Source organism: Mustela erminea, chromosome 20 (genome assembly GCF_009829155.1).
Source record: "Mustela erminea isolate mMusErm1 chromosome 20, mMusErm1.Pri, whole genome shotgun sequence".
Classification (NCBI taxonomy): domain Eukaryota; kingdom Metazoa; phylum Chordata; class Mammalia; order Carnivora; family Mustelidae; genus Mustela; species Mustela erminea.
The window spans coordinates 9,502,993-9,646,510 of record NC_045633.1 but is presented as its reverse complement, the minus strand read 5'-3'; the positions used below and the strand labels follow the sequence as shown (position 1 = coordinate 9,646,510).

Here is a 143,518-nt window from a genome sequence, read left to right as displayed (position 1 = left end):
CAGGTCATGATCCCGGGGTCCTGGGATCGAGCCCCGCGTCAGGCTCTCTGCTCAGTGGGGAACCTGCTTCCTCCCCTTTCCTCTCTCTGCCTGCCTCTCTGCCTACTTGTGGTCTGTCAAATAAATAAAATCTTAAAAAAAAAAAAAAAGATTAAGAAAAAAAGACCTACAAAGAAAAAAAAAAAAGACCTACAAAAAACTCCCTATATTCACATCACAAAGATCCGTGTGTATGATTTTCCATTGCAGCCCAACTTTATGGGTTAAAAAACACTCTGGGAAGGGGCGCCTGGGTGGCTCAGTGGGTTAAGCCGCTGCCTTCGGCTCAGGTCATGATCTCGGGGTCCTGGGATTGAGCCCGACATTGGGCTCTCTGCTCAGTAGGGAGCCTGCTTCCCTCTCTCTCTCTGTCTACTTGTGATCTCTACCTGTCAAATAAATAAATAAATAAAATCTTAAAAAAAAAAAAAAACACCACTCTGGGAAGCAATCTAACTATTCCTTAAGGAAATGGATGAACAATTTATGATCTATTCATAAAACAGAATGCTAAGAAAAAACACTGAAAGAGACACAGAGATCTGAAAAGACTGGTTCCCAGGCAGAAATTAAGTAGTTGGGAAATAGGACTGGAAAATGAATTCCCATCATATACTCTTATACTTTTTGAATTTTGTGTCATGTGAATGTATGTATTATATAAAAAAAGTCAAAGTTAAAAAACATTTTAAGGTATGGATGGATCAGTGGGTTAAGCCTCTGCCTTCGGCTCAGGTCATGATCTCAGGGTCCTGGTATCGAGTCCCGCATCGGGCTCTCTGCTCAGCAGGGAGCCTGCTTCCCTCTCTCTCTCTCTGCCTGCCTCTCCATCTACTTGTGATTTCTCTCTGTCAAATAAATAAATAAAATCTTTAAAAAAATTTTTTTTAAAACAATGAGAGTTCTATATATGTTGGTATGGAAAAGGGCACAATATAAAATTAAGTGGAAAAAAAAAGCAGTCAATCAGAGTTACAGCATTATTCCATATGTGTCTTTTAAAAATAAATACATTGTTCATATGAATTTCTGGAAGTATCAATAAAATATTAATAGTGGTTACTTTGGCAGAATAGGACCAAGAAGGAATGATGAGGGGCACTTTTTTTCTCTTTAATTTATACTCTTTTGTACTGTTTGACTTTTTATATAACATCTATTATTATAACAAGAAACAATAAAAATATATATACTCAAACTGGTTAAAAAACAAAATCTGACAGATTCAAAGTTTAAGAATTTCAATTTAAAGATGAAGAAATGAAATTGCATGAGAATAAATCAGAGAGATTGGTAAACTATAACCCATGGGCCAAATCTGAACCATCATCTGTTTTTTATAAATAAAGCTTTATTGGAACACAGTCATGCCCATTAGTTTGGTTACTGTCTGTGGCTGCTTTCATAATGTCACAAGACAGTTAAACAGTTGCTACTGACACTATATGGCCCACAAAGCCTAAACATTTAGGCTTGCCCTTTACAGAAAATGTTTAATGGCCTTTGATATAAATGGCTATACTCCTAGGAAGTAGGGTCACTGGAGTTTGAAACCCCAATTTTTGATCCTTAGTCTTAAGCATTTCTACTCTTACCGAATTCCACATTACACTCTATATTCCTTGTGGCATGTCTGAATCATCTCTATACTCCTAGCACCTAGCACAGTGCTTGTCACACTGAAGACACTCCAGGTCTTCTTATTTTTGTAACCAGAAACAAACGAGATTAGAAGAGAGGTCCCAGGCAAAGAGAGTAGGGCAGGACAGACCCGCTGGTACTCTCTAGAACAAGTGCAATAGTGTAAGCCCAGCTTCTGGAAGTGGACCAGGACATTCCAGCATCCAGAGAGGGATTCCAAAACAAAGGTGGGCCTGGCCAAACCAGGAGTGACTTACCGACTTCTGTAGATGGAACCTCATGAGGAAAGCCAGTAAAGAATTCAAGGGATCCTTGAACAGAAAAGAGGGATGTCCCAAGAAGCAAACAAATGCTCTAGAAAACAGAGTCATATTTACCGTGCCATGCTGATTGTCAGAGGTATTATGGCCAAACACAACCCGATCAACAACACCAACAAGAAGAAGAAATTAGAATTGGAGGCTCTGAACTGCCTGGGGGAGGGTCGGCAGGTATAAAGAAGACTCATCTAAAGGGAGAGAAGGAAAGAGAAAAAAAAGTAAGAGTCTAGCTTCCTTGAAGATCAACGAGCCCATTCATGGATTCCAGTGGGAATGTAAACGGGTAGGAATTTTCCAGAGGGTAGTCAGCAATCTAGATCAAAATGAAACATGATTCATTCAGACCCTCGACCCTGGAGAAATTCATCCCAATGAGAAAATAGAATAAAGGGGCCAAAATACATGGATATAGATGTTTACTGCTGCAGTTGCTCATGTGTGGGGATAACTGGAAGCAACCAAAATAGCGATCAACAGGGGCTGCTTGAAGGTTCAAGAGCATCTATACAGTGAGATACTGGGGAACGCTTCGAGAGGGTGAGAGAGCTCTATGTCCCGGATGGCACTGTGAAATGTGCCCTATGCTCTCATTTATGTTTTTTGGTTTTGTTTTTGTTTTTGTTAATTTGACAGAGAGATAGATCACAGGTAGACAGAGAGGCAGGCAGGGGCGGGGTGGGGGGAAGCTGGCTCCCCGCCAAGCAGGGAGCCGTTGCGGGGCTCGATCCCAGGACTCTGGGATCATGACCTGAGCCAAAGGCAGAGGCTTTAACCCACTGAACCACCCAGGCACCCCTTCATTTACGTTTTTTAAAAAGTATTCTTCAGGGCGCCTGGGTGGCTCAGTGGGTTAAGCCGCTGCCTTCGGCTCAGGTCATGATCTCAGAGTCCTGGGATCGAGTCCCGCATCGGGCTCTCTGCTCGGCGGAGAGCCTGCTTCCCTCTCTCTCTCTCTCTGGCTGCCTCTCCGTCTACTTGTGATTTCTCTCTGTCAAATTAATAAATAAAATCTTTGAAATAAAAAGTATTCTTCATAGGATTTTAAATATGCATTAAATGGATCTATGCTAACAAGACCAAGAGAGATTTTGTTTGAATTTTTTATAAGCATATTTATTCTTCCTCTGTATTAAAAACAAATATTTCCAGGGTGCTTGGGTGGCTTAGTCAGTGAAGCAGCTGTTTTTGGCTCAGGTCATGATCTTGGGGTCCTGGGATCCAGCCCCATGTTGGGCTCTCTGCTCAGCAGGGAGTCTGCTTCTTCCTCTGCCCCTCCTCCTGCTCTGTCACTCTCTCTTTCTCTCATGCTCTTTCTCTCTCTCAAATAAATAAATAACATCTTTTTAAAAAATAAAAATAAAAAAAATAAAAGCAAATTTTCTACCAAGGTGAAAAAGACTTGTGGAAACATTAAGTGGAAAGGAGTGAAGGGTACATTTATAGGCATACAATTTCTCCTTAATATTTTTAGAGACCTCCATTACTGGGAGGGGGCCTCAAGCTGCTCTTACCTCAGCAGTAGCCAGAAAATCTTGTGAGCTGGACAGCAATAAGCGCCAGGGACCCCTGGTGTCCTATTCGGGGGTGGCTGGCTGGTCAGGCCTGTGGTATCACAATTCAGCCCAGTGCCCATGACCTACTCTATCACCCCCACATGTCTTTACTAAGCCACACACCAGAAAAGCACTGGGTGACCAATATTTTCAGGGAAAGGAAAAAGTTCTAAGTTTTCTGACATCCATCTCTCCTTTGGTGCTTTCGACCAACTCAAGTTTCCACATGAAAGCACCAGAACATTCTTCAAAGGCCAAAACATCTGGGTTGGAAATACAGCCCAATTCAAGGTGCTGCTTACCTAAGGATTAAATAGCTTAGGCCGGGGTGCCTGGGTGGCTCAGTGGGTTAAGCTGCTGCCTTCGGCTCAGGTCATGATCTCAGGGTCCTGGGATCGAGTCCCGCATCGGGCTCTCTGCTCAGCAGGGAGCCTGCTTCCCTCTCTCTCTCTCTGCCTGCCTCTCCATCTACTTGTGATTTCTCTCTGTCAAATAAATAAATAAAATCTTAAATAAATAAATAAATAGCTTAGGCCCTCGAGTGAAGTAAATCTGGAGTCACTTGTAAGCTATGTGACCTGGGGCTACTTACTTAACCTCTCTGAACTTCAGCTTTCTGATTTGTAAAATCAAAAGATGAGTGTAAGCATTGCATGACGACCCGTGTAAAGTGTTCAGCAGAGTGGGGGCACATGGTATTCTTACAACTGTTATTACTGTCATTATTTTTTTTAAAGATTTTATTTATTTATTTGACAGAGAGATCACAAGTAGGCAGAGAGGCAGGCAGAGAGAGAGAGGAGGAAGCAGGCTCCCTGCTGAGCAGAGAGCCCAATGCGGGACTCGATCCCAGGACCCTGAGATCATGACCTGAGCCGAAGGCAGTGGCTTAACCCACTGAGCCACCCAGGCGCCCTGTCATTATTATTAATGCTATTATTATTACCTCCATTTCTGAATCCTTAGGGCTTGGCATAATAGGTAATAAGCAAGCGTGGGGCCTGTTAACAGAGGGCAACTCCAGAAGAAGGGTTGGAAGTTACTGTATACATGTCTGTATATAGTTTATAAAGGTTTTTTTTTTTTTTTAAGATTTATTTATTTATTTTGAGAGAGAGCGCCTGGGGTGTGCGGGCAGGGGCAGAAGGAGAGACAGAGAGAATCTTAAGTAGACTATACTGAGTCTGGAGCCCGATGCGGGGCTCGATCTCATGACCTGAGATCAGGACCTGAGCCGAAACCAATGCTCAATTGATTATGCCACCCAGGCACGCCTGTCTATAATTTAATAGTGAGCATATATTGCCTCAATAATAATAATAACAGCTCAGTTAATAAGCCCAGATCAATTAGTCATTCACAGAGCATTCTACCCAATAAGCACTTAGTTCAGCCACAATGCTCGGGGCCTGTGAGCCATTTGAGGAGCGACACAAATACTTGAGACCTGAAAATAAATACATCGGCTCCAACATCCAAATGGAAAATTATAAAACTTAAATTAATAGATGTTTTGTGAAACATCACCAGAATATGCCACTGCCCACGGGTGGCTCAATTGTGGCTCCCCTCTTAGACAGTTATTTACAAAAACAACATTTAAATCATAGGGGCAAAAAAAAAGTCTTAACAAAACTCTCAAAATTATAAAGATGTGGAAATCCATCCCAAGTCTTTTTTCCAGAATAAAAATACACACCAAATAAGGGATGTAATTTTGATAAGTCTGATGGGATGTGTGTGTGGGGGCTGTAGACACACGACCTGCTGAATGCCTTGGGAGGTCAAGAATAGTCCAGAACAGGAGCTCCCCCCACCCCCGCTCTCCTTACCTCTTTCACATAAAAGATGATAATGAACTTCAAGGTTGCAATGGCAGGGAGAAGCGGTGAGAAAAAAGCTCCAATCCAGCAAATGGTCTGCCCATAGACGATCCCCAGGACGTTATCGGGAATGGCAAATTCCTGTTGTCCCCAGCACTGAATCAGCTTCCAAGAAGAACAGTAGGTCACCAGGAGCCTGGACACGAACGGGACAATATGTCACCTGGACTGCCAGTGCCTGCCACGACCACAGAACCACGTCTACCCCATCAAGGCTGTTTTCTACACACATTTCTCATGCCTTATAATTTGTCAGAAGGCCCCTCCTGATGGGCATTTAGGTTGTCTCCAGTGTCTTTGCTGACATGTGGCACTCTACAGTGAGCAACTGTGTGTGTGTTAATCTCAGGCCCCTGGTCCTAGGGGGCCAGATGAGTTAGACAAGGTTCGTTTTCCTCATTGGGAATGTGGGGGAATTTTAACCCAACGTACTTCACCAGGTTGTGGTGACAACGGATGACACAGGCAGTCGCTATGCTCGTTTGCCACTCAGCCCAAACAGTAACGTGCATTCACACAGAAAATGGCTTATGAGAACCCTACCACCTAGCTTGCCACTTCTTGGAATCCTACATTCTCTCCCTCTGCCCCTCCTGTCACCACCCCCCAACTCTCTCTCTCTCTCTAAAAAAATAAAAAAATAAAGAAAAATAGAGTCTCCTGGGTGGCGCAGTCAGCACAAAGCTTAAATAACGTGCCCAAGGTCACATGACCAGCAAGTGGCAGTGCTGGGGCATGAACCTGGAGGGTCTCCCCTGACAGTAGCTGTGCTGATGGCCAGAAGCCATCTCCATGGGAAGCAGAGCCATTTTGGTTTCTGTTGCCTTTCAAGGGGGCACCTAATGGACTATGGGGTCAATGGCCTAGAGGCAACTGTAAGTCTTTGGATGGTTGTCAGTGATTTCTGTGAACTGAAGAGCAGCTGTGATGGGAGCCTCCACTGGGGATATGGAAGGGACTAGAAGGGGTAGGCGGAAATCAGAGGGGTACCCCTCACACTTACTTTCTGGGAAAATCCACAAAAAGCGTCACAGCCAAGATGATGATGAGGTCAAAGATCATCAGCTTGTACATTTCCTGCCCAACCTGGGTCTCCCAGCACTGAAACCAAAGAGATCAAGAGAAAATGAGGCCCAACGTGGGGCAGAGAAAGCCAGGTTCTCACACTCCTTCCAATAGCCCTGTCCACCCTCAGATTCTGCTGCCTCTGGAGGCCATCCGCTGACGCTCCTCGGAGATGCAGCACACACTCTGGTGTTCAAGCTATAGAAGGGCCTGCTGTGTGAGACTTGGCTACACAGCAGAAAAGCAGATCAGCTGGGATTCAAATCCATAACTTTGAGGGCTGTTCTCTTGACTTTGAGCCTGTCACACACCTCCCCCGCCCCCCGCCAATTACTGCCCCCTGCAGGACGCCCCCATCCCTGCAGGCTCACCGGGTAGAGTTTCTGGTTGTAGCCACACAGCTCACAGGAGTAGTTATCACAGGATGTAATCTTGGAGCCCAGGGTGAACACCAGCACACAGATGGTAGCCAGCCGCATAAAGACACACCTGCGGTGGTGGTGGTGGTGGGGGGGAGATGGGAAGAGGCCTCAGGGCAGGCTGGCTACTGGCTACCTGGAGCTAAGGCTAGAGAGCAGAAAACCTTCAAACCAAACCCACAAATAATCAGAGAGTTTCTGTTTGGGATTCTGAGAACGTTCTAGAAATGGATAGCAGCGCTGGTGGCACAGCATGGGGAATGTACTTAATGCCACAGGACTGTACACTTACAAATGTCTAGGGGCACCTGGGTGGTTTAGTCAGTTAAGTAAGTGTCTGTTGATTTCAGCTCAGGCCATGATCTCAGGGTCCTGGGATCAAGTCCCATATCACGCTCTGTGCTCAGCATGGAGTCTGCTTGAGATTCTCTCTCTTTCCCCCTCTGCCCCTCCCCCGCTTGTGCATGCACTATAAATAAATAAATAAATTTGAATTTTTTTTTTAATTTTAATTTAATTTTTTAAAGATTTTATTTATTTGAGAGAGAGGAGGTGAGAGGGAGCAATAGAGCAAAGCAGGGGGAGCAGCAGGCTGCGGGAGATGGAGAAGCAAGCTCCCTGTTGAGCAAGGTGCCCGATGCAGGCCTGGATCCCAGGAGTGGGATCATGAGCTGAGTGGAAGGCAGACACTCAGCACCCTAAATATTTTTTTTTTTTACTGTCTACAATGGGGGCACCTGGGTGGCACATTCAGAGGAGCATGTAGTCTCAAGGTTGTGAGTTCTAGTCGCATACTGGGTGAGGAGATTACATAAAAACAAAATCTTTTTTAAAAATGTCTAAAATGAAGGGGCACCTGGTGGCTCAGTGGTTTAGGCCTCTGCCTTTGGCTCAGGTTGTGGTCTTGGGGTCCTGGGGTCGAGCCCCACGTCGGGCTGCCTGTGGGAGCCAGCTCTCTCAACAGGGAGGCAGCATACCCCCTGCCCAAACCCGGCCTGCCTCTCTGCCTACTTGTGATCTCTGTCTGTCAAATAAATCAACAAGGGGCACCTGGGTGGCTCAGTGGGTTAAAGCCTCTGCCTTCTCAGGTCATGATCCCAGGGTCCTAGGATCAAGCCCTCATCCAGCTCTCTGCTCAGTGCAGAGCCTGCTTCCTCCTCTCTCTCTACCTGCCTCTTTGTCTACTTCTCTGCCTACTTGTGATATCTGTCTGTCAAATAAATAAACAAAATCTAAAAAGCAAAAATAAATAAATAAATAAAAAATGTCTAAAATGGTAAATTTTATGTTATATACGTATTTTGTTACAATTTTTTTTAAATGGTAAGGGAAAAAACAATGAGAAAGCTGGGAATTCCTGAACCCATGATGTTATATCCACACTACAGAACATGATGCATTGCTGAAGTGAACTAATGGAATCTTTCAAGTATGAGCTTTGAGTGACGTCTGATATACTGAGAAGGGGAAAAAGCATGTTACAGAGTGTCACTTATATATGATCTTGTTTCTCAAAGAACACAAAATGGGCGAGTAAACACCAGGAACCCCACAGATGAGGGCTCTCTTGGGAAGCAGGATTCGAGACAGGAGGGCAGAGTGAGCTAACTTTTTTGAAAGGTGTTTTTCTATTGTTTGGCTATTAAAAAAAATGAAATATGAAAAAGTGGGGGGAAAAGCAAAGCCACACATCTGCTCACTCTTCTCGTTACGTAGCATGCCACCTGACAGCCTATTCCTCCTGCTGGAATTCAAGGAACCAGCACCACTCAGGAGGGGCCCATAACTAAAGATGGAATCGAATAAAAAGTCAGAATCTACACTGTAGTTTATAGCAACTGTGGGCAACAGAATGCAGAACACAAAGAAACAATGAATTAAATCCACACGAGGGGACATGCTACAGGACAAATGTTCATTTCTTCCACAAATCCATGGCCTAATGAAAGGGGTAGGGGTTCTTAAAAGAGTAAAGGGGGCTTAAGAGACATAACCACCACCAAACATAGCATGTGGCCTTTGTCTGGATCCTGCTTTGAACCAACTAATCCTGGAAAGTCCTTTGCAACTTCATTGGGAACTGACTTAATTTTATGAGGTGTGATGATGGTCTGTTAAGGGGGGATAAAGGTGAAAAAAGATTTGCTTAAAATAATCCAGCTAAAGTTGGGGGCGGGGACAGATGAAACAAGATCCGCAAATGGTTGGTAATGATCAAAACTAAGTGATGGAAGTTCTATTTTTAATTTCTTGAGGAATCTCCACACTGTTCTCCAAAGAGGCTGCACCAACCTGCATTCCCACCAACAGTGTAAGAGCGTTCCCCTTTCTCCACATCCCCTCCAACACAGGCAATGCACTCCTGGGTATTTACCCCAAAGATACAGATGTCGTGAAAAGAAGGGCCATCTGTACCCCAATGTTTATAGCAGCAATGGCCACAGTCACCAAACTGTGGAAAGAACCAAGATGCCCTTCAACGGATGAATGGATAAGGAAGATGTGGTCCATATACACTATGGAGTATTATGCCTCCATCAGAAAGGACGAATACCCAACTTTTGTAGCAACATGGACGGGACTGGAAGAGATGATGCTGAGTGAAATAAGTCAAGCAGAGAGAGTCACTTATCATATGGTTTCACTTATTTGTGGAGCATGACAAATAGCATGGAGGGCAAGGGGAGTTAGAGAGGAGAAGGGAGTTGGGGGAAATTGGAAGGGGAGGTGAATCATGAAAGACTATGGACTCTGAAAAACAATCTGAGGGGTTTGAAGTGGTGGGGGGGTGGAAGGTTGGGGTACCAGGTGGTGGGTATTATAGAGGGCACGGATTGCATGGAGCACTGGGTGTGGTGAAAAAATAATGAATACTGTTATGCTGAAAATAAATAAATTTAATTAAAAAAATAAAGAAAGAAGCTCTACTACAATTAAAAAAAAACAAAAAAAAAACTAAGTGATGGGCATACGGAGGCTTATTATACCTTCCGTTTCTGTTCGGAATTTTCCAAAATAAAGTTTTTTAAAAAATACAAATGCCATCTGAGGCATGAAACACTCTATTTCACACAGTCTCCAGCTGGTCCTCTAAACTTACTTGTGTTAGCTCCCTAGACCCTGCTTTACAGCTGTCTTTTCTTTTTCTTTCTTTTTTTTTTTTGAAAGATTTTATTTATTTATTCATTTATTTGACACAGAGATAGAGAAGGAACACAAGCAGGGGGAATGGGAGAGAGAGAAGCAGGCTTCCTACTGAGCAGGGAGCCCAACACGGGGCTCGATCCCAGGACACCGGGATCATGACCTGAGCTGAAGGCAGACACTTAACAACTGAGCCACCCAGGTGCCCCTCTTTTTTTCTCTTTAAGAAACTGAGTGTTTATTTAGAATGAGAAGAGACAGTCCAACAAATTATAAGCAGTCAGCTACCGTACACCCAGTCAGTGACCTGGCAACACTTTCTCGGCCCTTACTAACCCAGCAGATGCCGCAGGTTCCTGGTCAATGCACTTGTAAGTCTCCTCCCCTCTCCTCCCAAGGCCCATGCACAGGGGCTAGCGAGGTGGGAGCATGGGGAGTTGATGCCTCCGGGAGCCGGCCACCCTTATGAAGTACAGGACAGACACCTTGGTGGGTAGGAACCCACTAATCTATATCCCACCCAAACACCCAGTTTCCTAGTAGGGTCGAGCCCCGGCTGCCAACAGCCCCAATAAGATACGTTTTATCAGCTGCCTTCCCTTTGCTGTCTCATTTCCTCATTTCCCTGCTGTCATTCCTAACATCTTCTGAGCAATCCCAGGGCCCCACCTTATGCCCTCAGCTGTCGATGTGCTAATACGTGAACCAAAAATATAATACCACTGAGTACATGCTTAAGTCAAAGAGATTTCACTGCATGGGCAAACTCTGATTCATTCATGTGGGCTGTCTGAAGGTTGTCGAGCGTTCTTGGGTCAGCAGGAAAAGGGGCCGCAAATGATTAACAAGGTCTGCCATGGGCAAGTGGTGACCTGCTTGGCATGTCTAGGCATTACCTAAGGATTGTCAGCCGGATCTCAAAGCCTGGAGAATAATCCTCATAGTGGATGATCTTGGCAAAGATCATTGGGGTGATAAAATTGGCCAGCGTGATCACAATAGAAGGCAGGTACAATATCAAAAGGTTCTCTCCAAAAACCATCTTGTCAATTTCCTATGAAGATAACAAAGGGAAGTTGTATCACATACGAAATGACCTTGAAAGAACTAACTACACGGACATCAAGTCATTATGCTATACATTTTATGTTATATGTCAACTATGTCAATAGAACCAGAAGAGAAAAAAAGAACTCTGCTATATATATTTAAATAACAAACAAAACATATATGTCATTCAGCTTGGCCCCTAAACATGAGCCATTTTCTGGGGTCCTTGGGTCACTCAGCGGCTTAAGTATCTGACTCTTGATTTTGGCTCAAGGAATGATCTCAAGGTCATGAGATCAAGCCCCATGTCTGGCTATGCACTGAGCATGGAGCCTGCTTGGGAGTCTCTCTCTCTTTCTTCCTTTATCCCTCTCTCTCTCTCTGTTAAAAAAAAAAAAAAAAGGAGGGGGGTGCCCGAGTGGCTCAGGTTGAGCCTCTGCCTTCGGCTCAGGTCATGATCTCAGGGTCCTGGGATGGAGGCCCGCATCAGGCTCTCTGCTCAGTGGGGAACCTGCTTTCCCCTATCTCTCTGCCTACTTGTGATCTCTCTCTCTCTCTCTCTGTCAAATAAATAAATAAAATCTTTTAAAAAATTAAAAATTAAGGGGCGCCTGGGTGGCTCAATGGGTTAAGGCCTCTGCCTTCGGCTCAGGTCATGATCCCAGAGTCCTGGGATCAAACCTCACATCGGGCTCTCTGCTCTGTAGGGAGCCTGCTTCCTCCTCTCTCTCTGCCTGCCTCTCTGCCTACTTGTAATCTTTGTCTGTCAAATAAATAAATAAAATATTTTTTAAAAAAATTAAAAATTAAATAAAAATAAAAATAAACACAAGTCATTTCCCTTTTTGGATGTTCGAATAGAGAATCATGCTCTAGTATCAGAGAAAGAAAAATTAGCTCTATTGAATGAGTTAAGGTCAAGTATTAAAAAAAAATTCATACAGTCTATATTAATGGGTAATCTAAAGTATTTTCAAGGCCATAGTAGTTATTGATTTGGACTAGCCATTCTCTCCTTCCAGAGTACTAGACTATTTGGCCACATACACAGCTATCTGGGGAAAAAACTATTATTTCCTGGCCTCTCTTAGAGTGAGTTACAGCTATCTGACTAAATTCTGGCCAAAGGGATGTTAGTAGACATTTTGAGTGCAAGCACTTAAAAGGTCTTGCCCTTGAAGAAAAGGGTATACCTTCCCATCATTCCCGTTGGCTAGAATGTGGACATGCTTAACTATCTCGTACCACACAGAAGAGGGCATACCCTAAGGATGGCAGAGCCACAAGATGGAAGGAACCTGGGACCCTCCTCCAATGACTGATTTCATTAATCAAAGCCACCAGACCAATGTGGATTTTTAAAACCACTGCTGTTTTAGGTAAACTGGGGCCACAGCTAATCAGTAATGGAGTTGAGGAGTAAATGTAGGTAGGCAAACCTGAATTTGAGTATTGTGGATTCTAGGAGGAATTCCAAACACTCTTGTTGGATGGTCTTATATTTTTATTAAAAGTAGAAATTGGGTGGCGCCTGGGTGGCTCAGTGGGTTAAGCCTCTGCCTTCGGCTCAGGTCATGATCTCAGGGTCCTGGGATTGAGCCCCACATCAGGCTCTCTGCTCAGCAGGAAGCCTGCTTCCCCCTCTCTCTCTGCCCATCTCTCTGCCCACCTGTGATCTCGCTCTCTGTCAAATAAATAAATAAAATCTTAAAAAAAAAAAAGTGGAAATTGGGGGCTACTGGATGGCTCAGTGGGTTAAAGGGTGTGCCTTCGGCTCAGGTTGTGATCCTAGGGTGTGGAATCAAGCCCTTCCTCGGGTGCCCTGCTCAGCAAGGAGCCTGCTTCTCCCCCTCCCCCCTGCTTATGCTCTCTCTCTCGCTTGCTATCTCTCTCTCTCTCAAATAAATAAATAAAATCTTCAAAAAAAAAAGTAGAAATTGGTTACCTCTGATTTTTAGTTCTCTGAACAGTCGAACTTAGATCCTTACATATAAAACAGAAATGATGATGGTCTCTACGTCAGAGGCTGGTAACACACTTGACACACCTAATGTCCAACCAGGGTAACAGTTAAACTGACTTTCACAGAGTACTTACTTTTTTCATGTGCTCTTGTGAGAATATTGTCGCTCTATAGATTGCGTAAAAGCATGCGGCTAACACGGCTAGAACAATACAGTTCAAAAACAGTCTCAGAGAGTAAATCCGTATGGTCTCTTCTGATGTCCTTTCTGCTATCTTCTGCCGAATTCTTTCTTCCTCGAGATCTGCCTGAGGGCCAAAGAAAACTCCTCTGTGAGCACGAGGGGAAGGGATACTCAGGGGTAGAACCTGGAATTCATCATCATGGTCGCATCCATCCATCTTAACCCTTAAAGGGTTAAGACCTTCTTTAAATGTTCACGTCTGCCCAGATATCTTCCCAGACCAAGCCCAACCAGCTTTCATGTTTACTAAGGCCTAAGTCAAGGCAGACCCTCCTATCTATGACTTGCAGTTAGAGGCACCTGGGTGGCTCAGTCGGTTGAGCGTCTGCCTTCGACTCAGGTCAGGATCCCAGGGTCCTGAGATCTAGCCTCATGTAGGGCTTCCTGCTCAGCCCTCATGTAGGGCTTCCTGCTCTGCTTCTCCCTCTCCCTCTGCTCCCCCCTTCTCCAACTCATGCTCTCTCTCTCTCTCTTTCAAATAAATAAAATCTTAAAAAAAAAGAAAAGAAAAAGACTGCAGTTAGACTTCACAATAACTGTGAAAAGTTAAGCAAAACCTATTCCCGGCACTACTTAACTCTAGTATGTGTCATTCCTTTGAACAAATCACACATTTGATTTGATTCCTTCCATCTCCCTTTATTAAGCTTTTGTTATGATCATCTCCTCCTCCTATTGGTGGGTTTGTTCAAGATACTGTTTGCTCCTCTTTCTCCCCTTAAGAATCTGGAAATTCTCTTGTATTTTTCCTATGCCCCCCACTCCACCTTGTCTAGTTCTGTTTCTCCTGGTGTAAGGGATGCATGACAAGTTCTCAGCAGGTGGAAAAATAGCACTAGAAGGCGGTGGGGAAGGAGGGCAAACACCACCCCTTTCCACCCACCTTCAGTGAAGGTGCTCAAACCCCGGAGGTGGTTCTCCATGGAAAGTTCTGGAAGATGACACAAGGGCAGCTTGCTAAGCACTAAAGAGAGCTTGGCCCTCACCCAGGTTCTCTGCCAGGTGCAACCCCCATAGCTTTCCCAGGCATGACTTCACTGGCAAGGAACCGGCTGAGAGAAAACCCAGCAGCACTCACTCGGAGCTCATACCGCAGGCTACTGTGCTTCAGGTCTGCCATGCTGCGGTTGGTGATGCAGAAGTCCCAGCCGGCAAAGATCTTGTTGCAGTAACTTTGGAAGTGCTCCTCACTCCGGATCAGGTTGATTTTGAATCCTTCCACCGACCTGACCCCAAAACACGATGACCCTTCTTAGAAGAACAACAGTGAAACACGGACCTGTGGATTGGCTTTGCTGACAACATAAAGTTACGCATGGCTGTGTTTTCCACTCATTTTCACGGGGACAAGTTTTGGACCATGCCACGTATATGGGGCAGCTAACCAGGTAGCTAGTTGTGAAAAAGAATCTCATTTATCCAAGGGCTTCTCTCACAGTTGGAATAAAATCCAAACTCTTGACCACAGCCTCGAGATCCTGCACTATGCCATCCTTCCTCCCATATGGCCATGCTGCTGCGACTACCATGGCTTTTTTTCCTTTCTAAAAACTCACAAACGGGGTGCCTGGGTGGCTCAGTGGGTTAAAGCCTCTGCCTTCAGCACAGGTCCTGATCCCAGGGTCCTGGGATCGAGCCCCGCATCGGGCTCTCTGCTCAGCAGGGAGCCTGCTTTCTCCTCTCTCTCTCTGCCTGCCTCTCTGCCTACTTGTAACCTCTGTCTTTCAAATAAATAAATAAATAACTCTTTAAAAAAAAAAAACAAAAAAACAACTCACTAACTTCTCTGGCCACAGGGTCTTTATACTTACAGGACCCCTCTAAGAATTCCTCAGACATTTCTTCCCCTGCCTCTTCCCATGGCTGCTTCTTTCTCATCATTCGGGTTTAAGCTCAAACATCCCTTCCAAAGATTCCTCACCATGCCCTCTAAAGTTCTGACCCCACTTCAGTTTAGTCTACTTAGTCTACTTTCTTCATGGCAATGACCCTAATAGGCAATTATTATGGGTTTACTGCTTGTAGCCCGTTAACTTGACTACATTTTAAACTCCTTGAGGGCAGGTAATGGGTGGTCTTGCCACATTTATCTGGAATGTCTGGACTGTAATACGACCACTAGGAATGAATGAATCGATTACTTAAATCATAAAATAACCCAATATTTAGAGAGCAAGCACCTGTTCAGGTCAGATGCCACACTGTTGCACACTTTGTAATTTTAATTCATTTAACTAACTAAAATTTAAATTAAAAGTTTAAATTTTTAATTAATATTCCTTGCTATTCACTTCTTGGGAACTGGCATCTCCCACTGAAGCACCTGTCTACCATGGAAAATGTGAGGTTCTCATACCGTCTGGACCCACTGCCTTTAGTTAAAGGGTCAGAGTTGGGTATCTGAGTGAAGAGCCAAGAAGCCTCTTAAAAAGGATTTCTGAACCTGTGACCTTCGGAGTCCACATAAGAAAGCCACCACCAGGGGCGCCTGGGGGGCTCAGTGGGTTAAGCCTCTGCTTTCAGCTCTGGTGGTCATGGTCTCATGGTCTCAGGGTCCTGGGATACAGCCCCGAGTTGGGCTCTGCTCAGCGGGGAGCCTCCTTCCCCGCTCCCCCCCGCCTGCCTCTCTGCCTACTTGTGATCTCTCTCTCTTTCAAATAAATAAAATCTTTAAAAAAGAAAGACAGAAAGAAAGAAAGAAAGAAAGAAAGAAAGAAAGAAAGAAAGAAAGAAAGAAAGAGAGAGAAAGCCACCACCAGGAGAATCGCCAGAGATGAGAGAACCCTTGCTTTTGGTTGTTTGGAAGACATAACCATATCCTTATCCAGCCTGTAATTTGGAGTTTCCTCCCTTCCTTGGTTCTCTCAATTCCCTTTTACCCAGTTTGTCAGAGTTGGATTTCTGCCACTTACAACCCAAAAAAGACCTGATTAGCAACCATACTAGATCAGAGATAAGGTTACATTACAGTGCTGGCAAACGTGAGCAATGATGATTTGAGTGCTGTTCCAGCTACCAAATCTTGCCTCTGTTACCTCTAAGTCTCCTTGGCATACAACATACTCACAAACTTTTTTTCCCATATCCCTGGAATGGGACTCTGAACTCTACTCATCCCTTGGGCAATGGCTCCCAGACCGTGAATAAACTCAACCATCAACAGTAATTCCAAAAGAACACAATGGCCTGATAAATTTTACCTTTTTACTATCCAAAGAAGGCTCAGGGCCAGGTAGGCAATTGTGCTTAATAAATAAGCCAGGGGCAGATCGTAGGTGAAGTTGTGAAATTTCACTCCATCAATGGTGTAATGTCCATAAAAGAGGCAGGTCTCCTCCAAGAAACCCTGAAACAAAGCCAAAGGCATGAGGTCACGCTGGTTATGTTCACTGCAGGGAACTGGGAGACCATCTCTGCCTCAAGGAACCCATGTTTTAGTGTCATAGTTCATCCCTGAATTCCCAGACACTGGAACGATCCTACAGTCATAAGGACTACTCAGTTAGTGTCTGGGGAACAAAGCATTGATAAAACCCCAAGCATTAAAAATACAGAGGTGGGGTGCCTGGGTGGCTCAGTGGGTTAAGCCTCTGCCTTCAGCTCAGTTCATGATCTCAGAGTCCTGGGAGAGAGCTCCACATCAGACTCTCTGCTCAGCAGGGAGCCTGCTTCCCCCCCATCTCTCTCTGCCTGCCTCTCTGTCTACTTGTGATATCTCTGTCAAATAAAAAAAATGAAGTTTAAAAAAAAATACAGAGGTGTATGATCCAAAAATGAAATTAAGAAAATAATTCCATGCGCAACAGCAGCAGAAAGGGTAACATATTTAGGAAGAGATTTAACAAATGAAGTGTAAATCTTACATGCTTAAGACTAGAAAACATTGTATAAAATATTAAAAATCTAGGGGCGCCTGGGTGGCTCAGTCATTAAGCATCTGCCTTCGGCTCAGGTCGTGGTCCTAGAGTCCTGGGATGAAGCCCTGTGCTGGGCTCCCTGCTCAGCTGGAAGCCCGCTTCTCCCTCTCCCACTCCCCTTGCTTGTGTTCCCTTTCTTGCTGTCCCTCTGTCAAATAAATATATAAAATCTTAAAAAAAAAATTAAAGATCTTAAAATTAAAGGGGCACCTGGATGGCTCAGTCAGTTAAGCGTTAGACTCTTAATTTCAGCTCAGGTCATGACCTCAGGGTCATGAGATTGAGCCCTGCATGTGGCTCTGTGTTCAGCATGGAGTCTGCTTGTCCTTCTCCTCCTGCTCCTCTCCCTATCCCTCTCTCTCAAAGAAATAAAATCTTTAAAAAAAATTAAGATCTAAGTAAATGGAAAACATACCATGTTCATGGACCAGGAAATACACAGCAATCTCCAAACTCATCTACAGATTCAACACAAACCTATCAGAATCCCTGGTGTCTTCTTTGTAGAAATTTACTAGCTAATCCTAAAATGAACGTGAAACTGCAAGGGATCTAGAATAGCCAAAACAATCTTGAAAAAGGGGGCACCTGGGTGGCTTAGTGGGTTAAAGCCTCTGCCTTTGGCTCATGTCATAATGCCAGGGTCCTGGGATTGAGCCCTGCATCAGGCTCTCTGCTCAGCAGGGAGCCTGCTTCCCTTTCTCTCTCTCTGCCTGCCTCTCTGCCTACTTGTGATCTCTGTCAAATAAATCCATAAAATCGTTAATTAAAAAAAAAAAGAAAGAAATGGTGCTGCTGGTGTTGTACATAAACCATGAATCATGGAACACCACATCAAAAACTAATGATGTATTTTATAGTGACTAACATAACACAATTAAAAAAAAAAAAAGAAATGGTGCTGAGAGAGCTGGATAGCACATGAGAGAGAGAGAAAGAAAGAAAGATAGATCCTGGAGTCCCGGGATCGAGTCCCGCATCAGGCTCCCTGCTTGGCAAGGAGTCTGCTTCTCCCTCTGACCCCCCTTCTTCTCATGCTCTCTCTCTCTCTCTCAAATAAATAAATTTTAAAAAAAGAAAGAAAGAAAAGTTGAACCCCTACTTTATCCCATATGTCAGAATTAACTTATGGATCAAAGACTTAAATGCAAGAGCCAAAACTAGAAAACTCTTAGAAGAAAACAGAGGACCAAAGTCTTTATGACTTTAAATTTGTTCATGAAATCTTAGATAATTAGCACCAAAAGCCCAAGCAATGAAAGGAAAATAAAAAGGACTTCATCAAAATTACAGATTTGGGGGTGCGTGTGTGGCTTAGTCAGTTGACCATCTGCCTTTGGCTCAGGTTGTGATCCCGGTGTCCTAGAATGGAGCCTTGCATCAGGCTCCCTGCTCAGCAGGAGGCCTGCTTCTCCGCCTCCCTCTGCCTCCTGCTCTGCCTACTTGTGCTCTCTCTCTATCACTCTGTCAAATAAATAAATCAAATCTTAAAAAAAAAAATTACAAATTTTACGGGGTGCATGGGTGGCTCAGTCATTAAGCATATGCCTTCTGCTCAGGCCATGATCCCAGGGTCCCAGAAGAAAGCCCCACATCGGGCTTCCGCTCAGCGGGAAGCCTGCTTCTCCCTCTCCCTCTCCCCCTGCTTGTGTTCCCTCTCGCTGTGTCTATCTCTATCAAATAAATAAATTAATTAAGTTAAATAAATTAAAAAAATAAAAACTTTTGTGCTTCCAAGGACACAATAAAAAATTTGTAAAGATAATCCAGAGAATAGAAGAAAATACTTGTAAATCATGTATTTGATAAGGCACTTGTATCTACAATATATAAAGAACTCTTGGGTGCCTGGCTTGCTCAGTTGGTAGAACATGCAACTCTAGATCTTGAGGTTTTAAGTTTGAGCCCCACCTGGATGTAGAAATTACTTAAAAATAGAATCTTAAAAAAAAAAAAAAAAGAACTCTTAAAACTCAACAATAAAAAGACATAATCCAGTTTAAAAATGGGAGGGGGGGGCGCCTGGGTGGCTCAGTGGGTTAAAGCCTCTGCCTTCGGATCAGGTCATGATCCCAGGGTCCTGGGCTCGAGACCCACGTTGGGATCTCTGCTCATTGGGGAGCCTGCTTCTCTCTCTCTCTCTCTCTCTCTCTCTCTGCCTGCGTCTCTGCCTACTCGTGATCTCTCTCTCTCTCTCTGTCAAATAAATAAATAAATAAAATCTTTAAAAATAAATAAATAAAAATAAAAATGGGAACAGGGGGCGCCTGGGTGGCTCAGTCATTAAGCATCTGCCTTCAGCTCAGGTCATGATTCCAGGGTTCTGGGATTGAGCCCCACATCGGGCTCCCTGCTCAGCAGGAAGCCTACTTCTCCCTCTCCCACTCCCCCTGCTTGTGTAAATAAATAAAATCTTAAAAAAAAAAAATGGGAAGAGGATCCAAATAGACATTTATTCAAAGAAGATACACCATGGGGGTGCCTGGGTGGCTCAGCTGCTTAAGTGTCTGACTCTTGATTCCTGCTCAGGTCGCTATCTCAGGGTGGTGAGATCGAGCCCTATGTTGGACTCCACGCTTAGCACAGAATCTGCTTGAGACTCTCTCTTCCTCTCCTTAGGTCCCTCCCCCACTTATATGAGGGCTCTTTCTCTCAATAAAAAAATAAAATCTTTAAAAGAAGGTACATAATGGTCAATAAGCACATGAAAAGATAGATGCTCAACCCCATTACTCATTAGGGAAATGCAAATCAAAACCACAAAGATGCTCCACTTCATACAAACTACACTGGCTATAATCAAAAAGTCAAGTAAATACCAAGTATTGACAAGAATGTTGGAGACATCAGAACCCACACACACGGCAGGTGAGAATGTAAAATGGTGCCACCACTTGGGAGAAGTTAGGCAATTCCTCAAAAAGTTATACAAGGGGTCACCATCTGACCTAGGGTTCCACTCCTAGGTATATACCCTGAAGAATTAAAAAGATCTGTCCCCAACAAAAACCTCACCCATGAACGTCCATAAGCAGCATTATTCATAATAGCCAAAAAGGTATAAACCACCCAAATGTCCATCATGAATGGACAAACAAAATGCAGTATATCTGCACAATGGAATCTTTTTCTGCCAGAACAAGGAATGAAAGATTGATACGATGTCACACATGGATGAACCTTAAAAACATGCTAAGTGAAAGCAGCCTGAGATAAAAGACCATCTACTAGAGGATTCAGTGTTGATGAAATGTCCGGAACAAGCATTTCGTAGACAGAAAGTAGATTCATGGTTGCTTAGGGCCAGTTAGAAGGACTGGTAGGCGATATGGAAAAGGTGATGGAATTATTTTAAGGCGATGGAATTATTCTAAGATTGACAGGTGGTGACAGCACCTATACACTAAAAGAAAATTGAATTGTACACCTTAAATGAGAGAACTGTATGCTATGTGAATTATCTCAATAAAGCTGTTACCAAAACCAAACCAAACCAAAAAAACTCAAAGGTGCCCTATGTGAAAATATAGAACAGAAAAGTTCCTGACTCCTTAGGGTGGAAATAACTGAACACACCACACGTCTCCTTTGACAGTGGGAAAATTCTAGGAGAGTGGGAAGACAGTATATCGAGAAAGTAGAAATAGTATATACGTAGTACAGAGATGTTCAGTATAGTGTTGTTTATAAAGGGGTAACATGAAAGCAACAGAGGACTTGCAAGACCATGAAAAAGCCATATTATAAAATATGAAGCAACACCATAAGAAGTAAGTACACAAGAAAGGTCGAGAAGGCTATGAGCCAGTATGGCCTCTGGGGAGAGGTATTTTTATCTTTCATCCAATAAATTCTTAAATTCATAAATTTTTTAAATGATTTTATTTTATTTGTAGACAGAGATCATAAGTAGGCAGGGGGCGGGGGCGGGAAGCAGGCTTCCTGCTGAGCAAAGAGCCTGATGTGGGGCTTGATCCCAGGACCCTGGGATCATGACCCGAGCCGAAGGCAGAGGCTTAACCCACTGAACCACCCAGGCGCCCCTCATAAATATTTTTTATGATAACCATATATTCTTATATTGAATATTAAAGTGGCTTTTTTTTTTTTGGTTAGGAGAAAAGTGTAGGAATAGAAGACTCCACCTAATTTTTCTGAAGGCTGGGGACACAGGCCATAAAAACTTGCCCAACTACAGGAAACCTGTTTCTATTGCCCCAGGTTGATATCAGGCTGTCATTGATATGTCCCTCCAAATAATGAAATATGATAGGGCAACGATCCAGTGGGCCTGGAAAATAATCTTTCTGATTTGATTATGAGCTCAACTGTTTTCAGCAAAGACAAGCCAGTGTCTAAAGATTCAGTCACTCATTCATTCATGAGAGAGCGAGAGAGCACGCTCCAGAAGAGAGCAGGCGGGACAGAGAGCAGGCAGTGGGGAAGGACACGGAGAAGCTGAGCAGGGAGCCTGATGCGGGACTCGGTTCCACAATCATAACCAGGATCATAACCTGAGTCAAAGGCAGACCTTAGCCAAATGAGCCACCCAGGCGCCCCGACAGGCCAGTGTTTAACCTCTCTGACCAACTCTCCTGTCATCACATACAGTCTATGGAACATTTATTAAGTGCATCTATCAAGGGTCTTACAATTTTTCCTATAAGGAAGGAGGTTATAGTGTGTGGAGATCCACGAAGAGAAACTTCTCTTGTGGAACGTCATCTACACAAACAGGCCCAACAGTTAGTTCTGGGACTCCAATCCCACTTTGCTTTCACTAGTGACCTTGGGTTAGACCCTGAATTTCTTTCTTCCTTACATGTTTTAGACAGCTGATTCCGTTTCATCTTTTGCATGGTGGACATTTTAATAATCACCTAACAGTCCCTTCTCATTGCTCCGAGGAAAATATGAGCTCAGAGACGTAAAAAGCGCTTTTTCAAAATCAAATGCAGTGGACAGACTCCACTTTACGTTTCGAACAGTGGATGCTCAATGACATGGCATTTTAAGACCAGTAACTTTCAGAAAGATTTATTTAATTTTTTTATTTTTAAAGATTTTATTTATTTATTTGACAGAGATCACAGGTAGGCAGAGAGGCAGGCAGAGAGAGAGAGAGGAAGCAGGCTCCCTGCAGAGCAGAGAGCCCTATGTGGGGCTCGATCCCAGGACCCTGGGACCATGACCTGAGCCAAAGGCAGAGGCTTTAACCCACTGAGTCACCCAGGCGCCCCAAAGATTTATTTTATATATTTGTATTTTTTTTTAAATCTAAAGGAGTGGTTCTTCTTCCTCTTCTTTTTTTTTTTTTTTTTTTTTTTAATAGGCTCTGTACCTCCCATGGGGCTCAAACTTCTTGCCCTGGGATCGAGTCACATGCTCTCCCCACCGAGCCAGCCAGGTGCCCCTCCAAAGGAGTGGTGGGTTTGTTTTTTTTTTTTAAAGATTTTATTTATTTGACAGACAGAGAGCACAAGTAAGCAGAGCAGAAGGCAGAGAGAGAGGGGGGGAGGCAGGCTCCCCTGCGAGCAGAGAGCCCAATGTGGGACTTGATTCCAGGACCCTGGGATCATGACCTGAGCCAAAGGCAGCCGCTTAACCCACTGAGCCACCCAGGCGCCCCTGGAGACTTTTTTGATTTGTCACAACTGTGGCTGCTACGGGCATCTAGTGAACAGAGGTCAAGGACACTGAACTTCCTATCGTGTAAAGGAAAGGCCCCCACAACAAAGCAGTGTTGGTTCCCAAACATCAGCAGTGCTGAGGTTGAGGGGAAACCAGTCTAGAAGGCAGACATGGGGGAATGTATATGGACATGTATGCATGTGGTGTGCACACACACGAGCATATATATGTCTGATGCATCTCTCTGTGTGCGACCCGGGAGGAAGAGGTGTGGCTTTCAGCGGGGTGGTCTGGGACCCTACCATGTAAGGTTTTACAGTGTCTGAGAAATTAAATAGATTCTATCTGGAGGGATTTTCACTGATACTTCTGTCTTTGGGGGAGACTCAGTATATTGTTACAAGTCAGTCCAAAGGGGGCTGGGACTAGGGAATGGCCAGTGGCTGAAAGTGACAAAGCCTGTTTTCTCTATGTTCGAGCCAGGGGTGGGGGAACATTATCCTTGCTGATGAAGTCCCTGCAAATCCTGTTTCTTTTACTCATATTTGTGTCAAATCCTGTGCCTGGCTCTCACTGCAGACAATCAGGAATCTGATCTTTAAAATAACCTACTTTCAGGGTGCCTGGGTGGCTCAGTGGGTTAAGCCTCTGCCTTCGGCTCAGGTCATGATCTCAGGGTCCTGGGATTGAGCCCAAGTCGGGCTCTTTGCTTGGTGGGGAGCCTGCTTCCTCCTCTCTCTCTCTGCCTGCTTCTCTGCCTACGTGTGATCTCTCTGTCAAATAAATGAATAAATAAAATCTTTTTAAAAAATTAAAAAAATAAAAAATAAAATAACCTACTTTCAGTCTATTGAGGGTCCAAATACAGAATTATGTTAAATACTTACCGTGCCAGAGAGCAAGTCTATGACATAACTATAAAAGTATATGAGTCCAGAGCTACTTATTGGATATATGGTGCACTGAACATCTGTAAAAAACAAAAACAAGATCAGTGGAAAAGAGGTTTACAGTTTCCACAACATGTCTATCATAAATTGTATATATAGGCCTGCACATGTATGTTCCTTTAGAGATGTCACATATAATCATGTTTGGATGTTTGTGAATTTGTGGTTTTCTATTTCTAGTGCAAACCCCAATATACCAGGTATAGCACCATTTTCTCCTCTCCCTACACACCTGTTGATATGTTTTTTCCTATATGCTTTTTTCTATATACTTTGTATATACTATTTGTACATATTTTTTTCTATATACTTTGTATGTAGGTCCACTTACATACAGTGCACATTACATACAGTGGAATCATTGCAATTGTGATTGTGATCACAATCATTGTGATTCCACTGTATGGACAACCAATTTTTTTTAATAAACAATTTTTTTAATTAAGAAAAAGTAGCACGGAAACAATCCAGGTGAAGGAAAACCAATTTTAAAAAGATCTCGGGGCAACTGGGTGGCTCAATGGGTTAAGCTTCTGCCTTCGGCTCAGGTCATGATCTCACGGTCTTGAGATGGAGCCCTGCTTCGGGCTTTTTGTTCAGCAAGGAGCCTGCTTCCCCCTCTCTCTCTGCCTGCCTCTCTGTCTACTTGTGATCTCTCTCTCTGTCAAATAAACAAATAAAATCTTAAAAAAAAAAAATCTGTACGTGTGTGTAAATAAACACACAGCTTCATTAAAACAACCTATGCATTTACATATGCACAAATAACTAAGAAATTATCTGAATGTCAATTTTAATGACACTACCTTATCCTTGAACGGCTCATTCATCAATGGCTCATTTTCCTGTATCAGTGAGCTATTGCTTCATAACAAAGAACCACCAAGTCTCAGTGACCAAGTCTCCATCAGCTTTCTCATTCATGGAGGTGCAACTTGAGTTCATTGAGTTGATGCAGGCTGAGCTAGGATGGAACCCAGGCTTCCACATGGGCTCAGGTCTGCACCATATGACTTCATTCTGGGGCCCAGGCTGAGGCAATGGTTATCTGAGCAATGCTCTTCTCATAGGCAAGCCAACCACGGAAGACATTTCAAGCGAATACTTCACTGGACAAAATCAGCCACATGGCCAAGTGCAATACCAATGGGACAGAAACTATTCTCTCCCCACAGTGGGAGGCCCTACAAATCACAATTTCAGGGGAGTGAAAAATCGAGGAAAATAACCCAATCTACCACCCCTTCTCTGGGCTTTAGTTTCCCCTTTGTTAAAGAAGGGAGTAGAACCAGTTCTGTCTGCCAAGGCCAATTCCAGTTCTGCCGTTTTATAATTCTCACTGAAGTCAGGCTCTGACTCCACTTGCCTACTTCTGGCCCCCAGCACGGAGTATCATACCTAGAGGGGAAACTGTAATGTCTGTAGAATGACAGAGACTCTCCGTGCTTTTGTTTGAAAACACAGGATGCCCCAAAGATGAGACTTATGTTGATTATTCAATAAGAAAACACAGGTCCAGCACTTGGTGTAATGTCTGGCTCATGACTGGTGGAGGCCTGAGTGTCCCCATTACCAGACAAAAAAGTCTCAACGTAAAGTTATAGGAGTAGGTTATATCATGTTTGCTAAAATTTCCTTTTAGCTTGCAGTGCTTTCCTGATTTCAGCAAATGCCTTACTGAAATCAGGACTGGCCAAGTGACTTGCTTTGGGTAATGAGATGCAGCAGAAATGAAAAGTGTCATTTCCAGGCAGTAGCTTTAAGAGATGGGATGTTTGCCATTGGTTCCTTTTCCTTTGGACATAGTGACCATCAGTGATCCAGAGAGAGGCTGCTCCATCAGCTTGGGCTCCAGAGTGAAGATAATACAGAACAAAGCCACCGCCCAACAGTACTGGGGTGAGAAAGAACCTTTTGTGGTTATTAGGTGCTGAGAGTTACGGGGTCAATTGTTTCTGCAGCATACCCAAGCCCATCCTAACGTAGGCACCAACAACTTAGAATATGAAGATTCCCAGAGAAGAAAGCCGTGTAGACAGGTACACAGACACAAGAACATTCTCACAGCAAACCAGGGCTTAGACTCACCTGTGTCTTCGGACGGAATGAGCACAAAGGTGCTGTTGGTGATGTTGTATTTGGTGAGCAAGACTGGGAGCAAAACCAGCATAAAGATGATCAGAAATATCACCAAATTCAGCAACACCAGAAACCGCAAGAAGGAGAAATAGGACTGAATCCCAGTGCCAAATTTCCCTGGAAAAAAGAAATCCAGACATCACTGACCAGGACTATTGACCCACATGCATTACCCACAGTAGAACCAATCAGCCGAAAAGCTGAATTTCGAGTAATATTGATTGATGGGAGAGTGAAGAAGTATTTTGGTTTTCTACTGTTGGTTTTAAGGTTCTCCCTCTTTCTAAATCTACCCTTGACCTTGAATTAACTACTTGACAATGTTGAGGCAGGACTCAATATCTATCTTTTCTTATATGAATATCTAATTGACTCAATGCCATTTTACTGAAAAGGCTACACTTTCCCCAGTGGATTAAGTGAGTGCTTTTGCAACGAACCATAAATGTATGACTCCAAATAAAATAAAATAAAACATAATAAAATAAAAGTATGAATAAAATAAAATAAAATAAATGTATGAATCCATTCCTGAATTCTGACCAGCCATGCGCTAAACAAAAACCTCCAGGAAGGCCACCACTAACCAAAAAAGGAAGCTGGGTATAGTGGCTGAACCCCTGGGCTGGGAAGCTTGGATCGGCCTGGATCAAATCCTTCAAATCCTGGGTCTGCCTCATCCTAGCTGAGTGAACTTGGATAAGTATTTTAACCTCCCTGAGCCATGCAAATGATGCCTACAGGGAATGCTCTTATGAGGATTAACTAAGCCCATCCAAGGAAAACGTTCAACACAATGCCCCGCTCACAGAAAAAGGTCAGTCAGGGTTAGCTTTTATTATTTGGCTCCAACTGTGATGCTATACTTAGATCTCAGAAAAAGTACAACCAGACGGTTAAGTTTTAAGTGAGCCCACGAAGCCCCTGGTGATAGAGTTTACATTCCCCCAAGAAAACAACAATTGAAAAAGGTACTTCATTGAATAAGTTACCAAGAGTATTTTATAGGTCTTAAAATAGTAATAATGACAGCATTTCTTCCATTCATCCTGCCACATTCCCTATGAACTTGACAAAATTCCTACATTAGCAGATTTGAGGAGTTGTTTGTAAATCGTTTTTGCTTTATGGTGGAAAATATGTCATCCTAAGAGGTATTTTCACCCTGGCTCTGCTATGTCACCCAAATGTTTCAATGTTTTCTCCTAATTTTATATTTTGGCGCAACTTCCAGTTTTGTATACTTGCTATGGACTGAATTTTATCTCACCCCCCCAAGCCCCCACCCCTTCACCCTATGGTGAAGCCCTAACCACTAATGTGATGGTATTTCAAGGTGGGGCCTTTTGGAGGTGATTAGGTTTAGATGAGGTTGTAAGAGTGGGTCTCCATGATGGGATTTAGTGGCCTTACAAGAGGGATCTCTCTCTTTCTCCTTCTCTTTCTCCAAGAGCACACAAAGATGAAGTCATGTAACGGTCATGTAAAGACACGGTGAGAAGGCAGCCTGGTCTTGAACTTCCAGTCTCCAGACTGCAAGAAAATACATTTTGGGGCACCTGGGTGGCTCAGTCAGTTAACTGTCTGCCTTCAGCTCAGGTCATGATCCCAAGCTCTGCATGGGGTGAGGGGCAATCAGCAGGGAGATTGCTTCTTCCTTTCCCTCTCGCTCTCACCTTCTGCCACTCATGCTAAAATCTTTAAAAAAAAAAAAAAAAAAATTCTGTTGTTGAGGTCACCTTGTCTATGGTATTTTGTTACAGCAGCCAGAGCTGACTGACCATACTACAACCCAATCCTTACCCATGTGGAAAAGTAGGGATCTTCAATATTTTTAGGGCCATGGGTACTTTTAGCAGTCTGGCAAAGCCTAACGAACCCCATCTCAGAATAACATTTTAAATGCACTAAATAGGGGCGCCTGGGTGGCTCAGTGGGTTAAAGCCTCTGCCTTCGGCTCAGGTCATGATTCCAGGGTCCTGGGATCGGGTCCTGGGATCAGGCCCCGCATTGGGCTCTCTCCTCAGTGGGGATCCTACTTCCCTTCCTCTCTCTCTGTCTGCCTCTCTGCCTACTTGTGATCTCTGTCAAATAAATAAATAAAATCTTTTAAAATAAATAAATAAATAAATAAATGCACCAAATATTATATGTTAACAAACTAGAATTTAAATTAAAAATTGGAAAAAACTGGGGTGTCTGGGTGGCTCAGTGGGTTAAAGCCTCTGCCTTCAGCTCAGGTCATGATCCCAAGGTCCTGGGATTGAGCCCTGCATCAGGCTCTCTGCTCAAGAGGGAGCCTGCTTCCCCCTCTCTCTCTGCCTGCCTCTCTGCCTACTTGTGATTTCTGTCTGTCAAATAAATAAAAAATCGTTTTAAAAAAATTGGAAAAAATAAATGGAATCATATATTTTGCATATATATATGACAAATAAAATAAATATAACAAATAAAATACAAAATGAAATAATAAATGTACCAAATATAGGGGCACCTGGCTGGCTCCGTCAGTAAAACATGGGACTCTTGATCTCAGGGTTGTAAGATTGAACCCCATGTTGGGTGAAGAGATTAGTTAAAAAAAAAAATAAACTCTTAAAAATAAATACAAATGGGCATACAGTTATAATACTAAAAACCAAATTTGTGCTAGAATAATACATGAGCACCTTTATTAGCACATTAAATAATAAGACCTAGTGGCCGATCTTGCAGATTCACTGCTGCAATTTCAAAGTAGTGATGAGCATGAGTGATATTCCAAGATAATACAACCAGAAGGGAAAGGAAAATAACTGATTTTCCTGGGGACGAAGACACAGGTTCTGCTAATCCTAACGGGTGCCATTGCTCCCATTCATCGTGGAAGGAAGTGCCAAATTTCATCTAGAGGTTAGAGAAAATGTAGCTGTACTTTCCCCCAGGCACAGGGGTCTCCTGCAGAGGAGCACGTGCAGAGAGGGGGTTTGGTACCTTCTATGCTGCGAATGTCCTCCCGCCACAGCTCCAGGTGGGTGGTCATCTCACGAGCCTTCCCTATGAACCTCTTCCAAGACTTGCTGCTGTACCGTTTCCACTGGTCCCACTCAGATAAATACTTCATTTGGGTCTCCTGAATGTTCCTGCGTTAAAAAACAATATGACAGGGGTGCCTGGGTGGCTCAGTGGGTTAAAGCCTCTGCCTTCAGCTCAGGTCATGATCCTAGGGTCCTGGGATTGAGCCCCACATCAGGCTCTCTGCTCAGCAGGAGGCTGCTTCCCTTCCTCTCTCGCTGCCTGCCTCTCTGCCTGCCTCTCTGCCTACTTGTGATCTCTGTCAAATAAATAAATAAAATCTTTTTTTAAAAATTAAGGAAAAAACCCCAACATGACAATGATCATTAAAGCGTCCTTAAGCCTCAGCATCAAATAAAACCCCAGCCAAGAGGATGTGGAAAACCTAGAGCCTTCCTACACTGCTGGTAGAAATGTACAATGGTGTGCCCCTAGGGAAAAGAGCCTGGATATTCCTCAACACGTTAAACACAGAATTACCACTATGACCCAGTGATTCCACTCCTAGGCAGATATCCCCAAAGAACTGAAAACAAGGGGGTCCCAAACAAAAACTTGCACATTGCAGCACTATTCACAATAGCCAAAAGGTGGAAACAACCCAAATGGTTGGGAAAATGGTGGGAACCCAAAACCCAAAATGGTGGGAAACAACCTACCAACAGATGAATGGACAAAAAAACCGAGGCATATCCATCCATACCATGAAGTGCCATTCAACCGTAAAAAGGAATAACATACAGATACATGCCATAGCTTGGCTGAGTCTTGAAAACATAATGCTACGTGAAAGAAGCCAGGTACAAAAGGTCATATATTGTATGACTCTATTTACCTGAAATGTCCAGAATGGCAAATCTACAGACAAAGAGTAGATCATGGGTTAGCAGGGGTGAGGGGAGGGGAAACAGGGAGGGATTGCAGATAACAATGAGGCTCTACACGGCTGCAGAGCCACAAGCTGGAAAGAGCCTGGGTCCCTGAATGACTACAAAGTTCCCCCTTGATCTGAAGCCAGAACTGATGTGAACAAGAAACAAACTTCTAATATGTTGAGCTACTACATGTTTGGGTAACTTTGTCGCTGCAGCTTGGCTGACCCTGAGTCATACATTTCTAATTACGTGAACTCTTCAGGAAATGCATTCCATGCATAAAGCACACCTCTGCCCAAAACATACATCAGATGGCTTCTAGATGGCCACCGAACAAACCTTAGCCTCCGCTTCTCAGAGATGTTCAGTGCATATTTCCGAATCGACTGGCTATTGAAGTTTTCAGTGATTCCTCCCTCCAGCTGGGAGCTGTAAGAGTCTGTTGGCTTCAGCAAAGTGCCACTTTGCTTGTCTCGGGAAAGAATGGTTGTCCTCCTGCGTGCAATGGACCGATAGCTTGGCAATTCTTGAAGGAAATTAACAGGTGGAGAAGAAAAGCCACTGGAATCCACAGAGAGGTTCTCTGGGCAAGAAGAAAAAGAGAACCATCATTGACCACAGTGAGCTTGGGAGCCAATTAAAAAAAAAATCTTTGCATACCTAAATTGTGCAGATGGTCACTAGCTTGCACCACTGACAAAAGCATTTGTGCTTTCATTATTCTATTTACCAGGATGGTGATCGGGACAATACCATCATCTGCAAACAGTTCACTTTCAGCAGCTGTGTGTGCAAATACGCTTTAGGTTACATAATATCTAGGTTCTAGTGTTTGGATGCAGCCACTAGCTAGATGTGTGACCTTGGGCAGTTATCTGAACTTGTTTACATTTGTCAGATGGAACCAGTCCTATTTGCCCCAACTATCTTTCCAAAGTATAGGCTATAATGATTTGTAGAACTCCGAAATAAAGCATTACGCAAATGCATAGTGATACTGTAAACAGTAACAATAATAATAGTATTGACAAAGAACTTCCTGTGCACCAGGCACTGTGTTAGGAGCTTCACATGCACTCATGGATCTGGGCTGGCTGTGCGATCTGCTCAGACCAACAGAATGCAGCAGAAGTGATGCTGGCCAGTTCTAAGCCTTATCAGCTTCTCTGCTCTCTGGATCCCAGCTGCTGCCGTGTGAACAAGCCCAAGCTACCTGCTAAATGTTAAAACCAGTGTAGCAGGGACGATCACCCCAGCTGAGACCGTCCCAGGCTGGCTTGCAGCCTGCTGTCACTCAGCTGACCACAGAGGCTCACACATATTGAGGTAGGTACAATTATCAATCCCATTTTACAGATGAGAAGGTTAATGGGTTGCCCAACCCCATGCCAGTCCTCAAAGCTCTGCATGGTCGGACACTCATCTGTGTCTAGAGGGCTCTTTGCTCCCCAACTACATATTCTTTAAGATCTTTCAGAGACTAAGATGGTTTCCTCCTCCCATTTCCTCTTCCTCAGAGCCTTTGCATATGCTGTTCCCACTGTCTGCAATGAACTTACCACACCTATTTATCCTTTAAGCTCTGACTCACATGTCATTTCCTTAGGGAAACTGCCTCTGCCCCACTGCACTATTACAGGTGCCTTGTTACACATTCCCCCACACACACACACACTAAGTCCTTTATAGCATGTAAAAATTTGTAAATAAATATATAATATTTGCAAATAAATTTGTGTGACTGTGTGAGTACATCTGTCTCCTCTAGGAGACTGGAAGAAAGTTCTCAGAGGGCAGGAACTGGGATCATGTCTTCACCACTGCATCCCAGGACCTAGCATCATCCTTGATTCAGAAAGTAATTTAATAAATGCTCATTGGGTGGATGGATGGATGGTTGGATGGGAAGATGGATGGATGGATGAATGGATGGGTGGGAAGATAGATTGAAAGATGGATGGATGGACGGATGGATGGTTGGATGGATGGTTGGATGGATGGTTGGATGGGAAGATGGATGGATGGATGGATGGATGGATAGAAAGATGGATAGATGAACGGATGGATTGCTAATTTGCCCATGCTTAATCTGTGAGTAGGGGCACCGAAAACAGAACCAGGTCTGCCTGACTCAGAAATCTGTATTTGTTCTACTACATCAGGCCACTGTTGGAGGCCAAGTTTTGCTGTGGCTTATGCTGTGGTCTAAGAAGGGAGGGCCTTCCACTGAAGCTGAGGGACACCACCTTCAAGATGGGTTTTATGCCTGATCCAATTTTAGTTGCGGAAAGATTACCTTTAATGGAGAAAGGACACAGGGAGTGGAAGTAGGAAACAGCCATAATTACCTAAGCAATTACCTCTATAGACAGCAAAACTTCTAAGGTTTAATATTAGATGCTACATTGCTTGGGTTTGAATCCTATCTCGGTCCATCATTAGTGTGTGTGTCTTTGGGAAAGTTACTTTTAACCTTTGAACTTCAGTTTCCTCATCTCAAATATTCATTCAACAAATGTATCTACCATGTGTTCTATCTGGAGCTAGAGATACTGCCGTGAACAAAGCAAATGCCCTATTCACATGGCACTTACATACTGAGGTGGGGGCTGGGGAAGATTAGACAGTAAATAGGTGATGAATATTATGTCAGGAGGTGATAAGTGCAAAAACAAAAACAGAGTGGGGTAAGGAGACTCGGAATGCACCAGTTCTGAGAAGGTGGGTCAGGTACGGTCTCCGTACTAAAGTAGTATTTAAGCTGAGGCTGAACAGAGGGCATAAGCTCTGTGGATATTTGGGTAAGGGCATCCCAGGAGAGGGAAACAGCAAGTGTAAAGGCCCTGAGGCAGGGTGTGTAAGATGGGCTTGAGGAAGAGCATGGAGACCTATGCGGTTGGAGAAGAGTGAATGAACACGAACTTCATTGTCTCTGTTGTTTTTGACCTCTGATGAGCCACACCAGCCCCTCCACAGTCCCCTCCCCTTGAATCTGTGTCAGATCTGTGACTTGCTTTAGCCAGAGGTTGCAACAGAAATGTTGCTCTGCCAATTCTAGCCTCAAGCCTTAAAAGGACCTGAAAGTTCCCACTTCTGTGCAGTTGGGACCCCAAAGTGGCCATGTAAGAAGTCTGGCAATGCTGCTGGGACCATCATGTGGAGAGGAAGAGGCCCCAAGTGTCCGAAGAAGAGACCCCAAGGAAACAGCGAGAACCATAGTCTCTGCCTCTGACCTCAGTGAGCTGTTGCAGCCAGCCCCCAGCTCTTGGGCCATCCTCATGGAGCACCACCATGTGCATGAAGAGGCCTTCTGGAAGCTCCAGACCCAACAGACATGACATACAGCAGAGCAAACCATCTCTTCCATGCCCTGCTGATTCTGGCGCACAGAATGAGCAGAAACAATAAAACAGCATAAGCCATCATGTTTGAAGTAGTGTGTTAACAACAGGTAGATGGGACAGGGAGCATGGAAAAGCAGAGGTTAGAGAGGTGTCTGGAGCCAGACTGAGTCAGACTCTGTGGGCTGGCTGTGATGCTTGAATGTGGGGGACGGAGGGCTTGGAGCCAAAGCCCATTGAGACCTGACCATATTTTCAAGAATCACCCTGGAGGCTGCTGGGCCAAGCACGGGACCCATGAGGCAGGGGGGTGGGAGCAGCTTCTGAGCATTAAAGGCAACCACATGGGGAGAAACACTCAGCATAGCCGCTGGCACACAGTGGGCTCCATCAGTGTACTTACAGCAATAGGAGGAGGGCGCCCTGGAGAGGGGGAAACCAGCCAAGGCCTCGCTCTCTGAGCAGGAGTCTGACAGTGCAGATTTGTAACGTTGGCCTCTCTGATGAGCATGTTCAGACACAACGGGACAGCTGTCCCACTGCAGATGACACACAGACACGCGCCTGGAGCCCTGCCAGCTGCAGGGTGCAAGCCGGTGAGTCTCACTCAACCTTCCACTTCCCCGCTCCCGCGCACCCAGAGGATGTGATCCACTTCCATTAGTAACCGTGGGCGTGGGGGCCTGGAGGCTAAAGGGTCCAGGCCCTGGCTGGAGGCCACTCCTTCTGGAGAGCAACAAAGAGCTCTTATTAACAGCAAACAAAGGTCTTTGAATACAGAGCACCACCCAGCAACTGAATATTCAGCAACTGTAGGGTCAGGAACCAGGGCAGGAGCTGGAGCCTGGGTTGGCTTGTCACCCACTAGCCAGGCCACCCCAGGCGAGACAATGACTGCCTCAGGGTCACATGTTTTTCTTTCTCAGGAATGGGGCATATGATATCATGGACCTCATCAGCGTGATCATAACAGTGGCATTGCAAACCACACGAATAATATTAGCTAGGATTTACTAAGCCTGTACTTTGTGCTAGGCTATGGGAGGTACTCAGTATGCTTCGATAGAATCATCCCATTTTGTGGATGAAGAAGCTGAGGTTTGCAGAGGTAAAGGGCCTTGCCCACGCACCCAGCTAGGAAGTGTTGGAATAAGCAACCTGTCACAGGTCTGCCAAATGCCAAAGCTGTAGTCCTTAGCGTGACATGATTCAGTAGGCCACGGATTTGAGAGTGCTCTGTGAACACTAAAGATAGAAATTATTTCATGGCTCCTCTCTATACTCCTATTCATATTCCATAACAACAGTCCCTGGTGGAAAACTGTAGTTTCAAAATGGCGGCCATCGAAGGGGAATGACTTATCCTCTTCAGACATTCTTGGGAAGTGCTTCATCTTCAAACAGAGAAAAAAAATCACAAGCCTACCTTTGAGCACAGGCATCACTCTTTCTGTCACGGAGATCCACCGTCCCTCAGTTTCACACAGGACCACACATCTGTCAAAGCATGACATCACCTGATTTCCCACGCCCACCTGCAGCGGTAGCCAGGGAAGGCTTCACTGGCCCGGCTTTTCAACAGGGAAATTGGGGCTCCGAGAAATGGCGGCTTGCCCAAGGCTTTGCTATCATGACAGACTCCAGTTCTACCTTCTTAAAAAGACAGGTTGCATCATCTCTCAGAGCCCTGCTTTTTTCTCATCCTTGGAGAATAAGAATGTCTCCTTACAGTTACGGTCAGATATTCTCCTGAGTTGGTCCAGCTGAGAGTGTCGTCGTCGGCACAGCCAACGAGGTCCTGTGCTCAGTGTGTGGCAGCCTGTTGGCCATTTGTATGGGAGGCAGGAGGGGTTTTGAGACATTGGGGGGCCTCCATCTAGGAATGTCTAGAATCTGTTGGCCATTGGAACCGGATTGCAGCAACTAGGAGATTCTTATTTAGGTGGGGAGGATGACTGGGTAATTACAGGAGATGTGGGGTCAGGGGTGGGCATTAAGTATGTCTTCGGATATCTGGCATCCTTCCAGGGTAAGGAAAAAATTAGCCTCTCAGACTTAGAGCAGTGTCTTGCTCGTGGAGAGCCCTCCATCTGAAGGATGAATGAATGAATGGGCAGAGGAATGGGCACCTGGAGGGCCTCTTTCAGTCCCAACTTTCTTGGCAGTTCTTTCCACAGGCCGTGAGATCCTACCCATAGGCACGGACACTCCCAAGATGTGGGCACAGGCCAACTGTGACCTAAATGGGACTAACACCACCACCAGCCTCCCTCGAGTGCCTGCCAAGAACCTAGCCCAACCGTATTTGGTGCTGGGTTCACATCAGGGTTTTTCTTTCCCCTTGCAGAATCATGGAAACTCCCGGCACTAAGGGACCTTCTGGGTCATCTGGTTCAGGCCTCTCGCCAGCTGCTGGGGGAATGAGTTCTGTTTGACAAACTGCATGGAGCCCCTCTCTGCAGGAGGCTCTAGAGAAGAGGGTTTTGCCTGCCTCGGTGAGCTTTCACTCGCTCCTTCTGCCCTATCTCCTGAGTGCCCATCCCACTGCAATCATCCCTAGTCCTATCCTCCTGCCGAACTGTTTACTTGCACCTTGTCTCTGACCTTCTCCCTCCCCACGCTTAGGACTAGCAACCTGCAGGGGCACAGAGCCCATCTCTGTCCTGCACTGCCGAGTCCCCAGGGTCTAGCACAGAATCCAATACACAGTGGATGCTCGATAAACACCTGCTGAATGAATGAATGAATGAATGAATGAATCTTGTCCATGGGATACAGGCAATGTTGGCTCACCTACCAGGCAGACCAAAGTGTGTGCTTAGCACACTAGCAAAGCAGGGGTACCAGAAAGCGAGAAAAACATTAAGGAATTTAACCACTAAATATCATTCTTTTCTATATGGATGATATATACTCTTTTTTCACAATTAAACAAAAATTTAGAGGAAGAAAAATAAGCTGGCAAGAAATAATCATTGGGATGTTGATGGTATGTTGTATCCTTCTATTTAAGGTACTTCACACAAATGAGCCTTACTAGAAGCAAGCTTTGCTGTTACCAAGAAATGATCAAATGGCTTGGGTACATCCATTGTGAGGTTACCAATAAGGCAATGTAGACATTGATTTCAAAACTTTTTGAACTTCTTTCCACTCAGATTCTTTGACATTGTTATTTTGGATGCTAACTGGAGGTAGAGGACCTCAAATAATTTGTGCTCACAACTCATCCTAACCCTAAACCAAGGGGTCACAGTTGAAGGGATCTAGTTGAAGCCGCTAGGACCTCTCTACCAAGTGGTCCAAGGCCAGAGTTTTATTACTGTCCTCCTCATGGAAAGGCCACACGCCTGCCCATCCATCCATCCATCGATCCATCCAGTCGCTCACTCCAAAACATTAACTGAGCAACTGCTAGGTGCCAGCCAAGCATTGTTCTAAGACTGGGACATAGCCTTGAATACATCCCACAAATTCCCTTGCCTTTATGGGACTTACCTTCTAGCCAGAGGAGACCAACAGCAATCAAGTTAAGAACAATATATTTCAGATGCTGATAGTGCATGGAGAAAAAGAAGGCAGGGATGGGTTTAAGCAAAGGCTACAGGAAGGGAGGGAAAGCGCCACATGGCTATCCAAGGGAGAGAGAAGAGCAAGGGCAAAGGCCCTGCGGCAGGACTGTGCCCGGTCAATTCAAGGAACCAGAGGAAGGCCAGTGTGGCTGAAGGAGTCAGCAGAGAGGAGAGTGATGGGGTAAGAGTTGTGGGAAGAAACAGGCCAGACCACACAGGGTCTGTGGGCCATGGTGAGGACTCTGGCTTTTGGTCTAGTAAGGTGGGAGCCATGCGGGGTTTTGAGCAGCGGCACGACATGATCTTACTCAGATTTAACAAGATCTTTCTGGCTGGCCCCGTGGCTATTTCTGTCCTTGAGCTGCACAGCTTGGCATGGCTATATCCCATGCCAGGGCATCATATGACAGGCTGCCCTGTCCTTTTTGCAATGATGGACATGTTCTGTATCTGCACTGTCCAGTACGCGGACCACCAGCCACACGTGGCTACTGAGCAATTAAAAGGTGGCTGGTAAGACTAAGGAATTTTTAGTTTTATCAGGCATCATTAAATTTATATTGCATAGCCCCAGGTGGCCAGTAGCTACTGGACTGGACAAGGCAGAGAGGCCTTGTTCTTTACAGTCCAAAGCCTGGTCCCAGAGGGGAGGAGCCAGAGGCCTTGGGAGCCTCCTCCATCTGCCAGACTTCAGAACTAACTGCCAGGCTGGGAGAACCTTATGAATCATGCTACCTGGCCCCTGGGTGGGGCCTAGGGACTGGCTGGGGCCAAGGCTTTATGACCAGATGAGCAAACAGTCTTCATGAGGAGTGACTAACTGGGTAATCAGAGTGACGCTGGGCCCTGGACCCGAATCTCCTGGTTTTCAGGTGGGTGGGGCATCCGGTGGGCTATCTGGGGAGCAATCACTATGATTCTGTCTGTCTGGGCAGGAGATAGACAGGACAGACAGAGTGGTTCAGAGCACCTCCTCCAAAGCCCACAACCTGGATTCAAATCTCAGGCCTACTTGTTACCTTATTGACCATTCCATGCCTCAGTTTCCCCACTTATAAAATGGCGATAGGAGTTCCCACCTGACAGGACCACCCTGAGGATTAGGCGGCTACAAGACACTTAGAAAAAGGTCAGCAAACCTTACAATTTCCTTACTATCATCACCGAGGCTCTTGCCACAATTACTCATCTCTGCCATTGTTGCAGGAAAGTAGCCATAATCCACAAATGAATGGGCATGATTGTGTTCTAATAAAACTTTATTTATTAAAAATAGGTGGCAGGCTGGATTTGGCCCGTGGGCTGTAGTGTGCAGACTCCTGGCGTAGAGCAGTGCCTGGCATACTGTGCTATACGTCTAGTTATTTACTGAAGAACTCAATGTACAGAAAGGTTTCATGTTTGCTGCGAGGGATTCTTGCTACAGACCACGCTACTCCTTATGTGGAATGTTCCTCTTCCTGACCAAGACTTTTCCAAAAAAGATTTCCAACGTTCCTGGAAGCAACAACAAAAACAACTAGACTTCACTGAGCATTTACCAGGCACCATGGTTATGCCGAACCATTTATATACTTAGCTCCCATGATCCTTACCATCATGACACTGCATGGGTCCTTCTTTTTTTTTTTAAGGATTTGATTTATTTATATGACAGACAGAGATCCCAAGTAGGCAGAGAGGCAGGCAGAGAGAGAGGAAGGGAAGCAGGCTCCCCACTGAGCAGAGAGCCCGACGCGGGGCTCGATCCCAGGACCCTAGGATCATGACCAGCGCCAAAGGCAGAGGCTTTAACCCACTGAGCCACCCAGGCACCCCTGCATGGGTCCTTCTTGAGTGTTACCTTCATATTGCAATAAAGAAGTTCAGAGAACTTTGCACAAGGTCAAGCCAAAGTCTGACACTCCCGGCAATTAGCATGGGACCCGGCACAACATAAACCAAATAAACATCTCTCAAATGAACACACGGACACATGGGCTCCAGAGTCACAACATTAATGTCCTTCTATTTCAGCAGCTCGTCAGTAACTTCTCAGAGCCTCAGTTTCCAGGGGTGTAAAATGGGCAAATCACACTTGGTGAGTTGCTGTGAATAATTTAAGAAATCTACGGGAGTCCAAAGCCAAACTGCTGACCGGCCAACTGGATCCTCAGGACCCGGCTCCTGCCTGCCTGACTTGGTCCCCTCTTCTCCTCCCCTAGGCTCCAGGCTGAGCAAGGTCATGCCCACCTCCACCCCAGAAGTCCATACCTCGGCGAGACTTCTCTGATCACCTCAGCTAAGTAGGGCCTCCCCCTCTCTAGCTCATCACCCCTTTAATTCCTTCTCAGCAGTTACGCTTAGCTGTTAACTACCCTATTTTCTTCTTTACCTGTTCAGCGAGTGTCTCCCCTGCTTGGCCAGACACTTCCGGAAAGCATGTCTCTGGCCTGTCCCTCTCACTACTTGGTTCCTCGCCTGGTACTGGGTCACGGTTCATGCACGGTCAGTTCCCTTCCTCCTCCTCCTCCTCCTCCTCCTCCTGCTGCTGGTGGCGGGGTGGGTGGAGGGAGCCCCACCAAAGGTCTAGGTGGTCCCACACTCAAACAAAGCTCCTTTAAAAAGCAACCAGACACAACAAAGCTTACAACACTGAAAAGTCATTTCCCCCTTTTATCCCTCTAAATTCTTCACTTCCTGAAAAAACAAAACAAAACAAAACAAGCCAAAGAGGGCCTTTGGGCCTAATCTGGCCTGAGTTGCTGGGCAGAGCTCACTCAGCCTCTTCAGACAGAGGGGGAAAACACAACTCAAGTCAGATGGCTGGCTGGCTTACCAGAGAACCATCGTGGCCTTTCGTGCCCTTTCATGGCCTTCCGTGGCCTGTGCAGTCTCTGGCTGTGTCTAGACCTGCAGAAGATCCCTCTCTCCTGGGGCACCTTTAAGGGTGACAAGTCACCCTGATGCATGGGCTTAGCAGATAAGGGGAACAAAATAAATACTGCGGGATTAATGGTTACTGTCTTCCAGTTTAAGACAAGGTGTCAGATTAAAACAACCCAAATCGTTGCCTAACTATATAACTAATAGCATAACCCCCAAAATATAGGTATACGGCACATGAAATCATCAAGGTTTACAACAGTAAGGCTAGAGAAGGTCCAAGCAGTAATAATATAATAATAACAGCAATAAGACCATTGGCGTGTTCAGCATCTCCCAGGTGTGGTACTCACTCTTCAACGTGCCTATCTCAGTAAATCTTCTCAGGAACCAGGGCGCCTGGGTGGCCCAGTTGTTAAGTGTCCAACTCTAGATTTTGGTTCAGGTCATGATCTCAGGGTCGTGCTATCAAACCTGGGCGTTGGGCTCCATGCTCAGTGGGGAGTCTGTTTGGATTCTCTCCCTCTGCCCCTCCCCCCAGCGCTATCACTAAAATCAATCAATCAATCAATCAATCTTAAAAAAAAAAAATCCTCTCAGTGAGCCTGGGCTGAGCATCTACCTTTAGTTCGGGTCATGATCCCAGGGTCCTGGGATCGAGCCCCACAAAGTAGGGCTCCCTGCTGGGAAGCCTGCTTCTCCCTCTCCCACTCCCCCTGCTTGTGCTCCTCTCTCCCTGTCTCTCTCACTCTGTCAAATAAATAAATAAAATCTTAAAAAAAAAAAAAAAGATCCTCTCAGTGACGTCTAGCTGATAGGAATACAGCTATTCTCATTTTACAGAGAAGAAAACTGAAGGTCAGAGGGGTAACAGGACTTGCTCAAGGTCACACACCAGATAATCACCCACATTGGGAATTATACTTGGACTGGGCAGATTTCATAAAAACTACTGCCAGATGTTTTCTTTATTTACCTTAACACAAAACAACAACAAAAACCAAATCAGGTCCCAGCCCTCACTCACAGAAGGAGTATAGAGAGGTAGCTTCGTTTTATTCCTTTACCTTTCCAAATGTTCCTGCTCCAAAGGCGCAGACTGAGTCCGGAATATAGGAAAATAGGGTCAATCCAAACACAGTGACCCTTCCCCGAGTGCTGCCCGTGGACAAGGAGAGAGGAGAGGCGAGCAGCTCTGAAGCCATCACGTAAGCTGCAATCCTGACTGGTGGCCACATGATGACAATCAGTCCATCTTGGTTGAGTCTGTTGGGTTTACCTGATGAACTATGGGGTAATGGTCACAGCAAACCCCCACATAAGGGTTAAGAGTCCCTGAGTTTAGGGGCATCTGGGTGGCTCAGTGGGTTAAGTCTCTGCCTTCAGCTCAGGTCATGATCTCAGGGTCCTGAGATTGAGCCCCACATCGGGCTCTCTGCTCAGCAGGAAGCCTGCTTCCCCCTTTTTCACTCTGCCTGCCTCTCTGCCTACTTGTGATCTCTGTCAAATAAATAAATCTTAAAAAAAAAAAGAGTCCCCGAGTCTGGCCAATCCTCAGAAAGTTAAGCACAGAATGACCATAGGATCCAGTGGAGTGTTGCTGGGCAGAGCTCACTCAGCCAAATATACCTAAGAATATACCCAAGAGAGCTGAAAACAGATGTTCATCAAACACTTGTACACAAGTGCTCACAGCATCCTTTTTCCTAATAGTCCAAAGACGGAAATAATCCATCCATCAACAGATGAACAGACATACAAACAGCGGGATAACCACACAAGGGAATATTACTCAGCCATAAAAACAAATGAAGGACTGCCACATGCTACCACACAGAGGAGCCTCGAGAACTTTCTTTCTGCTAAGTGAAGAAGCCAGTCACAGAAGGTCACAGTATTGTATGAGCCCATTTATAGGCGATGTCCAGAATGGGGCCATCCATAGAGATGGAATGCAGATTGCTGGTAGCCAGGGGCTGGGTGGAGGGGAAATCTGGGAGTGATCGCTTAATGGGCACACGGCTCCCTTTGGGGCTGAGGAAAATGTCTAGGAACTGGACAAAGGCAGTGGTTGCACAACACTAGTGTACTAAATGTACTAAATGCCACTGAATTGTATGCTTTCAAGTGGTTGATTCCGTTACGTGAATCATACCTCAGTTTAAAAGTCATTGCATGCCAGTTGAAGATGATCTAGGATGAACTATTTACCGAATGGAATGTGATAAACATTTGGTAAACGGGAAAAGCCACCAGGGGTCATTCCATGCAGTAAACATAGAACATGCCAGGAACCAGGGTGCTCAGGGACCTGGGGGTGGGCAAATGCCTCCTGGGGGGTACCTTAGGTAGGGCGGGGTCTTTGCCTCTCTGAGGAGGTGACATTTAACTGAGATCAGGCAGAGGAATAGTGACTACAAGACCTGAGAAGGAGAACACTGGAAGGGACCAGTAGCCTGGGGCGAAGGGAAAGCAGCAGGGTTTGGGGAGTGATAGCCAGGGGTCGGCTCAAGAGGCAATCCTCTCTAGAGGCCCTGGGAGAAGGTGGTCTTCCAACTTTTATTCCTGTCAGAACCTTCATTGATAGGGGTGGAAACTGAGGCAAATCTTGTCTGAACTTGGGTCTGCTCCATTCTGAAGTCCCTGCTCTTAAAAATGATATAACTCGGGGCGCCTGGGTGGCTCAGTGGGTTAAAGCCTCTGCCTTCAGCTTAGGTCATGATCCTAGGGTCATAGGATCGAGCCCCGCTTTGGGCTCTCTGCTTGTCGGGGAGTCTGCTTCCCCGCTCTCTCTGCCTGCCTCTCAGCCTACTTGTGATCTCTGTCTGTCAAATAAATAAATAAAATCTTAAAAAAAAAAATGATATGGGGCCCCTGGGTGGCTCAGTGGGTTAATCCAATGCCTTCGGCTCAGGTCATGATCTCAGGGTCCTGGGATCGAGTCCCGCATTGGGCTCTCTGCTCAGCGGGGAGCTGCTTCCCTCTCTCTCTCTCTCTCTCTGCCTGCCTCTCTGCCTACTTGAGATCTCTGTCAAATAAATAAAAAAAAAATTTTTTTTAAATGATATAACTCAAGAGAAGTGAGAATACAGCTCAACGGATGCTTGGGAAGGGTGAGTCCTGTGGGCCAGGTGGACACGGATCAGGGACACAGAGTCCAGCCTGCGAGAGGGGAGGTAGTCGGGGAAGGCTTCCAGAAGGAAGTGGCACCGGACTGAAAGAGGAGTATGCCTTATAATGGAACAAGGTGATGAATGGCACCCATGGCAGAGGGAACAGGAGGGGCTTTATAGGCTCTAGAAGCATCATTGGATGAAATCATGAAAGGCATCCCACTCAACTAATATTCCCTGAAGGCCTACTATGCACCAAGCACAGTACTAAGCATGGGACATGATGGTGAGCCAAACAGGCCCAGCCCTTGTCTTCCTGGGACTCATCATCTAGTGGGGAACAGAGATGTTATCAACAGCAGTTAATAACTGCTGTTATTTCCATGGCGCTGTGGCAGCCAGTCTCCAGGGTGGCTGCCAGTGATCCTCTCTCTGCAAATACCCATTCACACCCTTCCATGGGTCCTTTCTACATTGAACAGGGCTGATCCATGTGACCAATAAGATACTGCAGAAATTAAAAAAAAAAAAATACTGCAGAAATAACAGGGGGTGAGGGGCACCTGAGTGACTCAGTGGTTAAGCATCTGCCTTCGGCTCAGGTCATGATCTTAGCTTTCTGGGATCGAATCCCACATCAGGCTCCCTGCTTAGCGGGAAGCCTGCTTTCCCTCTCCTAGTCCCCATGTTTGTATTCTCTCTCTTGCTGTGTCTCTCTCTGTCAAATAAATAAATAAATTCTTTAAAAAGAAAAGAAAAGAAATAACAGGGTGTGATCTCCAAGCTCTCCAGATGATAAAAGACATCAGGCATCTTCCATGCTCTCTCCTGGATCACATGCTCCAGGGAAAGCCATGTCCACAGGGCACTCAAGCAGCCTCTGGGAGGTCAGTACGGAGAGGCTCCCTGCCAACAGCCAGTGTCCATTTGCCATTCCTATGAGCAAGTCATCTTTGGAAGGGATCTGCCGGCCGCAGGCAAGCTTTCAGAGGATGGCATTCCCGGGCCCTCACCATGAATCCGACCTCGTAAGAGACCCTGAGCCAGAACCAGATAGGTCATCTCCAAATTCCTGGCTTGCAGAAACTGTGAGATCAAAGTGATTATCACTATTGTAAGCTTAGAGAAGTTTGGGAATAATTTGTTACACAGTATAAATAATATAAGTACTTACCAAGTTTTTTATGTTAATTAACTCCTAATCCTTATACTGACCTCCTGAAGTAGATACAATCATGACTTCCATTTAATACATAAGGAAGCGGCACCTGTGTGGCTCAGTCGGTTAAGAGTCTGCCTTCCGCTCTGGTCATGTTCCCAGGGTCCTGGGATGGAGCCCCGCATTGGGCTCCCCACTTGGCAGGAAGCCTGATTCTCCCTCCCCCACTCCCCCTGCCTGTGTTCCCTCTCTTGCTGTGTCTCTCTCTGTCAGATAAAAATCTTTAAAACACACACACACACACACAAGGAAAACTGAGGCACGAAGCACTTAAGTTCTTTGCAGAAAGGCAAGACCAGGACATGGAAAATGAGGATTTGCATATGGAAGTCCAGAGTCTAGATTCTCAACCTCTACACCACGGATGCCATTGTGGCTTTGGCTACACTTCATTCATCCATTCATTCATTCAACACATATCCATCATCTACTATATGCCAGACATTGTTCTATATCCTAGGAGAAGAAAACAAAGCCCCTACTTTTCATGGGACCCACATTTGAGGAGAGACAGCTAAGAGACAAGAAAAGCAAACCAGATGACTTCAGAGGGTGGTAAGTGCTTTGAAGACATAAGCAAGGAAACCAGTCGGGGGAAGAGAGATGAGGGCTGAGCGCAATGGGAAACCACTGGAAAGTTTTAACTTAAGAAGGGGAACGATATGATCTGTTTCATCATTTAGAAGGATGCATATTTCCCGATCTGTAAACCAGAACCCCTTTTCTCCTGCCTGGTTCCAACTGTCCTCCCGTGATGCCCATACAGCAGGCCACCATTTACAAAGTACAACAAAGTTACAAACACCGTCCCTTCTGAGCCTCCCAGCCATGCTGGTGGATACAAGGTCATTTGTCCGAGGGACAGGAAGACCTTTTAGTCAGAGGGGCCAGTTATGACTCTTCTAAAAGAGATGTCTAGAGAGTCTCCTTTAACACCCAGCAAAGATCCATGATAGATGAATCTCATCATGCCCCCTGTAGGGAAACCAGGGTCAGCATCTTAAAGGGGATGGATTGTGCTAAAATAAGAGGAAGATAAATGGAAACCAACTAGGAAAATACTTGAATGGCTGCCATTAAAAGGCTGAAGTTGGGCTGATGTCAGCACTATTAACAAGCTAGAAAATAATTAGCATCAAATGGAACTTGACTTCTGTCTTCTGATTCCTGAGCAAGTTCCCAGGGTTTGGATCTCTCTAAGATGTCTTTCTTCTTCTTTTTCTTCTCCTAGATGTGAAGAACAATCCAATCATACGGGTCCCATGTCCAAATCCACACCCATGGTTTACTGTAAATCCTTGTAACAAAATTTCTATTCTCAAATTGAAATAGAGGAAACGCTGCTTATAAAACTCACAGCAGGGTCTTGTGTTTTGTTAAGGACAAAGGTTAAGATGGGAATGCTGTAAGAAGCCTGCCTAGGTGCTGGCAACTTTTCTATCTCAACTGGGTGGCAGTTGTACATGTTTATGTAAAAATCCACAGAGTTTAGACGTCGCCGTAAATTTTACTCAGTAAAAAAAGGAAAAAGGTGGTAACACTTGGCTGTCTACCGTTTTTTTTGGTGCCTTTCGATGTATCAGGCACTTCACATATTTTTCTCACCATTGATTCTACTAACATCCTAGTCCCATCTTACTGCTGAAGAATCCGAGGCTCAGAGAAGGCAAGCCATTTACCAAAGATACACAGCAATACAGAGCCAAGGCGGAATTCGTTTCCAAGCGTGTCTAATGGTAAAGCCTGAAATGTGTGGGAGGCAGTCACCTCGTGCCAAGAATGGTAGGGCTGGCGGAGCTCTCATACTCTTTTCAGTTACCACCTAAGGGATCCCTAAAGCAGTAACGGGAAGGCACCACACGGTCAGGACTCCCATTCTGATGCTTCTTTTGGGAGAGGGCATGCGCCCTCGGAAATGGGCGACGGCGGGTTGCAGAAGGGAGACCAGGAGGAAGAGAAATGCGCTTTCCCCCAAAGCCAGGAGCGCCCGGCGCGGGCAGGTGGCGAGGGGCTGGGCCCGCGCCAAGCTCGCGGCAGCTTGCCCGCCGGCCGCCGGGAGCGCGGTCCCCGCCGTCCTACCTGGGTGGATGAAGGTCTGCCTGCTGCGCCTGCCGGGCGGGAGCGCACTGGCACTGGACTCGCTCATGGCTGCGCCCCGCGCCCCGGAGAGCCGCCGGAGACCCGCTCCGGCCGCTACCACCTCCGCCGCCGCCGCCGCCAGCTCCCCGGAGCCGAATTCCAGGTTCCGGCGCGGACGTCACAGAGGCCGGGGCGGGGCGCGGCGCCGAGACGGCCCTTTTCCCCGCGCGCCGCCGCCGCCGGACCACCGGGGGGCCCAGGGTTGGGGGTGGGAGTCCCGGCGGCGGGCGGTGGGAGCAGGGATCCGACTCGCCGCTGCGGAGCCCCAGGCCCGGGAAGGCTCCACCCAGCGGCCGAGATCAGGGGCGACCTCCCGGATGTCTTAACTAAATTTAGAGTTATTCATAAAAATGAATAAAAACCGAGACACTGAACAAGTGTATCTAGTAAGTCAACTTGTGGGTCCGTAAAGCGGGGCGGCGGGGAAGAGTATTTGTTCATGTTTGTAAATGCGGTTGGGGACCGGAGAGGCTCAGTGAGGTGCAAGGGAGGGTCTCACGATCTAATGGGTTTGGGTTATAAATTTCCCACCAGATCCGTGCTTCATCGCTGGACGTCGACCCATGGCCAGTGTCAAAATTAAAAGTAATCGCTGAGTATAAATAAATGTAAAATGGTTAAGTACATGTAATTCTGTGTGCATTTATAAATAATTGCACACAGAATTGCCAAATTAAAATAAATAAATGAGGAAGTGTAGGTAAATTTCCTGTGCAGGATTTCGGATAATTTATGTGGAAACTTCAAGGCGGTATAGCCTCACTCTCTACTCTAAACGGGGGCTGCACACTGTGATTTCCTCCCCAACAGGGCAGTATGGCTGCGAGCGCAAGTAACTTTACCTGCATAATACTTGGCAAACACTTCCTCAGACAGACAGTCAAGGTCAACACCCACAGTGATGATGTCACGTTGATGGTATGCGCTCTCAGAATGATGGGATGAGAATCACTAAAACCTGTCACCCTAGTCCAGTCATAAGGAAACATGGAACAAACCCCACACGTGAGACATTCTAACAGGATCCCTGGTTACTACTCCCTCAAATTGTCAAGTTCATCAAAAAACAGGGAGAGTCTGAGAAACTGTGAACAGCTAAGAGGAGCCTTAGGAGAGATGAACCCTGTTAAGTGTAATGGAGATAGGGAAGGGGAGGGATGTGGAACCAAAAGAAGATCATTTAAGCAAACCTGAATAAAGGTTGGACTTTAGATAATAAGAACGTATGCATATTGGTTCATCTATTGTGAAAAATGTCAAAGGGAGGTAAGATGGTAGTAATCAGAAAAACCGAGTCTGGGTATATGGAACCTATGTCCTATTCTCTCTATGGAAATTCTCTGTACTCCCTGGGCTATTTTCTGTAACTCTAAAGCTGTTCCAAAATAGAAACGTTATTTATTTATTTTACAGTAATTGCTTGGCTCAAAATAAAGGCTATTTTTATTATAGTTAAGGGTGGGGTCACTGGGTTTCCCTTTGGAACCTAGTTTCCTATTATTCCCTGAGTGATCTGGACCCCGGGTCGCTACCTCTCTGAGACTTTGTTTTTTTCACCTGTAAAATGAGGATATATATTACTAGGTCCTGGGGTATAGTGAGAATACTCACTTGAAATGCCCGGTAGAGCATTTGCTGGTGAGACTGGGGAGGAGATCCTAATCTGGATGCCGATATCATACCATACACAAAAGAAAATCCAAAAAAGATATAAATAATTTTTTAAAATATTGTCTTTATTTATGAGAGCTATAAATGAAAAAGAAAACCATAGAAGTACTTAAAAAAGGAAAAGGAAGTTTTTCAACAGGAATCCTGGGTGGCTTAGTCGGTGAAGCATCTGCCTTCAGCTCAGGTCATGATCCTGGAGTTCTGGGATCGACTCCTGCACTGGGATCCTTGCTGACTAGGAAGCCTGCTTCTCCCTCTGCCTGCCACTCCCCCTGCTTGTGCAGGCTTGCTCTCTCTGACAAATAAATAAACCTTAAAAAAAAGGGGGGGGTGCCTGGGTGGCTCAGTGGGTTAAGGCCTCTGCCTTCGGCTCAGGTCATGATCTCGGGGTCCTGGAATCGAGCCCCATGTCAGGATCTCTGCTCAGCGGGGAGCCTGCTTCCCCCCTCTCCCTCTGTCTGCCTCTGCCTATTCTCTGTCAAATAAATTTTAAAAATCTTAAAAAAAAAAAAAGTATTACCAAGAGAAAAGCCTTAATGAATATGACCCAAACCAAGAAGCCAAAGAAACATGATAAATCAAACTCCATAAAAATTTAAAATTCTGCACCACAAGCAATGACATTTGTATAAGTATGTTCTTTATAATGCTGTTTATAACAGCAAAAGACTGGAAATAGTCTACATCTCTGTATGTAGGAGGCTGGTTAAAGAAATTTTGACACCTATGTCCAACTATTACATAGCTCTATATACAGACATATAGGAAATTATGCATAGAGAGTTATATAATTAAGTGACAAAGCAAGATGCCAAAGTATTAAGTAAGCTACCATTTGGGTTAGAAAGTTGTCTGTAAATGCATACAATATCTCTAAGTAAGAGTTGGGGGGTATTTAGTAATTATCCTTTTTTTTTTTTTTTTGTACTATGCAGATGTATTACCTGAATGTACGTGATTGTATTTTAAAAAATTACCTCTAGGGGCGCCTGGGTGGCTCAGTGGGTTAAAGCCTCTGCCTTCGGCTCAAGTCATGATCCCAGGGTCCTTGGATCAAGCCCGACATCGGGCTCTCTGCTTGGCGGGAAGCCTGCTTCCTCCTCTCTCTCTGCCTGCCTCTCTACCTACTTGTGATCTCTGTCAAATAAATAAATAAAATCTTTTTTTAAAATCTTAAAAAAAATTACCTCTAAAGTCTGTGGAATGTTGACAAATGATGGCTATTTCTGTCAGGCAGTGCCTCCCTCATCTCCTCACTCCCTCATCCCCTTGCTCAACAGAGGCCACCTCCTAGTCCCCAGTCCCAGCCTACAGATCTGGAAGGGGATGGCTGGGACCCAATGGCCTAAAGGGGGTGGAGTGACCTTAGAGAAGATGTCGTAGAGAAGAACTCCAGGTGTGAATCTCCTTCCTGCTGGTCTCACCTGGCACCTGGCCCTGGTTTGGGTTTGCACCCTGGGCTACGTGGGGCCTTAGATTCTCTCCAAGGCAAGGGAATAATGAATCCAGGCTCCTGAAGGAGACTCCTTCCTCCCAGGAAAGGACTAATTTTACAGGACTAGAAATTGGGTAGTTCTGGGGCTCCTGGGTGGTTCAGTCCATTAAGCATCTTCTCGGGTCATGATTCCAGAGGCTCCCTGCTCAGTGGGGAGTCTGATGCGCTCTCTCTCTCTCCCTCTGCTTCTCCCCTCTGCCCTGTGCTCCCTCTTGCTCACTCTCTCTCTTTCAAATAAATAAATGAAATCTTATTTAAAAAATAGGGTATTTCTTTGGGAAATGACCATAAAAAAATCTCCTTTTAGGTATACTTACACCTAATTCTCAGCTAGAGAAGCAAATTCAGACAGAAGGGCCCTAAGTAAGACAAAACAGAACAAGAATGAAATCCTTGATTGCTTAATTGCTTTTAATTGCTTTTATTTCCAGGGAAGGCACATGTCTTGCCACAGTGCCCCCTATCTCCTTTTTACTACTTGTTTTGTCTATTTTCTTTTTTTTCTTTTTAAAGAATTTATTTATTTATTTGATAGACAGAGATCACAAGCAGGCAGAGAGGCAGGCAGAGAGAGAGGAGGAAGCAGACTCCCTGATGAGCAGAGAGCCCGATGTGGGGCTCAATCTCAGGACCCTGGGATCATGACCTGAGCTGAAGGCAGAGGCTTTAACCCTCGGAGCCACCCAGGCGCCCCTATTTTGTCTATTTTCCACACTAGAATGTAGTGAGGCTCCATGAGGACTCTTTTTTATTACTAGAGGAATAATAACAATAACACCTACCCTTACTGAAAAATTACTTTTACCAACTGTTTATCCTGTGTTAACTCCCTTAACCTTCATCATTCCTAAGAAGGTAACGGGAGCCTCTAAACCCCATTTTAGGGAGAAAAGAGCCATGTTTTCCCCTGAGAGGCAGAGTGAAATCATTCGTGTTTCCTCCTTCCCACCATCTCCCAGCAGATCACCTACCTCAAGCACCACTGCCTCCCCCAGAGCAAGGACCACTTATCTCCCTTGTCCAAACATTGTCCACGCAGCGGTCAAAGCCATCTTCCCAAAAAGGAAATTGATCTTGTCATTTTCCTGCTTAAACACCCCTTCCTCCAACGGTTTCCTCTTGCCACTTAGAATATACACTCAGCCTCCCTATCATGTGTGAATCAGGCTTTGCTGGGTTCCCCCCAACCCCGTCTCCTCCCATCACCACTGTGGCTGGCCCCTTGAACACACCTAGCATGTTCTTGCCTGTGGGTTTCATGTTTGCTATTTCTTTACCCGTGAAACCTGCATCTCACACGTGCCCCTGGTTTGTCTGCTGCTCCCTTCCCATGGCAAAAGATGGTCACATCACAGCTCCAAGTTTTACACACGCTGCAAGGACTGAGTAGAGGTCTGTGAGTCATTATTCCCAAAACCTGGGTGGGGAGAATCTGGTATACTTACACCTAAACTGATATACATGCCTTAAATCAAGAGTAAATTCCCGGCCCCATCAACCATGTTGTCCTGGTACAAACAGGGTTCTCTGTGTTAAGAGTGAGTTGGACAGTGAGGTAGTCAGGGTCAGGGGCCCCAGCAAGAAATTACGGAGTCAAGATGATGGAGTTGTAGAATATAGATTAGGTTCAGTGGGGTGGAATCTGGAGCCGATGACCAAGAAAGAATTCTTGAGACATCTTTGGTGCACAGTGGTGGTTTGTTAAGGCACGGGACAGGACCCATGGGCAAGAAGAGCTACTGACTCTCCCCCCCCACCCCCCACCCCCCGTTGTGAGGTTGTGAGGGGTGGCAGGTTATGTACATACGTTAAGGTGGGGGGAGGTAAGGAAAAAAAGGAGGTTTCAAGAACTTTCATATGCTAAAGAAGACCTACAAAAGATATCGGATACCAGAGGCCTTGTCATTCTCAAGGTCTATTTTTCCCTTCTTAGCAAGGTATTAACATTAAGATAGTTGGGAGATTCCTAAAAAATGTCACATAAGTCCCACCCAGGAATGGGGATGGGGGGAGGTTGCAGGGTGTCAGCCTTTTGCTTTGTCCTCAGCCACCCTTCTGTTCCCTCATCAAGGGAGAATAAAACATCACTGCTTTGCGGGTTAGACAGGACCACACTAGCCTTCTGCTTTGTAGTAGCCTTGGCGGAAATGACTTCTGTAAGATGTCCTAAAATAAGGCAGTTAATCCCAAAGCATTTGTCAATATCATGGGCAAGGGGCAGTTAAGACGTAAGCCCCTAGATGTCAACAAAAAAGGACCATCAGCATGTTGACAGTAATCTAGTAGGTAGACAGATGCATGACCCAAGCCCTGATTGGCAGGGCTCGGCACCCTATGATTGCTTAACGTAGTTCTACGAAAGATCTCATAAAACCCCCTAAACTTAGAAACTCCAGGGGCCACCCTCTGGCCCCCCCACCTCCCAGAAGTTTTATACAATTATTGAATAAACTTTGCTTTTCTGCCCACCACTCTTCCTCTGGTCTACGTCTTCATTCTTTGAAGTGAGGTGACCAAGAACCGTGGGCACTGAAGGCAGAGAAATCCTACAACACTTGGGCATCCTACTGATGTCGTTTGGGAATGTTGGTGAGGTCTGGAGCAGGCCAAGGAAGAATTCTTGAAACCTCCTTGGTGCAAAAAAAGGTGGTTTTTAAAAAGCAAAGGGACAGGACCCAGAGGCAGAAAGTGCTGCTACGCAGGGGTTGTGAGGAATGCCTGATTATATACATGGGAGTTGGAGGAGGTAATGAAAAGGGAGATTTTCAAAAGGACTTTGATATGCTAAAGAAGATTTACAGGATATGGGAGGCCGGGTATTGGCCAAGTTCAGGTTGCTTTTCCTTCTAATAAGGCACTAACAATAGGACCCTTGGGAGTTTCCTTGAGGCGTCTTATACTTTGCCTAGCTCAGGTTCTCTAGAAGTTAGGCTATTGATGAGAAGACTTTCTCCTAGTAAATCACAGAGACAGAGCACTTTGGTGGCTCAGTTAGGTTAAACAGCTGCCTTTGCCTCGGATCATGATCTTGGGGTCCTGGGATCGGGCCCCACTTAGAGCTCCCTGCTCAGTGCAGAGTCCGCTTTTGTCCCTCCCCTGCTCACGCAAGCATTGGCTCTCCATGTGCACACGCTCGCTCTCTCTCAAAAATAAATAAATAAAAATCTTGTTTAAAAATCACTAAGACCAAGACGGGACACCTGGGTGGCTCAGTCAGTTGAATGGCTGCCTTCGGCTCAGGTCATGATCCCAGTATTCTGGGATCGAGTCCCGCATCGGGTTCCTTGCCCCACGGGGAGCCAGGTTTTCCCTCTGCCTCTGCCTGCCACTCTGCCTGACTGTGCTCTCTCTCTCATTCTAACAAATAAATAAATAATTTTTTTAAAAAAATCGCTAAGACGTTGGTAAACAGACGGAGACTCGAGTCTTGCAGGAATCTGATCTTTATCAGCTCACCATTTGACCCTTCCCCCTAGTTTTAGGGCAGTGGGGAGTGCCTTAGGAATGTCACACATATCCTCCCTGGGTTGTGGGGTGTCAGCTTGTGTTTTGTCCGTCCTCAATTTGCCTTCTGCTCCCTCATCATTACTGCCTTGCAAATAGCCTCCTGCCCCCACCAGTTGTCATTCCACAAGTTGCCTAAAACAGAAATGCTTTGTAAATTGTAACTCTGTAAGTAAATGTTTATATAGTAGCTTGGCTGTGTAAGACTCATATAACTAGCAAAATCGGACAAAGACTCATATAACAAAGACACATATAATTAACAAAGACTCATATACCTACTGAAATCAGACAAAGAAGATAATTTTACATACCGATAGATGCATCAAATAAAACATCATTTTAGTTCATTTATGGAAAAAGAATTAGCCAATGTCTTTGCTACTTTGAATTCTCGTGGGTAATTTGAGATTGCCATTGCTTTGTTTTTCTTTTTACTCATTTGGATGGGTTTTTTTTTTTTCTTTTTTACTCATTTTAAAACGTTGTATAGGCTGATTTGCTCTTACTTGGCAGCAGTGATAACCCGCTGAGATTCTCTTAAGGGATAATGGGAATTTACTGAATTTACTGGAAGGGTAGTGGGCAGTGTGTTGCTGAACCCCAGGAGGAGATGGAATCAGTTACACCAAGAGGTTAGCAGTAGTTATCTCTAGGTGATGACCATAGAAGTCTTTTTTTTTTTCTTATTGCTTTTCTGTATTTTCCAGCTTCTCTACAAAATTGCACTCATAACTGAGAAATGAAAGTCATTATTTTTATTTTTTTATTATTTTTTTAAAAGATTTATTTATTTATTTATTTGACCAAGATCACAAGGAGGCAGAGGGGCAGGCAGAGAGGTGCGGGGGGGGGGGGCGAGTAGTCTCCCCGCTGAGCAGAGAGCCCGATGAGGGGCTTGATCCCAGGACCCTGAGATCACGACCTGAGCCGAAGGCAGAGGCTTAACCCACTGAGCTACCCAGGTGCCCCTTTTGGGTCAAACTCTTAACAGAAAAACAAGAAGTTGTTGAACATATAATTTTTATCTTTGCTACAACTGGTAATACTAATGTAGGTGTACTGGTTTGACTGTGTGGTCACAGACAAACCATTTCACCACAGAGCCCTTAGAGTTCCCATTTGCAAAATAAATGGATTAGAGCAGTGGTTCTTAACCTGGGGTGATACCCACCACCCAGGGGCACTTTGGAAATGTGGGGAGGCAGGTTAGCAGTTACCATGGACAGGGAATGCTACGAACTTAATTCAAAGGTGAAAGCCATGTTCCTCCCTAGCAATGAGCTGATGGGTCCTATCCCACACAATGAACATCCTGTTTCCTGAAACACAAACCACCCAAGATCTAAGCAGACATGCAAGCAGGTTAAAACCTTTTCTAATGATCTGAGCCAAGAACCAGACTCTGTCTGACAAACAGCCAGGATTTTTGTATGATTTGAACCTGTATTGAATTTTCCAGAACATAGCTATGGTGTACATTTTTTCTTTTTTTTCAAAGATTTTGTTTATTTATTTGACAGAGAGATCACAAGTAGGCAGAGAGCCAGGCAGAGAGAGAAAGGGAAGCAGGCTTCCCACTGAGCAGAGAGCCTGATCCCAGGACCCTGAGATCATGACTTGAGCTGAAGGCAGAGGCTTTAACCCACTGAGCCACCCAGGCGTCCATCTACGGTGTACATTGAGAGTGTATATCATCTAGCCTCTATTTCCATCAAGAGTTATTCACTATTTCAGAAAATCAAAGCCGCTCAGGGTACTTGGGTCATCACTGATGTGGGAAACAAAAGCAGAAGGAAAATATAAATAAAATTAAATGTCTACTTACAACCTGCAGCTGACTGACAAATACTTGAGGCAGGCAGTGTGTAACATATCCCCAGGAAGCTCCCACTGTCTTTTTATTTTTTTTTTTAAGATTTTATTTATTTATCTGACAGAGAGAGAGGGAGAGGGAACACAAGCGGGGGGAGAGGGAGAGGAAGAAGCAGGCTTCCTGCCGAGCAGAGAGCTGCACGCGGGCCTTGATCCCAAGATCCTGGATTGTAACTGGAGCTGAAGGCAGACACCTAATGACTAAGCCACCCAGGCGCCCCTCCCACTGTTTTTTTTTTTTTTTTTTTAAAAAGAGAGAGAACAATAGGGCGAGAAAGAGGGAGAGAGAGAGAAGCAGACTCCTTGCTGAGGGACCCGGAGATCACTGTGTGAGCTTGTGAGGGCCTACTCAGCCGGAGTAGCCCCACATCGGTAGAACAGCCATTTTGTTGTTTATGCAGTGGACTTGGATTGACCCTGCCCCTCAGAGGAACTCTCTGAGAAACGGGTCTGGGAAACCGGTAAAATATGGCCAACCGGCCCCTGATAAAAGAGCCCATATACCAGGACAGGTCAGGTCAGGGAGAGATAACAGAGCCCAGGATGCAAGGTCGAGTCCCGCCAGGTGGAGACAGCCAATCAGTAAAGCACACATACTATCTCCCTGACTACCAAAGAATGTGGGCCCCGCCTTTTGGGCACCTTTGGGGCGCCAATTCTGACCAAGGTGATAGGCTAGTTCAAATAGCTAATATAGGGTGAATTGTAATTCAATTGGCCACCTATGTGTGCCCTAGCATGCCTGTGCAGCTTTCTCTGTGTGTTACAATCTCATTGGCCACCTGTGTGTGGCCAGGCCCAACCACATGGCCTTTGCTCTACAGAAGTTAGTTTGTGAGGTAGAGAGAGGTTGCCTCTTTGCAAGAGACAACCCAGCCCAGTCGATTTGATTCTCAATGCTTGGCGCAAAATAAAGCTTTGCTTGACCTTCACTTTTGAAAAGTCTCGTTCCTTTGACCATGCTGAAGCTGAAGGCAGATGCTTGACCAACTGAACCATCCAGGATTCCCAAGCTCCCAACTGTCTTCTTGCCCGCTTCTTCCTCTCCCTCTGCTTGCTGCTCCCCCTGTTTGTTCTGAATCTCTCTGTCAAATAAATAAATAAAATCTTAAAAAAAAAAAAAGTTCTCCCTCTCCTTCTGCTTGCCCCCAGCCCCTACCCATGCTCTCTCCCTCTCTCAAAATAAAACAAAAAGTAAATTTTTTGCCTCATCAACCATGTTCTTCGTGTTGGTCATTGTCCTGGTACAAACAGACCTCCCTGGGCATCCCACTGCTTTTACCTTTCATCTTCCTGTCCTCCACAACAGTCATTCCAGAGGCTGTCTGCAACAGTCTATCCCCGCTTTGTATGATTTCTTTTTTTAATGTCAGTCATTACCTTCTAATATAATGTACAACTGACTTTTCCATTTATTGTGTGTCTTCCTCCCTAAAAGGAAAGTCCCACAAGGGCAGGGATCCCGGTATGTCCACGGTCACTGATAGGTTCCACATGTTTAGACGGGCAGACACACAAGAGGAACTCAGTGACTCTAGCTATTTGCGTAAGTTGGGTTCCTGAAGTTCATTTGAGGATTAGAAAGGGGGCTCCAAACTCTAGTCAGCTCCTGATGAAATGTTTTCTGGAAATGTGAAAAATAATGGGTGAGGGAGGGGACTCTCTTTTCCTTTCTGGTATAAATTGCTCCATGATTTTTAAATACAATACTTCTTTGGTTGCAGACATGAAAAGTAATTTTAGGGCAAACTGCAAGGTAATTCAGAAAATGTCAAACCCTCTGAGGTCAGGAGAGGCTGAGCCTACTTCCAGTTTTCCAGGCTCTTGGCAGACAGCAAAGGACTCTTAGCAAAGGTTCCCTCCCTGCTGGAGAGAGCCCAGCTGCTATTTTAAAGAGTGTTTGCAGTCTGGCCTTCATGCACATCCCACTGGCCTGTCCCTTCCCAGGGGGCTCAGAGATGGACCAAGGTCCCGTCTGGAACACACTTCCTTCCTGCCTCCAGTCCCTTCTTGGACTGCAGCCTTAAACCACTGCCTCGTTTTCCCACAAAGCACAGACCATCCCCCCTCACCTTGGGAGGACCCAGTTTTAACCCCCTTAGGCCAGAAGCTGAATCCTAACAAAGGTGGAGCATTTTCCCCTGGGGCTGCTCACAAGCCTAAAAACCAGCTGTTAGAGCTGACAGTGGCCCCTTCAGTGACAGGGGAGTAAAAAAATCACCCTCTCAACTTGTTTTGCTCACACCACTTAGCTGTGGAGCACAGGACAATTGCTACATTACATTTTTATTACAAACCCCTAGGTCCACCTGTGCATTTGTGTGTCAAGCTGCAAAACTTTCTTTTTTGGGAAGGACTGTTGTATTCCGCTATGTTACCCTTTTTCATGTTGAAATGTACTGTCAGCAAGGAGAGGTGGCTAAGAGCATGGGCTGTGGAACCAGATAGCCTGGGTTCAATGGCTCGCTCTGCCACACCCTAGCTGTGTGATCTGAGGCAAGTTGCTAAACCTCTCTGTGCTGTCTTCTCATCTGTCAAGTGATTCTAATGGCAGTATCTACTGCCAACTCAGTTCTGGGACTAGAGTACGGCAGGCAAGAGGTCTGGGGGCAATATTTAAGGAGATACGCAGGGTTGCAAGTACAGGGTTGACACCTGAGAGTATCTCTCTCCTCCACCCTCCCCTACTTCCCCCAATACTCATCCCAGGGCAGCTGTTAAGTTTCTTGGAATGACCTAAGGAGGTCATTTCTATAAAGCACTTAGAACAGTGCCTGGTCCAGAGTAAGTGGTATGTAAATGTTTGTTAAAAACATTGAAGTTGTGTCATTAAATGTTTAGGTTAGTAAATGGTAATGTTATTTTCTTCTTTTTATGTAATTTTGTCTACTGTTGGCCATGTGAAAACAAAACAAAACAAAACAAAACTGGTGACCCCCCCGTTTGTTCCCAAAGTGTACAGGAAAAATGTTACTTCTTTGTATATACTTCACAGTCCAACACGCCAGGAGGCCCATGACGTCAGATTGCCCCGCTATTGGCAATGTTAAGTTTGTCAGATTGTCCTGCTGTTGGAGATGTTAAGTTTGTTCACCTTGTTGAGATGGGGGAGTTTAGGAATTTTACTTTCTAGGTTAACTTTATTCTTCGGTATTTTACTCTTCGGGGTGCAATTTCAAATGGAGTCATTTTCTTAATTTTCTCCAATTTGGGAATTTAAAAGCACCACATTTGGACCATTTTAACTTGCTAGCGTTGTTGCTCTGTAACCAAACCACCACGAGTCCGCTCCTTGGGGAGTCACAGAAACGGCGCCAAGAGAGTCGTGGCAAAGAGAAACCTTTATTTGCAGCAGATGAGGAGATCACAAAGCGGAGACTCTCCAAGACCAGGTGAACGTGTAGCTTGGGTTTAGGATGAGGATGAATATTTAGATCGGGAAGCCTTGGTCATTGGATGTAGAGGTGGGTTTAAGATTGCGCATGCGCCTTAAAAAAAAAAAAAAAAAGATTGCGCATGCGCCCTAGGGAAACATGGCCGTATAGATGTCCTACGTGATGTGAGCCAGGCTTGAGCTCCTCCTGGGGCAGGGATTTTAGTATCCTAACGAGGTAAAGGTAATGGTGGGTTGTTTCCCGTCAGTCTGTGCAGGCTCGTAGGGGGTTTAGGTCCAAGGGTTTGGGTGGGCTGGGCGGCGGGAGGTCTCCTCAGGGCAGTCGCCCTCCCCTGAGGGGTGGTTTTGGGTTTCAGTCACCTGAGGTAAGAGGCAAACCCGAATGAAGACCTCAAGGAAAAATGCAAGAAAAGGTGTAGTGAGTACAGGCAGGTGGACCCTAAACGTCAGGTCTTGGGGTCTGGCTGGTGAGAAGTTCGTTCCTTGGGGGGTTATGGGGAGAGACGACAGCCAGTGGAGTTGTCACACAGAGGAAACTTGATTTGTAGAAAATTAGGACAACATGGGGAGTAACTTGCAAAGCAGTAATTCCTCGGGTGGGGGTGAGTAGGTTTCTTTTATTCAGGGTCAGGATAAATACTCAGAAAGGGGAGTCTTGTCACGCACGTAAAGGCGGGCGAAAGTTGGTGCAGACGAGCTTAGAAAACGTGTCTAGACACGTGTCCTGTGTTGTGTTCCTAAAGCCTGTGGAGATTTAAAGAAATTTTTTTTTGTTTTTTAAAGATTGATTTATTTGTTTGACAGATCACAAGCAGGCAGAGAGAGAGAGAGAGAGAGGAGAAAGCAGGCTCCCCGCGGAGCAGAGAGCCCGATGTGAGGCTCGATCCCAGGACCCTGAGATCATGACCTGAGCCGAAGGCAGAGGCCCCAACCCACTGAGCCACCCAGGAGCCCCTGGAGATTTAATTTTTTTTTTTTTTTAAGATTTTATTTATTGATAGAAAACTCGGGTGAGCATACGCCGGGGGAGGACAGAGAGAGAAGAAGCAGATTCCCCGCTGAGCAGGGACCCCCAACTCCAGCCTTGATCCCAAAACTTTAGGATCACGTCCTGATTGTTAAGCAGAGGCTGAACTGAGTGAGCTACCCAGGCACCCCTTGGGTGGAGATTTTAATATTATAATGAGGTAGACGTCACTGTGGGACACTCCAGGGGTGAGACCATGGTCAAGCTCAAACTGGTCCAGGCTGGTTGGAGCTCTCCTTGTTTTGCCTCTACCTGCTAAGGTTAGGGTTTCTGTCCAGAAAAAAGCAGGATCCATGAAGGTCCTGCTGGTGGCAGTTTTAACTTCATTAACCCCATAGGACAGGGTTTCAAGCCTGCAGAAAAACTGGAGATTGTGTGTTAGGTCAATCTGCTGCTGAAACAGCACTGGCAGTTTTACCTTTGATTTACGCCTGATAGGGTTGGGTTTTCTTCCTGGCCTCCTAGACACTGTTAGGTTTTGCATTGCCTTTGTTCCCTTAAAATCCTTAACCACTGAGGTTTTTGCATTTCCTTTTCCTAACAGCTCCTAGGAAGTTTTGCAAGAAGTGTGCCAGGCCAAGTAATACCAGTAAAGCGTAGATCACAGAAAATAGCTGGGGTTCCAAGCCAAGCGCTGCATCACAAATGCTGTGTCTCATCTTGCCTTTTCTTGGAAACCCCTAACTCTGCTAATATCTGTAAATTATATTCCTTTTGTTAACATTTAGGATTCTTCTCTAGGGTCCTTTCTCAGTGTCAAGATTTGAGCCAATCGCATCTTTGCAATTTCAAAAAAAGAAAAGTCAAACATCAGAGTGATTTGTGGTCATCAGCAAGAAACAAACATTATCTGTGCATGAGAGAAACACGTGAGCTCCCAAATGGAGACGAGACGTGGGTCAATGACACCGATGGGATAAATCACCTCACCTGATACAACCTCCCTGTTAACTGGATCTGTTCAGGGGGAACAGAGGCAAATCCAAACTGTGGGACGTTCCCGGGAGGCAACTGGCTGGGATGTTTCAAAAATGCCAGTGTCTTTAAAAAAAAAAAAAAAGGGACAAATTAAAATTAAAGGAAAAAGAGAGTAAAGAAGAATAAAGAGGCATGAAAGTGAATGCCATTCATGATCCTAGTGGGCCTCTCCCAGCTCAGCTTGCATATCCTCACAACATGGCGACTGTCTTCTCCCAGAGTTGGTGATTCAAGAGAGAGGGTGAAAGGCAGAAGTGGCAATATCTTTTAGGACCTAGGCTTGAAGGTCACCTACTGTCACTTCTACAATATCTTACTGGTTATACAGATCAGTACTATTCAGTGTGGGAAGAAAATATACAGGGATGTGAATACCACGGAATGAAGGTCACTGATGGCCATCTTGTGATGGTGGTAGCCTGGTTACCACCAGTACTTAACTCACAGGGTTGTTGTGGGAAAGAAATGCATTAATACACGGAAAGGACTCCAGACCAATGCTCTGCATACAGTAAGTGCCTATAAATTTTAGCTTTTGGTATTATTGGCCCATAGGGTAGGTGTTTCCTTTTCTTCAACTCCATATCACTCTCACAACTTTTTTTTTTTAAAGATTTTATTTATTTATTTGACAGAGATCACAAGTAGGCAGAGAGGCAGGCAGAGAGAGACGGGGAAGCAGGCTCCCCGCTGAGCAGAGAGCTCGATCCCAGGACCCTGGGATCATGACCTGAGCCGAAGGCAGAGGCTTTTTCCTCTGAGCCACCCAGGCGCCCCTACTCTCACAATTTTTAAGGCATTAATTATCTTTCCATCTTTAACTTAGGAGGCCCCTCAGAATCACCTGTGGGATTTTCAGTTTATTATTGCTTTTTAAAACAATTTTAGTATCTTTTATATATATATGTGTGTGTGTATGTGTATTTTCTCTTTTTTTCTTTTTCTTAGAGAAAAAGTTGGGGGAAAAGGAGAGAGAGTCCCAGGAAGGCTCCACGCACACTTTGAAGCCCGATGGAGGGCTTGATCTCACCACCCTGAGATCATGACCTGAGCCAAAATTAAGAGTTGGGCACTTAACCAACTGAGCTACTGAGGTGCCCCTAAAACAATTTTAAATGGTTTTTAAATTTATACAAACAATATGCTTGTTCAGCATTACAGGAATATGTATAACATACGCTTGTTCCCAATGACATAGAAACAGGAAGAATAAAAAGTATCACCCTTGTTTATGCATTATCCTGTTTCCCTCCCTAGGAGTAACCACTGTTCAGTTGATATTCTTCTTACCACTTTATCCTAATTTATAGGTGTGTTATACTAGTGTTCAATAATTGAGATTCTACTGTATATATGGGTGAGTGATTTAGAAATTGGTTTATCTTGGGAATAATGCATGTTATGTCAACGCATTTAGATGACAGTCTTTAGTCCCACCCCATTCCCCAAGAACTGACCTTTTTTTCTTTTTCCCGAAGGGCTTGGGGCATGTTCTCATAATTTGCGATTTCATATGGGATGGAATAATGGAGTTGTGTCAGTTTGGTCCCCAAATAGCTCAGTAGGCTTAACCTACTTTCAAATCAGAAATGCAGTGTTGGGGAAAGTCCTTCAGCTCTGGATTCAAATGTTGGCTCTGATGCTTATTGGTGGAGTGACATCGGTCAAAATTTCTTTTCTTTGTATTACTCTCTCTACTTCATGCCCCATATTTGTAAAGCCTCCTCATGGAGATGTTAAATCAGGTCATCCATGATGTCAAGTTGCCAGGCGGACTCTTTAGCGAGTACTCAGTTTAGTACTAAACTAAATTATTATTACACTTAGTTTTAGTACTAAAGTGTACTCAGTCTAGTTTAGCGACGTTTGCTGTCACGGCACAGAGTGCGGGCACTCTGTTTGGACAGAGTGCGGGCACTCTGTATGGACAGAGTGCGGAACTTGCCACAAGAGGGCGCAAGTGACCAGGTGTGAGTGCACGGCAGCCCTTGGGCTGTGCAGGCAAACAGAGGTTCCAGAGGCACCTTTGTATGAATTACAAATATCCCTGCAGGGTGTAAACACCATCCTCTCAGGAGATGGCAGAATAAAATTGTGTCATGAGTATAATGAGTGCTCCAGGGGGCGGCGACAACTCTGCTCTGCCTCTGGGGAGGTTGCCTTCTGGTTGCTATGGAATTTTCACCACCATTCTCCCAAAAGCACCAAGTCAGAGCCATTTCGTGACCAGGAGCCTTGGTTTCAACACCTTTAAAATGGATGGCATCATACTTTCCATTGCCTCCCCATCAAGTTAGCTAGAGAAATTTGGGCAGAATTGGGGGCCACTTGCAAAAGTGTTTGAATGAACACAAACTAACATATATTTTTTAAAGTATTACTATTTTTAGGGGGGAGGGGCAGAGGGAGAGAGAATTTTTTTTTTTTAAGATTTTCTTTATTTGACAGACAGAGATCACAAGTAGGCAGAGAGACAGGCAGAGAGAGAGGAGGAAGCAGGCTCCCTGCGGAGCAGAGAGCCCCATGTGGGGCTGGATCTCAGGACCCTGGGATCATGACCTGAGCCGAAGGCAGAGGCTTTAACCCACTGAGCCACCCAGGTGCCCCGGGAGAGAGAATCTAAAGCAAGTTCCACGCCCAGTGTAGAGCCTGACACAGGGGTCTATCTTAGGACCCTGAGATCATGACCTGAGCAGAAGGCAGAGGCTTAACCCACTGAGCCATTCAGGTGCCCCCAAAAGTATATTTTTAAACTGGTTAATCATGCAGTGCCTGGGTGGCTCAATCAGTTAAGCTTCTAACTCTTGATTTTGGCTCAGATCATGATCTTAGGGTAGTGAGATCCAGCCTGTGTTGGGTCCATAATCAAAGGAGCGAGACTGATACAAAGCGAAGGTCAAGCAAAGCTTTATTTTCGTGCCAAGCATTGAGAATCAAACTGACTGGCCGGGGCCGCTCCTTGCAAGGAGGCGACCTCTCTCTGCCTTACAAACTAGCTTTTAAGGGCAAAGGCCATGTGGTTGGGCTTGGCCGTGCACAGGTGGCCAAAGAGATTGTAACACACAGAGAAAGCTGCACAGTCGTGCTAGGTCACACATAAGTGACCAACTGAATTACAGTTTACCCTATAGTAGATATTTGAACTAGCCTATCACCTTGGTCAGAATTGGCACCCAAAAGGCGCCCAAAGGGCAGGGCCCATACTCCTTGGTCGCTCGAGAGACAGTATGCGCCCCCACTGTTTGGATACCTTCACCTGGCCTGACCCACCCTTGTATTTGGGCTTTGTTACCTGGGACTGGTTTCCGGGAGTCAGTTTTTAAGTCAGTCCCCCGGGGGGGGGGGCGGTGGGGGACAGGGACAGTTTAAGTTTTACTGTATAAACAACAAAGTCACTGTTTAACCGGGTGGAATTGTTCTGGCTGAATAGGCCCTTACACCTGCATGGCTCCTCACTGAGCCGGGAGTCTGCTTGAGATTCTGTCTCTCCCTCTTGCCCCTCCCCCTACTCGTGTATGCACTCTCTCTAAATAAATAAATGAATAAATAAATCCTTAAAGAAAATAAAGCTGGCTAATCATGACATACCAAATCTTTTCTCATTCAACCCTCAGAACAATCCCATGCAGGGGATACTATGATTATCCCTCCTTGATTGAGAGAATGGGAGTCACAGAGAAGGCTAGCAACTTTCCCAACACCACACAGCACAGCTAGGACGCTGTAGAGGCAAGTTTCAAAGTCGTGTTTGTCCAAACTCCACAGCTCGTACATCTAACCACTGCACATACAGCCTTTTTGCTTGAGGTCAAGACTCCTGGACTCAGAGTCAGAAGTCGTGGTTAAATCACAGCTCTTTCACCGCTGGGTAAACTTGCTGTGGGCAAGGCTCAGCAGATTTTTTCTGTTTCTCCATGAAAAATCGGGGTCTGGAGAGAGTGTGACTCTTTAGTACACTAATATCCCTCTCCTGGAGTACACATGTGACATGAGCGTGAACGTGCTTTGCAAATTGTAAACGTGCGGAGGAGGTATGCTGACGAAGTTGAGGATGCTGATGGTGGTGAGGAAACAATCAGGGGTTGCAGGGTCTCACTGAATTTGTGGGTTGGTCTGCTTCCTTCTCCTTACTCTTAGTCCCATGACTGTACTCATTCACCAAATATCGAGTGCCCGCTATGGGACACCCTCTCTCCTGGGCACTGGGGATTCAACAGTCAGACAACAGAGCAGGCACAAGTCCTTACTCTCAAAAAGCTTCCATTCTGGTGGAGGGAGGCAGACGAGATACTCTTGTACCTGTAATGTGTCAGAGCACGAGTGCTTTGGGGCAAAAATAAGCAGGAAAGACTAGGGAGAGGACCCAGGCTGGGAATAAGGTGCGGATGTAACTTGAGTCTTGAGGAAACGGGCTATAGGAATCAGCAAGAGGGGCGCCTGGGTGGCTCAGTGGGTTAAAGCCTCTGCCTTCGGCTCAGGTCATGATCCCAGGGTCCTGGGATCGAGCCCTGCATCAGACTCTGCTCAGCAGGAAGCCTGCTTCCTCCTCTCTCTCTGCCTGCCTCTCTGCCTACTTGTGATCTCTGTCTGTCAAATAAATAAATAAAATCTTAAAAAAAAAAAAAAGGAATCAGCAAGAGACTGTCGTCATCCTTTTAAGAGCACAGCTCTGTTGTGTTAAGTACGTTCACTCTGTCGTGCAACAGATCTTTAGAACTTTTTCATCTTGCAAAATCGAAACTCTGTACCAGAAAAACACTGATTCCCCCGGCCCTCCCCACACCCTTTCTACTCTCTGTTTTCATGAGTTTGACTACTTTAGGTATTTCATATGAGTGGAATGATATACAATTTGCCCTTTGGTAACTGGCTGGTTTCACTTAGCATAATGTCCTCAAAGTTCATCCATGTTGTAGCATGTATCAAAATGTCCTTGCTTCCTTTTTTTTTTTTTTTAAGATTTTATTTATTTACTTGACAGAGAGATCACAAGTAGGCAGTGAGAGGGGGAAGCAGGCTCCCTACCTAGCAGGGAGCCTGACGTGGGGCTCGATCCCAGGACCCTGGGATCATGACCTGAGCTGAAGGCAGAAGCCTTAACCCACTGAGTCACCCAGGCACCCCTGAACTCATATTTTCTTTATCCAGTCTTCTGTTATTGGATATTTGGGTTGCTTCTACCTCTTGGCTATGGCAGATATGCCACAGTGAACATGAATGCGCAATATCTCTTTGAGATCCTGATTTGAATGCTTTTGGATATATACTCAGAAGTGGATTTGCTGAATCAGATGGTAGTTCTGTTTTTAATTATTTAAGGAACTGTTTTTCCATGATGGCTGCACCAATTTACATCCCCACCAACATTGCCCGAGGGCTTCAATTTCTCTACATCCCAGCCAATACTTGGCTATTTTCTGTTGTTTTGATAGTGGCAATCTTAATAGATATGACGTGATAGCTCATTGTGGTTTTGATCTGCATTTCTCTTAGGACTAATGACGTTGAGCATCTTTTCATGTACTTGTTGGCCATCTGTATGTCTTCTTTGGAGAAATGTCTGTTCAAGTCCTTTGGCCATTTTAAAATCTAGTTATTTTTGTTGTTTGTTGTTGGGTTGTAGAAAAAAAATTTTTTAAGGATTTTTTTTTAAGGTTTTATTTATTCATTTAACAGAGAGGGAGAGTACAAGCAGGGAGAGCAACAGGCAGAGTGGGAGGGAGAAGCAAGCTCTCTGCTGAGCCCGGAGCCAGATACGGGACTCAATCCCAGGACCCTGGGATCACAACCTGAGCTGAAGGCAGCTGCTTAACAAACTGAACCACCCAGGCATCCCAAGGGTTGTAGAAATTCTTTATATATTCCGGATATTAGCTCTTTATCAGATATATAGTTTGCAAATATTTCCCCCCATTCCTTAGGTTGGCTTTTCTACTCATTGTTCATTTTATTTAATAGACCTCTCCTGACTATCTCCGAGGTCACTGGCAGTGTCTTTTTGCTTACCATCCCATTCCCCCAAGTCTAGCTGTTGGAGGGTGTCATGGAGAGGACATAGACATTAGTTGGCCCTTGAGCTGGCCCTGCGCAATGCTGGCTTCTCACCGTCTCCTCTGTCTTTGGTATGTACATTCTGCCTACTGTTTCCACATTTGGAGCTGCTTTCAAAAATGCAAACTTGAGAGAGTAAGGTGTTGTTGAAAATATCTGGACTTGCTACTTGACTAAACCCCATTAAGGCTTCTATATAAACTATATAAGATTCTATATAAGCCTTCTATATAAACTATATAAGATTCTAGAAGACAGGTATAGGGTTCTACTTGCCTTGCAACTGCCCATGACAAGCCTTGTATATGTCTCCTTGCTTATTAAACCTGCCACCTATCAGTCTGATGTGGTCTCTTTCTTGGGTCTTTCTTTGCCCTCTGTGTACAGGGCCAATTTCAAATTACACATGGGAAGCTCCTGAATTTGCAAACCAACACTAGCACCGTGCCTGGTTCCCACCAGCCTTCCCCAAATGTTTCCTGGAGGAAATAAGGAAGGGCTGAATAAATTCTAGAAGAGAACTGGGAGAGGTATTTGAGGAACATCCTATGGGTTCCTGCCCCAAACCAGCAGTATCCAATGGAAGTATAATAGGAGACACATAATTTTAAAGTCTCTAGTAGCTGTATTTTAGAAAAGGAGAAATAGGAGAAAATAACTGTAATAATATATTTTATTTAACTATCTGTATCCAAAATATCATTTTGGATGCAATCATTTTAAAACTTCTTCTTTTAAAAAATATTTTATTTATTCATTAGAGAGAGCACAAGCAGAGGGAGCAGCAGAGGGAGAAGCAGGCTCCCCGCTGAGAAGGCAGCCCTGCTCGGCTTGATCTAGGACCCGGAGGTCATGACCAGAGCTGAAGGTTGTTGTTCAACTGACTGAGCCAGCCAGGTACCCCCATTTTTAAACTTCTTAATGAGTTTGAAAAATGTGTTGTTGGATTTTTTTTTAATCCTATGGCTTTTTTTAAATGATTTTATTTATTTATTAGAGATCACAAGTAGGCAGAGAGGCAGGCAGAGAGAGAGGGGGAAGCAGGCTCCCCGCTGAGCAGAGAGCCTGATGCAGGGTTTGATCCCAGGACCCTGAGATCATGACCTGAGCTGAAGGCAGAGGCTTTAACCACTGAGCCACCAGGCAACCCCCCCCTTTTTTTTTTTTTTAAGATTTTATGTATTTAAAATACAGTGAGAGAGGGAGCACAGCAAGAGGGAGTGGGAGAGGGAGAAGCAGGTGCTCCATTCTAGGACCCTGAGCCAAAGGCAGACGTTTAAATGACTGAGCCACCCAGGCGCCACTACTCCTATGTCTTAAAAACATCTCAGTACATTGGTGCCACAATTTCAAGTGCCGCATAACTGCATGTGGCTAGTGGCCAATGTTTTGGAGAGTGCAACCCTAGCCTGTGGCCCTTGGGAACTTATGGGTGCCAGCACGTGGCAGCCAGTGGGAGCTTGGGAAGGTTTGCTGGATGGAAGAAAGCAATGAACGCAGATCTGGGACCATGAATAGAGGTCTCCAATGCCAACAGGTGTACTAACCCAGCACTTGCAGGAACTTGGCTAGATTCCAGGAAAGCGATCTCCCCTCCAGGCAGGAAGTCCGGACACGCAGCCTAGCTACCTGCTGCCCCAGCCAGGATGTGCTTTGCAGGCAAGCAGACGCAGCAGCGGCCAGAGCTCCAGACTCTGGGGACGTGAAAGCCGACTGGAGGTAGGGCAGGTTCGCCAGGTCTCGGGGCTAGCTCCAGGACTGTCTTCCCAGGTATCTACCAAGATTCAGCGGCTTTGGCAGAGCCTCCTCCCTGGCTCCGAGAGAGGGGACCAATGCGCAGAACCAGGCGCTCCAGCAGGGTTTTTCCCCAACTTGGGGTGACTGGGTTGTGGCCCTCTGGTGGGGGGAGCGAGCTGGGATGGGGTATAAGAAATGGGTGGGGAGAACCACCCCGGGCCTGGAATCTCAGAATGGGAGGATCCAGACTTTGGCATCGAGCTGACCCATTGTGTTAAGAAAGCCTCTTAAGAGTGCGCACAATCCATCGCCCTGTGTAGGGGAAAGAATAATTGCACCCAATTATCTGGCACTCACGGAACCGTGCTGGGCTGCCGGGTCATGATTCAGAGCTCACTTTGGAATTGCACTGTTATGCGCTCTGTGCCTCTGGGCAAGTTACTTACACTCTCTGGGCATCAGTGTTCTCCTCCATAAAAAGGGACTCAAAATAAGACCCCTTTCCTAGGGTTTCTGTGAGCCTTGTGTGTGCTGGGGACACAAGAAGCACTTCCTGAATGTTAGGTATCCATTTTTTTCCCCAGACAGTCTCCTGAGATAGTGCCTCCCAGTTCCTTTTCACCCATGAAGAGATTTGGGCTCAGACAGGTTAAGTAACTTGTCTGCAGCAATTAGATGGAAACAGCAGAATTTGAATCCAGGAAGTGGAGCTCCAGAGACTGGGCATAATGTCTAATCCAGGTCCCACTATTTCCTAGAAGGTTGAAGGGAGGTGGGAGAAAGCTGCTTCTGAGACCCCTTGTCCCTGTCTGTGTAATGGGTACAATGATGTAATGGTGAGGGGTCATTGTGAGGACTAACTGAGTTAGCACACAATAAGTGTATCCTACTAGAGTGCCACAAGGGTAGGATCCTTCTGTTTTGTTTGCACATCTAGCCCCAGTGCTTGGCACACAGTAGATGCTCAGTAAACATTTGATGAGTGGATGAGAAGCACATATTAGTTGTTATTCTTACAACAATCCCTGCTACTGATAAGGAGACTGAGGTTCGGGGAGGTTAGGTAACTTGGTGGGTGTTACCTGGGTGCCTGGTAGAGGAGTCAGCATCTGAACCCAGGTCTGTTGATCATAAAGTCTGCATGTTCTTGACATTCAAGTTCCATCATCCCCTAGTCGAGTGACTATGGCAAGTTATTGCTCTTCTGGGTCTCAGTTTCCTTATCTAGAAAATGGGGACAATAATGATCACTACCCCACATGGTTTTCTTCTGGATCAAATAAACCTAAAACACTCAGAACAGTGCCTGGGACTTTAGCAGATGCTCAGCAAACACTCGCTGCAGTGAATGCTGTGACTTTCCCTGCAAGAGTAAAGCGGATGCTCTAGCAGTCGTGTTCATTTAGAGGAGGCAGAGGGTAGAGTGGAAGTGGCAGGGGAGGGAGGGGGAGACCAAGGAGCTTACTTGCCTTCTGTGTAGTTCACAGAGCCAGGCCCCTGTTTGCTATCTGGAACATTCCTGAGAAACTCCCTACACTCAGTGCAGAGGGAAGAGTGTCACCTGGTATCCTAGTCTCCATCCAGTATCAAAGCGGCTGTCACTGGGAGGCTTTTGTTGTGTAAAGAGGGCCCAGTGCTCCAGTGCTTCAGTGCATTACCCACTGCAGCTGATGAGGCTTTGGGGAGGAGGGTTTCAGGTGGCAGGGACAGTTACATAGTAATTATTCTGGCTAGACCTGGATTCAGATATTGTCTTGGAGTATTTCCCAGCTCTGGGACTTTTGCAGGTTGCTTTCTGAGCTTCAGTTCCCTGATCTGGAGGAGGGGCTCAATATGTAAAAATATGGTATAGTTTCTAGAAGTGGGGAAATGGAGGGGCAGAAAAATTTTCCTAGAGGAAATTGCTGAGGTGCTGATTTCCTTGTCTTGTCAATGGGAATTGGAAGATACTATCCAAAGTTTGTGACACACTGTATCATTCACAGCAGTGGTTCTCAACTGGGGGTGATTTTACCTCCCAGAGGATACTTGTCCATTCCTGGACTTATTTTTGGTTGCCCACAGCTTGTGGGGTTGGTGATGGGGAATGTCCTACTGGTACCTAACGGAGGGAAGTTGGGGACACTGCTAAACATCCTCTAATACTCAGGAGAGCCCCCACAACACAGCGTATCTCACCCAAAATATCAACAGTGCTGAGGTTGAGGGACTCTGACTTATACCTACTTGAGAATTATTGATTTGTCCTTTTGCAGTCAAATGCTCTACCACTGAGCTATACCTCCCCCTTTAAAAAAAAAACACAAGATTTTATTTATTTATTTGACAGAGAGAGATCACAGGTAGGCAGAGAGGCAGGCAGAGAGAGAGGGGGAAGCAGGCTCCCTACTGAGCAGAGAGCCCGATGCAGGTCCCTATCCCAGGACCCTGAGATCATGACCTGAGCCGAAGGCAGAGGCTCAACCCACTGAGCCACCCAGGCGCCCCTGCCTGGCTTGTCCTTTTGCTTTGGACTCTGAGTTGGCTAGGCTCCGTACTGATTGACAGGCAGGATTTTGTAATCCAGGCATTCCACAAGTCGCCCCACAGATGACAGGTCTGGGAGCTATTAAACCCAGTGGAGGTAGAGTGTATTGTCCCCATTTTGTAGATGAGGATGGGGAAAATTGAGGTTCAAAAGGATAGAATCGTAGAGCCTCAGACGGGTAGAGTTGTAGAGCACTAAAGTAAGGACGCAAGTCAGCTTGCTGTGAAATGTGGGCTGGTTCCACGCTGCCTGTCCTTTATCTCTGGAAAGGCCCTGCCATCATAATCATGGAGTTAACTTATAAGGTCTGAATGTTGCCCCCGGGGCTGTTCCTGCTTGAGGGTGTCTAGTGGAGCATAATGTTGTGGAAGAATGCTTCGGTGAATACAGGAAAAGATAGGCTCTTTTCACTCCGCCTTACTCTCTGGGATTAAAAAAAAAAATCAACCTAATTACTTCCTTATGGTATGTAAGAGATAAAATAACATTTAGTAAGGACTTTGCTCTTTTTAGTGTGCTGATGCGAAAAGAACAGTGTTGGGAGGGCGGCGCTGGGGTTCAGGAAGAAAGTACACAGGTTGGGCTCCCAGGCAGGGTGTCTTTACACACCTAGCACACAGAGGCCACGACACAATCATGACATTGGGGATCAAGGACTGATCTGCATTTTAAGTGGTTGTGACCCGGGGTTATTTATTGGCTGATGAGGGGAGAGAAGCTGGATGGCCAGTCCCAGTAGGGTGACTAAGAGAACAAGCAGGGCTGTGTCTCAGACACAAGACGATTGGCTTTATGGGTTAGTATTTAAAAAAAAAAAAAAAGGACTTGGTCTCTGCAGAGTGGAGAGGGAACGCTGGGAAGGAAGGCAGGTAAGAAAGGGTTTTGTATTTTGTTTTTTAAGAGCTTATTTATTTATTTATTTATTTGAAAGAGAAAGTGTCCAAGGGAGGGGAGAAAGAGAGAGAAGCCCAAGCAGACTCCGCGTTGAGCATGAAGCCAATGCAGGGCTCAATCCCCAAGACCCTGAAATCATGACGTGAGCCGAAAGCAAGAGTTAGAGGCTTAATTGACTGAGCCCACCCAGGCACCCCAAGATACGGTGTCTTGAAAGTGGTGTGGGGGTTCCAGAAATGATAGAGAACCCTTGGGGATGTGCCCCGGGAGAAGGCAGAAACAGGCTGTCCTGTTGCTTATCACCAGGTGCCAGGTCCGGAATAAATGTACAATTTCCTGTTAGAGGCAAGAATGATTATGGGGAAATGGGAAGCAAGGGAGCGTGTCGGTGAGCAAGCTCCGGAGCCGTCTTCCTTTCCTGAATCAAAATCTGGGCTTCTCCAGGTCCTGCTGTGCCACTGTGTGTGAGTTATTGCTACTTTGCAGGGCTCCGTTTGCTTGTCTGTAGAATGGGTAGAGTGCTAAGGACTGCCACCTCCTCTTGATGTAGCAGGGTTAGTAAGACAGTATGGTGCACGGTAAGCCACTCAAGAAATGTTGGTTCTAGTGCCTTCTTAGCGCAATAGGCAGTGCGTCAGTCTCATAATCTGAAGAAATGTTGGTTCTAACTCCCCCTCTTCCTCTTTGCCCTTCTCTTCTTCCTCTGATAACAATGAAGATGATGACCATGATCCAAGTTCAGAGATGCATGGGTTAGAATCCCATCTGCTTCTATTTAGCTGTGTGATCTTGGACAAATTACTTAACTCTCTCTGGGCTCCAATGTAACCGTCATAGAGTGGGGATAATAATACTAATAATATCTCTCCATAAAGTTGTTGGGGGATATGATTACTAATGCATGTGAGGGGCACAGCATGGTGCCTGGAACTTAGGAAGGTACTCAATAAAGTGGCGCTGTCTTTGTGCTTATGGATACCATTGTTGTCTGACTAGTTCCCTTCTGCCCTGGAGAGGGAAAGAAGAGCTCAATGGATATGGATGTTGAGGAAGTAAGGTTAATAATCACGTTCTGCCAGGCAGGGTGCTCTCCCCTGAGGGAAGGGTCAGGATGAAGGTATATACTTCTTTCTAGAAGTTCAGTGAATCACTCCGTGGTTTATGTTTGCCAGGAGTTCCCAGAATGGAGTGCCGTGAGACTGGATTATATTACTGCTCAGGCTATTCTCAGCCACCTCAGGTTCAATGTTCCCAGAGATAAACCCAGGCTGATGCAATGCTAATCATCGGTAGGGTCATGTCTGGAAAGAACACTCCTTACCTATAATAAAAGAAGTAAGGGGCTGGATAAGTTTTCTGTATTTTTACAAATGCCAGAAGAAGCAAGTTCTATTTTCTATGGCATTTGAATCAGGGTAGATAGCATTTTAAAAGAAGAGCAGAAAGTCCTATTTCTATAAATTCACAGGGAGACTTGGAGGTCCAGAGTTGCTGTTCCCAGTCTTTCATTTGTTAGCACCCCCAACAAATGAAAAATCGTGGCTCTCCAAAAGAGAGGTGGAATCTTCTCCTGTGGCAGAGACTTGACTTACAAATTTTATGATCAGAGGAAAGCCCTTAGCAGGAGAGGAGGTAGGTGGAAATCCCAGGAAGACGGTTTAATTCGCCCCGCTGGAACTGTCATTCCTGGGGTGACTCATGAGATGCCTTAATTGCAGGGTCCTCTCCGCCAGTCACTGTGGAACAGAGCCAAATTGGAAGAAAAACACAAATCAGTAACCTTTAGCCTGTTCTGGCGTGTCTGGGTGGGTGGTTGGTTGGTTAAACATCTGCCTTAGGCTCAGTTCATGATCCTGGGGTTCTGGGATCGAACCCTGCCTCAAGCTTCAGGCTTTTTGCTCAGCAGGGGTATACTTCTCCCTCTTTCGCTCTGTCCTTACCTTGCTTGTACACCCTCTCTCTCTCTCTCTCTCAAATAAGTAAGTAAAATCTTAGAAGAAAGAAAACCCAGGTACCCTCTGCTTCTGTTTTTTCCCCCCTCCAAATCTGGAACCATAGTACTTGGGTTGTATTATATAATGTTTGTTTGTTTGTTTGTTTGTTTGTTTTTAAGATTTTATTTATTCATTTGACACACAGAGATCACAAGTAGGCAGAGAGGCAGGCAGATAGAGAGGAGGAAGCAGGCTCCCCGCTGAGCAGAGAGCCTGACGTGGGGCTCGATCCCAGGACCCTGAGATCATGACCTGAGCCGAAGGCAGAGGCTTTAACCCACTGAAGACCCAGGTGCCCCAGTATATAATGTTTATTTAAATAGGCATTATAAGGACGAGTACAGGGATCTGAATTAGTCTGGTTAAAAACTAAATTTCTAGGGGCGCCTGGGTGGCTCAGTCAGTTACGTACCTGCGTTCAGCTCAGGTCATGACCTCAGGGTCCTGGGATTGAGCCCTGCATCGGGCTCTCTGCTCAGCGGAGAGTCTGCTTCTCCCTCTCCCTCTGCCTGCCACTCTGCCTACTTGTGCTCTCTCTCTCTCTCTAATAAATAAATTTAAAAAAAATTTTTTTTTTTTAAAAGAACTAACTTTCTAGTCCTGGAGGTGGATCCAGAAGGGGGTTCTTTTTCTTCTCAAAGAGAGAGGCTTGCCACAGACCCTGGGTGTGGATAGAGCTCACCCTGGCTTTACTCTTCTCTCCTGCCTTTCTGAGACCCAGTGGTAGAGAAAGCAGTAGGGGATCTAGCCACAGCAGATATTAAGGTTTATCATTTTCCCCTGCTCCTGGCAGGAGTCTGAGCACATGGATGGTGGCGAAGGGGATGAGGAGGGGTTTCCACAGCCTACAGGTCTCCCGGAAGTGAGGTCCTTCCTTGGATTGCAGAGGAGGCCACTGCTTCTAGCAGCTCTCAGTGGCAACAAGAGCTATTACATATCTTGTGTTGTCTCTGGCTCTCCCAGAGAGGGGTTCTTGTTCTTCTGGGACAGATTGGAGCAGGTCAGCCATCCAAGAAGACACTGAACTGCCAAGGTGCAAGCAACCCACCACTTTTCCTTCCCACCTCCCTCCACCTGCTTTAACCAGCTGCTTTGTACTGATTCTTAAACCTTGGGGTACAAAAGAATCTCTTGGAAACCTGATAAAAAGGCAAATTACCAGGTCCCATTCTAGATCCACTAAATAAAAACTTGTGGGAATGGGCCCTGAGCTCAAGTGGTCTTCCCAGGACTGGCGGGTTCCCAGAACATGGAACTTCCAGTGTTAAAACCAGGTCAGTTCTGGGTATACTGGGACTGGTTGGTCATCTGATGATCCACAGGCCCCCGTCTCCAGCAAGCTCCCAGGTGAGTCTTGAGGGCTCCTCAGCTTGATGTGCTCTCATCAGTGAAGCTTTATTATTTTTTTTAAAGATTTATTTATTTGAGAGAGAAAGAGAGGAAGGGAGGGGAAAAGGGAGAGGGAAAGAGAAAGAGAAAGAGAGAGTCTGAGATCATAACCTGAGCTGAGATCAGGAGTCAGATGCTTAACCGACTGAGCCACCTGGGCACCCTTGATCAGCAAAGCATTAAATATTGGAGTTTCTGGGGTACCTTGGTGACTCAGTCTGCCTTTGGCTCAGATCATGATCCAGCCCTGCATCAGGCTCCCTGCTCAGTGGGGAGTCTGCTTCCCCCTCTCCCTCTGCACCTTCCTGCCACCCTCCCTGCTTGAGCCCTCCGTCTCACTCTGTACTCTCTCTCTCACATAAATAAAATCTTTAAAAAATAAATATTGGAGTTCCTTTAGGCTTTATTCTTCCCTAGACTTGCACAAATATGACAGTCTCATGGCCACTTACTGCTATTTACATTAAAATTAATTAAAATAAAAAAATTAATTAAAATTAGGGGCCTCTGGTGGCTCAGTTGGTTAAACATCTGTCCTGGGCTCAGGTCATGATCCCAGGGTCCTGGCATTGAGCCTCATATAGGGCTCCTTGCTTGGCAAGGAGCCTGCTTCTCTCTCTCCCTCTGCCCATAGCGTCTCTTTTGATCTCTGCCTGGGTTTCTCCCTCTGCCTGGGCACACTCTCTCTCTCTCTGTCAAATAAATAAGCAAAATCTATAAAAATAAATAAATAAATAAATAAATAAATAAATAAATAAATTAGAGGTGCCTGGGTGGCTCAGAGGGTTAAGCTCTGCCTTCGGCTCAGGTCACGATCTTAAGGTCCTGGGATCGAGCCCCACGTCGGGCTCTCTGCTCAGCTGGGAGCCTGCTTCCCCCCGTCTCTGCCGGCCTCTCTGCCTACTTGTGATCTCTCTCTCTCTGTCAAGTAAATAAATAAAATCTTTTAAAAATTTTAAATTAATTGGGGTGCCTGGGTGGCTCAGTCAGTTAAGTGTCTGCCTATCTGCTCAGGTCATGATCCCAGGCTCCTGGGATCAAGCCTCGCATAGGGCTCCCGCTTGGCGGGAAGCCTGCTTCTCCCTCTGCCACTCCCCTGCTTGTGTTCCCTCTCTCGCTGTGTCTCTCTCTGTCAAATGAATAAGTAAAATCTTTTTTAAAAAATTTAAAAAAATAAATTAACTAAAATTAAACAAAATTAAAATCCAGTTCCTCCCTTGCACTAGCCACATTTTAAGTACTCGGTATATACATGTAGCTAGTGGCTGCTGTAGTGGACAGCATTGTGTAGGATGATTATATCATGGTAGAAAGTTCTGTTAGTATTGCTTTAGATGATCTCTAGAATGGGCTTTCTCAACCTCACCACTATCAACATTTTGGGTCAGATAATTCTATTTTGGGGACTGTTCTGTACATTGTAAGATGTTTAGCATATCTCTGGCTTCCTCCACCTATTAGATGCCAATATCACACACCTCACCCCGAGTTGTGACAATAAGAAAGGCTTCCAGAGGTTGTGAAATGTGGTATCTGAAGGCAAAATTGCACTGATTGAGAATCAATGCCCGAGACACATGGCTTCTACCAATCTCTTTCTTTTTTTTTTTTTTTTAAAGATTTTATTTATTTATTTATTTGACAGACAGAGATCACAAGTAGGCAGAGAGATAGGCACAGAGAGAGGAAGGGAAGCAGGCTCCCTGCTGAGCAGAGAGCCCGATGCGGAGCTCAATCCCAGGACCCTGGGATCATGACCCGAGCCGAAGGCAGAGGCTTTAACCCACTGAGCCACCCAGGTGCCCCTACCAATCTCTTTCTGAAAGAAGGAAAGCCAGCCACACACCCTGCACTTCAGACAAGAGTGTTGGTACCTTAATGCAGATGTCATTTTGCAATTTCCTTGCATTGGTCTGCTTTACATAGAAGGCCTGTGGGCCTCACCTACTTTGGGGACAGTCTTATATACAAGAAAGTCTTGTTACAAAATGTCATTTGCAGGGCACTTGGCTGGCATGGAAAGAGCGTGCAACTCTTGATCTCTGGGTCCTGAGTTTGAGCCCCACATTGGGTGTAGAGGTTCCTCAAAAATTATTTTAAATAAAATATTTAAAGCTTTAAATATTTTAAGATTTTTAAATTAAAGTATTCTTAAAATTAAATATTTTAAAATAAAATAAAAACTTAATATATTTTTTACAATGTCATTTGGATGGAGAGGGGTTTTGGTTTCAGTATGTGTGAGACTGCTGGAAGGAACCTGGGGAGTCCTGGGAGAGTCCAGAGACTTCTCACCAAGAATGAATTGTAGTAGAAAGGAGGTATCTTCGCTAGTGTAATGAGATTTGAGAGCCTTCAAAGCATCTATATCAATAAAAGAGTGATCCCATCCTAGATTTTACTTGAATTTTCCTCTGAAGTTTACTTGGTGACATTTGTCAGTTCTATCATCCCAAGTATCCCAAATTATTTAAAAACAATGTTAGAGTCATCTTAATTTGATTATAGAAAGCACTTGTGACCTTCACGGTAACCGCAGTACATTAGACCATTCTCCGGGTGGATTTTTGCCATGTCTAGGTGATGCCCCTCATGAATTTAAAGTCCGTGTTCATTTTCCAGCCTCTGACTCTTTCTCACATTTTTAGCAAGCTAAAGATCTTACATTCTTTTAAAATACATATATATTGGGCGCCTGGGTGGCTCAGTGGGTTAAGCCGCTGCCTTCGGCTCAGGTCATGATCTCAGGGTCCTGGGATCGAGTCCCGCATCGGGCTCTCTGCTCAGCAGGGAGCCTGCTTCCTCCTCTCTCTCTCTCTCTGCCTGCCTCTCTGCCTACTTGTGATGTCTCTCTGTCAAATAAATAAATAAAATCTTTAAAAAAAATACATATATATTTTTAAAGATTTTATTTATTTATTTGATAAAGAGAGTGACATAGTGAGAGAGGAAACACAAGCAGGGGGAGTGGGAGAAGGAGAAGCAGACTTCGCTGAGCAGGAGCCTGATGTGGAGCTCGATCCCAGAACCCTGGGATCATGAAATGAGCCAAAGGCAGATGCTTAAGGACTGAGCCACCGAGGCACCCCTAAAAATATAATATATTTTTAAAAATTTAGAGGCAGGGAAGGGGAAGAGGCAGAGGAAGAAGAAGAGAGAATCTTGAGTAAATTCCATGCCCACTGTGGAGCCTGACATGGGGGGCGGGGGGCGTCCCACGACTCCAAGATTATGACCTGAGCTGAAACCAAGAGTCTGGTGCATAACTAACTGAGCCACCCAAGTGTTCCTCTACTTGCATTCATAAAATATAATTACCTTTCTTTGGAAATTAAGCAAATGTCTTAAAAATTAAGTAAATTATTTTATGAAGGGGAAATATAAAGAAAGAACAGGAATATATATCCATTTAGCTCTATTTATATTTTTCCCTCCTATTCATAGTTTTGATACTGGTCTTTTGCAAACACAGACCTTATTTTCTGAAGGATCCCAATGTATAGTTGTTTTTTGTTTGTTTGTTTTCCCCAAACCTATGGTTACGACTACACCTGGGTCAAAGGTGGATACAGTCTCTGAGAAGTCCGTGGGGCATGAACTAATGCTTAGTTACCGGAGGGTTTTATGAAATGGGTGATTGAAGGTTTTGCCCTCACATGGTTGTAAGATACTATTTAAATTGCCTTTATTTCCTTGTTCTAAACATTACACAGTGCAGATAAAAGATTCCAAAGCATTTGTTTGTAGTGGTGTGGGTGGTGACAGCCAAAGTAATCACTAAGCTAATATGGTAACAAAGAACATAAACAAAATCTAGGTTTCTGCTGAAATGTGGGTTTGCTTAGGGTAGCTTCCTGCCCTGGTAACTGCTCAGGGATGGGCGGTGGCCTTCACTTCTTGTGTTGGAATCGTCTTTGCAAGGTCAGGTGCCTGAGAATGAAATGGAGGCTTCCAGAACTGTGATTATGAAAGCTTGCTTGAAACGAGAGGCCTGGGAATGGACCATTTCTTCTTTTAAAATCCTTTTCTCTTCCCTTTCAGGAATTCTTAGAATTACAGACTGGTATTTTGTGTGCATGTGTTGGGGGAAGGGGTTGCGATGCAATTATATTACTATGTAATGTCTGTTGTATCCCAGGATTTAGTCTTCTGTGTTCCGCCTTCATGATTTTTGCCCCTTTTCTTACCGTGCGTACTAATATTTATCTATCTTTTTTTTTAACCTAACAGATTTATTTTATTTTTTATTATTTTTTATTTTTTTATTTTTAAAAGATTTTAGTTATTTATTTGACAGAAAGACAAATCCCAAGTAGGTAGAGAGGCAGGCAGAGAGAGAGAGGGAAGCAGGCTCCCTGCTGAGCAGAGAGCCCGATGTGGGACGTGATCCCAGGATCCTGGGATCACGACCTGAGCCAAAGGCAGAGGCTTTAACCCACTGAGCCACCCAGGTGTCCCCTAACAGATTTATTTTAAAAGGAAGCTTATGTCATTATTGTAAATGGAAAACTTATGTTGCTTGCTTATAAATATAGGTGACTAAATATTTATATATAAACATACATACAAGGAAAACCAAACCATGTTGTTAAATCCTAGCTAGATGATGCTGAGTGAAGGCAGTCAGTCTCAAAGGGCTGCATTCTGTGTGGTTCCATTCATTCAATATTTTGGAAAAATGCAAAGCTAGAGTCGCAGAGAATAGATCAGTGGTGGTGGACAGAGGGTGGTAGGAGTTGATCACAGAGGGATGGCACAAGGGAGTTTTTGGGTAATGGTACTGGTCTGTATCCCAGTGGTGATGGTGGTATGCATGTGTTCAAACGTGTAGAACTAGACACCAAAGATATTTTTTGTATGCTAATTTCAAAAATAAATTCTAGTCGAAAGTTGTGGCCTCATGAAGGTTCTGAGCTTGGAGCTTTGCTCTGTCTTTGTTGAAAAAGAGACAGTAGCAAATTCAGATAAGTGTTAAAGACTAACACCAATGGAGCCTTTACCTAGTTGTTAGTTAGAAATATTGAATGGGAATTAAGAAAGAAGAAATGATCGCCAGAAGATTCCTTACTATTAAAAAAAAAAAAAAGATTCCTTAGTATTTTCCACAAGGGGAATGATTCTTTCAAAAATCCCTGAACTGTGGCGCCTGAGCGGCTCAGTGGGTTAAAACCTCTGCCTTCGGATCGGGTCATGATCCCAGGGTTCTAGGATGGAGCCCCACATCGGGCTCTCTACTCAGCGGGGAACCTGCTTCCCCCTCTCTCTCTGCCTGCTTGTGAACTCTCTCTCTGTGTCAAATAAATAAATAAAATCTTAAAAAAAAATCCTGAACTGATCCCAAACGCTCAGTTTATTTATTTATTTTTTTAAAGATTTTATTTATTTATTTGACAGAGAGAGAGAGTTCACAAGCAGGCAGAGGGGCAGGCAGAGAGAGAGGGGGAAGCAGGTTCCCTGCTGTGTGGAGAGCCCCATGTGGGGCTCAATCCCAGGACCCTGAGATCATGACCCCGAGCCAAAGGCAGAGGCTTAACCCTCTGAGCCACCCAGGTGCCCCCCAAACCCTCAGTTTATAAATGGGATATGTTTGTGCCGAAAATTGGACCCAGGCATGAGAAATGCTATCTGTGTGAACCCTCCCACCAGCCCCCTTACCCAGAGGAGTCCAGTTGATCCCAGTGTAGGTTTGTTTTGCCTTTCATTGGTTGAGATGTCCTCATCATGATGGACCCCACGTGATGGATGAGATGAATGAGAACTTTGTAGGACAACCTTCATTTGTTCATGCAACAAATATTAATTGAGAGCTCTTACATGCCAGGCATGGTACTAGATGCTGGGCATATGAGGAGCAAAATAGTGTAACTCCTGCCATGGCAGAGCTTTCAGTCTAGTGGAGGACAAGTATTGAACAATACAAGCACAGAAAGTAATATATAATTACAAACTGGTAAGTCCCATGGGCAAAAGGACAGGATGCTATGATAGAGGCTCAAGGGGAACTATTTGCATGTCCAGGAATAAAGGAGACCGCTCTGTAAAGCAGCATTTAAGGTGATACCTTAAGGATGAAGGGTTAGCCTGGCCAAGAGTGAAGGGACAAGCATTCTAGGCAGAAGGAATAGCATGTTCAAAGGCCATGACCCAGGAAAACAGGCCAGTGTGTCTAGTGCAGGGCATAGCGAACTACGTCCCTGGGTTCAGATGTGGCCTGTGAACTAAGAATGGTTTTTATATTTTAAAATTGTTGGCAAAAATCAAAACAATAGTTGATGGCATAGAAAAATTATATGGCATTCAAATCTTGGTGTCCATAAATTGGAACACAGACCTCTTCGACTATATATTGCCTCGGGCTGCTTTTGTGCTAGCCATTGTGTGAGTCATTGCTACAGAGTTCATGCTGTTCCACAAAGCTTAAAATAGTTCCTGTCCGATTCTTTACCGAAAAAGTGTGTTAACCCTTGACTTAGAGGGTGAAGAACAAGGGGAGAGGTAGGAGGAGCCAGTTCGTGGATACTTTTCACACCATAGTAAGGTGTTTGTTTATTTTTTATTTATTTAACTATATTTTGAGGGTGTGCCTGTGTGGCTCAGTCAGTTAAGCATCAGCCTCTGGCTCAGGTTGCGGCACCAGGGTCCTGGGATCAAGTCCTGCATCAGGATCCTTGATCAGCAGGTAACCTGCTACCCCCTCTCCCTCTGCCACTCCCCCTGCTCTTACCGTCTTTCTCTCAAAAGCAGGGGGAGTGGCAGAGGGAAAGGAGAGGGAGAGAGTCTCAAGCAGGTTCCACACCCAGTGAGGAGTCCTCTGCTGGCCAACCCTGAGATCCTTACTTGAGACAAAACCAAGAGTTAAGACACTCAAACCAACTGAGCCACCCAGGTGCCCCTATTTATTATTATTATTACTATTACTATTATTACTTTTTGTTGTTATTGTTAAGATTATTTTTTAAAGATTTTATTTATTTATTTGACAGACAGAGATCACAAGTAGGCAGAGAGGCAGGCAGAGAGAGCGGGGAAGCAGGCTCCCTGCTGAGCAGAGAGCCCGATGTGGGGCTCAATCCCAGGACCCTGGGATCATGACCTGAGCCGAAAGGCAGAGGCTTTAACCCACTGAGCCACCCAGGCGCCCCGTTAAGGTTTTATTTATTTAAGAAATCTCTGCTCCCAATGTAAGGCTTGAACTCATGACCCTGAGATGAAGCGTTGCATGTTCTTCCAACTGAGCCAGCCAGGCAGCCCACAGTAAGGAGTTTAGATGTTATTCTTGATTCTGTGGAAAGCCATTGAGCAGGGTTGGGATGGAGGTGGGGGAGTTACTGAGTCAGTCTCTCTCTCTCTCTCTCTCTGTTTTTTAACTTTTGGCATATGGTCTGGTTTTTCTAGAGCTCCCAGGAGACCCGTTCCTCTGGATAAGAGAATACTCTTCGGCTCGTATCTGTACCCCCAAGTTTTGCTTCACCTTTGCTCTTTGCCATCCTGGTAGGGGAGGTAGGCTGCAAGTGTCCCATTTGTCAGTTGTTTTTGTCAAGTGCAGGTGGGGCTGGAAATGTGTTCAGGGCTATTGGTTTTTTAATTTACTTTCATTGGTGGGATGAATGCTATGCTCAGCGTTTCAATGAGAGTTTTATTGTGTTTATTTTGAGGCTCTAAGTAAATGACACAGTTCAAAAACAATATGCTTTGATTGTAGCTAATTTTGATTCATTTGAAAGCTTCTGTAGTTTATTTGGGAACTGAGGAAAAGAGCCTTCACGTGCTCAGCTTATTCTAGCATTTTCTCTTCCATTTCCCCCATAGACACAGTGCTTTAGTGTTTTGCTTTTTTTAGAAAATGGGTTTTCACTTTGAAATGACTGTGATTTCGGAAGATTCTTGTTTCCTTTCTCTTATGTTGTGATAAAATACATATGATATTAAATTTATCTTCTTAATCATTTTTAAGTATACAATTCAGTACTGTTACATACATTCACATTGTTATGCAAACCATCTCTAGAAGTTCCTCATCTTGCCAAACTGAAACTATGTACCCATCAAACAACAAATAACAATTCCCCATTTCCTTCTCCTCCCAGACCCTGGCAACCATTATTCTGCTGCTTATTTGCATTTCTGTGAATTTGACTACTCTAGGTAACTCATATAACCAGAGTCATGCGTGTTTGTGTTTCTGTGCCTGGCTTGTTTTACTTACCATAATGTCCTCAGAGTCCATCTGTGTTATAGCAGGTATCAGAATTTCCTTGCTTTTTTTTTTTTTAAAGATTTTATTTATTTATTTGACAGATATCACAAGTAGGCAGAGAGGCAGGCAGAGAGAGAGAGGCAGGCAGGGAAGCAGGCTCCCCAATGAGCAGAGAGTCCGATGCGGGGCTTGATCCCAGGACCCTGGGATCACGACCCGAACCGAAAGCAGAGGCTTTAATCCACTGAGCCACCTGGGCGCCCCAGAATTTCCTTGCTTTTTAAGGCTGAATAATATTTCAATATGTGGATAAAATTTTTTTTATCCCTTCATCCATTGATGGACACAGGTTGCTCCCACCTTTTCACTTTTGTGAATAATGCTGCTATGAAAACGTGTGTGTGTGTGTATATACATATTTTTTGAGATGCTGTTTTTAATTCTTCTTGATGTATGTCGAGTCGTGAAATTGCTGGATCAGATGGTAATTCTATTTTTAATGTTTAATTTTTTAAAAAAGATTTATTTATTTATTTGAGAGGGAGAGAGAGAAAGAGAGAGATCAAGCAAGCAGTGGGAAGGGGCAGAAGGAGAGGGAGAAAAGAGTTCCAAGTAGACTCAGAGCTAAGCCCAGAGCCCAGTGCAGGGCTTGATCTCACGACATTGATACCTGAACTAAAATCAAGAGCCAGTCGCTTAACCAGCTGAGCCACCCAGGTACCCATGTATTTTTAATTTTTTAAGAAACTGCCCTCTGTCTTCTATAATGACTGTATCATTTTACTTTCCCACTAGCAAAGCCCAGGGATTCCAATTTCTCCACATCCTCATCAACACTTGTTGTTTTCTGTTTTCCCTGATAATGGCCATCCTAATGGAAAAGATGTGGCATCCCATTGTGGTTTTGATTTTCATTTCTCTTATGACTCATGATGTTGAGCATTTTTTTTCATGTGCTTTTTGGCTATTTGTAAATATTTTTTGGAGAAATGTCTATTCAAGTTTGTTGCCTTTTTTAAAAATCTGATTCTTTGTTTTGTTGGGTTTTTTATTGTTGTTGATTTGTGGTAGCTCTTTATATAGTCTGGATATTAACCCTTATCAGATATATGATTTGTAAAATATTTTCTCCCATTCCATGGATGCCTTTTCACTGTTTGGATTGTGTCTTTTCATGTACAGAAGGTTTTCATTTTTATGTAGGCCAGTTGATCTATTTTTATTTTTGTTGCCTGGGTTTTTAGGTCATACCCAAGTCCAGTGGTGTGAAGCTTTTCTGCTGTGTTTTCTTCTAAGAGTCTTATAGTCTTAGGTCCTATTTTTAGGTCATTATCCATTTTGAGTCAGATTTTGTATGGTAGAAGGTAAGAGTCCAATTTCATTCTTTTGCATGTGGCTCTCCAGTTTCTCAAACACCATTTATCGAAAAGACTGTCCTTTCCTAATTGAATGATTTTGGTACCCTTGGCAGATATCATTTGATCTTCTATGCAAGGGTTTATTTCTGGGCTTTCCATTCTGTTCCAATGGTCAATGTTTTTGTCTTTAAAATACTTATTTATTTATTTAGCAGGGGAAGGGGCAGAGGGCAAGGGAGAGAGAGAATCTTAAGCAGATTGCATGCTGAGCACAGAGCCTGATATGGGGCCTGATCCCATGACCCTGAGATCATGACTTGAGACAAAATCAAGAGTCAAACACTTAACCAACTGAGCCACACAAGAGCCTTTATGTATCTGTCTTTATGCCAATTCTTGCCTCCTTTTATTCAGACTTTTTTACTCTTTTTCCTTTCTGCAAAGAAGGCTTCTTTTCACCTGAAGCAGAGTTATGTTGTTTTTATTTTCTGTCTTTAATAGGGGGAAAAGTGTGATCCGGTTTCCCTCTTTGCTTGAGCAATCTTCATTAATTGTTCCAAATATGTAATTAAATAAGTAAATCAAAAAGTGAAAAATCCATATGTGTAGGAGATGGTTCAGTGTAGTAGTTAAGAAACTTATATTCATATCCTTGTTCCCACTTACTATCTGCGAGAACACACGGAAGTTACCAGGTGTTTCTGAGCCTCAATTTGTCATCTGTAAGATGGGAGCATGGAGAGTCTCTGTGCTGAATCAAGTGAAAACAAAGCAAGAGTGTGCGTGTACATCATTCTGCTCACTTCCTGGCTCAGAATAATAGTATGAATTATTACATCTCAGAAGTACACATTTTCTTACTTTGTCCACTTCACTTCTTCATTTAGCTTTCCCCTTCACCCAAAATGTCCTCTTCTATCTCTTTTATGACAAAGTCTCCTTTTTGCTCTGCACATCCTTTTAAAAAATATATTTTACTTATTTATTTGAGAGAGAGAGAGCAAGAGAGAAGACGAGTGGGAGGTGGGGAGAGGGAGAAGCAGATGCCCTACTAAGCAGGGAGCCTGACACAGAGCTCCATCCCAGGACCCCGGGATCATGACCTGAGCTGAAGACAGATGATTAACCTATTGAGCCCCGCAAGAGCCCCTAGATCCTTCTACATTAATAACAGTTTAACTCAGCTATTCTGAAACACAGGGGTGGGGTGATGGGATAGTGATTTTGTCCCCAGCAGACATTGGGAAATGCCTGGGACATTTCTGGTTGTCACACCTTGGGGGAGGAGCTACTGGCACCTCATAGGTAGAGGCCAGGGGGGCTGCTGGACCTCCAATCATGCACAGCTTCCCAACAACAAAGAATTCTCTCACCTCAAATAGGAACAGTGCTGAGATTGAGAAAACCTAGTTTAATGGAGGCTAATCCTGACATTCTTGTTTTTCTATATTAGCATCTTGCACCTGACTTTCTCAAGCTGCCTATAGGACTGCCTGGGAGTAATCCAATGAAAAGGAAGAAAGAGCAGTTTGGGGGAGTATTCCTGGTTGTGCTTCTGAAATGACAATGTGGCAGTGAAAAGGCTATTGGAAATTAGTGCAGCTACTTTGGGACCATCTCCAGTAACATTGAAAACACTGAAGCCAAACAGATGGTGGCTCTTTGGAACTAGTTATGAATTTCTACAGGATTACTTCAGTGACTGTGACCATCAGTCTTAATATGCCTGTATCTTACATCATTTACATTTATTGGAATGTAGCTAGCATAGGCAACATTGATTTCACTTAGGTTGAGAGGTTTACCCTGTCAGTTGTTGGCATGACAGATTTCACCTTTTTATATATATTTTTAAGGATTTTAGTTATTTGAGAGAAAGAGTGTGCCCAAGCATGAGCTAGAGGTGGGGGAGGGGCAGAGGGAGAAGCAGACTCCCTACCAAACAGGAAGCCAACAGAGGGGCTTGATCCCAGGTCCCAGGATCACAACTCTAGCCAAAAGCAGACACTTAGCTGACTGAGCCACCCATGTGCCTCCAAAGTTCACCTCTTTAAAAGATAAAATGTGCAGCTGAAAATAGAATTTGTGGTGGTGATGGTATGAGGTGATGTTCTGCGTTTGGTGCTGTTTTCAAGGCCATTGGCTGCTCTTTCCTTTTCTTTCAGGTAATAATAACTGGCCTCAATTAATGCACATGGTTCACATCTTCATGGTCACAATTCTAGCCTTGCTCTGGGGCAGGAGATGGATGAAGGAGATTAGAGAGAGGGGCCATGCATAGCCAGCTCTCTTCTGCTGCTATGGGAAGATCTCAAGTATTCTTTTTGACAGCTCCATGATATTCCACTGTGCAGATGTGCTGCACTGCTTTGGCCCATCCCCTGTTCATGGTTTCTGGATTGTTTCCAGTTTTCTGTCATCACACACATGTCCTTATGATTTGTGAGGCTGCTTTGGTGATGCAGAACCGAGCTCATAGGTGGCATGCTTTGGCTTATGTTGTCTTAAGTCTGGGAAGGCTAAGAGGTAGGTGACATTCAGATAAGTAGCCAGAATGAGACCTCGTCAAGACTGTAGGATGTAATTAATCCCCTGAACACTCCTGGGCTAGCTGAATGACAAATGCACAATTGTTAGGATCATTCATTCAAACCAGGAGCCTTGCAAGATCAAACAGGGAGTCTACAATGAGCAGATTTAGAAGGCATATAATTGCTTGGGAATGTGATTGAAAACCACTGAAACTGTGAAGTGGGAAACCCTAAGTGGGATTCAAGAATGAGATGGATGTCAATGGGATGTCAAAAGGAGGACTCAGAATAGCTAGCTCAATAGCCCTTATGGGGAAGGTAGTAGAGCAATACAGTTTGGAGGCGGGGGGGAAGATATAGATATAGATAGATATAGATGATATAGATTTAGTATCCTCGTTGTGCTTTTTCAAGGGACAAAGCAGAAGTATTCTTTTGAAAGGGCAAGATATTTGTTTCCTTAAGAGTTAATAGGAAGCTATGAGTAGGGTTCTTGGAAGGTCACTCCTACTACATTTGATAATCAATACAAGACTATTTTCTTGTGGCTATTTCCTCCTCCCTCCTTTTTTTTTTTTTTTTTTTTAAAGATTTTATTTATTTATTTGACAGAGAGAAATCACAAGTAGATGGAGAGGCAGGCAGAGAGAGAGAGAGGGAAGCAGGCTCCCTGCTGAGCAGAGAGCCCGATGCGGGCCTTGATCCCAGAACCCTGAGATCATGACCTGAGCCGAAGGCAGCGGCTTAACCCACTGAGCCACCCAGGCGCCCACTCCTCCCTCCTTTTTTCCAGTCCTTTTCTGTGGGCTTAGCTCTTTGTTTATTTAGGAATTTGTCCCAGTGTGGGTAGTAGTGGTTAGAACACCATTTTTCTCTGTGTTGTGATAAAGAAGTAGAATATATAAGCTCCTGGCAGATGTTATCAGTGGAACAGAGAACTGTACCAACAAACTTGGAACTAATTGTTGGCTGATCACATATAAAATCTTTCTCTCTCTCTTATATGAGTATACAATATATTGTTTAACTCATAAAATGTATTTATTTTTTTAAAAATTAATCTTTAAAAACATATTTTATTTATTTATTTGACAGAGATCACAAGTAGGCAGAGAGGCAGGCAGAGAGAGAGGGAGACGCAGGCTTCCTGCTGAGCAGAGAGCCTTATGTGGGGCTCGATCCCAGGACCCTGGGGTCATGACCCGAGCCCAAGGCAGAGTCTTAATCCACTGAGCCACCCAGGCACCCCATAAAATTTATTTCTTGCTCATGCATTGGTAGGGGTGGACTGTGTTTTATATAGTCAGGCAGGAACCCAGGCTCATGAATGGGTCCCCATCTGAAATGACACTCACTGCCGTCTCAGGAAGAATAATGGAGCTAGAAGGTTGTATCTTGGCTCTTAAATGCTTTGGCTTGGAAGTGACATTGTCACTTAGACTCACAAACCATGGGCCAGAAATAACCATATCCCACTGCCTTTCTGCGTGGGGGCTGCTGATCTCACAGTGACCTGGAGGTGGCCCCAGTGTCTCCCCCCTCTACCCCTGCATCTTAGTCTGGATTTGCTAGAGCTTCTGAGCTTTTGCTGGTGACCCTGAACCCTGGCTTTATTTTGTGGTTATCCCATCCCTTTGGAAACATTCTTATGATATATTCTTTTAAGAAAATCATCCTGAGAAGTGTGGCCCTTTTGAAGAATTGGTATACTTCCTCTTTTCCAAGTAGTGAGTATCAGATAGACTTTCATGATTCCCTTTCAGTCCAGACTAATAAGAAGCTCACAGCAAAATTAAAACTCAGACTCAGTATGTTGATCTAGGAATTACGCAGAGTTACTCCTCCCTCTACTTCATTATAAAACATTGTCTATTTTTTATTATTTTTTAAAAAAAGATTTTACTTATTTGTCAGAAAGAGAGAGAGGGAGGGAATGAGAGAGGCAGGCAGAGGAAGAAACAGGCTCCCCAATGAGCAAGGAGCCCAATGCAGGACTTGATCCTAGGACCCTGGGATCATGGCCCGATCCAAAGATAGCTGCTTAACTGACTGAGCCACACAGGTATCCAGAAACATTGTCTGTTTTTTAATCATGTCCTGGTTGAGTGTATGACTTTTATTATCCACCCCAGCTTCCCTCTCTTTTAGAACTTGCCAGGGTTAATAAAAACAAATAATGGTAAATAATAGCTTCTTTTCAGTGAATCCTTCCTTGGTGCCAACTGCTTTATGTGCCTTATCTTGTTAATTCTTTACAACAGGCTTATGAGATATTATTGTTGGGATTGGATAGGCCAGGAAACAGACTCAGAGAGGTTAAGTGGCTTGCCCAGGTCCCCACAGCCAGCAGATGGAAACTAAATCCAATTACACCTGATGCCAAGGGCTGGGCCCCTAACCACTTTCATTTAATAGCACCACACACATAATTAGATTCAGATAACGTATCCTGTCCTTACTTAGCTTTGCTTTCATTAATTCAGATTTTCTGTGATATACATATAAGAAAATTGGGAATGTTATGAGCCGGAGCCATTCTTTTTTTCATAGCCCCTTGGGGGAAATAGAGTGTTTTATGTTATGGCTTCTAGCTTAGGTCTTTTTCCTTTCATTTTTCTTTTAAAAATTAAAGACAAATATATTTATAGAGATGTGTGCAATTTTCAAGTGTATTTGATGAATTTTCACACACATACATACACCACACACGCACACACACACACGTACACAGATACCCATGTAACTGTCACCCAGATCAAAATATGGAACATTCTAGCACCCAGACACCCCCTCATGTCATTTCCCATCTCCTCCCTTCCCCAAGGTAATCACTATTCTGACTTCTAGCACCATTTGCTCGTTTGCCTGTTCTGAACTTCAGGTAAATGTTATTGAGTCTGTACACTTCTGTATCTGGCTCTTGGGGTCATTGTTACATACATGATCTGTATCCATGTCATTGCATGTAGCAGATGGTCAGTCTTTGTTACATCTGTGTGGTATTTCATCGTATGAATATGCTACTGTTTATTGACTTCTACTGTTGAAGGACATTAGGTTGTTTCCAGTTTCTGGCATCTATGGAAAAAAAGCTGCTGTGAATGCTGTTCTTGCCTCTTGGTGGACATATTCATTTCTCTTAGGTTGGTATTGTTGTACCAGGTTTCACTTTATTGAATTTAGAAGGCATCAGTTAGCTTTTTAGATGTGATAGCTAGGGTTTTGGTAGGCCACGGAAATCCTAGATCATATATATGTTAATTTGTGGTCTTAAATATAAGCAAATAATTTGCATTATCACATAACATTTAGTCTTTGTGACACTAACAGTTTGTGTAGATGTTTCTGTGCGTGTGTGTGTATGTGTGTACATGTGCATGTGTGTAGATGTTTCTGTTTGCAAAACTGGATATATCCATCAGGATTCTTCTCTTTCATTAGCAAGTGACAGAAACCCAACTTAAAACTAACTTACGTCAAAAGGGAATGTAATGATTCAGGTGTCCAGGGGTCAGCTGTCTTCAGGCATGGCTGGATTCTGGTGCTTGAACATTGTTGTCAGTATTTGATCTTTTGGTTTATCTCGTGGCTCTTACCTCTTCCCTATTGACATTCTCAGACAGGCTTCCTCCACTGGTGACCATTGACAGCTTCAGTCTTATAACTTCCTAACCCAAAGTCCAGCCACAAAAGAGAGCATCTCTCTTCCCAACATTTCTAACAAAACTCAGTAATTGAATCTCACTTGTTCTGACTGGGTTCTGTACCCTGACCCAATCACTGTGGCCAGGAAGAAGAGAATTCTGCTTGAGTCATACATCCACCTGTGGCCCATGTGGATTGAGAGGGGGAAGAGGTATTATTCAAGGGAAAGTGTTATCACAAAAGAGAGAAATGGATGCTGGGCAGGGACAAAATAATAAGCAATCGACTTCCACTGTGTTGAGGAATCTGGAATTGAGTTGGCAAATGAACATTCTAAGACTATAGTTAATGGTAGAAGGTTAATTCTTCAGCTCTGATTACTCAACAAAGAGTCTAACCCTTTTGGTTTGCATAGAGATAGACTTGTCAACATTGGCTGAACTTTAAAAATGGTCTACTTCCTGCTTTCAGTGACATCAACACTTTATCTAATCACACTGGCTTGAAACTGTGGAGATATTTTTGTCTTTTGATTTCCTTACCTTTCACCCTTCCCATATCCACAAATCAGTCCACAAATCCTGTTGGTTTTTCCTTTACATTTTATCCCCTTCTTTTTTTCTTCTGTTTCTATGGATACTATACCAGCATTTCCAGGCTCACCTTCTATCACCATGGCAACGTAGTGACAAGAGAGTGCTTCTTTCCCAGTTAATCCAGTCAAGGCCCTGGAGGACTAGTCTGGGTTATGTGCCCATTCCTGAACCAAACCCTGTGGCCAGGGGCATGGTGGACACTGATTGACTAGGCCTGCGTCATGTGACTGTTCTTGAAGTAAGGAATGGGGGGGCAGATGCCCCCATGAAAATCAAGACATTGAAGCCAAAAGAAGGGAAAATGAGTAATAAACTAGTAAAAGCAACATATATCCAGTGTACTTCGAAATTTAAATCCAACTATTTCTGATTTGGGAAGTATACAATGTCTATAGACTAGAGCTCAAAGAACTCACAAAAGCATATTTACAAACTGGAAGGTGAGGTAGCAATTGTCTTCTTACCCAATTCCTCAGTTACCAGTTACCCAGTTACCAGTAACTGTTCTTCCTTTGTGCATTCATATTTATGCTTTAATCAGTCCTACTACCACAAGTGCATTCAAAGTGCTTAAAAAGTCCTTGTTTCTTCCAGTCTTTTGGTTTAATGTTTTGCTCCCCCTACAACCAAAGGAATATAGTGATTCTTTTTTTTTTAATTTTTTTTTATTTTTTATAAACATAATATATTTTTATTCCCAGGGGTACAGGTCTGTGAATCGCCAGGTTTACACACTTCACAGCACTCACCATAGCACATACCCTCCCCAATGTCCATAACCCCACCCCCCTTCTCTCAACCCCCCTCCCCCCAGCAACCCTCAGTTTGTTTTGTGAGATTAAGTGTCACTTATGGTTTGTCTCCCTCCCAATCCCATCTTGTTTCATTTATTCTTCTCCTACCCCCTTAACCCCCCATGTTGCATCTCCACCTCCTTATATCAGGGAGATCATATGATAGTTGTCTTTCTCCACTTGACTTATTTCACTAAGCATGATACCTGCTAGTTCCATCCACGTCGTCGCAAATGGCAAGATTTCATTTCTTTTGATGGCTGCATAGTATTCCATTGTGTATATATACCACATCTTCTTTATCCATTCATCTGTTGATGGACATCTAGGTTCTTTCTGTAGTTTGGCTATTGTGGATATTGCTGCTATAAATATTTGGGTGCACGTGCCCCTTTGGATCACTACATTTGTATCTTTAGGGTAAATTCCCAGTAGGAATATAGTGATTCTAAGGTCTAAGTTTGACCACATGTATCAGAGACCCCTCAAAACAGTAGTTTATATAAGATAAAGTTTCTTATTCTTTTTCTTTTCCTTCCTTTTTGTTTTTCTTTTTCTTTTTTTTTTTTTTTTTTTACATAAAGCCCAAGCTGATATGCTGGCACCGATATGTGATGTCATCAGCAACCAGGCTTCTTCCATCCGTTGTGCTATGATCCCTAGGATGGGTACCACTTTTGTATCCATGACCCAAGATAACATTTCCACATTCTAGCCCACAGGAGGTAGATAAGAAGACTGAGAAAAGGAGAACTGCCCCTTGTCGTAAACAGCACAAACCTGGTAGTTATATTTATTGCTTCTGTTCACATCCCATTTTCCACTCTTCTGGCCACATCTTGGTGCATAAGAGACTAGGAAACGTAGTCCTGATTCTGGGCAGCTGTGTACTCAACTGTGAAAGAAAGGAGAATAGATAGTGGAAGATAACCAGAGATCTTGGCAGGGAAGAAAAAAAAAATCTGAACTTTTACTTCCTTTTGCTTTTCAGATTAAAAAAAGAAAAAGATCCCTGAATAACTCAAATGCAAGAACATTTTAACACTCCAGGGTGAGGAATCTGTGCCAATATGTCTGCCTATTACAGTAATAAAGGGTATGAGGAAGATCCAGATTACCCTGACTATTCACGATCTCGGAACCGTACATGGGGACATTTGAAAACTCAGGATTATCCAGATTCTTCATATGCTCCGAACAACTCAAGCTACCCTAGCACCAGAAGCAACCCTTACTCTGCAGACTACAGAACAAGTCCAGACTATCCCGAGTCTCTAGCAGAACCAGATTATCCAGGATCTCGGAGTAATCCAGACCAGTCTGGCACCAGAAGCAGTCCATTCTCTGCTGGCTCCAGAAGAAGTTCAGATTATCACACATCTTTGTCAGAGCCAGATTATATTGGATCTTGGAGAAAACCATACCATCCAGGCTCATCCAGAGAGCCAGACTACTCTGAATCCCAGCAGAATTCTGACTTTGCAGGTTCCAGAAGGAGTGGAAACTATGCAGGCTCCAGAACAAATCCTGATTATCTTGACTCTTTCGGAGAGCCAGACTACCCTGGAGCTCAGGAAAACTCTAACCATTCTGGCATCAGAGCAAATTCCAACCATCTCAGTTCCAGAAGGAATCCAGAATATGCTGGCTCCAGAATCAACCCATACATAGACACTCTGGGAGAGCCTGACTATCCAGGAGCCGAGAATCAACTTAACCCTCCAAACTTTTTTGGGGAACCAGACTATCCCAATGCTGAGAACTATCAGAATACTCCAGACTTTTGGGGGGAGCCTGATTACCCAGTTGCTGAGGATGATCGTGGTTATGGCTCTCCTGAGACTTCAGAAATAACCAGAGAGTAAGTGCAAGCATCTCCGTCCATTGGGGTGGGGGCCGAATGCTAGATCGTCAAGGCAGTGGTACCTGATTGGTGTTGTTCGGGTTAGGGACATGTAAGATGATTTCTGTGACCTGAAGTTGTAGGAAACTTTCATACCTATCTGTAGACCTTACCTGGTCCATGAACTTTCAGCCTGAGCTTTCAAGCCCTTACCTGAACAGAATCTTTCATCATCTCTTGCTTGGATAGCAACCTCTGCAATCTCCCGCCTACTCCTATAATCCCTACAAGACATTTAGATTCCCACTGTTTTGACCTTGATACTTTGCCAATAAAGTTAGGGTTAAGACTTGGTAGTTATAAACCCAAACCAAAATTATAACCAGAATTATATCCACAGGAATTCATTTTTAACCAAGAAACTCCTTTGAAGGTCTAACTCCATGAACTCAATTTAATGCCTCAATTTTTTTTTTTTTATTTAAAGATTTTATTTATTTATTTGACACAGAGAGACCACAAGTAGGCAGAGAGGCAGGCAGGCAGAGAGAGAGAGAGAGAGAGAGGAGGAAGCAGGCTCACTGCCGAGCAGAGAGCCCGATGCGGGACTCGATCCCAGGACCCTGAGATCATGACCTGAGCCGAAGGCAGCGGCTTAACCCACTGAGCCACCCAGGCGCCCTAATGCCTCAATTTTTTAAAAAAAATTCAAGACGGTTGTAACAGTCCTGATTTTTTCCACTTTTTTTTTTAAAGATTTTATTTATTTATTTATTTGATAGAGATCACAAGTAGGCAGAGAGGCAGGCAGAGAGAAAGGGAAGCAGGCTCCCTGCTGAGCAGAGAGCCTGATGCAAGACTCGATCCCAAGACCCCAGGATCATGACCTGAGCTGAAAGCAGAGGCTTTAACCCACTGAGCCACCCAGGTGCCCCAGTTTGTTCCACGTTCGTTTTAATTTTACTATAATTGTCATCTGAATTGATCACTTTTCATGTTTATGGCAGATTTAGTTTAATGATCTTCTACCTTGTTGTTATATTCATCAAATTTTATCAGTCATAGTTTCCCACATTGTTGGTATTCCTTTAAGTTCATTCTAAAAAACTAAGTCCAATGTTTCCTACTTCAGATTTTATAGATCTAAATTTTGTTAAAAATCTTTTGAGTCTTCCAGCAATCTTTGGTCATTGACAGATTTTACTAAGGATATTGGACATGGACAGTGTTAGTTTGGATGACGTAGTCCTACCAAATCTGATTTTTTTCTAGGTTAAGCTTTCGATGTTCCTGTTGCCAATAAGATGTGGTTCTTTAGTCAGGTTATTTTTAATCTATAAAAAATTATACCCTGTGAAAATTTAACCAATATGAATCTCATTTGGCATGTACCTGTTCTAGTGATATTTATAAATTCAACAAAAGGCAAAAGGTACTGGCTTGTATTTATCTTGAGGAATAAGGAAGGATATGAGATTTGGGTGTGCAGTAGGGTCAAATGTCTTCAGAATCTAAGTAGGAGGATTAACAGAACCAGATCAAAGTGGCCTCCTTGGTCTTATCCCTCACTACCTGATTCATCAGTTCAAGATATACCTTTGATTCCCTCACTCCTTTGTTTCTGATCTTCTATGGTTCTCTATAACCTTTGGAAGAAAGGCCACACTGCTTTGCTTATGAAAAATTTTTTTTAAATTTGTTAAAAAAGATTTTATTTATTTGACAGAGATCACAAGTAGGCAGAGAGGCAGGCAGAGAGAGGGGGAAGCAGAATCTCTGCTGAGCAGAGAGCCCAATGTGGGGTTCAATCCCAGGACCCTGAGATCATGACCTGAACCAAAGGCAGAGGCTTAACCCACTGAGCCACCCAGGAGCCCCGTGAAAATGTTTGAGAAAGAGAATGCACTGGTCTAATGTAAAGTGCTTCCAAAGACCTACCTGACTGACTTCCTCCCGTCTTCTTACTACCCCTATCCCCTCCCTACCTCTAAATCAGTGGTTCTTGACCTGGACTGAGCCTTAGAATCACCTGATTACCTGGGAAACTTTAAAAATAATACGGCTGCCTGGACCCAATTCTCAGAGCTTCTGATGCCATTGTCTAGGGGCAGGGACTGGGAATTGGCATGTACCTAAAATTGAGACCATTGCTCCAGGTTAATTGATTTTTGAAGTATTCCCTTTATATATTCATCATTTCTTTTTATGGGCTCACACCTTCATTTATGCTGTTCTTTATCCTTGGAATGCTCTCCTCCTAAATCTTTATATATGAATTTATCCTTCAAATCCCATCTGTGATGTTTCTTTGCCATGTAGATTTCCCTCCAAACTGCCTGCCAGAATTCTTTTCTCTTTCTTCTGAACTCCTTGGGCCTGTCTTTAGGTACTCACCAGTTACTGCTTCATTATAATTGCTTAAATGTGTCTAAGAAGCTCTGCCAGACTGGACTGAGAGTTCCTTGAGGGTAGAGACCTGGTGTTTTTATCTTTGTGTTCTCACCCCCTTGACCCCCTTAGACCTTGCCTAACACGTAGTTGGCATTCAGTCAGCGTATGTGGAAAGAATGAATGGATCCATGGATGGATGAAAGATGAATGCATGACTGTCCTTACTATGCTCCTGGGTGAATCTTGATCCATCATTTTGGGATTTCAGGGTGCTCAGCAGAACATCTTCAATCCGGCCCTCATTTCGTCAGAGGGGTGATGGCCCCTTGGGCATCCTTGGGAGAAAGAATGAAGATTACCCTGAAAGCATTGCAATGAAATCCATGGGGATGGCAAATCCATACGACAGCTCTGTGCCAAGGGCTCCTGGCGATGGTTATGGTAAGCATTTGTTAAGATGAAGATCATTTCCTGGGAAGGAAGTCATAATCGGTGGGTTTTTAGGGGAGCGGTTATTTAAAAGTTCTAGGAAGAGAATTAGTTTATCCCTTCCTATTCAAACATCTACCTTATAAAGTTTGAACATTGAGGGACTAGAAAGACAGCAGTATCATCACTTGTCAAAGTGGCCTGGTTAGGGATTATGAAAAAATGAGTGTGCATACGCTATGCCCATGTGACGTGAGTAATGTTCAGATTTGGCTCATTGGGGTTATGGGGGAATGTGGGCTCAGTATGGCCAAATCCTCAGATTTTTCTAAAACCTCCTGATTTTTTACATGCTCAAAAATAAAGAAAAAAAATTGAAACACTGAACTGGGCAAACAAAATCACTTATGGGCTGGATTCAGGCTATGCTGTTCAGACAGTCAGCATGTGAGTATTCAGAAGCTACTGGGGGGCAAAGGGAGTAAGAGGCAGCTCTGTCCTCAGGTTACTTAAAGCATAAGGGTGGGTGACACCAGCATGTCAAGACTGAAAAAAGAAAAATAGCAAGCAGACTCTTCATATGTGAACAAACATGTCCTCAGAATCTGCTGTGTGTAGAAGTTCAGCTCTGCGAGGCAAAAGACATGCTAAAGTTCTTATCCTCCAGGAGGGAATAGGGACTTGCTATAGAGTAAAGGGAGCCATTTCATAATACGAGAGTCAATAGTATAGAAATTTAGAGCCAGCGGGGCCAGGGAAGAGGAGTGTTCAACCAAGAACAGAATGAGGGACCCAAGTGCTGGTTGGTGCAAATGGCGGATTCCTTATGCCTGAGAGGGTGGTTGGGGAGGAGTTTGAAGCAGATGGAGAGGAGGGGATGGGGTGCATTGTCATACACTGGTGAAAAACACCGACTAGTGCACATTTGCATAGAAAATGTTCATTTGGGCTCCTCCAAACCTTTATGTCATGCATTCTCATTGGGGGGGGGGCAATATAAATCCCAAGGGTGTAAGATTTACTCTTTTTTTGAAAAAGATTTATTTATTTATTTGAGAGAGAGAGAGTGCACACTTGGGGGGGGGCAGGGGCAGAAGGAGAGGGAGAGACTCTCACGTAGACTCCCTCCTGAGCACAGAGCTTGGCACAAGGCTTGATCCCTGGGCCCTGAGATCATGACTTGAGTCCAAACCAAGAGTTAGACACTTAACCAACTGAGCCACCCAGGTGCCCTGGTAAAATTTATTCTTGAAAGACCAGAAAAGTCTAACTCTTTTTTTTTTTTTAAGATTTTATTTATTTATTTGACAGAGAGAGAGATCACAAGTAGGCAGAGAGGCAGGCAGAGAGGTAGGGGGAAACAGGCACCTTGCTGAGCAGAGAGCCCGATGTGGGGCTCAATCCCAGGACCCTGAAATCATGACCTGAGCTGAAGGCTTAACCCACTGAGCCACCAAGGCACCCCAGTCTTCCTCTTTTAATATGTAAAGCACCAATACACATATATAAACAGACACATAGTATGTCTGTAGTATTAAAATTTCATAGGAGAAGGTAATGGGGAAGAAATATCTAAAAAGGCTCCTTAGGGGGCCAGTAATGAAAAAAAGATTGAGAAACACAGCCTTACCCCAGAGCTAATAATGCCAAACAGATTCTGAGTGTTTCCTATCCCCTGGAGATTCAGCCAAGCCCTTTGCTTTTATTGTCTTGTTCAAATCTGAACAACCACCTTTCATATAGCCACTACTAATTTCCCTATTTATAGATGGGAAAACTGAGGCTCAGAGGCACAGTGCCCAAGATCCCCTCACTGTTGTAAATTGAAGGCGCCAGTCTCTCTGACCCAAAGCCTGGCTCTCACTTATCCTGTATCATTGCTGGGTAGGATCAGGGCAAAAGATTCCTGACCACTTACACTTTATTTCTTTATTTTTTAGAAGATTTTTTTTTTTTTTGGGTAAAGATTTTATTTATTTATTTGACAGAGAGAGATCACAAGTAGGTAGAGAGGCAGGCAGAGAGAGAGAGGGAAGCAGGCTCCCTGCTGAGCAGAGAGCCTGATGCGGGAGTTGATCCCAGGACCCTGAGATCATGACCTGAGCCAAAGGTAGAGGCTTAACCCACTGAGCCACCCAGGCGCCCCTTATAGAAGATTTTTTTTTTTAAGATTTTATTTATTTATTTGACAGACAGAGATCACAAGTAGGCAGAGAGGCAGGCAGAGAGAGGGGAAGGGAAGCAGTCTCCCTGCAGAGCAGTGAGCCCGATGTGGGGCTCGATCCCACGACTCTGGGATCATGACCTGAGCCAAAGGCAGACACTTAACCAACTGAGCCACCCAGGTGCCCCTGACTACTTATGCTAAAAAAAAAAAAATGTAGTTAAGTATGACTTCTTTTTCTGGACTCCTTTGTAGGACTGGGGTTGTAGCCCTTGGCAACCACTTGTCCAGGACTATGCTATCATTATAGACAATGCTCGCCTTAAGAGCCCATCTTTATCCATATATTCTTTAAACCTCTAGGTAATTTTCCTAATGTCACAGTAGCTAGCCACAGCAGGTGTTTAAGTAGTGCTAAATGAATTAATAGCAACGACATTGGTAAGGATGTATCAGTTAGCTATTGCCACAGTAATGCTGCATAACAAACAGATGCAAAAACCCAGTGTTGTACAATAAAGAAGGATTTATTTCTCACTCACACATGTGCAGGTTTGCTTGGGAGTTTTACGGAACTAGGCTGGGTGTGGCTGTTCTTGATCCCAGGTCATGGGTCCTATGTCTAGAGCCTAGTGTCCTTCTTGAACCACAAGGGAGCCACTTGGGGGCATTGTTGTTCCATGGCATAAGCCCAAAGTACTGTAGTATTACTTGCCACTCAAAGTGGCAAGTAAAAACACGGACCTGGCATATTGTCACTTAATGCCATGTTCCATTGATAAAAGTCACATGACCAAAGCCCAACTTCAGGTGAGATGTCAGGGGATGGTGGTATGACATATGCTGAATAATAATTGATCTACCACAGTACTTAATATATATCAATAGCTTACTGTGTTCCAGGATTACTTTAAGCACTTTGCCTGTGTTAACTGATGAGATTTCCCTCAACAATGCTACGTGAAGTTCCCGTCATTTTTCCTGTTTTAGAGACTACAATATCATAGCTCAGAGAGGTTACGTAACATGCCAGAGGGTATCAGCCAGTAACAAAGTTGGGAACTGATCCCCAGCAAGAAGTTCAGAACTTCTTGCAATGTAATTTTGTGCATGGTTCACATCAAACTGTGTTCCATTTTCTCAGTTGCAGAGTTTAGCTTTTAATGTTTACTGTGGGTGGAATAAAAGTATACTGAAATATGACAGTGTTGTTTAGATGCTAAGAATAGACTAGTCCCTAAGAAAATCATGCCGTCTTTCAAATTTATTCATGCATTACCATAACATGTTAGAAATAGAAGGAACTTCTGTGATCATCTAGACAAGTTTTTTCTTTGCTTCATTTTTTTTTGTTTTAAATTTTTTTTAACAGTTTTAGGTTCACAGTAAAATTGAGGGAGAGGAAGGTGCAGAGATTTCCTATACAACTCCCTTCCCCACACAGCAGAGACTCTCCCATTATCAACATCTGCCACCAGAATGATACATGTCGTACAATTGATGGACCTACATGGACACATCATTTCATCTTGAGTCCGTAGTTTACATCAGAGCTCACTTTTGGTGCTATAAATTCTGTGAGTTCGAACAAATGTATAATAACATGTATCACCCTTATGGTATCATACAGAATAGTTTCAGTGCCCTAAATGTTCTCTGCTCAACCCCCTAGATAAGTATTTTCCAAATTCGAGTTGTAGCTTGTTAACAAGTTGTGAAATTAATTCTGAAAAATGAGATCGAAAAGAATGGAATGGGGGTGCCTGGGTGGCTCAGTCGGTTAAGCGACCGATTCTTGATTTTAGCTCAGATCTTGGTCTCAGGGTTTTGAGTTCAAGTCATGTATTGTGCTGCTGGGCATGGAGTGTACTTAAAAAAAAAAAGGAATGGAATAGAATAAGAATATATGAGAGATCCTTTTATGAAGTCAAGCAAAGTATTATTAGTGAAACTTGTTTTTCAGTTATATATGTGTAGGTATATTCTGGATCTTAGTGTAATAATTTTTAAATTTTTATCAAGTTTTAAATTTTAATTCTAGTATAGTTAATATTCTAGAATTATAGTGTTATATTACTTTCAGATGTACCGTACAGTGATTCAGCAATTCCATACATTACTCAGTGCTCATTGTGATAAATATCCTCTTAATTCCCATCACCTGTTTCACCCATTCCCCCATCCATCTCCCCTCTGGTAACCATCAGTGTGTTCTCTATTGTTAAGGATCTGTTTCTTAGTTTGTCTCTCTCTCTCTCTTATTTTCCTTTGTTCATTCATTTTGTTTCTTAAATTCCATATATGAGTGAGATCACTCACTCTATTTATCTTTCTCTAACTGACTTATTTCACTTAGCTTTATATCCTCTAGCTCCATCCATGTCATTGCACATGGCAAGATTTCATTCTTTTTATGGCTGAGTAGTATTCCCTTGTAACAATTATTTTTAACCATGGCTTATACTAAAATGAAAACCATTGATTAACGCTATTTGTACTTAATTGCATTGTTTCCATATTTATGTCCTGTTTTCCACCCAGGCATCCACTCATCAGTCTCAGGACCTTGAGGTCAAGGTTGAGGTCTTACTGACCATTATGTATGCAGTAATGTCTAGTTCGGTGGGATTAATTGGTGATGTCTCCTGCCTCTTCGTTTCTAGTGAACCCTGCTTATGTGAGTGAAAGTAGCCCCCACCCAGTTTATGGAAACCCACCATTGTCTGGAAGCGACTGGCACAAGTCACCTGAAGGTAAGGCTTAAATAGATGGTATTTTAAAAAAAAAATCAGCTCTAGAGAGGAATGTGTTCAAGACAATACAGACATCACTATTTCCTTTTGACCTCCAGTGTGGTAACTGAAGCAGTACTTGCTTAATTTACCAGACCAGGGGTGTCTTTTAGATATGCAGAGTTTTTTCTCTCCTGGATATCAAGGTGTCTTCATCAGACTCTTCTGGTTTCATGTGACAGAAACCCAGCTCATGTGGGCCCAAGGTGAAATGTACTGGCTTTGTGGTGGGAAGGACAGGGGGAAGTAAAGTGTTGAAGGTAGAGTTACCTTGCAGGACCTCGTACAGAGCTTGGGACATAGTAGGTGTTCAGAGATAGTTATTGAATTGATTTGTGAAAGAGTCTGCATTAATCAGAATTTTTCTGAATAATCATAGAATTATTATGATGCTGGGATCTAGGAATGGTAGGACCAGAGAAAGAATGCTGTGAGATCAGTTAGGAGGCTCTGTAAGGATCACTGTGTGTGGTGGTGAAGGTCTGATCAGAGGTAGAGACGGAGAGATAGAAAGGAAGCAAAAGAGGAGAGAGGCCAGGGAATGCTGAAACTTGGAGGCAAATCTATGAACAAGAAGAACTAAACCAACTGATGGGATCCTCTATACAATAGTGCGAACGAGGGGCCTCATGACCTAAAACCATGTCTCACCTTCTGCAATTGTAGCCGATATGACAGCCTTTTGCCTCATTCTTTTTTTTTTTTTAAAGTTTTATTTATTTATTTGAGAGAGAGAGAGAGAGAGGAGGAGGAGGTGGAGGAGGAGGGGTAGTGTGAGAGAGAGAGAGAATCTCCAGCAGACTCAGCACTGAGCACAGAGCCAGACACGGACCTTTATCCCCTGACCCTGAGATCATGAGCTGGGCTGAAATCAAGAGTTGGAGGCTTAACTGACTCAACCACCCAGGTGCCCCTAGCATCATTCTTTAAGAGCCTTCTCAAGGAGAGGTCTATCTTCTACAAGGGCTGGGTATTCCTACGTGGGAGGGAAAACCATGGAGGTATAAATGATTACATTCTCTCTTTGGTTCCCACTAGAGCAGGAAATGGTTTTAACTATTCAGGAAAGGAAATGGCTTTTTACTTCATTGGACTGCTCTATCTAGCCAGCCTGAGGTTGGTAAAAGGAGAGTCCCAGAAGGCAGAGAAAATTAAAGAAATATAGGAGCCAGAGATGAATCTGGTTTTCTTCACCATTTTGCTTTGCATTGGTTTGGATTCTCAAACCATATACAATTAGCTGGTGGACAGCCTCCTGATAAAATGGATGGATTTGCATGGATTGTGCTATATACCTATGAAGCACCTGGCACATGGCAGGTACTCATAAATATTCATTTATTTATGAATGAATAAATGATACATCAACATCTTGTTACAGGAAGGGGCCGTTACATCTTGTGAAATGATTAAGAGGCCCTGCTTTGGGTCCAGACAGACCTGGGTTTGACTCTCAGCTCTGCTACTTGCTGGTTTTATGACTTTAGGCAAATAACCTTATTGGGCTTCAGTTTTCTTCGCTGCAAAATGGGGTTTATTGTTGTACATACTGCATAGGGTGATTATGAAAATTAAGTTATATACTCTAAAGTACTTGGCCTGTGGTAATAGCAGATATTGTTACTGTTAATTATCACTGGTGGGGAGAAGGAGGAGTGCCCTCATCCAATCCTGCCACTTAGTGAGAGTGTGATGAGAATCGAGGTCAGATGATTTTTGTGTACCTCAGTTTCCCCAACTATTAAATAAATGAGATGGCTGAGATGATTTCTAAATCAGGTCTTTTGGGTAGGCATTGTGTTCAGGTGCCTGTCACTGAAATAGGATGGCTTTGCAATCAAGGGATTTGTTTTTCTCATGTAACAAGGAGTGTGATGGTGTTTGTGTGGCAGCTTTGCCCAAGATGCTATCAGGACTGAGCTCCTTCTTAGCTTCTTTCTCCACCATCCTTCGCAGCTGAATGTGTGTCCTCTTGTTTTCAAAATGGCAGCCTCTGGTGAGGAAGAAGGAGAAATGGTGAACGGCGAAAAGTGGAACCAGGCAGACTGTCATTCTGGAAGCACTCCTGGAAGCTCTGTGTCTCATTGACCAGAATGGTGGGGTTACAGGTTCATTTTTAGCCACAAAGGAAGCTAGGAGAATTTTAGCTGAGGCCAGTGCCTACACAGGAAAGGAGTCTTCTGGTGTCATAGGAAAAATGAAGAGTGGATATGGGGGCAGAGACAAGGGTAGGCTACCCAAGGCAGTCAGGAGATAATAATTATATTACTATAAACCTATCTAGGTTTATATATGCATATAAAATTATAAATATAAGTTTTAGGCCAGAGGTACCAAATTAAAAGGAAAATCTTGCCCTTTGATTATAAGTCATTTAGAAGAATCTCTGTCTTCTGTTTCTAGAACCCTATTGTCTCTAGTGAAGGATTCTGTTTCCAGTTTCTTACCTAGCTACCAAGACAGAGGTCCCTGCAGAAAAACACTTCTCTTCATGAGGAGACCCCTCTGGTGTCTGATGTGGGGAGTTCTGTTGTGCTTTGTATAGGGCTGGTTTTGGCAATCTCATCCTGGTCTTTTAAAAAATGTGAATGGGGCCTCCCTCTGTGATTGTCATCAGTTTTCCTGGCGGCTCCCAACAATGCCAGTGTGACTGCTCTATGAGGTGTTTGGAAGGGTACTCCGGTGGAGAACAAGGCTGGGAGGAGACAAGAGATGCTGTCTGATGACCAAGTGAACGAAATCATCGTCGAGGTTGAAAATGTTCCATCTGGGGTTGTTCCAGAAAAGACACTGGTGAACTCAAGCTTCGGCATGGTCTCAAGCTTTGGCATGGTCTCATCCATTTCTGACACTGATGTGACAGACTCTCAGAGTTTCAGCAGCCCACATGACAAAAAGAGCAAGCAGTTGTTGAGGTTTTCAACATCTTTGAATGAGTCATTTTCTCAGACACTTCATAGCCCAGGAAGTGTGGGCATAGACACGCCTCGTACTTCACATGAAAACATCCAAGGTAGCGAGACCCTGGGAGGAGTTAGGAAGAGAACAAGGAAGGCTTCCAAGTTGTCTACAGGATTATTTAGTTTTAAGACATCAAGTAGGTTGAAGTTGGTAGATGATCTAAGGATGCGACAGACTCAGGAAGGGGTTACTTTGGGAGCATCTAACTCCTAGAAAGGAATTTACCTGGATCAAGTTTACTCTCTGTGCCCAGGACTCAGGCAAACACTTCCTCTTTGTTATCCTTTGAATTCAGTTTGACTTATTCCCCACACTTTGAGAGGTAGGCACATTTGTGACTTCCGTTGGCTTGATGAGTAAGTTAAATGACCTCGCAGAACCAGGGCTCAAATGCAGGTCTGCCTGGTTCCCAAGTCTGACGCTTCAACCACTGTCTTGCTTTGGTCCAGGTCCAACCCTCACTCTCGATGGCAACATAGGATGGCCTTTATTGCCAAGTCCGCCATGAAACCAGGTCTTAACTGACACTACCTCCCTGCCTTCCTGTTCCTGGAGCCAAACACTGGTTTCTTGGCTGCTATTTCTGTTCCAGCCCATCAAACTCCAGACATAAAGTCCAGCCTCTCTCAGTGATTTCTAGAAGGAAAAAAAAAAATCCATTCATACTAAAGCATTTTGTGGGCTTAGGCCATTTATTGAAAATTGGGGTGTCTCCGTTCATGCTACTGACTCCCCACATCTCCCTGTTTTTCCTCCTCCACCTTGTCCTATCTTCCTCTCCGCTTAGCTGCCCTTCCCTCTCAGGAGAGACACAAATTTCTTGTCTTGAGCAGAGTGAGTTGGTGGCCCCCTTTTGGAGATTTCCTTTTCATCTCAACTGGGTCAAATGGAGAGGTTAGCTCAATAACTCAACCAGGGAGCCACCCTGCTCCCTCTGTTCTCCCTCTGTTGTTGCCCCCGTCAGCCCTCCAACTGGCTTCCTCGTCATTACAAGATGGTGGCCGCCATTTCAGGCTTCACATGTGGCCGCAACAACATCCAGAGCAAGAAGGATTTGTCTTTTTCTTGGAGTTTTTGTGTGGCTTTTTCAGTTTTTCTTTTTTGAGAAAGAAGAAACCTTTTCCAAGAAACTCCTCAGCAGATCACCCATCACAGAACATTGGCCAACATCTTGTCACCTGCTCATGCTTAAATCAGTCACCTTCAGTGTTCAGCTTGGGCTCCTGGGGCTTACCCCCTGTGTCTGAAGATGGGTCCCACCCTGCAGAAGCTCAGGGCCTTGAGAAGGAGGGGGTAGATTCCTAAGCAAAATCAGGATTCTATTAAAAAGGAGACGTTATTGGGGTAGGTGACCCACAGTATGTGCCATGCTGAGTGAAGATGTGTAGATGAGTTATTGGGAGAAGATGGAGAAGTCATTCCTGGGGTTGGAAGAGCATATGACAACAGTCAAGAAATATAAAGAAGGTGCCTGGGCCTGGAGTGTGGGGGTAAAGAGAAAGTGATTTAGACATTCCAGTAGGGGAGGAGAGTGAGCTTGACCAGACAGGCAGGGGCTTGTGCCTTCGCTGAATGCTTCTTGTCAGAAAAAAGAAAAAATATCAAGTTGGAATTGGGTACAAACATTGTCATTTGCTTTGGCTTTGAGGTTAAAAAATCACTACCTTGGGGCGCCTGAGTGGCTTAGTCGGTTAAGCATCCGACTCTTGATCTCAGCTCAGGTCTTGATCTTGGGGTTGTGAGTTGAAGCCCTGCACTGGGCTCCATGCTCAGCTTAAAAAAAAAGCCAAGCAAACCACGTTGTCTTGTTTTCACTTGTGGCTTGGGGATCACTGAGTCCATATAATTATTCTCTCCTTGTGCTCTTATAAAAACATGCTCAGGGCACTTGGCTGGCTCATTTAATTAAGCATCTGCCTTCAGCCCAGTCATGATTCTGGAGTCCCCTGATCAAGCCCCATGTCCTGCTCCTGGCTCAGTGGGGAATCTGCTTCTCCCTCTGCCCTTCCCCCAACTCGTGTGCTTGGTCTCTTTCTTTCGCATAAATAAAATCTATTTTAAAAAAAGCCTGAAGGTCAGTGCCATATTTTTTTTTTAAAGATTTTATTTATTTATTTATTTGACAGAGAGACACAATGAGAAAGGAAACACAACAGGGGAGCAGCAGAGGGAGAGGGAGAAGCAGGCTTCCCACCAAGCAGGGAGTCCAGTGTGGGGCTCGATCCCAGGACCCTGGGATCATGACCTGAGCCCAAGGCAGACGCTTAATGACTGAGCCACCCAGGTGCCCCAGAGCCATGTTGATATTCTGTGAAAGGAAACAAAATTAAATTCCATTTATTTTCCTCCACAGGACAAAAGTTAATTGCATCGCTGATACCAATGACATCTAGAGACAGAATTAAAGCCATCAGGAATCAGCCGAGAACCATGGAAGAGAAAAGGAACCTTAAGTATGGATCCAAAGCTTTTCTTCTTTCCCAGATTTCAAGTGAATTTTAGTCTTCTACTTTTGTCCCATCTCAGAAAGATTAAAAAAAAAACAAGGGCTCATGGGTAATGCATTCAGTTGGGTGTCCAGCTCCTGGTTTTGGCCCAGGTTGTGATTGAGATTGAGCATCAGGCATCAGCTAGAAGTCTGCTTGAGATTTTCTCCCTCTCCCTCTGCTCCTCCCACTCGGGCTCTCTCTTTCTCTTTCTCTTTCGAATAAATAAATAAATCTTAAAGAAAAAGAAAATAAATATATGAATACAAAAGAAGCTACAATCTTCCTACAGAAGAATTCCAAATCATATAGATGTTCCTCTTTCCTCTCACCTGGACTGTGGGCTATGCTTAAGGATGTGCTTTCAAAGGAGGGGCATGAGAAATGAGGGAGAGTAACTTTCTAGGGATGTGGTCTGGCCAACACCCCCTTGACCAGGTGATCAGGTTAGCATCCCCAGAGATCCGTGGTTAGAAGAGCACATCCCCTCTGTGGTACTCCTGAAGACTATAACCCCAGTATCACCAGAGAAAAAGATCAGGTAAACCCCAGTGGAGGGACGTTCTACAAAATACCTGACCAGCACTCCTCAAAATTGTCAAGGCCATCAAAAATAAGGGAAGTCAGAGAAATTGTCACAGACTAGAGGATTCTAAAGAGACGTAATAACTAAATGGAATGTGGGATGAGATCCTGGAATAGAACATGGCATTGGTGGAAGAATGAATGAAATCAGAATAGTACAGAATTTACATACTTGTATATGTGCTAATGTTGGCTTTTTAGTTTCGACAGCTACCTTGGTAATGTCAGATGTTGGGGTGCCTGGGTGGCTCCGTGGCCTGGGCATCCAACTCTTGATTTCAGCTCAGGTCGTGGTCTCAGGGTTGTGAGATTGAGCCCCACATTGGGCTCTGCACTGAGCATGGAGCCTGCTTAAGGTTCTCTCTCCCTCTTCCTCTGCTACTCCTCCTCTCTCTCTTAAAAAAAAAAAGAAATGTAAGATGTTAATAGGAGAAAATAGTGAATAGTGTATAGGAATTTTCTATACTGTTTTTGCAACATTTTTGTAAATTTCAAATACTCTAAAATTAAAAGTTTACTGGAAAGAATAAAAGGAAAAAACAAAGTCCAGAGAGGCTTTCTAAGGGCAGGAATAAAAAAAAAAAGTGAAAGAATGAGAGCTGTTTTAGCCATCAGACTTCACATTTACTCTTCCTCGTCCTTTTTCTTTTGCAATTTGTACTCTTGGCAATAACTAATGGAGTGGATGCAACAATTGCTAATAAATAATTCAATGATGCAATTGTTCTTCGGCTGCTAAAATAACTTACAAAGTCTGATAGGGGAGTTGGATTTGACAACAAGTAACTTACACATGAGAAAAAGGAAGTCAGGCCAAATCAAGGTAGAGGAGACTGCGGTGACAGGACTAGCTAGAGTAATGCAGGCTGCTTGGGTGAAGCGGGAGGGCATGTGAGCCGAGGCTTGGAAGACAGTGATGTGGGGGTGGGTGTTTGGGTGGACAAAGAAAACTAGAAAAGCACCAGAGCAAAGTACATGCAATGGATTCATGGAAGGGTAAAGACGTCAACTGTGGCTGATCTTTCTGAAAACACTCTTCCATTTCAAACTCTGCGTGGCTGCCTCTGTCAGAGGGTAAGTGCCTTATCAGGAGCCCAGAGACTTTACAGCAGGATTTTTCAGCCCCAGTATGACCAGCGTTGGGGACTGGATCATTCTCTGTTGTGGGGTTCTGTCCAGCTCATTGTAGGGGGTTGAACATATCCCTGGCTTCTACCCACCAGGTGTTGGTAGCAAACCTCTCTCCACCAGAGTTTGACAACCATAAATGTCTCCAGACTTTGCCAAATGTCCACTGGGGATCAAAATCTCCCCAGGCTGAGGACCACTGACTCATCGGGCCCCTCCCCCTGCAATGGTTATCACTCAAACCCTTCTTTCTTCCCCATGCTCCTTCCATTCTAGCCATCCCAGCCTCCTTGGGGTCCCAGGTGGGCCGTTCCCTATGCACACAGCAATTCCTTATCCATGCCATTAACCCCCCGGCCTAAAAGACTTTGCTTGAATATTGTGCTATTTCAAATTATAGCACAGTCCCTATTCCAGGATTTCCAATTCTTTTTTCTTTTCCAGAGTACACCTTTTATTTATTGTTTATTGTCTTTCTCTTCCAACTAGAAGAGGTGTCTGTTCCATGAGCCAGGGAAATCATTCTCTTTTGTCTCACTACCTGGGTTGTGCCTACGACATCATAAGCACTCAGTAAATATTTTGGGAACAAAATCATCATAGCAAGGGTGTCTCTCTCTTTCTTGTTCCCCACAGGAAAATCGTTGACAAGGAGAAAAGTAAGCAGTCCCGTCGTATGCTTGAGGTCAACTGCTGTGCCCAGTGTCTAAACTCCATTTCACGGGTAAGAAGCCTCTATTACAAGTCAATAAAATGGGCATCACAAGAGGTTAAAAACAGGGAAGTGGCAGAGTGGGCATGGAAAGGATCCAAGGGGAAGAGAAACCAAAATTCAGGGCTCTTTCATTGAAAGCCATAGAAATTGGGTTGGTCTAGGTACAGAGAAACCAGGTGGGGATGCAGAGGTCTAAGAGGTTGCTGAGTTATTTGGACAGCTGAGCTACTGTGTCACCTTCATCAGCAAACCCGGGAGGTCATAATAACACTCACCTTGAAGAGTGGTCCCGCAGATTCAATGAGATCATTTTTGTAAGCCTGCGTAGTGCATGCCTGGCTTGTTATAATTCTCTGGACACAGTGGCCATCTTTGCTCTTGTGGGGCCTGCTCAGGTGTTTGTTGAGGGAATGTCAAGCCTCCTGCTTGGTGTCCCTACCCCAGGCTTACCGGAGATCTAAGAACAGCCTGTCAGAGCTGCTCGATTCCATCAGCCTATGGCAGAAGACGCTCAAGGTCATCGGAGGCAAGTTTGGAACCAGCGTCCTTTCCTATTTTAACTTTCTGAGGTGGCTCTTGAAGTTCAACATTTTCTCGTTCATTGTGACCTTCAGCTTTATCATAATCCCTCAGTTTACCGTGGCCGAGAAGAACACCCTCCAGTTCACCGGACTGGAGTTTTTCACGGGGGCGGTAAGTCCTTCATTTTGCCCAACCAGGGTTCACCCACTGGGAATCTGCTGGACATACCTTGCTGGTCACCCTTCCAGACCGCTCACTTTGCCTGGGAGTGAAATGATAGGGAAAGTGGGGATTTAGTTATTTATTTGTTTTATTATTTTTTTAAGATTTTATTTATTTATTTGACAGACAGAGATCACAAGTAGGCAGAGAGGCAGGCAGAGAGAGAGGGGGAGGCACGCTCCCTGCTGAGCAGAGAGCCCGATGCGGGACCCGATCCCAGGACCCTGGGATCATGACCTGAGCCACCCAGGCATCCCTGTCTGTTTGTTTTAAAGATTTATTTATTTGAGAGAGAGAGAGAAGGGGAGGAGAAGAGGGAGAGGGAGCAAGAGAATCTCAAGCAGACTCCCCGCTGAGCTCAAAACTCAACACGGAGCTCGATCCCAGGACCCTGAGATCATGACCTGAGCTGAAATCAAGAACAAGACACTTACCCGACAGAGCTACCTAGGTACCCTGAAAGTGAGGCTTTAAGATCTTTTTTCCCCAAAGTAACATATACAGAGCATAATAGCCTTTGTCTTTTTTTTTTTTTTTTAAGATTTTATTTATGTGACACAGAGAGAGAGAGAGAGACAGGGAGAGAGGGAACACAAGCAGGGGGCGTGGGAGAGGGAGAAGCAGGCTTCCTCCTGAGAAGGGAGTCCAATGCAGGGATTTTTCCCAGGACCCAAGGATCATGACCTGAGCCAAAGGCAGATGCTTCTTTTTTTTTTTTTTTTAAACTTTAAACAAATTTTTATTACCCAAAGGTTGTCACATAATTGGATATTTCTCTACTTTGTACACAATTATTCTTACTCTCCACAGAAAGGCTGCTTCCTAACTTTTGATCTGGTGATGGCAAACACTAAAATCCTGATTTTAACAGAATAGTAGTAAAAATGCCTCAGTGATTTAAGTTGAAAGCAGTACATTGGTACATGGTTCTTGCACTCAGTTATCAGGAATGTACAAATATCTTTTTTTTAATAAGGATTTTATTTATTTATTTGACAGACAGTGATCACAAGTAGGCAGAGAAGCAGGCAGAGAGGAGGCAGCAGGCTCCCTGCTGAGCAGAGAGCCCGATGTAGGGTTCGATCCCAGGACCCTGGGACCATGACCTGAGCCAAAGGCAGAGGCTTAACCCACTGAGCCAACCAGGCACCCCTAAAAATGTCTTTTTTTCAAAAATACAAAATAAATTATCTGTAGGCATGGACAATGACAACAGTAAACCATTATATGTTGTCACCTGAAACAAGTAACTGATGGTAATAGTGATTTTCTTAAACATCGGCCAGCCTTTTCTTCAGTCATTTCCTTCAACTGACTTCTCTGAAGTTATGGTTGAGGAGCACAGCCTTGAGCTTCCTCTCACGTTTCATTAATAATGCTAAAGCACTATTCTAGGAGTCACAACATTGAAGGCAGACACTTAATGACTGAGCCACCCAGGCGTCCCAACTTTGTCTTTAAAGGTAACCGTAGAATAGTTTGTGTTGTTCACGATTTCCTTTCTGTGCACATTTGGACATCCACATACAGACACACGCATACACACATCTGCATCCCTTTGTTTTTTAACAAAAGGTGAATTATTCATATATACCACCTATGACTTGCTTTCTTTCATCCACTCTATGGTGAACATCTCTTATTGGTGTTCACAGAGTTACCTTTTCTTTCTTATTTTTCTTTCTACAAAATACTGTGCTCCTTTTGAAAGATACCTACTGTAGAAAAGAGCAAACTAAGGGAAAGTCCATGTTAGCCTTTTTCCCCTGTTTAATGTCTCAGCTCAGAGCATATCTTTGTCCACCATTTTCTTTCTATACGGACATAGATATGTACATACAAATATATGCAGTTAGATACTAGGTCAATACATAGGTAGATAGGTAAACATTAAAAAAAAAAAAAAAAAGATGGGGCGCCTGGGTGGCTCAGTGGGTTAAAGCCTCTGCCTTCGGCTCGGGTCATGATCTCAGGGTGCTGGGAGCGAGCCCCGCATCGGGCTCTCTGCTCAGCAGGGAGCCTGCTTCCCCCACCCCCGCCTGCCTCTCTGCCTACTTGTGATTTATATCTGTCAAATAAATAAATAAAATCTTTAAAAAAAAAAAAAAAAAGATGGGGCGCCTGGGTGGCTCAGTGGGTTAAGCAGCTGCCTTTGGCTCAGGTCACGATCTTAGGGTCCTGGGATTGAGCCCCGCGTCAGGCTCTCTGCTCAGCAGGGAGTTTGCTTCTCCCTCTGTCCCATCCCCTGTTTGTGCTCTCTTTCTCCCTCAAATAAATAAATAAAATAATTTATTTACCCAGCTCTCTACTGAGAGGTGTATGGCCCCTGCCTTGTGAGTCTACCTTCCAGAAGACATTTCTCCTATTGGTGTTCTGTAGGCCAGGGATCAACAAATTATATCTGGGGGCCAATCTGGCCTGCCACCTGTTTCTACATTTTTAAATGGTTGAAAAAAAAATCAAAACAAGGATAACATTTTGTGAAACATGAAAATTATACATGAAATTCAAATTTGTGCCCTTAAATAAAGTTCCTCTAGAACATGGCCACATCCCTTTATGTGTCAGCAATGCCTTCCTACTATGGTGGCCAAGTGTAACTGCCACGCCAAAGAGGTTTACCCTCTATCTCTCTTTTTTTTTTTTTAAGATTTTATTTATTTATTCGACAGAGAGAGGGATCACAAGGAGGTAGAGAGGCAGGCACAGAGAGAGAGGGAAGCAGCTTCCCTGCTGAGCAGAGAGCCTGATGTGGGGCTCGATCCCAGGGCCCTGAGATCATGACCTGAGCCAAAGGCAGAGGCTTAACCCTCTGAGCCACCCAGGCGCCCCACTCTCTAGCTCTTTACAGAAAAAATTTTCTGACTCTTGAAGTAGAATGTTGTAAGTTTACTTTTTAAATTTCTTCCATTTATCTTTTTAATTTCTTTTTCTGTTAAAATTTTTTCCTTGGGATAAATTCATTAAAGTGGAATTATTGTATACATTTCATTTTCATTTTCCTCCTCATTATGATGTGCACATGTGTATATATGGACATGGAGTCCAACACAGAGGGCAAACTCACAACCCTGAGACTCAAGGCCTCTGCTGAGCTCAGAGTCAGACACTTAACCGACTGAGTCACCCAGGTGCCCCTAATGTATATTTTTTACATTTGTATGTATGAAACATTTTATTATGAAAAATTTCAAACATAAAGGAAAATAAAGAGTAGTAAGTAAACATTCATGTACTCACTACCTAGGTTTTAAAATTGTTAGTATTTTTTCATATTGTTTTATCTTACTAGGTTTTAGAAGCATTTTATAGTAAATTACAGACATCAAGACATTTTACTTCAAATTTCTTCCACATGCATCTCTGAAAAATAAAGATACTTTCTGCAGTCCTTACCCCTAGCAAAATTAATAGTTGTTATTATCTAAAATCCATACTATATTCAGATTTTTCCCAGCTGCGCCCAAAACATCTTTCCTAGCCTGGTCTTTCAGACCAGGATCTAGTTAAGGTCTATACTTTGCATTCACTTGCCGTTTTCTCTGAATTCTCAATTAATCTAGAATGATCTCTCCAGACACAGCCCCCTTTTTTCTTGAGAAGAGAGAAATGGGGGGAGGAGCAGAGGGAGAGGGAGCAAGGTCACATTGACTTGGTTACATTGACTTGTTGCAGAAACCGGCCAGTTGTCATGCAGACTTGTTTCCTATGGACTCCTTGCTTTGTTCCTCTGGTCCCTTATTTCCTGTAAATTGAAATTTAGACCTAATGGCTTAATTCCCTTCCTATTGAACATGTTTGGCCATAATACTTAACAGATTACAGAGGCCGCTAATGGCTGGCTTTCCTGGTTTTCATCATGCTTTGCTTGATCACTGTTTCAAGTGGTGACAGCTCGGTCCCTCCATTGTAAGGAGGGTTTGAGAGTCCTTTCCAGCCCAAAGAGCCTTGTGATGAAATATCTGCATTCTCAGAAGCCTTGGGTGCTCTTTCCCTGCAAACAAAATGTCTAAACTGACTGATGCAAGTTTCTTGCAAATGGGAGAGATGCACTGTGCTGACTAACCATAGTCATTGTTTTTTCGGTTGACCCATCTGACCAAGGGTTTATTATCCCTTCCAGGGTTATTTTAGAAACACAGTGATGTACTATGGCTTTTACACCAATTCTACGATCCGGCACGGGAATGGTCGGGCATCCTACAACATGCAGCTGGCCTATCTCTTCACAATCGGAGCATGTTTGATCGTCTGTTTTTTCAGTTTGCTATTCAGGTATAAGAGCGTCTGTGTTTCTTGATTCTAAGCTTAATTTAAATTTAGGTAAAATTCAAGAGACTCAAAGTTACCCAGGATACAGTTTCTCTGCAATTTTGACTTCCTGTTGCTGTCTGATCATTCTTGTTTTATTTATTTGTTTTAAAATATTTTATTTATTTATTTGACAGAGAGAGCACAAGTAGGCAGAGAGGCAGACAGAGAGGGGGAAACAGGCTCCCCGCCAAGCAAAGAGCCCGATGTGGGGCTTGATCCCAGGACCCTGAGATCATGACCTAAGCCAAAGGCAAAGGCTTAACTGACTGAGCCACCAAGGCACCCTGATTGTTCCTGTTTTAAAACATAAACTATAAGTTTAGGTAAAGGAGGGAGGTTTTTGTGTGCTTTCAAAGAAATTGGTCAGTCTGAAAATCAGGATGCAGTGACCCAACTAGTTATATGGCAAGAAGGAAGGGTATGGAGGGACAGTTGTCCCTTTGACAGCTGTCAGAGAGGCGGTACAGATGTTCAGCCCCTGTCTTCCATAACCATCATGCACAGGCTGGGTGGCTTAAACACAGAAATGTGTTTCTCAAGTTCTGGAGTCTAGAAGTCTAAGGTCAAGGTGTTGGCGAGTTGGTTTCTTCTGAGGCCTCCGTCCTTGGCATATGGACAGCTGCCTTCTCACTGTGACTTCACACAGTCTTTCCTCAATGAATGTCTGAGTCTTAATCTCCTCTTCCTATAAGGACACCAGTCATATTGGACAAGGGCCCACCGTGATAACCTCATTTTAATAAAATTACCTCTATAAAGACCTGATTTCCAAATACCATTGTTTCTGGGGTACTGGGGGTTAGGACTTCAACATACAAGCTTTTAGGGTATACAGTTCAGCCCGTAACAACCTCACTGCCAGCACTCCAACTCAAAAAATGAGATTTCATTTTTTTTCTGTTTTATTCAAACTAGGAAATGTTTCTTAAGCTGCTGTTAAGTCAGTGGCAAATTTTGGAGAGGTAGTGTCATTTTACTCAGCATTTTTTACATGTCAGGCTCAGTGCTAAGTGCTTCCTGGGCTGATGTCACTGAGTCCTGCTGTCGTCACTGTGATAATAGCTTTTGCTTTTATAAAGAGCTCACTGTTCTAAACACTGCGTTGCTGCTCATGGTGGGCTGAACAGTGCCCTTCTGCCTCCCAAAGAGGTCAGGTCCTAATCCCCAGAAGCTGTGAATATGTTACCTTACCTGGCAAAGAGGTCTTTGCAGATGTGACTAAATTAAGGATGTTAAGATGGGCGACTTAATCATAAGGGTCTTATAAGTGGGAAGCAGGAGGGTCAAGGTCAGAGAGGATGAAAGATACTGCTCTCTTGGCTTTGAAGTTGAGAGAGAACATAAACCAAGGAATGCAGGCAGTCTCTAGAAGCTGAAAAGTCAGAGGAACAGATTTTCCACCAAAGCATCCATAAGGAACACAGCTCTGCCGACACCTTGAGTTTAGAACCATCTTCTGACTTTTGACTTCTAATAAGAGAATACATGTGTGTTGTTTTAAGCCACTGAGTTTGGGGTACTTCGGTGCAGCGGCAAGCAGAAACTCATACAAAGCTCTGTGAATGGGTCCTATTACTATTCCCATTATATAGATGTGGAAACTGAAGCTCATAGCAGTTGAAAGAACAAAGATCCCCCAAGTCGCTATCCAGGATAGTCAGCCAGGCTTGTCAGATCTTAAAGCCAGCACTCTTAACCATTATGTTTGTGATCTTATTGTCCCAGTAGAACCTGCTGCTAGCTCTTCCATGTTGCCTTTTGCTGTTAATGATCAGACTTTCTTTTTTTTTTTAAATTATTTTTTATTTATTTTCAGCATAACAGTATTCATTATTTTAGCACCATACCCAGTGCTCCATGCCCTCTATAATACCCACCACCTGGTACCCCAACCTCCCACCCCCCGCCCCTTCAAAACCCTCAGATTGTTTTTCAGACTTTCTTTTGTTTAATTCCTGCATCCCCAGTGTCTGCTTCAACAGCTTTGAATATTTTCGTTTCTGCCTTCCCCAGCATGGCCAGGTATTTCCGGAACAACTTCATCAACCCCCACATTTACTCCAGAGGGATTGCTAAACTGATTTTCTGCTGGGACTTCACCGTCACTCACGAAAGAGCTGTCAAGCTGAAACAGAAGAATCTTAGCACTGAAATCAGGGTAAGGCAAGCTTGCTTTATACAACACCTTCCCATGGCCAACTTCCTTCAGTATGTCTGTAACTTTTCTTAAAGTAATAATGATTTTTTTTTTCTGGTTCCTGAGCATGGCAAAAAAAAAAAAAAAAAAGGAAAGAAAAAGAAACAGAACCAAAAATGCCTAAAAATATTCATAATGCTGGGGCGCCTGGGTGGTTCAGTGGTTGAGCGTCTTCCTTCGGCTCAGGTCATGATTCCGGGGTCCTGGGATCAAGCCCTGCATCAGGCTCCTTGCTTGGCGGGGAGCCTGCTTCTCCTTCTCCCACTCTCCCTGCTTGTATTCCCTCTCTTGCTTTCTCTCTCTCTGTCAAATAAATAAATAAAATCTTAAAAAAAAATTCATAATGCCCAGTGCTGGTAATGGTTTAGGGAATGAACTTTTCACATGCTAGTAGCTCTGTAGTTGGTATGAGCTTCTTAGGGGGCAGCAGAGGGATTTATACCAAAATGTTAAATGTAAATGCTTCTTGACCTCACAGTTCCAAGTTTAACATTTTTTTTCCAGTGGTTTTCAACTCAGGACAGTTTTGCCCCTCAGGGGACATGTGACAATCTCTGGAGACTTTTTTGATTGTCACAGTGAGGGGGAGGGTGCTACTGGTGTCTATGGGCGGAGGCCAGGATGTTGCTAAACATCCTGCAATATACAGGAGAGTTGTCACAACATAGAATAACAGCTGAGAATTTCTCTGATGCTGAGGTTGAGAAATTCTGGTCTGTAGAAAAACATTTATTAAAAAGAAAGAGGGAGAGAAAACCCATAAACAAACAAAAAACCCGAACACGGACTTCAAAAAAAAAAAAAAAAAAGATTTATTTATTTATTTATGTGACAGAGATGGAGAGAGGGAACACAAGCAGAGTGGGTGGGAGAGGGAGAAGCAGGCTCCCCGCTGAGCAGGGAGCCTGATGCGGGGCTCGATCCCAGGACCCTGGGATCATGACCTGAGCCAAAGGCAGATGCTTAATGACTGATCCACCCAGTCACCCCCCCAAACACAGACTCTTAAATACAGAGAACAAACTGGTGGTTGCCAGGACAGGGGGTGGGGGGCGGGTGGTGGCTTAGTGGTGGAAATGGGTGAAATAGGAAAAAAAAAAAAAAGAGCAAGCAGAATTTATAAGCAAGGGCTTTGATAAGAGGTTTGAAAATGCTAACTTCCTTGGTATAAATACCCAGCCTTATTTTTCAAAAAAGAGTTTAATGACTTGAAAGAGCTTTCCTCAAGAGCACGGTCCTGATCTGTTGGTCCCTTCTGTTCCTCAAAGGTGTTTGACACCTTGATGGGGATTCTTGGTCCATTTGAGATTTTCCCATGGGTCTGTCATAATCCATGTCCAACACGAACTTTCCCCTTTCTTCTGTGGATCCGGGGTGGGTTTGTGTCTCAGAATACCAAAGATTCACCCGGAGAGTCTTTGCTAACAGTGGAGAGGGTCTGTGGGCCCGCTTGACTTCCTTGTGCTTGTAGGAAAACCTGTCAGAAATCCGTCAGGAGAATGTCAAGTTAACGCTCAATCAGCAGCTGATCCGCTTCTCTGCTCACCTGGCGGCCTGGGTTGTGTCTACTGGAGTGGCGGTTGCCTGCTGCGTCGCTGTTTACTACCTGGCTGAGAACAACTCAGAGGTAACCACAGGAGCAGAAGCCCCAAAGTCCAGAGCACAGAACCAGGTGAAGGATGGGGTGCTGGAGGGGAGAGCAGGAGAGAGCTGCCGCTCACACCAGACTCCGTGGCCAGCAGCATTGATGTCAGCTGGAAGCTTCTGAAAAATTGCAGAATCTTGGGTCCCTCCTTGGCCCATGGACCCAGAATCCATCTTTACCATGTCCCCAGGTGATGTGTGTGCACACCTCTGAGCTAGAAGCTCTGGGCTAGTGGAAAGATGGGCACTTGGACCACAGACCTGGTATTTGGGGTTTCTTTCTTTTTTTTTTTTTTTTTTTAAAGATTTTATTTATTTGCCATAGAGAGAGAGAGTACACACAAGCAGGCAGAGAGGCAGGCAGAGGCAGCGAGAGAAGCAGGCTCCCTGCTGAGCAAGGAGCCCGATGCGGGACTCGATCCCAGAACCCTGGGATCATGGCCTGAGCTGAAGGCCGCGGCTTAACCAAACCACCGGCGTCCTGTATTTGTGGTTTCTAATAAAAATAATGCCTCCCACTGCCCCTGGCACTGAGAAGATACTCAGGAAGTATTGTGATCTGATGGACTTTTGTGAATGAGTTAACATTTCTGAGCCCTGTATTCCTCACTTGCAAAAACAGGAATGATGGTACGTGGCTTTGTGGGTGTGTGATCAGGACCAGAGAAGAGTTAGATGAAGAGTCTACTTAGTGTCCAGTACTGTGGGTGATGAAAGATGTTTGCTTTTTTCTTTATTTCCTAATGATATGAACTTGGAGACTACTAATTAGCTGGGAGAGCTGGGCAAAGTACTGCTTTTCTGTAGGTTTTGACTTTCAGATCCCCTGGAAAAGGGGATCATTGTAGCCAGTTTGCTGACTTTTAGAATTGTGGTACAGGTAGGTATGATTATGTCACTTTCTTTAATGGCTTCCTGTTGCCCTCAATATAAAATCTATCCTCCATGGCACGATTGACAGATCTTATATGATCTGACCCTGCCCATATATCTCCAGTCTCAACACCCCACAACTACCCATATCCTACACACCAGCACTCAGTGCTGAACTGAACACAGTTCCCTGAACACACCATGCCTTTCCTTATCTCAAGATGGGACACATGCAGTTCATTCTCCACCCCATCTCCCCTAATTCCCTTATCTGGCAGACTCCTCCTCCTCTAGACCTCAGCACAGTCATTTCCTCACCACCACCACCACCCTCACTAGACCGAGTTGGGTATTCCTATCCCTATGCCCTTCTCATGTGTAGTATTGAAAAAACCTGTTTATACATCTGTCTTCAAAAGATGGTAGTGGGGCTCTAGGCCCAATACCTCATACATAGTAGATGCTCAGCCAAATGGGTGAATAAGTAAAGGAGAAGCCAGCAAGAAAATGAATGTGGGATTATATAAATCTAAGGGTTTGCCATCAACCATACGAAGGTGTGCCCTGAAAGAGGGAAAATTAAGTCTCAGTGCTTAAGGCCTTAGCAATGCCCTACTTAGGATGTGACCAGGTAGTTGTAGGCATAAAGAAGACTGTTGAGTTTCTTCTTCACCTGGAAGCTTTTCTCTACGCCCACCTGAAGTGAAGAAGGACAGGTAATGAGGTGAGGAGGCAGAAGTGGAGTTGTTTGAATGTCTGCTCTGTGCCAGGCAGGGGTCATATTCATTGGCAACTAGAGTTTCCTTTGAATGAGTGAATGATGTCCTACCTGTGTTATTTAGCGGCCAGACCTTGCCCTATTTGGTCTTATTTAATTCTTCTTATTTATTTATTTATTGAGAGGCAGAGAGTGCTGGGGGACAGGTAGAGGGAGATAATCTTTTTTTTTTTTTTTTTAAAGATTTTATTTATTTCTTTGACAGAGACAGATCAGAAGTAGGCAGAGAGGAAGGCAGAGAGAGGAGAAAGCAGGCTCCCTGCTGAGCAGAGAGCCCGATGTGGGACTCGATCCCAGGACCCTGAGATCATGACCTGAGCTGAAGGCAGAGGCTTTAAACCACTGAGCCACTCAGGCGCCTCCAGAGGGAGAGAATCTTAAGCAGACTCCCCACTGAGCATGGAACCCGATGCAAGGCTTGATCCCAGGACCCCGGGATCATGACCTGAACCAATATCAAGAGTCAGACACTTCACTGAGTGAGTCACCCTGGTGACCCTGGTCTTACTTAATTCTTGAAATGACTCTATGGGTTCCATGATAATCTCTTCATTATACAGAGAGGCAAAAGGGGCTCAGAGAAGCTATGCATCTGGCCCCAGATCTTGAAGCTCATAAGCATGGGGAGGGGGCAACATTTGAATCTATCTTATCCTGGTTATAAAAATATCGCCAAAGGGGAGGTGGGGCTTCCTAAACCATCCAGAGGTAAAGGGAGGCAGGGTCGGGTGTGGGGGTGGGGAAGGGGGTAGTGGGAGACAAAAGAAAAATCCACAGGAATCCCTTACTCCAAGGATACCTGTCCGAGAAGCACCTGAGACCCCACCCTGAGCCAAATACCAGGGTGTTGCATCCACATGAAGGAAGGGGTGCCTCTCTTGACCTCATACAAAGGTATGGCATGGTCTGGCAGAGGCCACCCCTTTCTCCTAATTCAGCACCCAATGATAGCGAAGACTAACAAGGCTGCACAGGAGAGGGGAGGAAAAAGTCTACAGTGATCCATACCCACATGCTGTAGCTTCACCAGATCTAAGGTTTTGCTCCAATGGCCAGGGCACACCTTCTTGTCGCCCCAGACCTCTTGCCGAGGATAGTAAAATCATAAAATGGCCGTTAGCATTCAGGCCTCTAAGACACATTGACCTGGTTCAAATCTTCCACTCGGTAGTGAGTGACCCCGGGCAAGCATTTTTGCCACTCTGACCTCAGTTTGCCCATCAGATAAGTCTGTTCATACCCACCTGCTTGGCTGTTCTGAGGATTACATGCAGTCATGTGGGCGATGCTTGGCTCAGGGTAAGTACTCAAGAATGGGTACCTTGATAGCTAATCCCAGAGAAGCTATTCCTGGGTTTTCCCCATTGTGGACAGCCTTCTGTAGGAGGCCGACAGGAGTTCAGTGCACACTTGGCATCTTAATTCTTTCCCTCTGTCCTCTGCAGTTCCTGAAGAGCCACAGGAACCCTGGGGCAGTGCTATTACTGCCTTTCCTTGTGTCTTGCATCAATCTGGCTGTGCCACGTCTCTACTCCCTGTTCAGGCTGGTGGAGCGGTATGAGATGCCACGGCATGAAGTCTATACCCTCCTGATCCGGTAGGTGTGCCTGCCTTGTCCAACACCGGCCTCCAGTTCCATGGAGGGCAGGTAGGGTTAGGTTCAAGTACCAAAGTGCTGTTTTCAGAAAGAAGTCCAAGAATAAAGTGTTTTGTAGCCAGAAAATCCAAAAAGCGCTCAGAAAATACAGTGAAGTCCATCTGCCTTTTGTTCAAAGTTAGGGCTTATCTTTCCCCCAATTGCAATCAGCCTGAGGATTAACATAGGTCTCAGTTATGACATGTACAGATGTGTATGTTGTCGACTACAAAAAAGGTTCCTGGCTGAGGAGTTGTGTGGGGACTGAAATTTATCCAGTGTTCCCATTAGTCAAACTGTGAGCCTTCGTAGCCATTGCCTTGGCTGGGAGGAAAAGGGCCATTTTTGTAATTCACACACCCATATGGAGGTAGAGAGGGTGCTTTTGGCAAATCATTGTCTGGGAGGGTGTGCCTTTTTGTACTAGAGGTGACCCCGGGGTTTCAATAAACAAAGCATAAAATTCCCCAGGTTTTGTCCTTATTCCTTCTTCTGGCTAGTTCCCTGACCAGTTCCTGGTTATGGGTATTTATAATAATAGGTCTGTACAAGGCAAATTGAATTTCTTTACTGATCAATTCGAGAGCCCTTGCCTTCCACAGCGTCTGAGATCTGACTCCTAATCAGCTCGCCAACCTCATTTGGAGAATTTGGAGGGAGGGTGGTAGGCCTTTGTGCTCAGTGGGCCATTTTGTTTTTGTTTTATTTTGTTTCTGTTGTTTTTTAAAGATTATATTTATTTATTTGACAGACAGAGATCACAAGTAGGCAGAGAGGCAGGCAGAGAGAGAGGGGGAGGCAGGCTCCCTGCTGAGCAGAGAGCCCTATGTGCGGGGCTTGATCCCAGGACTCTTGAGATCATGACCTAATCCGAAGGCAGAGGCTTTAACCCACCGAGCCACCCAGGCGCCCCTCAGCGGGCCATTTTGAACCAATCACTTTGCTATTTGTGTTTTTCCTGGTCCCTAAAGAGGTTAATTGTCTTTTCATAGACATCAGCCATTTGTACCACTTCACAAAATACTCAAAATATTCAAAATCTTCTCTACATGAAGAGAGAATGGGAAAGCTCAGAAATAGACAATTCTTTTCGATCTAAGATGAGCTTTTCTCAGCTTAGACGAGTGTGTTTTCAACTTCAGTGTGGAACTACCCTGCAATAAAGGTACACTAATGCATTAATCCAGATATATGGAGCATCTGCTGCAAGCGAGGTATGGGCAAGAAATCAGGGATCTTGCATTGAAAAAGACAGAGCCAGTTCCCTCCTTCACGGAACTTACTGTCTAACACTATGGTTCTCAACCTTCAGCACACACTAGAATTACCTGAAGGGATTGCCTGGCCCCATCCCCAGAGTTTCTGATTCTGTAGCTCTGGGGTGGGGCCTGAAAATTTGCCTTTCTAGCAAGTTTGCAGATAAGGCCGATACTACTGGGTTGGAGGACACACTTTGAGAACCACTGGTCTAGTGGCACACACAGTTCTTGGCACACCAATGCTGAAGCCCTATAAAAACTAGCTGGTGTTGACTTACGGCAAAGTGACTGGGTTTAAGAGCTCAGGCTGTTAGAGCAGGTGGTCCTCATTTTCAACCCCTTGCAAACTGTGTGACCTTGGACAAATCGTTTCACCTCTAAGCTTCAGTTTCTTCATCAGTAAGATAGACATAAAATACTATCTGTATGATGATATGATTGTAAGGATTAAGAGTTATAAAGTTGTAAGTATTAAGTTGTAAAGATTAAGGTGGTTCAGTAAAGTTCTTAACACAGTGTACGGTCTATGGTCAGCACCCAGTGAATAGTATGTACGTTTACTGTTAATACAATCAGTGAGAAGTGAAGTCAGATAGTTTGGAGATGCACCAAAAGAGGTTAGGTCAGTTGATACGAATTAGGTTATGCTGCAGTAACAAACATCCCCACTTTACTCAGTCTCAGTGGCTTAGAACACAAAGATTTACTTCTTGTTCATACTATATTGTATATTGTAGTATATTGTAGATGGGAGGGGGTTTTGGTCATGTCCCTCATGCAGGGATCCAGACTGAGAGCAGGAAGCATCTCAAATACTGCTGATGGCCATTCCAGAGGGAAGACAGTGAGCTCTAGAATCTCACTGGCATTTAATTGCTCCAGCCTTGAAGTGACACAAAGGGACACACATCACTTTTGCTCACAACTCATTTGCCAGAACTAGCCCTCTGGCCCCACTCAAACCAGAGGGAAGCAGAAATTTCAGTCCTACCACGGGACCAAAGGGAAATATCGGCAAACAGTTCTAATGACTGTCATGGAAGGTAATGGTAGTTGTTTTCTCTTCTGTTATTTAGAAACATCTTTCTGAAAATATCAATCATTGGAATTCTTTGTTACTATTGGCTCAACATTGTGGCCCAGGCTGGTGAAGAGGTGAGATTTCTACGCTGTTCTGCCTTGAGTTTGGTTTCTTAACCCCTTGACCACCAGGGAGGAAGTGAGTTTCTCTGGTTTCTCAGAATTTCTATTCATGATTTTAGAGTAGATATCATATTATCCTTCCATTCATCTGCCCATTTACCCATCCATCCATCCATCCTTCCTTGGGCTGCGCACTGAAAACCACCCTCTCTTTGTTTGGCCAAATCTAAAAGGTCCCAGTCCATCAGCTCATAGAACTGACTTCCTGCAGAAATAATTGACCACCAATTCCATGAACTGAATAAGTCAGACTTCCAATTTGGGCTAGCCTGCTAAACCCCTAGGCCACTTTCTTAGTCAAGCAGATATTAATGGATTTTCTTAAGGTTAATAAAAAGGGTGAAGGCCTTATTGCCATTGATGCCTTCTGTTCTCCCTTGCTGAAAAATGGGATCCAGAGAGCATAAAACAGGGATGAGAAGTTTTAAGAGGAGAGATAGTGAGAAGGGAAAGTTTGGGGCACATGGTGTGGGGGGGCAGAATTAATGGGGGGAGAAGAGGCACAGACAGGGAATAAACACCCTTGAAAACAAACTCAGCAAATTAATGTTGCATCTGTGCCCAGAGTGGGTCTGCTTTTCTGGGTATGCCAGGTCTCGGTCAAATTGACCTAGTCCTAATGAATGTCATGTCCTAATGAGTGCAGAATGCCAGGAAGAGATGGGAGTTGAGCAGGAAGCAACAGCCCCTTGCCATCTCCTGACTCTTGTTTGCCTTTCAGTGTTGGGAAACCCTCATTGGCCAGGAAATCTACCGACTCCTTCTGATGGATTTTGTGTTCTCTTTAGCTGATTCCTTCCTGGGCGAGTTCTTGAGGAGGTAAATATTTGTCAGCCTTGAGTAATTAATACCTGATGTTGGAACCAAAGCCGTTGTCTTGGCTGAGCAGGAAGGATGATTATCTTTTATGCTTATATACTTAGTACATAGGTGTCCCTTGTGTACTTTTTATTGTGTACTATTAAAAGTCTGCCTTTGGTTCTTTGGGATACTGCTTTCTTCTGAATTAACTGATATTTCATTTTTACCTGACAGCCCTGTTGTTCAGGTTCGTTTGGTTCAGCTAGCCCTTTACAACCTTCTCTTGGGGGAAAAAAAAAAAAAAGGCTAGAAACAAAACACAGAAACTGAAAGTCATTTGAGAACTTACCGCTGAAGTAGGGTCACACTGCAAATCATTGTGGTGTTTGCTCTAATTAATCTTAAGACTCTGCTGGGGCATCTCTCCCTGACAGTACATCTAGACTTATGTCATGACTCATTTAGTTGGATTTGATTAATGTGCTAATTGTTATTTTAGAAACCAGGTATACAGAATTGAGGCAGTCTTCTCATTGGCCCATGTGTAGTCCTCTTTTATTGATTTATTCATTTATTTGTTAATAATATGCTGAGCATCTCATTCCTTATAGACACGTACAAGTTTCTTTGAGCTACCCTCACGATAAGATGGCATGACGTAAAGATTCTTTCCTCAGGGGGTAGCTTACATGTCCAGTCTCCTCACTCAGTCTGCCCAACCTCACTTTTATTATAGCTTGTGTCCAGAGTCTGGATGTAAAGGTGAGGAGGTTTTTTTGTTTTGTTTTGTTTTGTTTTTCAATGGGAATTTTATTTATTTATTTAATATTTATGATTTTATTTATTTGACAGAGACGCAGTGAGAGAGGCAAGGCAAACAGCGGGAGTGGGAAAAAGAGGAACAGGGAGCCTAATACACGGCTTTATCCCAGGATCCCGAGATCATGACCTCAGCAAAAGGCAGACACTTAACTGAGCCACCAGGAATCCCCAACCCTGAGATTATTACATGAGCTGAAATCAAAGAGTCAGATGCTTAACCTGAGCCACCCAGGCACCCCTCTAAAATTGTTTTATACCACTTCAGCGGTACCTGTATTCAAACGCATTGTATTAATTCCATTTTCCCTCAAGTCCTTCAATTATTTCTTTGAAAATATGCTTATACTTGGAACCTTTCAAACATTTTTTTTTTAAGTTTTTATTTATTTATTTGACAGACAGAAATCACAAGTAGACAGAGAAGCAGGCAGAGAGAGCAGGGCGGGGGTGGTGGTGGTAGGCAGGCTCCCTGCCGACAGAGAGCCAACTGGCAGGGCACCATCCCAGGGCCCCGGGATCATGAGCTAAGCCGAAGGCAGAGGCTTTAACCCACTGAGCCACCCAGGCGCCCCCCTTTCAAACATTTTTAAGGGAACTTACGACTTTATTCCAAACTGGTTAGCCTCTGCTTTGTTGATTGTGGGGAATCTTTTGAAGGAGAGAGTTGATGATTTGGGTACTAAACTCAGATGTTTTTTTCACAGACTCATTGGGATGCAATTTATCACAAGTTCTGGCTTACAAGAGTTCGACATTGCCAGGAATGTCCTGGAACTGATCTATGCACAAACTCTGGTGTGGTAAGTTTTGAAAATCTTCAGACCAACTCAGAAATATTTTGTAAGTGGGGATATTTTGGCTATTGTTACCCTTATGAGCACTTTCTAAAAACCATGTTAGGAAAATGCATCATGTGATGGCATCTTAACCATTTCTAAATGTACATTTGAGCCGTGTCTATTTGCATAGCTGTACAACAGATCTCCAGAACTCTCTTCATCTTGCAAAGGTGAAACTCCCTACCCATGAAACAAAAACTCCCCAGCTCCCCCTTCCCCAGCCCCTTGCAGCCAGCGCTCTATTTTCTGTCTCTATGAGTCTGACTACTCTAGATACTTTATGTCAGTGGAATCATGCAGAGTTTATCTTTTTGTGACTCCCGTATTTCACTTAGCATAATGTTCTTTGGGTTCTACATATAGTAGCTGACAGAGCACTTCTTTCCTTTATAAGAGTGAATAATATCCCATTGTATGGATGCACCACATTTCGTATATCCATCCATCCATGGATGGCCTTTTGGATTGCTTCTACCTCTTGGTTGCCCTGAATAACGCTGCTATGATTATGGATATGCAAATGTCTTTTTGAGACCCTGCTTTCAGTTCTTCTGGGTATATACCCAGAAGTGGAATTGCTGGGCCTTATGGCACATAGGGTCACTCTTAGATTTTTTTTACTAAAGGATGTTCATAAATCAGCTAATCAGAGAAAAACAATTATCATATGGTTTCACTCATACGTGGAATATAAGGAATAGCACGGAGGATTATAGAGAAGGGAGGGAAAACGGAATGGGAAGAAATCAGAGAGGGAGACAAACCATGAGAGACTGTAAACTCCGGAAAACAAACGGAGGGCTGTGGAAAGGAGAGAGGTGGAGGAAAGGGGTAAGTGGGTGATGGGCATTAAGGAGGGCATGTGAACTGATGAGCACTGGGTGCTATTTGCAACTAATGAATCATTGAACATTACATCGAAAACTAATGATGTACTATATGTTGGCTAACTGAATTTAAATAATTAAAATAAAAGAAGATAACGGAAAGGTGCCTGGGTGGCTCAGTTGGTAGACCATCTGGCTCTTGGTTTCAGCTCAGGGCATGATCTCAGGGCTGTGAGATTGAGCCCTCATCTGCTCCCTTCTGGCTGTGGAGCCTGCTTGGCATTCGCTCTCTGCCCCTCCCTTGCTCACTCTCTTTCTTTCTAAAAAAAGACCACAGAAAGCGAGTGTATGTTAGGGGATGATGATAGAGATGAGGTGAGGTGTTTCCCAAACTTCAGGCTTTTGCACACCAGCCGATTTTTTGGTGTATGTTTATTTGACCGCGAGAGAGGGAGCACAAGCAGGGGGAGCAGGAGACAGAGAAGCAGACTGCCCGCTGAGCAGGGAGCCGGTGTGGGGCTCGATCCCAGGATCCTGGGATCATGACCTGAGCTGAAGGCAAATGCTTAACCGACTGAGCCACCCAGGGGCCCCTACTTACATTGTTAAAGGCATCTTTATTTTTCAACCATAAATGGAAAGCTAGTGTCATTTGAGAGAAACTTCAAGTAACTTGAAAAGTAAATCAAACCAAGGCACCTGTCTGGCTCAGTTGGTAGAGCCTCCAACTCTTGATCTCAGGGTCGTGAGTTTGAGCCCCATTTCTGGTGCAGAGATTGCTTAAAGAAAAGTGTCAGTCACTTTAAAAAAATAAAATAAGACCAAGCCAGCACAGCTATTAAATTCTAGCTAGGTGTTGCTATCTGCCAAGGCTCTTAGTTTAAATCTTCCTGCCCCCCCCCCTTTTCTTTCAGGGAAAAAAAGGGGATGTGGGCAAGTGTTAGGGCCAACAGAGCATGATTTTCTTCTCTTGGCACTTGGGAACATTAGGGAGAATTGAGGGGGAATGCCCTTCTCATGTGTAACTCAATGCAGTTTAAAGATTTTTTTTTTTTTAAGATTTTGTTTATTTATTTGACAGATGGAGATCACAGAGAAGCAGGCAGAGAGAGGAGGAAGCAGGCTCCCTGCTGAGCAGAGAGCCCGATGCGGGGCTCAATCCCAGGACCCTGGGATCATGACCTGAGCCGAAGGCAGAGGCCTTAACCCACTGAGCCACCCAGGCGCCCCTAAAGATTTTTTTTTTTTTTTTAAAGATTTTATTTATTTATTCGACAGAGAGAGATCACAAGCAGGCAGAGAGAGAGGAGGAAGCAGGCTCGCGGCTGAGCAGAGAGCCCGATGCGGGGCTCGATCCCAGGACCCTGGGATCATGACCCGAGCCGAAGGCAGCGGCTCAACCCACTGAGCCACCCAGGCGCCCCCCTAAAGATTTTTTTAAATTGATTTTATTTTATTTATTTATGTGAGAGAGAAAGAATGAGAGAGAAGGAGCATGAGAGGGGAGAGGTCAGAGGGAAAAGCATACTCCCTGCTGAGCGGGGAGCCGGATGTGGGACTCAGTCCTGGGACTCCAGGATAATGAACTGAGCCGAAGGCAGTCACTCAACCGACTGAGCCACCCAGGCACCCCATTCAGTGCAATTTAATGTCTGTCCCTGCAGGACCTCAGATTGTCTTAAATGCCGTGAAGGGAGGAGAGGGACAAGTCCCGCATTTGGGACATCTAGGTTAGGGCTTGCTGAAGGCCATTTAGTGGTATGTGGGTGCTGCTTTCTGCAAAATCTCTTTCCCAAAGCTGGGAAGAGAACAAGTGAGGATCCTGGATAAGGTGAGGGTTTTCCTGGTTTGCAGTGACAGAGCAGTCTCCCCCTTTTGTTAGGACTGCCGTAAACGAAGTACCATGGAAGGGGTGGCTTAAGCAACACGATTCTGGAGGCTGGAGGTCCAAGATCAAGGTGTTCATAGGGTTGGTTTCTTCTAAGACCTCCGTCCTTGGCCTGTCGATGGCACCTTCTCGAAGTGATCTCACATGATTCCTCTGGGTGTATCTGTGTCCTGATCTCTTCTTTTAAGGACACTAGGCAGATTGCATTAGGGCGCACCCTAGTGACCTCATTTTACCTTAATTACCCCTTTAAAGACCCTATTTCCAAATATAACACATTCCGAGGTACTGGGAGTTAGGACTCCAACATATGCATTTTGGAGAAACACAGTTCAGCTCGTAATCCCCTCTTTCCCTTCCCTTCAAACCCCCGCATCTCCCCCTACTCCCCACTCTCTGTGTCTCCCCCTGACCTCTGACACTCTTTTTCCCTCATAGGATTGGAACCTTCTTCTGCCCTCTGCTGCCCTTTATCCAAATGATTACTCTTTTCATCATGTTTTACGTCAAAAATGTGAGTCAGTCTGAAGTTGGAATCAATTCGCCTCTCTCAGTCCCATGTGACCCTGTGGTGGTTGAAATTGCATTGGGGATGGTAGGGGTTGGTGCTGAAAAGGGCATCAGGAAGCCAGTGCCCAGGTGGGGTCCCTCTGGCCTGCTTCTCTGGCCGCAGATGGGAGCTGGCTGTTTCTCTCTCTCCAGATCAGCCTGATGATGAATTTCCAGCCTCCAAGCAAAGCTTGGCGAGCCTCACAGATGATGACGTTCTTCATCTTCTTGCTCTTTTTCCCATCCTTCTCCGGGGTCCTGTGCACCCTGGCCATCACCATCTGGAGGTAGGAGATAGGAGCCTTGTGGTGAGGTCTTAGAGATGGGGTGGGTGAAGGTTTTAATAGATCGGCTTTATTACGATTAAGGTATGGTGAGGCCAGCAGATCAGAACGAGAATGCTGTTGAAAAGGTGATTTGTTATTCTCAGACCGCAGTAGAAGTGGTGGTGGGGGATGGGAGTACCACACCACGGGGGGCCACGTGTGGAAGCCCCAGGGTTGGTCAGGTTGCAGAGGGAGTGAGGAGAAAATGTGAGCAAGAGCCTCTATGGTGGTTTCCATGGGAAGGAAAGGTCGAGACAGGGTAGGCAGGTTTAGGATTGGCTAGTTGGAACAATTTCAGTGGGCTTTGAGGTATAGGGGCTGACTGGAGTTGTCTGGTACCTGGGCCTGGGGTGATCAGGGCACAGGGGTAGTGACCCTGAGTGTGAGAGCCTGATAGAGTCGGTGGAGGGTGGGATAAGGGCTCTGGACCAAGGGCTGTCTCTCCAGGGTCAGTAAGACCCTGGATGTCAAAACATCAGAGTGAGAAGACATGCTTAATACGCTTGATGCATTGTTTAGCCCAAGTTCCCTTGGAAATCAGCAGACACAACAACCAAGGGAAGGAGGAGGTCTTGGTTTGGTCACCACCCAGCAGGTGACTTGGCACAGCTTCCTCACTTCTCCAAGTACAGAAGTACAGCCGCTTCCCAGAACAGGGACAGGACTTCAGCCAAGTGAACCGAAATGCCCTGCTTGAGCTGGTTCCCTCCGAACTCTCTGACCTCAACCCACGCTGGCTCCACTTTCCTTCATCCTCGTGGCTCTTGCCCCATGCCTGGGACCCTGGGAGCCTCTCCTGACACAGGGTGGAGGCCTCTGTTTGAGGTGTTCTCCCCACAACCTTTGCTTGGTGGCCTTCTGTCCACCCTCTGTTTCTTGGCTCAGAAGTCATCTTCAAGAGGTGACCCTCCTGACCCTGCTTATCTATGTCAGTTCCACCTCTTCTCTCTCTCAGGCAGTTTCCTTTCTTCACTCATCGTTCATGGTCAGAAATGCCTTTATTTGAACCTTTGTTTAATCATTACCCATTAGTTGTTCATCTTTCTTTTTTTTTTCATAGTTTATTTTTTAATTTTTTTAAAAAGATTTTATTTATTTATTTGACAGACAGAGATCACAAGTAGGCAGAGAGACAGGCAGAGAGAGAGGAAGGGAAGCAGGCTCCCTGCTGGGCAAAAGAGCCCGATGCGGGGCTCGGTCCCAGGACCCTGGGATCATGACCTGAGCTGAAGGCAGAAGCCTTAACCCACTGAGCCACCCAGGCGCCCCTATTTTTTAATTAAAAAAAAATATTTTATTTGAAAGAGAGGGGGAGTGCATGAGTGGGGGGAGGGGCATAGGGAGAGGGGGAAACAAACTCACCCCACTGAGCAGCGAGCCAGATGCAGACTCCATCCCAGGAACCTGGGATCATGACCTGAGCTGAAGGCAGATGCTTAACTGACTGAGCCACCCAGGCATCCCTAGTTGTCCATCTTTCTTACTAAAATGTAAACCCAAGAGGGCATAGTCCACATCTGTCTTGTTTACTATGGAATCCCCAAGGGTTAGTATCTAGCACAATGCCGGGTACAGGTACGGTAAACTTTTATTGAATGAATGAATGAGTGAATGAATGAACAAATGAAAGAACAGAGGAGTTGACTTTTAGGATGTAAGCAGAACTGGAACCATAAGGAACTCAAGTGGCTTCAGGGCAGGCTCCTCTGTTTAATGTCTTTGCATCTCCCTTTTCTCTCTCTAGCCAGTTCCTAGTTTCCCTCTACTTTCTGTTGGTTCATAACAACTGACTGCATGTGGCCACTGTTGCCACAATTCAGCTCCAGCTTCACAATTAATATTTCACAATTCACAATTCAGGTTCAGCTTCCACAAATCACAGGGACCCCTCTTCATATTTCTTAGTTCAAGTTCCCCAGAAAAAGAATCTGATCACCCAGTTCAGTTCTTCACGCCAGGATATCACTGTCTCCTCTTTGGATGGGCAACAAGTAGATCTGGTGAGAAGCCTGTCTGGGAGCAGGTCCTTGGAGTACAAGTCACATGTATAAAACATACTAGCTGAGGCCTCGAGGGTGAGGGTTTCGTTTGGAAGGAGGGTATGTGTACAGCAGGCAAGAATTGCTGCTTCCAGGGGCAGAGCCCAGAAAGGACAGTTTGATTCCAGAAAAAGCTATACCCAAGTCCGGTGCTAGAGATGTCTTTCTGTCCCTTGTTTTACCAGACTGAAACCTTCCGCTGACTGTGGCCCCTTCCGAGGTCTGCCGTTCTTCATTAACTCCATCTACGGCTGGATCGACACCCTGAGTAAAAGGCCCAGCTACCTGTGGGTTGTTTGGATCTACCGGAACCTCATCGGAAGTGTGCATTTCTTTTTCATCCTCACCCTCATTGTGTTGTAAGTGGAGCACCTGAGGAATCTGGAGGGGGAAACATACCCTTAACTCTGCGCTGGGTAGTCTGGGGGAGGTTTGCTGGGAGAGCAAAGAGCTACAGTGTAGCTCAGTGTTCTGAATGGTCCTGACTTTGCCCTTGAATTTTTAAAAAAGTTACTTATTATCATCTTGTCCTAGGTTTTCCTTTTTTTTCTTCCTTTTTTGCCTGTTTTATGAAGGAAGCAATGCCTGCTATGCCTCCTCTTAAGAAATAACATGAACACAAAATGAAAATTTGGATTTGAGACTGCTTGGGAAAATTGTGTGTGTGATTCTTTCTGAGATTCTGATTACATTGAAATGGGTCGGGTGTTGTTAGTAGGTAGGATAGTGTTCTTCCATTTGCAGATAAAAACAATTGATTTCTGACTTCTTGTGAAAAAACAGATCTGCCAAGGCTGGTGTTATCTTCTTGCGGGAACAGTTGGTTGGCTAATAGCTGTCCCTATCTAGAAGCCTAGTCCTGGTGGCGTTGGAGACTGCCACCCCTCCCCAAGAGAGACGAAACTCAAAAAGCACAGGCTAGTGGAACCAGTGGGTGGTGCTTACAGAGCAGCCTCTCAGTTTTATAGGTGGAAGTGATGAGACAGAGATGGGCTGGCTTACAGAGACAGGTTCCGGGCTGCACAGCCTGTGAGTGACACAGGGGCTAGAACCAGGGTGTCCTTGCTCCGGGTCGTGCCCTCCCTTCCCTACACTAGGTTGTCACTGACCTCTTTAAAATGCTGAGCTTTCCTAGGGCCTTGTTGCATCTTACTTCTAATTCACTGGGTAGCTAGCTTATTAGAGATCCAGAATCTTGGGCCCTACCCCAGACCTACAGAACCCCAGAATCTGCATTTTGACAAGCTTCCCAGGAAATCTGTATCACATTGAAGTTGGAATAGCAACGTCTAGACTCACAAACTGGCTACACATGAGAATCATGTGTAATTTCTAAAAATACTGCCATCTGGCCCTCTGCCCAGAGAAGCTCAGTTAATTGATCTGAAAAGAGGCCATGGAATGAATCTTTTTTCCATCTCTCATGATTCCGTGTGCAGCCAGGTTGAGAACTGTTGCGCTCTCTCTCTCTCTCTTTTTTTTTTTTTTAATTTACTTGAGACAGAGAGCACAAGCAGGGTGGGGGCAGGCTCAGAGGGAGAAGGGGAAGCAGACTCTGTGCTGAGAGGGAGCCCAACGTGGGGCTTGATCCCAGGACTCTGAGATCATGACCGACCCCAGCTGAAGGCAGATGCTTGACCAACTGAGACACCCAGGCACCCCTAGAGCCATTGCTCTGATGTATTTAACCTGTAACTCACCCAGATACAACTTTTCAGAAACTCTGTAGGGCCAAAATCCACTTGCAAGCACATATCTCCGTTTCTTTGCCTCCTTTTGGAATTTAGGACCTGCAAAACATTGGCAAAAGTGTCTGCCATTCTTTCTTTTCTTCTCTTCTAGAATCATCACCTACCTTTACTGGCAGATCACAGAGGGAAGGAAGATTATGATCAGACTGCTCCATGAACAGATTATTAATGTAAGTTCCCGTAGTCCCTCTGTTATCCTCCTCCCATTTTTTTTTATTTTTTTTACATTTTATAAGGGGAATTTCCAGACATACTCTGAATAGAATAGTTTATTGAACCCACATTTGCTCACCACTCAGTACCAACTACTGTCAACATGTGGATACTGTTATTTTATAAACCCTCACATAAATCTCTGGATTATTTTATTTTATTGTTGTTACATATAACACCCAGTGCTCATCATCTCTGGATTATTTTATTTTATTTAGTTAATTTATTTTTTTAAAGATTTTATTTATTTATTCCACAGAGGGAGAGAGAGAGATCACAAGTAGGCAGAGAGGCAGGCAGAGAGAGAGAGGGGGATGCAGGCTCCCTGACGAGCAGAGAGCCCGATGTGGGGCTCGATCCAAGGACCCTGAGATCATGACCTGATCCGGAGACAGAGGCTTAACCCACTGAGCCACCCAGGTGCCCTCTCTGGATAATTTTTTTTTAATTAAAGATTTTATTTGTTTATTTGACCGACAGAGATCACAAGTAGGCAAAGAGGCAGGCAGAGAGAGAGGAGGAAACAGGCTCCCTGCTGAGCAGAGAGCTGGATGTGGGACTCTATCCTAGGACCCTGGGATCATGACGTGAGCCGAAGGCAGGGGCTTTAACCCACTGAGCCACCCAGGTGCCCTCTCTGGATTATTTTAAAGCACATCTAGACTTATATAATTTTATCTGTAAAAACTTATATGTGTTTAAGAGAAACAGACTTTTTGTTTTTTAAAAAGTTTTTTTTATTTATCTACGAGAGAGAGCAGAAGCCTGGAAGAGAGGGAAAAACATGCTCCCCACTGAGCAGGGAGCCCGATGGAGATACAGGCTTTTAAAAAATATAACCACAATACCATCATCAAACCTAAAAGAAAGGGTAATAATTCCTTACTGTCATCTCATTTGCAATTAATGGTCAAATTTTCCTGATTGTCCTCTGAAGTGTTCTTTTTAAATTGTTTTTAAAGATTTTATTGATTCCTTGAGAGAGAGAGAAAGAGAGAGAGAAAGCACAAACAGTGGGAGAGACAGAGAGAGAGGGAGAAGCAGACTCACCATTGAGCTGGAAGCCCAACTTGGAGCACGATCCCAGAACCAGAGACCATGACCTAAGCCAAAGGCAGAGGCTTAACCATCAGAACCATCTAGGCACCTCTGTGGAGTGTCTTTTTACACTAGTGTTGTTCAGATCAGGATCTGAGAAAGGTAGCATTTGTTGGTATGTTTCTTGATTCTTTCTTTCCTTTTTTAGATATTTATTTATTTATTTATTTATTTATTAGAGATCAAGAGAACACAAGCAGGCAGAGCAGCAGAGGGAGAGGGAGAAGTAGACTCCCCACGGAGCAGGGAGCCCAATGTGGGGCTTGATCCCAGGATCTTGGGATCATGACCTGAGCCGAAGGCAGTTGCTCAACCAACTGAGCCAGCCAGGAGCCCTTTGTTTCTTTTTATCTATAATTGTTCACACCTCCTTTCTTCTCTTGCCATTTATTGTTGACGAAACCAGATCATTTGTCTTGTGGTAGTTGTTACATTCTGGATATATCTGATTTGCAATCTTGTCGTGGTGTTCACCATTGTTTCTTTTTTCTTTATATTTCCTGTACCCTGCTTGTGAGATTTGAAAACCTGATTAAATTCAGATTCAGTGTTTTAGCTAGAATACTTCAGAGATGATGCTCAGAGCTGCTTATGGCGTCACCTTGAAATATAAAATGTCCAGTTGTCTATTTTTGTGATGTTAAAAGCAATCAGTGGGTCCGTGCTTAGTTAGCCTGACCCATCCATTGCAAGGCTCCTCATCTGCCTTTCACCTGATGGATTTTGCAGGCTTTGATTAATATTGCCTAGAAGACCTACTGATTTTGTGAGAAATGACAAAATAGTGGTACTCTACTCCTAGGAATTCTAATGCATTAATTAGCTAGAATTCCTCTATGAAAAAAGGAATTTTTGCTCACCAAGTATTTGATTATATTGTAATACAATTTATAGAGGAAAGGCAACATAGATGCATTTTCCCCTTTTATTTACCAGTTTTAAAAAAGATTTTATTTATTTATTTGACAGAGATCACAAGTAGGCAGAGAGACAGGCAGAAAGAGAGGAAGGGAAGCAGGCTCCCTGCGGGGCTCAATCCCAGGACCCTGGGATCATGACCTGAGCTGAAGGCAGAGGCTTTAACCCACTGAGCCACCCAGGTGCCTCAATTTACCAGTTTTTAAATGATGTGTTGGTACCCTCCTGTATTAGTTTCTTGGACCTGCCATAGAAAATTACCACAAACTTGGTGGCTTAAAATAACAGATTTATTCTCTCACAGTTCTTGATGCCAGAAGTCCAAAATCAAGGTGCCAGCAGGTTTGGTACCTTCCAACGCTGTGAGAGAGAATCTGTTCCATGGTTCTAGTAGCTTCTTTTGGGGACCACTGGCTCACCCTGCTGTTTGTTTGTTCAGGGCTTCCTAACTGCTCTCTCTGCCTCCATCTTTGCAAGTTCTTCTTCCCTGTGTGCCTGTTTCTTCCTTCTCTTCGAAGGACTCATCATTGAATTTAGGGTTCATCCTCATCCAGAAGGATCTCATCTCAGAATCTTTTTTTTTTTTTTTAGATTTTATTTATTTATTTGACAGACAGAGATCACAAGTAGGCAGAGAGGCAGGCAGAGAGAGGGGAAGGGAAGCAGGCTCCCCCGCTGAGCAGAGAGCCCGATGCGGGGCTCGATCCCTGGACCCTGGGATCATGACCTGAGCCGAAGGCAGCGGCTTAACCCACTGAGCCACCCAGGCGTCCCTCATCTCAGAATCTTTAATTACATTGGCAAAGACCTCATTTCCAAACAAGGCCATAGTCACAGGTACTGGGGTCAGGATAACTTGGACATATCTTTTCAAAAGGGAGATACTGTTCAACTCGCTATACCTAGCAACCTCCAAATGTGGCCAATGAGGATTTAAAAATTATCCTTATGGGTTCATAGATTTAAGTATACTTGGGCATCTTTTTTTTTTTAAGATTTTATTTATTTATTGGACAGACAGAGATCACAAATAGGCAGAGGCGCAGGCCGAGTGGGGTGCGGGGGGGAGCAGGCTCCCTGCTGAGCAGAGAGCCCTATGTGGGGCTCGATCCCAGGACTCTGAGATCATGACTTGAGCTAAAGGCAGAGGCTTTAACCCACTGAGCGCCCCAGGCATATTTCAATTATAATAATTTATTTGTGCTTAAACAGTCTCATCCTTTGCTAATGGAAATCCTTTTGAATTTGCTCCTAGGCTCTTTTGACATGACCCCAGAAGTCAGTCTTTCTTTTTTTTTTTTTTTAAACACATTTTGTTTACTTGACAGAGAGAGAGAGAGAGCACAAGCATGGATAGCTGCAGAGGGAGAGGAAGAAGCAGGGAGCCCCATTCAGGGCTCGATCCCAGGACCTTAGGATCATGATCCAAGCCAAAGGCGACCGCTACCAGCTGAGCCACCCAGGCGCCCCTGATGACACTAGAAGTCTCTGATAGGTTACTTGCTCTGTGGAAGGACAAAATGTTCCAGGCTTTTCTTGTTCATTACGTGTCCCAGAACATGAATAATTTTTTCAAGGAGTCCTGGTGAAATGGTATTTAGAGACCACAGTCTGGGAATAAGGTTGCTCATGGCTGCTGGGCTGGTTCCCTTTTCTTCTAAATACCAACATAATTATGACATGAACACTTACATCTAAGAACATGGGAAAGAAGCAGGATTCCCCAGCGTACTATCTACTTGAATCTTTGGGGTTTCAGATCACTTGGGTTGGTCCTTTATATGGTATAAAGAAAGGGCATGGATTAATTATGTTCTTTCACCTGCCTGTTCCCACAAACATCACCTGTATTTTTGTGATACAGCACGTAGAATATTTTGGGCAAGTCTTTAGAAGATTTTAACAGGGGAGGGATTTGATTTTAAAACCTTCTGTTGTAAGGGCAGTGCCAAGTTGAGGGATTTAGATGGCATCATTTCAGGGAGGCACCAGAAGCATCTCCACAGGTCTGCATCTGTGGGAGTCTGGCCCAGAGGGTAGACCACAAAGACAGGCTCGTTGTCTCTAAAAGAACCCAGACTAAGAGGCTGGAAATAGGCTCAGTAACAATCCTTCTCAAAGTATGATCACCTTCATTGAAACTCTTGAATGCTTATTAAAAATGCAAATTCCTATTACCCTGATCTCCTCCAACAAGTAATGGCAACAGATAACATTTGTTGAGCATTTACACGATGCCTGGCTTGTGCTAAATAATGAACAAAAATTCCGATTTAATTTTTATTACTCTCTCTGGGGCATACAAATCTTTTAATCCCTATTTTAAAATTAAGGAAACTAAGGCTTACATAGTGAAATGACCTGCTGAAAGTCTCAGGGCTAGTAAGTGGTGGGACTTGAATTGGGCAAGGCCAGAGTTTGTACTCTTAATACCATGCAGCTTTGCCTCCCTGAGTTTAGATCATTTGGTTAAATCCTAGGAGTTTTCATTTTTGCAAGCTCTCCAGGTAATTCTAATTGGCACTAGAGTATGGAAATGGCTGCTAGATACCAGCACTTTCCAAACCAGTTGGCTATATCCAAGACAGCTAGTAGACTTGTTTAAAATGCCAATTCCTAAGGACAGCTCTTCCTTGCAGAATTCCAGTGAATAAATGTAGAAGGAATGAGGGAAATAGAAAATTATTATGAGGGGCGCCTGGGTGGCTCAGTCAGTTGGGCGTCTGCCTTCATCTCAGGTTGTGATCTGAGGGTCCTAGGATTGAGCCCTACACTGGGCTCCTTGCTCAGCGGAGAGCCTGCTTCTCTCTCTTCCCCTGCTTGTACTCTGTCTCTCTGTGTCAAATAAATAAATAAAACCTTAAAAAAGAAAATTATTATGAAGCACATCCCACTGCAAAAACTGTTGGATATTAAATGATAATGATAACTGTTTGTTAGATACTCAAATTCGCGGGTGAAAGTTTAATGAGAAAAAAGGGCGGGGTGCCTGGGTGGCTCAGATGTTAAGCATCTGCCTTCGGCCCAGGTCATGATCCTAGGGTCCTGGGATCGAGTCCCGCATCAGGCTTCATGCTCAGCAGGGAAGCCTGCTTCTCCCTCTCCCACTCCCCCTGCTTGTATTCCTTCTCTCACTGTCTCTGTCTGTCAAATAAATAAATGAAATCTTAAAAAAAAAAAAGACTCTCTCCCTCTTCCCTCTCCCGCCCCCTCCCCCCTTCAAATACATAAGTGAATCTTAAAAAGAAGAGACAGAGAGAGAAAACATGGTGGCAGTCTCTATCCTGTGTCTGGGACCCTACCTGCCTTAAAAAAAAAAAAAAAATCACCCTTCTTTCCATCATTTTCTTCTTAACCTCACACCATCCTCCTTATTTTTGTTCTTGCTTTTGTTTTCCTTCTTGGCAGGAGGGCAAAGATAAAATGTTCCTGATAGAAAAGTTGACCAAGCTGCAGGACGTGGAGAAAAGAGCAACCACCAGCTCGCTCAGCCCGGAAAGGAGAGACGTAGAGGTGAGACGGGACTTCGCCTGGGGGTCCTCGCCTGTGACGCGGACTTGCCTCCTTGTAAAATGTGCGTCAGGAAACGCGGGTAGCAGAAGGGCACTTCACTTTCTATGTTTAAACATTTCTGTATTTTTTAATTTAACAAGTAATGTCTGTTCAGCCCTTTCCAAGCTGAACCTTGTTCTTGGTGCTGGGGTTACCATGATAAAGGCCCTCATGGGGCTTGGGTGCATCTCTTGTCTAATCCCGGCATCCAGAAGTATTTCCACTGAGAGGGAAAGTACCTTGAAATCTCATCCCGCAGTGATAATGGTTCAGTGTATACTCTTCCGGATCTTCTTCCCTAGGCATCTCTAAATATACATATATATGCGTCTGCATATACAAATTTATTAATTTATTAGAAAAGTGGGGCTATACTATACATCTGGTATCATAACTCCATCCCTCATCACTTAATACTAAATTTCTGACATTGTTTCAGTTGGTATATATTTGGACATTTGGGTTGTTTCCAGGTTTTTTGTTTCTAATACTAAAAACAGTGTGTAATGAAACATTTTAAACTATTTTTATGTGAGTATTTTTGCCATAGGGCATGCCCATGATAATGTTAATAGATTTTACCATATCATACTCTTAAGAAGACTTTACCAATTTTATGCTTACCAAGAGGGTATAAGAGGTATTTGAAATCCTGCTCTAAGTCCAAAACCCTTGTTAGCTCCCTTGGTGTCCCAGAAGATATTAGATAAACGGTAAATCCACTTTAATTCAAATGCCACTGGGTTTTGGAAGCTAGGATCTTGTCGGAAGAGACTGCCATGCCATTTACTATCTGTGCAAATTAATACCATTTGCATGATGTAGATAGATACAGCATCTAGAGGCCTGACTCTAAATCCTTTGCAGGCAGAGATGCTGTCTGTATCCTTAGAGCCTCAGGCCCTGATATATTACCTGGCATATTGTAGATGCTCAGTAAATATCTAAGAGATGAATGAATAAATTAATGGAATCACTTTCCCTTAAAAGACCAAACAAAACATCTCTGCTTTGTCTGTGACTGAGCCCTGGTTTCCATCTGCCACATCTTAATTTTGAAATGGAGGGGGCTCACGGATCCCATCAGCTATGCAACAGGACCCGAGTCTGCATTCTCTTCCAGTGATGAGGCCACCTGTTTTATTCCCTTTCAGCAACCGGACCCTTTGCATGTCAGGGAACAAGATGCTGCTTGTGGTGAGTAACCAGACTGGCCCTGAAGGAGACCCAACCAAATGAGAGTGGGTCAGAGCTGTTCCTGCATCAGCCTTTCAATGAAAAGAACTGACCCAAACTGGCTTTAGCAAAAATCCAAGAATAATTCTTGCCTGAAGCATGGCCAGAAGCTGAGACTCAGCATATGTCACCAGAACCTGGTTCCTTTCTATACCGTTTTTTTACCATGTTAGCTCTTTTCTCGAACAGGCCCTTGCTCACAATTTATCAGCCTCTTATACCTTCTCAGATTCAAGTCTAGTGGGAAAGAAGGAGAGACCCAGAATTCTCAATGTATTTCATTGGATCTGACCGAGTGACGTGTGCATCCATGAGCCAATTGCTGTGGCCATGAAAATGTGGTGATTCATTGGCCAGATCAGACATCTGTAGGTAGAGGTGGTACAACCAAACAGACCCTAGGGACTGAGAATGGGGAAGGGTTGACTTCCCAAAGGAAGTCAGGAGTTGAGGCCAGAGGAGAATGAATTTTAGGGAGGAAACAAACAAACCCATTCATCTTTTTTGGGATAGCATTTACTGATGTCACCTAACGGTGGGAGTTCAAGGGGAGAATTGCAGAAACTTAACAGAAGAAGGCAGGAGGATCTTGAATTTGGTCTTTCCCTTGGAGACACGAGGCAGTGGTGCATCGGTGCTCATTCCTCTTTTCTCTGTCCATAGACCTGCGATTAAGGCGATCAGTTCAAGAAGAGAATCCAGAGGCGTGATGTTTGTTGCGGCAGTCAGACACCCATCAAATGAAAAGACAAAGATGGAACTACTTCTTCCATGACACCCGGGCCTTTCTGAGCTTCAGGAGGGGAATTCAAGCCATTAGCCCTGACGGGAAACTCGCCACATTGTATATACTGATGCAAATTTGGTCATTCCCTGCTGGGTTTTTTTTTTTTTTTAATACCTGGATTGCTGATTTTCCAAGATAAAATATTTGGGCTTTGAAAATAAAGACTGTTGTAACATTTAGACTGGTTCATAAAGACCTGGAAGAGAGAACCTGGGAATTATGTATTCAGTCTTTAAGAGATGTGCGTATGGATTATTGGTCCTTAGAAATCTCTCCTCCCAGCCCCGGCAAAGGTTTGGAAACCAGTGCTCAGACAAATAGTCCAGCCTGAATAAAAATGGGATCCTTATTCAGAGATGTGAGGCCTCTAAATTTGGGAACCTACATTTGTTCATGACCTTGAACTACAAATATCCCACCCCATGTTACCCAAAGGTGAAATACAACAAGAGATCTTATCTAAAACCTTTATTGAATATCAAGTATGAGTCTTTGGGGTTGGCGTGGGTGTGGATTGGGATTCTACCCCTGTGAGGTTGACACATGAGTCAGCATCAAAGTCTTACGTTGAATCAAACATGAAACCAGTGGTGATGTGAAACATATGTATGTATATGTGTGTGTGTGGAATGGATATATATGTACGTGTGTGTGTATATACACACATATGTATATATAGCATTCTTTTTAATATTTTTATTTAAGTAATAAATAATAAATTTTTATTTATTGAAGTAATCTCTACACCCAGCATGGGGCTTGAACTCATGACCCTGAAATCAAGAGTGGCACATTCTTCTGACTAAGCCAGCCAGGTGCCCCAACATATAGTTTCTTTTGCAGATTTGCTAAACGATTCACAAGGCGTGTGACTGTACTTAGAACTGAAGCATCCAGCAGAAATCACCAAATTATTCAGGTGAGAAGTGCCTTCTTGAGTAATCACCACCATGAAATGTAACTGGAACTGAATTTTGAAAACATTTAACATGCGTTTGAAACACAAGCATCTAGTCAATGTCCATCATCGATTCACATTTCATTCACTTACTTATTCGTTAACTCCTTTCATCAGCTGGTTAATTTTTGGGGTTTTGTGCCTGCTAGTGGTTGCTCGCTGTGTTTATTCATTCATTTAACAAATACATGCCAAGTAGTTGTGAACAAGGTGGTGAACAACTCAAGACACTGTCGGTGCCCTCCTGTGCTTATTGCCTAGCAGATTAATTTATTTCATTTTTTAAAAAGATTATTTATTTACTTGAGAGAGAGAACGTGAGTTGGGAGGGGGGTAGAGGGAAAAAGAGAAACAGAATCCCTGGGATCTTAACCTGAGCTGAAGGCAGACGCTCAACCAACTGAGCCACCCAGGCGTCCCTAGCAGATTAATTTAGACAGTTAACTAATAAATAGTAAGTAATTGTGATTGTGATAGGTGCTGTGAAGGAGAAGCCCAGGGGACTACAGGAGATTTAACTTGTTGGTGAGGTCAGTGAAGGCAGCCCACTGACTTGATGTCTGAAGTGACTTTTTCCCCCTCTGCGTCATCTTAATGCTGCTTTGTGCTGCTTTGGCTTCTCCACTAAAATATGAATTTCCTCTGAAAGTAGCATTTTTGCTTATTCACCATATGCTAAGGGCTTATATCTGGAATGCTTCTCTCTTTGCTCCCATGGCTTGTGTCAACTCCTACTTCTCCAGGAAGTATCAGGGAAGAAGAAAGATCTAGTCTGTAGGTATCACAAACATTTGGATGCAAGGATACTTTTAAAACTTGGGACTCGAGGGGTAACTGGGTGGCTCAGTTGGTTAAGTATCTGCCTTCAGCTCAGGTCCGGATCCCAGGGTCCTGGGATTGAGCACCATGCTGGGCTCTCTGCTCAGCAGGGACTGCCTCTCCCTCTCCCTCTGTGCTCTTCCTCCCTCTCATGCTTTCT

General features: G+C 44.4%; 2 protein-coding genes across 11 annotated transcripts in view; one reads left to right on the top strand and one right to left on the bottom strand.

Moving 5' to 3' along the window:
* TMC7 (transmembrane channel like 7) overlaps positions 1-46,331 on the bottom strand; it is a 54,367-nt gene extending 8,036 nt beyond the window's left edge. For 2 of the 4 annotated variants that reach the window (XM_032328247.1, XM_032328248.1), the window contains exons 1-13: positions 46,077-46,331; positions 30,227-30,470; positions 28,932-29,080; positions 25,908-26,075; positions 23,757-23,839; positions 16,522-16,667; positions 14,400-14,547; positions 13,212-13,385; positions 10,961-11,118; positions 6,873-6,990; positions 6,440-6,537; positions 5,386-5,572; positions 2,058-2,188 (exon numbers count right to left, since the gene is read on the bottom strand). In XM_032328247.1, the coding sequence (XP_032184138.1) occupies positions 2,058-2,188; positions 5,386-5,572; positions 6,440-6,537; positions 6,873-6,990; positions 10,961-11,118; positions 13,212-13,385; positions 14,400-14,547; positions 16,522-16,667; positions 23,757-23,839; positions 25,908-26,075; positions 28,932-29,080; positions 30,227-30,470; positions 46,077-46,143 (1,871 nt within the window). In that variant the 5' untranslated portion in view covers positions 46,144-46,331. The remainder of the gene's footprint in view (positions 1-2,057; positions 2,189-5,385; positions 5,573-6,439; positions 6,538-6,872; positions 6,991-10,960; positions 11,119-13,211; positions 13,386-14,399; positions 14,548-16,521; positions 16,668-23,756; positions 23,840-25,907; positions 26,076-28,931; positions 29,081-30,226; positions 30,471-46,076) is intronic. The other 2 variants (XM_032328249.1, XM_032328250.1) reach the window with 1 other exon arrangement.
* An 11,914-nt stretch (positions 46,332-58,245) lies between these two features.
* TMC5 (transmembrane channel like 5) lies at positions 58,246-141,930 on the top strand. Of its 7 annotated transcripts, none has more exons than XM_032328061.1 (21): positions 58,246-58,292; positions 92,785-93,654; positions 96,296-96,468; positions 101,284-101,373; positions 106,727-106,826; positions 109,209-109,296; positions 109,732-109,980; positions 114,155-114,306; positions 116,359-116,503; positions 118,014-118,169; positions 121,283-121,434; positions 123,809-123,887; positions 124,657-124,754; positions 126,263-126,358; positions 129,551-129,626; positions 129,815-129,948; positions 132,212-132,385; positions 133,869-133,947; positions 139,415-139,519; positions 140,713-140,755; positions 141,458-141,930. In XM_032328061.1, the coding sequence occupies exons 2-21, from the start codon at positions 92,864-92,866 to the stop codon at positions 141,502-141,504; spliced, it is 3,027 nt and encodes a 1,008-aa protein (XP_032183952.1). In that variant the 5' UTR covers positions 58,246-58,292; positions 92,785-92,863; the 3' UTR covers positions 141,505-141,930. The 7 variants fall into 7 exon arrangements, with proteins under 7 accessions (XP_032183952.1, XP_032183950.1, XP_032183955.1 ...); XM_032328059.1 differs by lacking the exon at positions 58,246-58,292 and adding an exon at positions 67,594-67,850; XM_032328064.1 differs by lacking the exon at positions 58,246-58,292 and adding an exon at positions 67,881-67,901.
* Positions 141,931-143,518: the final 1,588 nt, after the last annotated feature.

Excerpts from the sequence above, each read along its gene's own strand:
- TMC5 (XM_032328061.1), top strand. The coding sequence starts at position 92,864 with ATGTCTGCCTATTACAGTAATAAAGGGTATGAGGAAGATCCAGATTAC. Across the intron at positions 124,755-126,262 it reads CTGGGCGAGTTCTTGAGGAG|ACTCATTGGGATGCAATTTA; the intron begins GTAAATATTTGT and ends TTTTTTTCACAG. Across the intron at positions 140,756-141,457 it reads GGAACAAGATGCTGCTTGTG|ACCTGCGATTAAGGCGATCA; the intron begins GTGAGTAACCAG and ends CTCTGTCCATAG.